We start from the raw sequence: 144,179 nt of genomic DNA, 5'->3' as shown, positions 1-144,179 counted from the left end.
AAATCTACGCTTTAACTCAAACTGAACTCCCCGTCGTTCATCTCCATCCGTTCCCATCTATTCATGCCACAAGATATATTCTGATAGAGAAAAAGAAAATCAAATACTGACTCTCCCCAGCTTAAAATCCTCTGCTGGCTCTAGGAGAAGGTCCAACTTTCCCAGATGTGTGTAAGGCTGTAAACTCGGAGGTGCAGGTGTGACCACACACCCGGGAGGTTCCTGTCACACTTGACCATCCCTGCATTGAGCAGGTGAAGATCGTAGTCACAAAGAGCCAATCACAGCCAGGCATGGTGGCACACGCTTGTAATCCCAGTGTTTGGGAAGCTGAGACAGGGAGATGGCAGGTTCACGGCCAGGCTCAGCTACTTACCGAGGCCCCCAGCAACTTAGTGAGACCCTGCTTCAAAATAAAGAATATAAAATATGGCTGGAGATATAGCTTGGAGGTAGAATGTCCCTGGGTTCAATTCCTAATTCCCCCCAAAATAAAATAAAACAAAACAAAACAAAACAAAATAAAATAAAAGTGCCAGTTAAAATTATACAACATGTAGCCCGGTGTGGTGATGCACACTTGTAAGCCCAGCATTTGGGAGGCTGAGAAAGGAGGATCACCATTAGCGAACAGCTTCAGCTATTTAGTGAGGCCCTCTGCAACTCAGTGAGACCTTGTTTCAAAATAAAGAATAAAAAATAGGGCTGGGGATGTCGCTCAGAGGTAGAAAGCCCCTGGGTTCCATCCCTAGTACCGATGCTACAACATCGATACACACACCAAATGTTCATTCTATATCTTCTGCTGCAAACACTAAGAGGAGTAAGAAACACCTTTTTGTACTGAGTACAGTGTTTCAACACACTGTCTGGAAGCCTAGAATCCTCACATTCTGTCTCTAAATAGAATGTGATACTGGACAAGTTACTGAATCATGCTAGGCTTCAATCTCCTTTCTGATGATCCAGCAATAAGAGTAGAGTCGACCTGAGTTGCCATCAATGAAACTCTACAATGTATACTGCTTAGCACAATGTTTGTTAAAGTTAGAACCTATTAGAGCTTCATTATTATAAGAATTGGTCTGTCTTTTAGATGGGAAATAGGTGAGATACATGTACATAAATAAACCATATTTATATTTATTTATTTATTTTTGCAGTACTGGGGATAGAATCCAGGGGCATTCTAGCTCTGAGCTACACCCCCAGCCCTATTTTTTATTCTTTATTTTTGAAACAGAGTCTCACTGAGTTGCAAAGGGCCTCACTAAGTAGCTGAGGCTGTCCGTGAACTTCCTGTCTTAGCCTCCCAAATGCTAGGATTACAAGTGTATGCCACTATGTCTGGCTTAAATAAACCTTATTTAGCATCACAAAATTCACAAATGCCTTTCAAGAGTGTGCAGTGCTAGTCAGGGGGAAGGTGTTGAGTGACCGGTTGTGTAAACACAGACTGGACCATGCACACAACCTGTTCTTATCAGTGTGGTTTCCGCGGCTGCACTGACAACCTCAGCGCTGTGTGCTCCCCATCTGCGAGGCACTGGCGGCACACAAACAACGGTAAAGTGCAACTTAAATGTGCCGGTATTGGGAAATGGCTTTAAAATGTATTTGAGAATGACTTTGGGATTGGAAAGCCAGAGCTGGGGTATGAGCAGGCACTCAGACAGGGAAGGGACCCTGCAGAGTTCCAGGCACCAAGGGTGATTGGCAAGAAAATAGAGGGAGCCCAGGGTCTTTCCCATTTTAAAGACAAGCAAAATTCCCCAAGGACCTGGGGGGATGCCATAAAAAGGATGTGGGGGGTGCCATATGCCTTCAAGAGATCCCAGATAATCAATTAACACATTTTGGGGCGGAACAAAAGGCTTGGGGTCTGAACAGAGACAGGGCAGGCCTACAGGAAGGAATCCCCACATCAAAAGAGCTGCCTGGAGGAGGGGCAGTTCTAGTCGGATCTAGTCGGGTCAGAAGATTATTGGTATAAAACTGTTCTGTATCCAAAAACTTGAGTGACTTATTTTCAAGTCACTCCACTATGTCACTCTCTATGACACAGTGCTTTAAGTTCTGTCCTATTTCTCTACTGTTGTAATAATAAAATCACTTAGGCTGACAGCAAAAAGAGGAGTTCTGGCTATTGTTTTTTACACATAGCTAAGAACAAGAACCCGCAGCTACATCTCACTGTTACAGTTTGGGCGCCTTTGTAATGTTTTACCACCATAACTTAAACACTTTCACCGAGCAAGACTTTGAGTTCATGACACCATGAAATGACAAGCAGACTAATAAGGATAGGGCAGAGGCAGTGGTGATAATACAAAATCTCTAGTCTCACCAGGCAAAGGTCAAATGGCGCAAAGGTATGTTCTATACATGAAAGTCCTGCAGAACATAGGTTTTGTGTTTTAGCAGTTCAAAAATTATAAAGAGAAGGCAATGATAATAGTCATGTTCAAGTTGTTTGCCAGTTGTGTGAATGAGTCATTTTTTTTATCTATTGATTTCCTTCAACAGTTTGACACTCAATGGCATGCTGAAAACTAAAATTTCCCACCTCTATATGGACTAAAATTAACAAGCATTATATTTGTTCCTGATTCTAGCAATAGCTGAATTAGATATACATTTGTTGTTGATCTCAGAAACTTTGAAATGCTAATCTTATATCTGAATGACCATTAATTAGATCTCTAGGAAGAAAAGTATCAGTCATTAATATCATTATAATTGTAACTCATGAACTGCTCATCAGAAGTTATGGTCTGGTGAAGTATGAAAGTTCTGAGTAAAAAGCAGGGCCTTCCAATTCATAACTTCAGAAATAAATTTACATCAACAAGTTTTTTTCTTTATTGTTATCAAAGTCAAAAGACTCATTTGTACTGAGTATATATTTGGGCTCAAGTTAACAACTTTGCTTATTTTTGGTTTAATTTTTGCTATACTGGGGATAGAACCCAGGGCATTATAACTTTCTATTTAAAAAAAATCAAGCTGGGTGTGGTAGCGCACACTTGTAATCCCAGCATTTGGGAGGCTGAGACAGGAGGACCATGGTTCGTGGCCAGCCTCAGCTACTTAGCAAGGCCCTCTGCAACTCAGTGAGACCCTGTTTCAAGATAAAGAATTTTAAAAATTGAGCTGGGGGTGTAGCTTGGAAGTAGAATTCCCCTGGGTTCAATTCCTAGTACTGCAAAAAAAAAAAAAAAAAAAAAAAAAATCAACATACTTCACAGTGAAGCAAGAGTACTCATCATATTAATTTCTTTTAAATTTTAATGGCTTTAAAGTATTTGTATTTATTTGTGATTTCTCAAATGTTTTAATAATTGCATAACAGCTTTAAGCATAGGTACATGTCCATTTTATGTTTGTACATATTTAGTTCAATTAAGCAAAGCTAATTTAAGTCAACAAAAGGGGTTTGTCTAAATCTAGAAATTCATTCATAGGCTGTTTGATGAACACTACTCTAAATATGAGAGTGATTTGGACTAAGATCATTCATACAGAAAAACAAAAAACAAAAACATTTGAGATGTTACTGTATGCTAGGCTCCAGGATACAGTGGGCAACAAGACAGGTATAGTTAAGCTCTTATGGGGCTTGAAATGCATTAGAAAATGCAAGGAAAAGTAATGTGCAATGTTGGAGATATAAAAGGTCCTGTGGAAACAACTGACAAGTTTGACTTAGTTTAGGAGTTAAAGAAGGTCCTTGAAGGACATGACATTCAAGCTAAGACAAAAGAAAAAGAAGTTAAAAGACCAAAGTGAAGTGGGGGTGAGGGAGCGTACCAGGCATGAGACACCCCATGTGGTCAAGAAGAAGTGTGGCAGATCAGAGGCACAGACAGAGGCGCTGTGTGGCTGTAAATGGAGTGTGTGTGGAGGGAGTGGGAGACAAGGGCGCCAGCTCAAGACTGGAGGGGGAGGCAGGGACTTCCTCATGCAACACCTTTAAGTTTCCTCAAGGAGCTTAGTTTTTAAATCCTTATAAAGGAGTATTGGGGAAAACAAAAAGTCACTGGAGGTTTTAAGCAGGCCAAAGGGCATTTCTGTTTTTGTCCCAACCCCACAGGCTTCAGTGTATAGAAAGCACCGGAGCTTAGAAGCAGCGAAGGCAGCTGCAGACAGCTGTGGCAGTCAAGGCCAGACCTCATGGTAGCCACACCTGGAGTTGGCATCCTGGAGAGACTCAAGCATATCGGATAAAACTTAGCAGTTTAAGTTCAAGATAGAATTGAGAAGACTTGGCATTTTGCTGCAGGTGGGAGTTAGATGAGAAGGATATATTATAGGAAACTCTTGGTAGCTGGTAGATAATAGTGTCTTTTACAAGATGGAAGAATTACAGAGCCTTGTAAATTGAGGACCACTTGCATTTAAAGACTGCTTTGTACAAGTTGTTTTAAAACATTCTTGTTTTCGAAGCCAGTTTTTACCCCTGCATCCATTATGAAGTTTTAAAGCACACACACACACACACACACACACACACACACACACACACACACACACTACTGACTTGCATAATCACTCACACCCAGAGGCGGCAATATTCAAAACAAGTCTGTGTTCTTTCTGGAAAGTCTTGGTTCAAAGACAAACACCAGAGAACAGACAAATCTTTTGATCCTTGCTATTGACATGGTGCTTCAATGTGAACCCAAGCACTACTTAAGACCTTTCTTTGATGGGACAATGGCAAGGGCTCCAGGCAGGCATCGAAGTTAAGAGGCTGCCCTCTGCACTTCTTCAGGCCCTAGGAACAGGGATTTAAATATCAAAAGCACTGAGAGCTCAAATTCAAGTGGCCAGTGCACCTGGCAGAATTTAACCCAGCATACAACCTCTCCGTGCAAATTCATAATTTTCTAAGAACAAACAACTCTGGGGAAATTTTCCCATGACCCACCCCCTCCTGAACATTTTTAATATTTCAAAAATGCTTAAAAACCGGAACAAAGCAATTTAAAAATCTCAAAGGGTCAGAGCAACTGGAATTAGTTTAAGAATGTATTATACATGAAAGACACCAAGGCTTTCTTTGTAAACAGGGCATCTTCTTCACACCAAAACACAAGAAAACAAAGGAAGAACTAAACTAACACAGACCCCAGAAAGTATCACATGAAAGGAAATGCATGTCTGGCTTCGCCTCCAACAGTAAAATCTCAAATAAACAGGCTTAGTTTGCATGGGCTCCCTAAAAGCAAGGAGCAGAAAAAGGACAAGCACAATAATTTTCAGCACCCCAAAAGTGAGACAGGAGAACATTTTATATAAAGTCTCAGTGATTAGATTAGTAAGGAAGCAAACAGGGGCAGAGGGTTGGGGGTCAACGGCTGCCCTACCTCTCTTTCCACGCTGCTCAGCCCCACACCCACTGCCTGTACTGCAAGATCTACAAGATGGGTCTACCTCTTCCTCTTCCTCCAGGAGCCACAGACAGAAAGACTATGCACATGAGTGATCATCTATTTTAATCAACATTTGTGTTGCACTTACCTTAGTTGTGAAGTTCTAAATGCTTCCACTGAATCCAAGTATACCAGGCAGGCACTATTATTCTATTATTACTTTGTGAGTTTTTTACACATACAGGAAACTAAAGCATGGAAAGGCTATAAAACTTGCCCAATAGCTAGTAAGGGACACAGCTAAGTTCTTTTTTTTTTTCTTCTTCTTCTTCTTGCAGGTCTGGGGATGGAACCCAGAGGCATTTGACCTCCAAGCTACACCCCCTGCCCAATTCTTTATTCTTTATTTTGAAACAGGGTGTCACTGAGTTGCAGAGGGCCTTACTAAATAGCCGAGGCTGTCCGATAACCCCAATCCTCCTGTCTCAGCCTCCCAAATGCTAGGATTACAAGTGTATGCCACCACACCTGGCTTGAGAACTTATTAGTTTTATAATAACAAAGATCATTTTTCTTTTGAAACAGCAAAGCAAAAAATAGAAACAGAGCCTTTAAATATTTCAACCATGAAATCACAGGGAGAATATACCTGGATCTGCTGAAGGCCAAGGGGTAGACCAGATGATCATTTGTCCATCTGTCACAATAAGAGATTCAATTCTGCATCCTGTTCCCCATTAAACAGGTAGTCGGGGGAGCAGACAACACAGCAAAGGGCAGAAGGCAGCAAATACAATGTGAGCTCTGGAGAACACACCTTGGGATCTGGTTTCTTTTGACAAGCTGTATAAAAGCTGTATAAACTGGAACAAGTCGGTTCAGCTTTGCAAGCTTCATTTTTCTCCCCTGACAAATGGGTACAGTTAGATCCATCTTTTGGAGTCAACACATAAAGCACTTAAAATATCAGCATGGAGCAAGAGGTCAAAAAGTGATAGTCATAAGAGAAAAAAATTATCCAAATACTTGCTTATTTCGATTATTCCTAGCCAGATGTGGTAGTGCAGGCCTATAATCCTAGTACTTGGCTGAGAGGAGGATTGCAGGTTTATGGCCACTCTTAGCAACTTTGTGAAATCCCCAGCAACTTAGTGAGATTCTGTTTCAAAGTTAAAATAAATAAAATAGGTTTGGGGGTAGAGCTCATAGGTAGAATACCTTTGGGTTCAATCCCCAATACACACACACACACACACACACACACACACACACACACACACACACACACATTCAAATCTTAGGTTATTTCTGGGCTAGGGCAATTGAATAAACCAAGGACTTCATAATATCATCAGATATGGACAAATAAAAGAATTTGAGTAAGAATAGGGGCTGTTTTCCACTAATGCCTCAGTAAGCAGTAAAGCCTAACAGGGTAGTGATCATCTCTGAGCTACAAAGAAACAACTCCCAGGTCCAGAGGCTGAAATTCGGTTGCTACACTGAGATGAAAGAAAAGTACTAAAATGTTAGGGGCTAGAGCCCCCTGATTAGCCTTTTTTTGAGTATGAAGATTAATGTTTCAAGGAATAAGTCACATCATCTCCCCAGTTTTCATTCATCATCTATAGGAGAAAATCATTGTATTGGGTAGCCCCAAATGCTCCTTCTAGCTCTAACAATTTGTGTTTTTGTAATGGTATATCTCTTTCAGAAGTATGCACTAGTGAGATTGTATCACTAAATGATACTCTGCCAAGCAAGTAGATCTTCAAACAGTTCATAATGAATAGAATGTTTATACTGTTTGTGTAGTACCTACAGCAATTCTCGAGAGTTATGTTAAATGTTCCTTTTAAAGAGAAGAATGCTTCTAGCCCTTCTGTACCTGATAGTCTTCTCTCTGAAATACAACATTTGCAATTAGGAGTCTGGCTCCAAAACAGACACTTAAACAGAGGCAAAACATAAATAAATAAAACATTATCAACACAAATTTCTTAATTCATAAATCCTTGCATAAAAAGAGTTTTCTCTATCCATATTCAATTCCTGTCTGTTACTTTCATGATCCATAACTATGGGGCAGAAAATATAGTATATATGATATGTTATAAACTCATAGCTATATGTGAATATATATGTGTGTATGTATACTTTAGTCTCATAGGAAAACCATGTCTGCATGCCATATCTAGAGGACACAGAAGATCAATACCTGGTCACTGACTTGCTCAGAGATCAGACATTGACAGTGATGCTACAAAAGGAACTCAGGGCCTTCTGGGTACCACTGGCAGCCCTAAGGCACAGACAGACAGAGAAGAGGACATGAAAGGTGAGAAGATCATTAAAGGCTCTTAAAAAAATCAATGAGAAGACAGGGGAAAGAAAGAAAAGAAAGGAAGGAAAAGAAAGAAAGGAAGGAAAAGGAAAGAAAAGAAAAGGAGCACAGAGTGAAAACTAACACAGTATTATTTTTTTTTTTTTTTTTGGGTGGTGGTACCGGGCTACACTCCCAGTCCTATTATTATACTTTTTTATTTGGAAACAGGGTCTCTTAAGCCAGCGCAGCTGGCTTCGAACCTGCATGATCCTCCTGTCTCTGACTCCCAAGCGTGGAGATTACAAGTGTGCGCCACCACGCCCGGCTGTAACAGTATTCTTTACATATGGTAAATTCACACAAGTCCTCATATCATTCAGTCTTTTTTTAAAGAGGAGGAAACTGAGGCTTACAGACTCTGGATTATATTCTAGGGTCACGAAGCTAGACAGGCAGAGATGATACTTTTTATGACCTCTTCTACTACAGAGCACCTTCTGTGACCTCAGAACATCTTTCCAAATCTCTTCATTCCCTAAGCTAAGTATGAACAGCCTATCAAAAGGCCCTCACCGGCCTCCCACTTCAGCCCAGCATCCAAGGAGACCCCTCCTGGGATGAAGCTAAAATCTATCTCCTGCATCGTCACCTGCCTTTATCCCAGGTCTGCAGCAAATGAGGTTTCTTGTAGAAGACCTCATCAATAACTTTACAAGGAGACATGGAGAATGTTAAAAGTATTTCAAGAAAAATGTAAAAAAAATCCTATTAAAAATTGGATTTGTAGGGTAAGAGTAAAGAGCTCTAGGATTAGCAAAAGAGATAAAGGCGAGCATGTCTTTATCTAAAGAGATAAAGGTGAGCCTGTCTTCAGTTAGTTATTTTATGGAAGATAATGTATCCATATTTCTGTTAAAAAAGGATTCCGAGTTTCTTAATCAGATTTTAGCATAAAAGATCTCAAGTGTTATTGATTTGCAAGAGACCAGAAAGGGCAAAGGTTTTTATGTTTTCCAGAAAAGCTTAAATTGTACATATTCTATATCTTGGGATGGCTCAAGATCTTATGTAGGAGATCTAAAAGCCCTCTTGCCTAGCACTGACGAAGAAATAGGAACTCCACCTAGTGGGTTTTTAGGTTCCATTCATAAAGCGTGGCTAATACTTGGTTAAGAGAAAATGAATTGTTATAAAATATCACTTTTTGGCCTCACTGTTACCACCTCCTCTAAAAATAATCATATTAAAGCCAGCTGTGGTGGCACACAATTGCAATCCTAGTACTTGGGAGGTTGAGACAGGAGGATTGCAGATCACAGGTTCGCTGCCAGCCTTAGCTACTTAGTGAGGCCCTCTGTAACTTAGTGAGACCTTGTTTCAAAAATTAAGAATAAAGCTGGGTGTGGTGGCGCATGCTTGTAATCCCAGCACTTGGGAGGCTGAGACAGAAGGATTGCACAGGTTCGAAGCCAGCCTCAGCTATATAGTAAGGCTCTCAGCAACTTAGTGAGACCCTATTTCCAAATAAAGTATAAAATAGGTTGGAAAGTATAGCCCAGAGGTAGAAAAGCCCCTGGTTCCACCCTCAGTACCACAAAAAAAAAAAATTTTTTTTAATTAAATTAAGAATAAGCCAGGCATGGTGGCATACATTTGTAATCTCAGCATTTGGGAGACTGAGACAGGAAGAGTGCAGTTCATGGACAGCCTCAGCTACTTACTGAGACCCTGTTTCAAAATAAAAAATAAAAAATTGGGCTGGGAGTGTAGCTTGAAGGTAGAATGCCCCTAGGTTCTATCCCCAGTACCACAAAAATATAAAAATTAAAAATAAAAACATGATAAAATAAAGAATAAAAATAGGGCTAAGGTGTAGCTACACCTGGAATTAAGCACTAAAAAACACAGGGGCATTTATACTTGCAAATATACAAAACATCCCACGTTAAATACACATTGTCTATGAATATTTATAACGTGTGTTTGCTTAATCATCATGTATTATTTTGGTATTCAGCATTTTCACAGGGGGCTGCCAACATACCTTTTGTCATTTAGAAGTTGTCACCTAACTGTTAATAATGCACTGCTTTCATGGCCAGATGTCACACTGGGCATCTGTGTCAAGCCTCACCACAAGCTCTCAGTTTTTCAATGAGAGAATGATCAGAACACACAAAGGAAGCGTCGTAAAGTAAGTGGGTGAAAAGGCAAGTCAAAATCTCGGTGCCTATCCATCTTGTCCTAAGAGTAGTCATTAAAGCATTACAGTGTACGTTTATGAAAGCAAAGATAACCTATTATACTATCTGTTCCTTGGGGAGTAAAAACGCAGGGCTGCAGATAATCCTCTTTCCCCATATTTAAAATAATGAGAGGATTATTTCTTCCTTCCATTCACAGTCTTTACCCCCAAATCATTCCTTACTCAAGTAATTTTCACAGCTGTACTTGAGGAGGAGAAAGGCAGGGAGAATGTTTAACTGTGAATTTCAGCGGGTGAAGAACAGAGGGAAGAGAGACCAATATCAGCCTGTCAAAGGCTGCAAGGCCCACCGCAAGTAAACACTTCCATACGAGAGCTGAGAACTGTCCCCAGAGAACTGTCGTCAGTGTGCCTCCACTGATGTCACCCTCCGTATGTCAAGTCTCTCATTTGAAAACAAGTAAGAAAGAGAAGTCAAATTACCTATCCACACTCACCATGTCTCCTGAAGAGTCTACTAATAGGATTTGTACTACAAATAGTAAAATTCAATAACATCCAGGACTGTCTCAATTACCATCCTAGAAACTTGATTTCTGACCACTCCACCTTTTGTAAAATATCTGACTGACATCAAAATATTGTAAGGAAAACATGTTAAATTTTACACATAATCTCTTGAGCGGCAATTGTTTATATTTTTACAGTCCTTTCAAATTTTGCATAAAATTTAAAATAGCAATCATCAGCATATTGTGAATTTTTTTACATCTATTTCATACATCTTTCCAATTAGTTTCATTTATATTAAAATGTTTACTTCCATTAGTTTTAAAAAGGCTATGGCTGCTACACCATGTCTTGCCTTCAGTGAAATTTCCTTGTTCTAATAATAAGACATATTAAAATGGAGACCTATTCTTCACCTACAAGTACAAAAAAAGGAATTTGCTCTTAAAGACTCCCTTCTTTCAGACATCTCAAAAAAACCTTTGTTATTTTACTTGAATGCCATAGGCAAGTTACAAAAGATACTGGCCCCAAATGTGCAGGCAAATAAACTAGTATTTATAAAATTTATAACTTTCTTGGTAGTTAGTACTAAGACCATTAAAAAACAAAACAAAACAATTTTTTAAGCCAGGTATGAAGGCATATACCTGTAATGTCAGTACTTGGGAGGCTGGGAGAGAAGGATTACAGGTTCGAGGCCAGCCTCAGCAACTTAGTGAGACCCTGATTCCAAATAAAAAAATAAAGGAAGGCTGGGAGTGTAGATCAAAGGTAGAATGCCTGTAGGTTCAATCCACAGACCCACACACACATAATCAACTTTTTGTATGAAGCCTTGCCACTTTCTTAAACCTCAGTTTGGGTTTGGCTTCTATTATAAACTCTAACTCAGACAATATAATTAACATTCCAAGAATGGTAAGGGTAATTTTCTCTATTATTTCACAAGGGGACCAAGCTGACATCCAAATGGACCAGCAGCCACACATTAGCTTCACCAAGTGCAAAAGACACCACCCCCAGCATCTCCTCTCTACCCTGCCCCAAGGAAGAGCCTTCATATCAGCAAACCAAAAACTATCACAAGTTTTGTTTTGAAAAGTGGTTCTTTAAGCTAGTTTTCTAGTGCTCTTACTGTGTTTATTACTTTCTAAAAGACAAGGAAGAGGCAGAAGGAAGTTCTGTGTAGGGGGAAATGTCAATTATGCACAGAGGGAGTCTGGTGGGCTGTGTATTAAATCTTTTTTTATGCCAATCCATAGGGTTGACTGATTCCCTATGTCCTGCTCACGGTTCTCTCACTGTGTAAGCCCAGAGGAAATAGGACAGGGCTGGCAACGTTTCCAGTGTTAGGTGCAACGTGGAGACCCCTCTTCTGCCTACTAGGGGAGTGCGTGTGGCTGTGAGACTACATGCACACGGATCTGCATTGTAGAACCACAGGAGATACTCAGTTTGTTTTGCAGCAATTTGCCTATTTTTCGTTCAAAATGAAGATATCTTTCTGTGCATACATTCCTATGTCATTATTTTTCCTTTCAAAGAACTGAAATCAGCTGTTAACTTAAGGATAACTACTTAAAATTTTAAAAGAACGTGTAATTGACATACTAAAAGGAATAACCTGGGATTAAAAAGAATATTCACTTAAAACACAAGCCAGAAGAAGACAAGATGGGGGAAGCAATGGAGCAAACGCAACAAGTAGAAAGTAAATACCGACATGGTAGATTACATCAGCAATGGAGTCAAACACAGACAATCCAAATATACCAAATAAAGGATGCAGTCTGCCAGCCTGAATAAGGACCCAAATACGTGCCATGTATGACTCACTTTAAATATAAAGACTTAGATTTAAAAATAAAGAGCTTGAGAAAGAAACAGATCCTAAGCTTTATATGCTGAGATCTGCTCTTCTACTTTTTTTTTTTGTTTTGGGTGTGTGTGTGTGTGTGTGTGTGTGTGTGTGCGCGTGCACGTGTGCACGCATGTACGTGTACACCCTGGGGATAGTCCAGCGCCCCATGCTTGTTAGGCATGTGTTCTATCAATGAGCTACACACCCAGCCCTTCTACCTTTCTTTGAAAGTCAAATGCAGAAAAATAAAATTATCAAGCCGGACATGGTAGAGCATGCTTGTAATCTGAGCATTTGGTGAGGCTAAAACAGGAGGATTGTGGTTCTCAAACAGCCTCATCTACTTAGTGAGGCCCTTTGCAACTCAATGAGACCATGTTTCAAAAAATAAAGAATAAAAAATAGGGCTGGGGATGTAGCTCAGATGTAGAATGCCCCTGGATTCCATGCCCGGTACAGAAAAAATAAATTACCAAGAAATTCTAAGCCAGGCGTGGTGGTGCATGGTTGTAATCCCAGCATTCGGGAGGCTGAGACCCTAGGATTGCGGTTCACAGACAGCCTCAGCTAAATAGTGAGGCCCTCTGCAACTCAGTGAGACACGGTTTCAAAATAAAGAATAAAAAATAGAGCAGGGGGTGTAGCTCGGAGGTCGAATGCCCCTGGGTTGCATCCCCAGACCCGAAAAAAAAAAAAAAATTTTTTTAGAAAGTTCTCTATATAAAGAATTTCCCAGTATAAATACTGCCAAATATTTTTTATTTATTTTTTTATTTGATGGTACTGGGGTTCCTGGAAGCCCTTCTACTTCCGGGCTACACTCCCAGACCTATTTTTATATTTTATTTGGAAACAGGGTCTCTTAAGCCAGCATGGCTAGCTTCAAACCTGCATGATCCTCCTGTCTCTGCCTCCCAAGCGCGGGGATTACAAGCATGCGCCACCACGCCCAGCTCTGCCCAATATTTTAAAATGTTGACCTATCTTATATATTTGGGGAATACAGAGTTACATATTATTTGCAAAAAAATAAATAATAGATGAATGCTCAATGTATGTATTTCTCCCTCATCTCACCTGCATCCCACAAATATCAACATGCCAATCATAACAGAATTGATTTCCTTTCCATAAAAAATAAGGCTCTCATACTACATTTCTGTTAATAGATAAATATTAATAAATGTCCTTATTACTGTAGCAGATTCCATTTTCAATGCAGGTCAGTGTTTGAGCTACTAAAGTTTTCCTACAAGCACAGCTATGAAATAATTTACAGGTCTACAGAGTTAATGGATGCTGTAAGTCAGTGGGGTTTTCTTTATTCCTAAATGCAGAATATTTCCCATTGCTGCATGCCCATACTAATCAAATACATCTTGGAAACAGACTCTTAGATACACTAGATAGCCAACATTTATGCTAAGACCATTTCAAATATGCTCAAGGTACATCTCTGAATTGCACATATATATTCTGATGCATCATGCCAACAACAACAGATTAGGCTTGATTTTCTGGGTTAGAAAAATGACTGAAAGTTCCCCATTGTGGGATCATGCTGGAATCTTTGATCTCCACTGCTCTGAGTTCATAGTCAGGCTACTTAGTTTATTTTGAGAAAGCAAACCCTTCCTGTTGTTTCTCAGGAAATGGAAGAACACATTTATAGACTATGTTTTAACTTCAAGCTTAAATAGTTTTAATTGTTGAGCTATGTTTCACTTTGAAGAATATTTAATTACGCAGAGAAATTAGGACTTCCAGAAAGAAATTAGAGCTGTGGAGTAGAGAGAGAAGAATATTCTTAGGCTTAAGCTAAAAGGGTGAATTTTGTAAAAATGTCTCACAAAAACTATTACACCCTGTTTCTTCCTGTGAAAAATTTTCCAAGCATTAAGTTGTATAATAGCATAATGGGGGAAAAAGGAAATGACCAGGCTTCTCTTGAATCTATAAGAGCATAGAGAATGATTAGAGGCTTAAATTTAAAAAGAGTGTCCTATCACCTGCTTAGGCTTGTTAAATTATTACAATAATCTCTGGAGCCACTTACCTGACCTAAATTCACCTTTTAATGCCAGCCATTTCTCTGGGGCTTTGAAGCGCTATCTCTGTTCTTAAAAGGAGGAGAAGACAATTAAATGGTTTGAAGAGTAAACCTTACAGGGGGGGTTAAAAGGCACCCAACTGAGAAGAGCAATGAAATGCTTCCAACACCTTCTATGGGCAAAAAAAAAAAAAAAAGTGTAGAAGGAGAAAGGACATTTCAGGCATTTCAGGTAAGGTGTTGTAAATATTTAGCCTTCTCTGATTCTTCATTCTCCTCTACAAGGGCACAGTTTTAACTGAGAGGGACAAAGAAGCCCAGTAGGGGGGAAATGCAGAGAGAAACAGCACAGAGATGAATGCAAAAACCATCTCCTACATTAAGATTATGAAATGACCAAATTACCTGCAACTCTGACTTGTCAGGGAACCACATCACACAGCAGGAGGGGGTGCATGGTGCGTCTACCCTGTCTACCTCATTGCGACGCAGCACCGCTCTGCGCTCCTGTCTGTCCACCTTTTGACCTCCCTCCCATTGCCACGCACAGCCACAAGGTATCCACTGGGCCTGGTTGTATGACCCCTATCCGGTCCCATGATGTCAACTCCCCAGGGACAATGGCCCAAGAGCTGCTATCAGTAGGAGCCATGAAGAATCAGTGACAGGACTAGCTAGTCTTACTTTCTTACCCACTCCTTTTGATTGATGTATACATCTCACAGAAGTTCTGAGAGCTGCAGGAGACTAAATCTGAAAGGACATAAAGTATAATTTCCTCCACTGAACAAAGAGAAACTGAGCTGACTCCCCGAAGACTAGAATGCAAGTTCTCTAATGTCCAGTGTACGGCTCCTTCTGAAACAGAACACACAGGCTTGCCTGAAACATGAAGTTTATTCAGGTTATTCACAGTTCTCTATCAACTGGGAGGAAAGGGGGAAAGTCCACCATCAACACCTATCCCACAGACAGACTCCTCAACAATGAGCACAGGAACCTACTCATTCAAAGTCAGGAGGATGCTTTTTCTGAGATACTCAGCAGCGGTCTCCTCCTCCACCTATGCATTCATCTACAGTCACACATACACCTCTCTCCTCTCCTGTCTCAATGGAATGGATTGAATGTTCTCTGGGGTTTTTTTTTTTTTTTTTGGTGTTTTTTTTTTTGGTATTGAGGATTGAATCCAGGGGCATTCTACTTCTGAGCTACACTCCCAGCCCTATTTTACATTTTGAAACAGGGTCTCAGCCAGGCATGGTGACACACGCTGTAATCCCAGCATTTGGGAGGCTGAGACAGGAGGATCCAGGTTCATGGCCAGCCTTGGCGACTTAGTGAGACCCTTTGCAACTCAGCGAGACCCTGTTTCAAAACAAAGAATAAAAAATAGGGCGGGGGTGTAGCTCAGAGGTAGAATGTCCCTGGGTTCCATCCCCAGTACCGCCAAGCAGGGTCTCACGAGGTTATCGTACTCTGCTGGCCTCAAACCTATGATCCTCTCCCATCAGCCTCCCAAATACTAAGAACGCAGACATGCGCCATCACACTGAGCGTGCCCTGATTTCCTTTTAAGAAAACGCCTTTGAGCATGCCTGAGTCCTGAACTTGACTCTTTTCTGGAACCTTACTTCCATTAGTTATTCCCTCTTGTACTTTTAGTCACTTCCTCTTCCTTATTCAACCACACGGTAAGCTCCAGTCACCATCACACAAAGCTATCTCTACACAAACATGTAGGCTCAGACAGATGTGCACACACACACACTCTATCTGCACCTCTCATCTCCTCCTTTCCTTCCCTGTGACAATCCAGCTTTAGACTTCACAACTCTTCTAACTACCAATTGAATATCTGATTGCCACATCCCACCTCCTCTCTCCTCTTCACTCTGACCTTCCTATGTCCTCTGACAGACACCACAGCTGTTCCCTATTTACTACCTGGCTGACTTGGCAAGTTGCATACCTGAGCATTAGGTACTTTGTGCGTAAAAGACAATGACAGTAACAATAATCACTTCAGGGGAGACTGACAATAAAAAGATGGAAACAAATTTGTTTTAAATATGGTGCTCAATATTACCATTTTTGTTTCTAGATTTTCCTAGTTCTAACTTCGTTTCATTTGCCCTGATCCTTTGGCCATCCCTATAGGATCCCAACCACATTCATGGCTATAATGAGCAATTCTTGTCACCCTCTAATATATATCTATTTCTTCTGGGACCCAGACTCCTCAAGATCAACAGGATACCCCATAATCCCCAACTTTACCTCAACTAGAACTCACTACTCCCCTCAAAATTGTTCATCTTAGGTTTTCCACCATTACCAATGAATAGTCCACCCTCAGACAATGAATATTCCCAGCCAGAAAATACAGCAGTCATCCTTCTTTGCTTCCTCTTATCCCCCTCCCACATTCTATCTAGTCAGGAACTAATCCTTTCCCCTAATGTCTCTTCAATCCATCCTCTCCTTTCCTTTCTCACCATCAACGCTGTAGTATAGGTGTTCATTCCCTCTGCCTAGACTACTGGGTCAGCCCCAGGACTTCTCCCTGTTCCCATTCTGCATATCGTAAGACAATGATTTGAGCATTTATTTCATCTTTGATGATTCCACAATGCTGTCAGTGTAAAGTCCACACTTCCAGAAGTGGCATGTCTGGCCGCTGCCATGTGCTGGACCACAAGTCCAAACCCAGGGGCACCTGTGGCCTTTTCTTCACTGGGCATCACCATCCCTCTGCTGCAATCACTTGTGCTCCATGTACCTCACATGCTGAGCTCTCTGGGGCTCTGAATCAGAGCTGTTTCTTCTATCTGGATGTCTTTCCATCTGCTCAACCTATAAATAATCTTATCCCTTCAACAGTCAGTATTAAAATCACCTCCCTCAGGAATTCTTTCCTCAGAAATAAGAAAGAACCAATCATCCTCTCCTCTGTGCCCCACTCTGTGCTAATTAGAATACATTTCTCTAAAGTGTCTTACATTCTAAGTTTCAGTTAATGGTTTGTTTGTTTATTTATTTATTTATTTATTTATTTATTGGTGGTACTGAGAGTGGAATTCAGAGGCTTTCTACCTCTGGTCTATACTCCCAGACCTATTTTTACATTTTATTTGGAAACAGGGTCTCACTAAGTTGCCGAGAGCCTCACTAAGTACCTGAGGCTGGCTTCGAACCTGTGCGATCCTCCTGTCTCAGCCTCCCAAGCGAAGGGATTATAAGCGTGCGCCACTACACCCGGCTCAGTTAATGGTTTATGTCTCTATGTTCTGAGGTCAGGCAACCTGGTGATATCCACATCATATCCTCTAAACTTAATCCAATGACTGGTCCAGGAGTAAAAGGAAGGCAGAGAGGAAACTAAGATTTAATAGTTTGCAGCTTGGAAGTGTCTGCTGAGTGAGGCAGCCTGGCAGTCAACTATATTATAATAATTGAATAAGAGAGGAAGTTGGCAGGATGGGTGGATCTGACAGATGGTTAGGGTAGCACAGAGGAACCTGAATGAGAAAAGAGTAATATCAATACTGATAAAAGTTCCCTAGTAAGTACGTAAGTCCAGTCAAGTTGCTAGCTAGTCTGTTACAATCAAACTCAGGCGAATACCTTAAAAAAATCTGTTTAAAGCACAACAGGAGAACAATTCCAACAGCCCAGAGATATCAGTCTTATCAGTGTGCGCAGGTTTTGGACGCCACAATATTCTGTATTATAATTTTAACAGTCTCAGTGCAAGCTAAGTCAATCTCGGTAGTTAACTAAAGAGTATAACTCTGTCCTCTTTCTAGAAGGAGACTTAAGAACTACAAATAAAGAAAAAAAATAAAAATACAGCCCATCATCCATATAATCCTGGAACTGATTGCCAAGGGTAACATCACTGGTCTATACTAATCTTGTCATATTAATATCTATTTTGAGGCCATAAATTTGGTCCCCATAGTCATCTCAAATTTATTTATAATGAAATCATGTCATGTATATCATATTGCATAGGCATGCAATACCCACTTATCAAATAAAGTAATGCAACATTCAGTGTTATATAAATTGGACACTGCACAAGACCCAGTGAACCAAGAAGAGATTGGAGAAAGTACACTTGGAGAAAACCAAGTTGAAATGGATGAAGTTTTTGCAATAATAGGAGACATCTATAATTAACAGGCTTTCAAGAATATGCACTCATGCATTATAGCATCACACCTCATAAAACATTCATTCCAAGCCATACGAGGAATGCACATCTTAGCTATATAAGCACATACAGAGAGAGAAAAAAAAAAGTAAAGGCTTTGAAGTGAGCCGCCACTGTCCTACATAGAGGACCAAGTGTACAAGGGAGCCATAATTGCTAAAAACAAGCAAAACAAACAAAAACAGATAATGTTGGAAATATTATAAGTAAGTTGTTAGAGCCGGGCGTGGTGGCGCACGCTTGTAATCCCCACGCTTGGGAGGCTGAGACAGGAGGATCGCACAGGTTCAAAGCCAGCCTCAGCTACTTAGTGAGGCTCTCAGCAACTTCGTGAGACCCTGTTTCCAAATAAAGTATAAAATAGGTCTGGGAGTGTAGCTCAGAGGTAGAAAGCCTCTGGGTTCCACCCCAGTACCACCAAAAAAAAAAAAAAAAAAGTAAGTTGTTAGCAAGTAAGTTAGTTACACAATGTTCTCAGCTAAGAAAATACATTTCTAGAAAATACATTTGCAAGTATACTCAAGTTAACACACACAAATAAAGACAGGAAATCTACCTAAAAATAATATTAGAGTTGGGGTGTAGTTCAGTGGTAGACCACTTGCCTAGCATATGAGAGGCCCTGGGTTACATCTCCAACATAGAAAAAAATTGAGCTTTTTAATTTATATTAGTATGCTAACCATAATAAGATCACTTTAAGCCGGGCGTGGTGGCGCACGCTTGTAATCCCCACGCTTGGGAGGCTGAGACTGAAGGATCACACGGGTTCGAAGCCAGCCTCAGATACTTAGTGAGGCTTTCAGCAACTTAGTGAGACCCTATTTCCAAATAAAATATTAAAAAAAGGTCTGGGAGTATAGCCCGGAGGTAGAAAGCCTCTAGGCTCCACCCCTAGTACCACCAAAAAAAAAAAAAAAATCACTTTATATAAATATACATGTAATATGAAATCATGCTAAAAGGTAAAGTTATATAAATGTATCTGTAGCAATTAAAATAGTGTATGGAAGCCCAGGAACACATGAATAAGTCAACTGAACAAAGCATGCACGTGCATGCTAGCAGCAGCAACCAAAAATCTGGGTTGGGAAAGATGGCTCAAAACATGATCGGTTTCAAGTCTCCATCAACAGATGAATGGATTGTGAAATTATGGGAAATACATACAATGGAATTCTATCCAGCTATATAGGAGAACAAAATCATGGCATTCGCAAGAAGATGGAAAGACCTGGAGAACATTATGTTAAGTGAGATCAGCCAGGCACAGAAAGAGAAGGGACATATGTTTTCTCTAATATGCCCAAACTAGAGAGCATTGGGGATACCAGAGGGACTCCAGATAATGGAGGGGAAACCTCAGCAAAGCTAGAACGGAAGGATAGGAGAGGAAGAAGGATGAAGTTGATTAATGGAGGAGCTACATCTGAATATGTATAAAAGTATGAATATAGCACGGTCAAACTGGACTCTCATTGTTGGGAAGAGAGAAGGGGGATGGGAAGCGGGGAAAGGGCTCCAAGCACAGTCTCAATGTATACCATTTTAAGTAAAAGTTAAAAAAAAATATGACCAGGTTTGTTTTTTTTTTTAATAAAGTGGATTAAGATTTTTACTATTCAACTATTTGGAATTGGATTACTTCAAATTTCAAATCGTTTTAAAATGCAAATGAGGTGACTTCCGGGAAGATGGCAAGGGAGGAAAGCGGGGCTTACGAGCCCCGCTAACAACCAATCTCTATTACCACAAAATCAGCGCCTTTCATAGCCAGAAAACACCATCAGCAGAGAAACAAAAAATGTAATTACAAGGGACAGAGAAAAAGAGGGCTGGAAAAACGAGACACCAGAAAGAAACCAGACCGCAGCGCTGCAGCCGGAGCTGCGGCGCGGAACGGCGCGGGTGCCATCTTTTCTTGCAGCACCAGGCCCCAGAGAGGAGGGGTCTCAGAACGGAGCCCAGAGCCACAGAGGAGACATGCCGGCCTCACGCCCAAGGACGCGGCAGCAGCGCCTTACTGCCGGCGGCAGCGGCGAGTTCACCAGACAGCACCAGACCAACGCACTCAACAGCCCACCAAGCTCCAGAGAGGAGCGGCGGACAGCGAGCCAAGGGACTCAGAGTGGAGCTCAAAACCAGAGAAGAAATACGCCAGCCTCACGGCCGAGGGCGTGACAGTGGCGCCATATTGCCACCGGTGGCAGCAGCAGCGAATTCACCGAGTCCACTACAGCTACATCTGTGCACTCAACAACAGTGAGTCAAATTGCGGGCCACAGAGGAGAAATCCCAGTACTGTACTCCCAGAGACTTGACCCAGTGGGGGAGTGGCGGTGGCAGAGATATCACACCATAGGAGAACGCCCAACCTGGCACCCCCCATGGTCTAAAGCAGCCTCAATTGAATCCCTGGGTCTGAGACTCTGCGATACAACCCAGTAAAGGAGTAGTGGGGACTGAGATACCACAGACTCGAGATCCAGAGCACCTTAAGTGAAGTCGTAGTGACCCAAGGGAAAAACCCAGAGAAGGCACAAACTTCCGAAATCATGGGAAAGAAGCAATGAAGCAATGAACAATGGAGCAATTAATGCCCACTACCCCACAACATCAGAACCCAATAAAACAGAAATTCAGAGATTTCTAGAAGATCAAATCAGGAAAATAACTGTAGAAATAATAGAGGTGTTTCGAAAAGAATTCAGAGAGCCAAAGAGAGATAAAGGATGCAATTAATGAAGTAAAGGCCTCAATTCAAAGTACAAACAACCGATTAGACCACATGGAGAATAGAATCTTGATCTTAGAAGAAGATCATTCAAAAAATGAACGCATAGTTTCTAATTTAGAAAAAAAAATCCGACAGCAGGAATCTGATATTGAAGAAATATGGACCCATTTTAAGAGAGCTAACCTAAGAATAATTGGAATAGAGGAGGGAAAAGAAGGTGAAACCAAAGGGATAAGTAATATCTTCAAAGAAATAATAGAAAATTTTCCAAACATAAAGCAAGAGGACACAGGTCCAGGAAACTTATAGAACTCCCTTTAAACAGGATCGGAGAAGAGGATCCCCACGCCACATAATTGTCAAAATGACTAATGTGGAAGCCAAGCAGAGAATCTTAAAGGCAACAAAAACAAAGGGCCAAGTGACATTCAGAGGCAAACCAATTAGAATCACTCCAGACTTCCCAAACCAAGTCATGAGAGCCAGAAGGGCTTGGAGTAACATATTCCAAACTCTGAAAGAAAACAACTTCCAGCCAAAAATCTCCTACCCAGCAAAACTTTCTATCAAATTAGATGGGGAAATAAGAAACTTCCACGACAAACAGAAACTGAAGGAATTTATGTCTTCAAAACCAGCGCTAGAGAAAATACTTAGAGATTAACTACAAAGAAGAAATAGGTAACAAACACCAGAACCAGAGAAACAAGAGTTTCCATCCAACAGATGACTAAGATTGGTTATATGTGGAGATTCATTGCTTATGTTAGTCTTTTACCTATCTCTAAATTGTATTGTTTGCTTTTATTGTTGCTAATTTTTAGGATTTCTAGTTGGAATACTAATATACCTTCAGATATAGCATTTGGAAATATTTTATCCCATTCTATCAGTAACTTTTAACTCTGTTTATACTATCTTTGGATATACAATATGTTTTTATTTTTTAGGGAGTTTGTTTACCCTTTTGTTGCCTGTGCCATTGAAATCATATCCAAGAAATCACTGCCAATTTCAATGTTGTGAGGTTTTATGACCCAGATTTTCTTCTAAAAGTTTATAGTCTTAAAATTTATATTTAGGCCTTTTATATATTTTGAGTTAATATTTGTATATGGTGTTAGGTAAGGGTCCGATTTTATTCTTTTTCATGTAATTATTATTTTTCAACAATATTTAGTTAAAAGATAATTATTTCCTCCACCAAATGTTCGTGGAAACCTTGTCAAAAATAACTTGACAATATATGGAAGAATTTATCTCTAGGCTTTTATTTAACTCCAATGGTTTATATATCTGCCTTTAGAACAGTACTACACTGTTTCAATTATTGTAGCTTTATATGGTTTGAAATCAGAAAATATACATCTTCTAGCTTTGTTCTTTTGTTCGAGATCGTTTTGGGTATTTAGAGTCCATATTCCATATTAGGATAGATTTTTTTGTGAAAAATAAATAAATATATGATAGTTTCACCTTAAAAAAAAAAAAAGAAAGAAATATTCACTGGTAAGAAAGAAAGCAAAAAGAAATATTGAAATGTTATCTTTAAGTCATCAAAAGCTTGATATCAGACAAATGAAACTGTTATGTGAGATTATCAACGTTAATATTGGATAAATTGCTATAATACTAGATGTCAACCACTAAGCCAAGCATGGGAAGGAGGGATGGGGAGGGAATGGGGTGGGGATTGGGTAGGGGCTAACTGGGCAATGTGTGCATGTATGTTTACAAAAGTATTATTTTTATCCCATTATGATGTATGAATACAGTGCACCAATAAAATAAATTTTAAAAATAAATAAAAAAAATTAAAAATGCAAATGAGACTAAACATAAATCTAGTAAACAAAGTATATCTAATAAAATCAGGAAGGATTTTTCTTTTTTTGATGGTACTGGGGTTCCTAGAAACCCTTCTACCTCTGGTCTACACTCCCAGACCTATTTTACATTTTTATTTGAAAACAGGGTCTCTTAAGCCAGCGCAGCTGGCTTTAAACCTCCGTGATCCTCCTGTCTCTGCCTCCCAAACATGGGGATTACAAGCATGCGCCACTCCGCCCAGCCAGAAAGGATTTTTTTTTTTTTGGTGGTACTGAGGGTGGAACCCAGAGGCTTTCTACCTCCGGGCTATACTCCCAGACCTATTTTATATTTTATTTGAAAACAGGGTCTCATTAGTTGCTGAGAGCCTCATTAAGTAGCTGAGGCTAGCTTTGATCCTCCTGTCTCAGCCTCCCAAGCGCAGGGATTACAAGCGTGCGCCACCACACCCAGCTAGGAAGGATTTTTTTAAAATAACTCAAAATGCACAGGCCATAATATTTAAAAGTGATAGGTTCAACTATTTTATTTATTTTTTCTTTTTTTGTGTGTGTACTGGGGAGGGAACCCAGGGGCATTCTGCCTTTGAGCTACACCCCAGCCCTATTTTTTATTCTGTTTTGAAACAGGGTCTTGCGAGCTACAAAGCACCTCATTAAGTAGCTGAGGCTAGCTGCAATCCGCAATATTCCTGTCTCAGCCTTCCAAATGCGGGGATTACAAGCGTGAGCCACCATACCCGGCTAGGTTCAACTATTTTAAAATTAGAGATTTTTGTTGTTACTGAAAGGCACACCAAGTTATCAGAGAGTGATACACTAGAAGAACGCATCCACAATACACCGTAAAGAAAACAAAGGATTAATTTCTAGAAATTACAAAGAACTCTACAAAAACTTTTTCAAGGAATTTCTTGCAAGAAAGGGCAAGAGACCCAATAGATTAACAAGAGGAGGGGGGACTAAAGATAATTCACAGGAAAGGAAAATTAAGTTAACAAAAAGATCTCAACTTCAATAGTAATCAGAAAAAAGCAAAATAAACTATGCGGCACCATTAACATCTACTGAGTTGGCAATGGCCAAGGACTTTATTAATAAAAATAGAAGTCACTGTGCAGTATTGTGGAGCTATAAACTTGACATCAAGCTCCACATTTCCTAGTAAAACCAGGATGCAAATAGACTACAATCCAACAACAACTGCATGCGGGCAACTGCCTCAAAACACTCTCATGGAGAACAATAAATTCCATAGGCCTAGAATTCTTTTGAAAAATAAATATTTACTGCAGGAGAGCCAAGACTATTTACCAAAATGCTGACTCTTTTCATTCCCTACTCCTAAAATCTGCATATTCTCTATGGGTTTAACTTAACCTTTGCTGAAAAGGTAGGCAGGACTAAACCCCGATCACTTCACAGATTAATCAGAGATAAAGCACAATACAGCAAGGGAAATGTGTGAGGGTTGGGGACTGCACAAATCTAGAAGTGAGCCCAGGCCTTGTCTCTTAGACTTGGGTAAATTACAATCTCTACTTGTAATTTACCAGGGTCTTTACATAAAAATGGATTATGACCTATCCTGCAAAAGACCAAAAGATTTAGAGATAATCCGCAAAAAATATCGAGGAAATTTGAGGTAGTAAGTAAACGGGGAGGTTTTTTTTAACGAGATAAAAGAACTTAATGCACTAACCTGAATAGGTTGTGTTGCCCTGCTTACCTACATCCTCAGCAGACATGAAAAGCAGAGACTGACTCAATATGAACTTTTAAGTCTGTTTTCAAACTGCAAAATAGGGATAAATCCCTCCCCTTCCATACACTTCCTGAAAACTATTAAGGTTAAAGATGGGAAGGCTCACCGGGCGTGGTGCATGCTTGTAATCCCAGCATTTGGGAGGCTGAGACCTTAATCTCAGTTATTTAGTAAAGACTTCTGCAAGAAGTTTCAAAATAAAGAATTTAAAAAAAAAAGGGCTGGGGATGTAACTTGGAGGTAGAATGCTCCTGAGTTCCATCCCTTGAAAAAAAAAAAAAAAAGCCTGGCGTGCTGGCGCATGTTTGTAATCCCTGCACTTGGGAGGCTGGGACAGGAGGATCGCACAGGTTCGAAGCCAGCCTCAGCTACTTAGTGAGGCTCTCAGCAACTAATGAGACCCTGTTTTCAAATAAAATATAAAATAGGTCTGGGAGTATAGCCCGGAGGTAAAAAGCCTCAGGGTTCCACCTCTAGTACCACCAAAAAAAAAAAAAAAAAAAAATCATCAGCCGGGCGTGGTGCATGCTTGTAATCCCAGCATTCAGATGGCTGAGACAAGAGGATCACAGTTCGCGAACAGCCTCAGCTACTTAGTGAGGCCCTCTGCAAGTCAGTGAAACCCGGTTTCAATATAAAGAATAAAAAATAGGGCAGGGGATGTAGCTCAGGGGTCAAATGCCCCTGAGTTTCATCCACAGACCCGAAAAAAAAAAAAAAAATGGGAAGGCTCTTTTAGTTTCTGGACAATTTATATGAGGTTGTGGTGGTAGCTGAACAGTAGTGATTCTACAACTGGTGTCAGGCAAGCACAAAAAAGCGATATTCACAGAGTACTGTAAGGGAAACACTCTGAGAAGAAATCCCGTTATCCATGACTGAGTGACTGCGGAGATTTCAAAGTTGACCATGAAAAACAATTAACCCAGAAACAAGATTAGATCCAAAGTCAGGACTTCCCACATCACCGATTTAATGTACAATAAAGAGGAAAAATTCCACCTGGGAATCTTTATGACCCGATGGGTAAGACTGTACATGTTAATCACCATTTCAGCATTCGCAGGTGTTGCACTTTGGTTCTGATTTGCAACCTGTGAACGGTGGGGTTCTGGGAGAGGCCTGCAGACTGAACCTATCTCTTACAGACATGCACTGCTACTTTACAGATCCAGAAAATGCTACCGTCATTAATAGAATTCCAGCTGAGGGATATGAAGTAACTGTGTCATAAAATATTTGCAGTCATCAAAGATAAAAAGTGAAACTCAAAGTCAATAGGACTTCGAGGTCTTCTAGTAGTAAAGCTTCCTGGTTTTTTTTTTGTAAGGGTTGAAAACTGCTGCTTTACAGTTTATGAGAAGATAATTTTTACTTTATAATACATGTGAAGAAAAAAAAGAGTGAGGGTTTGAAAAAAATAAAACGCTTAACTTACATTTGGTTCAACTGTTAGCTCTCTTTTAACCATTAGCTTTTCCTTGGCATTTAACATCAAAGCCAGCTACCCTTTTCCTTCCTAGCCTCTCTGTTGAAGAGTCCTGTGACTACTTCCTAAGCCATTTCTACTGACCAGTACAGACAGAAAGGACCAGTGCATTATGTATTAAGGGAACATACATGTAGCATCTCATTCCCTTATAAAAGAAAGAGCACTCATTTCCTCTCCCTCCCTTCCTAGTGTCTCCTCCACCAACATTTTGAAACAATATTATAAAGGGGAAATTATAGACCACTAAAGATATTCCAATTACTGAAGAGAAAACAAACATCTTACTCAGCATTTCCCAATAAAAATGACCCCAAATCTTCATTTATATTCTTTTAGATGCAAAATTAAAACCCTAGTCAAAGACAGCCTCAACTTTAAGTGTGCCAAAGATAAAAAAGCAAACCTATTTCCAACTAGGAAATATTACAAAACTATTTACTCTGTAATTTAAAGTTATATCAATTTGCCCAATTTTTTAGTAATGTGAACTTCTCGGTGAATTATCTTGAACTGGGGAAAAAAAAAATAGGGAAGAGCTGGGCGTGGTGGCGCATGCTTGTAATCCCAGCATTTGGGAGGCTGAGACCGGAGGATCATGGTTTGCAGACAGCCTCAGCTTCTTAGTGAGGCCCTTTGCAACTAGTGAGATCTGGTTTCAAAATAAAGACTAAGAAATAGGGCAGGGGCTGTATGTAGCTCAGAGGTCAAATGCTCCTGGGTTCCATCCCCAGACCTGCAAAAAAAAAAAAAAAAAAAAAAATATATATATATATATATATGGGAGATGCATGGTTGCAGTGGTGGTGGGGAGAGCCATATATACCATATATATCATTAATTAAGTAATTTATTTCATGGGATATAAACTATCCTGGGGTAAAGTAGAGAGGGCTGTTTTTGGCTAATTTTTAAAAGTTAAAGTATGCTATCTGACCCCACAAAAAGATACTTGCTCTTTAATACCTGGCAAAAGATATCTATAAATTAAAATGCATTATTAGAGGCCGGGCGTGGTGGCGCACGCTTGTAATCCCTGCACTTGGGAGGCTGAGAGAAAAGGATCGCACGGGTTCGAAGCCAGCCTCAGATACTTAGTGAGGCTTTCAGCAACTTAGTGAGACCCTGTTTCCAAATAAAAAAAATAAAAAATAAAAAGGTCTGGGAGTATAGCCTGGAGGTAGAAAGCCTCTGGGTTCCACCCCCAGTACCACAAAAAAGAAAAAAAAATGCATTATTAGAGTTTTGAGAGCAGAATTTGAACCACATTGATGCAAACACAGCTAAGCCTAGTATCAGACACAAAGGAAGTGTAAATTTCAAATATGGAAGTCAGAAAATAAAACCCTGAACTCTGGGCCAATGTGGAAGAGAGAGGAATGGGAGAGATCTGGAGACCCTGGGGAGTCCAATTTCATCTGCCAGCTCTTTTTTGGAATGGCAAAGGTCCACCTGAATCAGCACTGCCAGCTCTTTCTTGGGTAGCAATTTTCCAGACTACAAAAGAACAGAAGACTATAAATCCAAAGCCCCTTGTGCAAGTCCCAACATCTCCACTTACTAATATGGCCACTGACAAGTCACATCCTATCAGCCTCGATTCTCTCTCTCTATAAACTGGAATACAAGAATCCTGTTTCATCACACTGTTACTAATTGTAAAGAAGATACAGGAAATATGCTCTGTAGACAGAAAATAACAACTGAAAGGCCTATATTATTACTGAATTTAAATCATACTAAGGTAGAAGTATACCCTCTTTCTAAAGAGGGAATAAGCGTTGGAGGATCACAAAAACCATTCTGCTACATCTTAGAGTTGAGAGAGACGCTGAAGTAAGTCTCCAAGGAAATTAGTAAACTAGAGAGCAAGAAGTATATCTAGGTATAAAAACAGAGGGAAGACACTAAGGCCATACAAGTCGTTTAAGAATCTCTCTCAGCCGGGCGTGGTGGCGCACGCTTGTAATCCCCGCGCTTGGGAGGCTGAGACAGGAGGATCACGCAGGTGTAGCTCAGTTGTAAAGCACTTGCCTAGGTCAGGGTATGTAATTCCAGTATTTAGGAGGCAAAGACAGGAGGATCCTAGGTTCTTGGCCAGCCTCAACAACATACCAAGATCCTCAGCAACCAAATGAGACCCTGTTTGCAAACAAAAAATAAAAAGGGTGTAGCTCGGGGGTAGAATGAGTGCCCCTGGCTTCAATCCCCAGTATAACAGTAACACACACACACACACACACACACACACACACACACACACACACGGCACTCGCCTAGCATACACAAGGTGCTGGGTTCAGCCTCTAGTACTGGGGGGGGGGGGGGAGTATCTCTCTTGATGACATGTTTTTACTTTTCATTGTCTGATATATTTGGCAAGAAAAGTAGGCATAACACAGATATCTCACAATTAAATTCAAATTTAAGTACATATCTTTCAATCCAGTAAGGATGAAATTAAGTGCTCAGTTTTTTTGGATTTTTTCGCGGGTCTGGGGATGGAACCCAGGGGCATTTGACCTTCGAGCTACATTCCCTGCCCAATTTTTTATTCTTTATTTTGAAACAGGGTCTCACTGAGTTGCAGAGGGTCTCACTAAGTAGCTGAGGCTGTCCATGAACTGTATCTAATAAATATTCATAACTATTGTGTCAAAATAAATATTCCTTGACAAAAGAATATTATATACATACAGAAGTATCAAAAATGAACTTCATTTATTGATTAAAAAGACCCAAAATTAAATTGCAGTCATTTTGTTTTTTTTTCTCCAATCTCTTAACTAGCTTGATAGATTAATCAACTTTCTCCATTTTAAAATATCAGACTGTGTCCAGGAACACTGAATGAAATATATCCTACTGCTCCTGGGTAGTTGCCTATATTCTATTACACCTACATAATTCTCTTCCCATTGGCTAAGTTGTGTGCTTTTCTCTCCTCCCCACACCCAGTCTTTGGGATTAAACCCAAGGCCACTCTACCACTGAGCTATAAACCCAGCCCTTTTTTATCTTTATTTGGGGACTGTTTCTTTTGTTGTTGTTGTTGTTTGTTGTTGTTGTTGTTTTGTGGGTCTGGGGATGGAACCCATAGGCACTTGACCTCCAAGCTACACCCCCTGCCCAATTTTTTATTCTATTTGAAACAGGGTCTCACTGAGTTGGAGAGGGCCTCACGAAGTAGCTGAGACTGTCCACGAACCACAATCCTCCGGTCTCAGCCTCCCGAATGCTGGGATTGAATGCTGGGATTACAAGCGTGCGCCGCCACGCCTGGCTGCTCAGTTCTTATAGGATACATTGGATACTTATCACTAATATAACCGTGCCACTTGCTAACACCAAAATGCTCAAAGCAGCTGCACTTTAAAAGGGATTAAAGTTCTGAAAGGACAATTGGTACAGAGAGATCTTATAACTGGAATCACCTCCATACTATGGATATGGAAACAAAGGAAGGGAGTGATACAAATTTACCAGCATATTATCCTTTCAAAGCAAAACTAACTACACATAAATATATTTTATTGTAAATCTCTCAACATTAGAATGTTATAATCAGCATCCCGCATGATGGATTTGATGCTACAACTACGCTTGCCTCTTGAGAAAGCTTTGGCGGCCCAGTGCGGGGACTGAGCAGAGTCCACGCGGCGTCGCGATTATGCTTCCCCCCTGTGCTACAGAAGGCCTTTCTTTAGCAGTCTCACTTCCCTTCCCTCTAGTCACTTGCTCCCATCACTTCCTCCAAAATAAAGAGTAAGAAGAAGCTACTGCCTTTTATGCTGTTCAAACATTTAATCTGCCACCTCATCAAACATTCTTCTCAACCGTCCCATTTCCATTAGTGCTTCTCCCCAGGACTGCATTTCAGCAGGTATGAAATACAGGTGGCAAACAGGCCCGGCCATCACTGGGGAGAAGTCAATTTGACTTAGTCTGCAGAGAGAACAGCCGGGGGAATGGAAAAGCAGCAAGTTGCAGGGTGAAACATTACCTTTTCCCTAGCGCTATGTTCTCCTTTGCACCTCCGGGATGGAGCAAGATGCAGACACGAAATTATCATCTACCAGGTGAGTTTGAGAAAAGTCATTCTCCATTTTACTTTAGTGACAAAATTTCGTACACAAAGATGTCTGGTTCAGACCTTTAAAGCACCTTCTGTCTCAGCACAGTGGAGTTAAGGAGCCAGGCACCAGACTCAACACCCCAGAACTTACTGCTGTCCCTCCCTGCGGGTCTCTACCTCTCCAGCGAGTGTCTGCATCACTAATTCCCTCAGTTGGTGATGGTCTCGCTCTTCCAAAGTAGAAAGCAGTGAACCAAGATCCGCAGTGTCAGAGTGGACACCAAGACGGTTCCCTCCACCATCCTCCTCCTCCACATCCTCCCCAGTCTCCACTCTGGCCCTTACACCAAGCTCAACTGAACCAAGCCTCCCAAAACATGTGTGTAGATAGCCCCAGGCCAGGCAGTGAGGGACACAGCGCGGCAGCTGGGTAAGAAGCGTGGCCAGGACAGCTGGGGAGCTGGAGAAGCAGCCACAGGCTGTCCCAGAGCAGCCCAGGCTGCAGAGCGCCAGCCAGGGCCGCTGCACTGCGCTGCCCAAAGCCTTCCTGCTGGTGTCTGGCACATCTGGGCAGCGAGAGAGTTTAGCAGACGCAGGCACAGGGGCGGGCGGCCACAGAGATCCACGCCCGGGGCTGCGAGCAGCGCCGAGGTCCCTGCCCCCCCACCCCACCCCGCGCACCTGGACCAGGCGGCCGCCCTGCTCCCTCAGGGCGTCTCCGGGGACTCGGCTGCGGGCGGGCGGGCTCCGGGGGCTGGAACCGCGGCGACGCGAGACTTCACTCCTCCATCCTGGGACCGGGCGGCACGTTACAGACAGCCGTGCACTTCCTGTTTGAGAACACGGGGGAGAAAGAGCGAGTGTTGGCAGCGTGGAGGGAGGGCCGCGGGAGGCAGGGCCGGGGGCCGCCGCTCGCCCATCGCGCCGGGTCCACACCGCGCAGCCCCCGCCGCGCCCGCCCAAGGCCCGGCCTCCCCCTGCCGGCCGCCGGCCCCGCAGCCCTTCCGCTCAGCCCGGGCCGCTTCTCCTCCGCTTTCCCTGGCACCTACATCCATGCCAATGCAACCGGCGCTGCCTCCGGTGGGCGCCCCAGGAGTCGGCCTCGGCTCATCCCCCCACCCGCGCCCCCGCCGGCTGGAAAGGAGCACCTCGGGGAAGGGGGGAAGGTGTCAAGACAAGACCGAGCCTTCCCGGGGGTGGAGGCTGGGCTTATGCAAATTTTTAAGTTAATAGCCACATCCCAGTACATCCACTCCAGCTAAGCCGGAGAGAGAGCTTCAGGATGGGAAATTACTTGTCTTGTGCTTCGCTGACTCAAAAGAGAAAGCGTGCACACAAACAGAATGATCACGAATTAAGAAAAAAGGAAAGAAAGCAGGAACTACACGGCACGCTGGGTTCTTCCTAGGGTCTCCACTCAGATCAGACTCATTTTCGGCCCGCCAACATTAACATAAACCCATTCCCCACGGAGCATAATCTCGGTGCATTCTTCCAGAAAACCATTCTGTGTTTCCTGTGTCTGAATGACAGGGAAGTTCCAAAGTTCTAGGATTCGGCTTTGGTTCGTTTTGGCGAACTCTGACTGAGGCAGTACTGTTAAAAGAGTGAATGCCCTGCAGTGCAAAACGAAAGAAAGGTGAATGGAGGTAGAAGAATCTGCCCTGTGTGGTGTGCCGGCCTGCCTGGGAGTGCGATTTGTTACCTGCCGGCCTTTGGCACCCACAATCTATCAGGTTACAGGCACTTACAGGACCGTCCCTGGCACACAGCTTTTTTTTTTTTTTTTTTTTTTTTTGGTGGTACTGGGGTTCCTGGAAGCCCTTGTACCTCCGGGCTACACTCCCAGACCTATTTTTACATTTTTTTTATTTGGAAACAGGGTCTCCTAAGCCAGCGCGCCGGGCTGGCTTCGAACCTGCGCGATCCTCCTGTCTCTGCCTCCCAAGCGCGGGGATTACAAGCGTGCGCCACCACGCCGGCCGGCACACAGCTTTTATCATCAAGCTGTTGGATTAAAGAAAGGTCCTTCCTGTCTCTAAACTCAAAACAGAGAACAGAATATAAAGAAAGATTATCCTACACAAAAAGTTAAATTTTGACTGAAACACAAGTTGATGTATATGAAGCCCCTACTCAAGACTAGATAGTATTTTATTTTAATCTTGTTTGTTTATTTATTTTAAAGTCCCAGAGACTGAACCCAGGGACTCTCTACCACTGAGCTACATCCCCCCCCAACACCTCCCCCTACCCTTTGAGATAGAATCTTCCTAAATTGCCAGGACGGCCTTGAACTTGTGATCTTCCTGCCTCAGCCTCCCATTCACTGGGATCACAGGCATGGGCCACCACACCCAGCTCCTCTTGGTCTTAACATTTCCCAAGAGATCCACAAAAATCCTATTCCCATATTTCCAAATGAGGAAACAAGGTCTGAGAAGTTAACTATCCTGATGTCTCAGATAGAAAGTGGTCAAACATAAGAGTTCAGTACAGGTCTTTGCTAACTACAAAAATCTGGGCTATTTTTTTTTTTTGGGGGGGGGGTGCTGGAGGTTGAACCCGGAGCTTCAGGCACCTGCCTTTTCTGAATTCTTAAAACAATAGGGAATTCTAGGAGAAAAGTCATGCCCAGGGACTATCTGCAATCTAGTCCTTTACCACAGAATGACACTGCAAACTGACAAACCACTACTGTTGAGGTAGCTGAGTTCTTCGCCCACCTGGTTCCTCTACACCTTGAAGCCTTCAGCAGAGGACAGTGCTCTCTTGGTTATGTATTACTGGCTCCGTCAGCCTTTTCAGTATTACTTGGTGGCAAAAGTTCAAAAGGTTCTAGGATTGCCATTCATAAGCCATGGTACAAAGTCTGTCCAGTTCAGGACTTAACCAGCTGACTAATATTTATTCCCCGAATTCTTCTTTCTCTAGCAGGACTGTTCTAAGAAGACAAATGCTATTCACAGAAGTAAGTGCACAACGTCAACTTTTAGTAAAACTGTTGGCCATTTCTCATTTTCCACTTCCTTTTGCTTTAGGACTTGGGTCATACTCACCTGTGAGTCACATGTATCTATTAGCCTCCCAATGTTGGCCAAGAAACAGCCTGCATTAAAAGGTGATCCGGAGCCTTAATAATGAGATATTTCTAGTTACAGTTGCAGGGATAGTAAGCAGAAGAAATAAACTGAATCTTGCTTGGCCTTTCTCACCACCCTACTAGTGTAGCACAGACCCCAGACTAGAACACAAAGGTGAACTTGAAGGTCAGCATCCTTCAAGTATAGGTGGGGTGGTGGTGGGGGCACAAGAATTAGTGACAAGCATTCCTGTCCTTCAAGCACTGGCATCTAATGAGGACCTGCTGCTAAACACTTCCTCACGGGTCTTAGCATTCTTTTAGGTCCTGCTCTGTCTACCTACTTCCTTCTCTAATCCTAAAGCCAGCTTCAAACCTGCAATCCTCCTGTCTCAGCCTCCCAAGTAGTGGGATTTTAGGTGTATACCACCACATATGGCTACAAACTATGACATCTTTCCCAAAAAGTATCTGGTGAGAAGGGACAGCTCGAAGGAAGGCATTTAGCTCAAAACTCTCTTTTTTAAAAATCTTGCCAATAATTACCATGCACTTAAGGAACATAATTCTATTTAAAGTATCTTTGAAAGCCGGGCCTGGTGGTGCAAGTTTATAATCCCCGTGCTTGGGAGGCTGAGACAGGAGGATCCCATCGGTTCAAAGCTAGCCTCAGCTACTTAATGAGGCTCTCAGCAACTTAGTGACACCCTGTTTTCAAATAAAATATAAAATAGGTCTGGGAGTATAGCCCAGAGGTAGAAAAGCCCCTGGGTTCCACCCCCAGTACCACCAAAAAAACTTTTTAAATTAGAAAATAAAGTATCTTTTGATATCCTTTGCCTTCATTTCTATAACTTATTATAACTCTAAGAACCCAGAAGGAAAACTTCTGAAGATAAAACTCACAAGAAAAGGTTAAAAAAAGATGCTTCAATTAACCTGCAGAGCCTTCGTTTTTGTCTTTGAGAACTCATTAGACATCTAGCTTAAATATCTCCCTTGGTTCTGAAATATTGTCATTAATGTAAAAATAGTCAATAGCAAACCATTCTGACTTTGTCCTAGTACTGCACTGAGAGACTTTTTTTTTTTTTTTTTTGGTGGTACTGGGGGTGGAACCCAGAGGCTTTCTACCTCCGGGCTATACTCCCAGACCCATTTTTGTATTTTATTTGGAAACAAGGTGTCACTAAGTTGCTGAGAGCCTCACTAAGTAGCTGAGGCTGGCTTCCAACCTGTGCGATCCTCCTGTCAGCCTCCCAAGCGCGGGGATTACAAGCGTGTGCCACCATGCCCGGCTCGAGAGACATTTTTATGACATGCATTAAAGTTCATACTTTTTAACAGGTAACAAAATATGTCTGCTGAGAGCCAAGGAATATAAGGTGTTAGACCTTATATCCACAACTGATTCATAGTAATTTCCTCCAAAGCCATGGCCAGCTGGCAGGTAACACAGCCCCATTTCCCTCTTAGATTCCCAACCCTAAAATCCCCCCTCCTCATCAGAAATACTCATGAGCATTCATTCCGTTTATGAATCCCAAAGTTTATAATTTGGAGATTACAACATGCCAGTGATATGTTTCCCAAGCCGAACAACCACAAGTCCTAAGCATCACATCACACACCACCATGTCCAGCCAATCTCCTGCTGCCCTGTATTTCATGGACTACTGCTTCTTCCTATTTGTTGCAGTATGAACCTAGAATGTCCCCCAGAAATGCTCACGTATTAGGAATGCAAAAATGTTCAAAAATGAAATAATTGAGCCAGGGATTTAATCCCATCAGTGGATAGACCCCACTGCTAGATTAATACGTTTTTTGTTTTGTTTTGTTTTTGGGATACTGGGGATAGAACCCAGGGGCATTCTACCTCTGAGCTACACCCCCAAGCCCTGTTTTTTATTTTTTTATTTTAAAACAGGGTCTAAATTGTTATGATTTGGTACATAAATACTGGTACATAAATTGTGGAGGGCCTAAGTAGCTAAGACTGGCCACAAACTTGCGGTCCTTCTGTCTCAGCCTTTCAAGTACTGTGATTACAAGCATGCACCGCCATGCCCGGCTTGAGATGAATAATTTGAATGGATTTACTGGGTGGTAACTGTAGACAGTGGGGTTGAAGAAAGTAGATCATTAGGGATGTGATCTTGGGGACTATATCTGACCCTTGTTCTTTCTTCTTTCTCCTCCCCCTCCCCTCCCCCCCCTCTCTCTGCTTTTGGGTTTAGAGCAGCTATCCTCCTCCTACCACTGTGAGGTTTCTACCTTGGAGCTGGCCTACCATGGACTGAACCTCCAAAACTGTGAGTCCCTTGCTGGGCGTGGTGGTGCACACTTGTAATCTCCACACTTGGGAGGCTGAGACAGGAGGATTGCATGGGTTCGAAGACAGCCTCAGCTACTTAGTGAGGCTCTCAGCAACTTAGTGAGACCCTGTTTCAAAAAATAAAAAAAGACTATGCCGGGCATGATGGCGCATGCTTGTAATCCCAGCGCTTGGGAGGCTGAGACCGGAGGATCGCGCGGGTTCGAAGCCAGCCTCAGCTACTTAGTGAGGCTCTCAGCAACTTAGTGAGACCCTGTTTCCAAATAAAATATAAAAAAGGTCTGGGAGTATAGCCCAGAGGTAGAAAGCCTCTGGGTTCCACCCCCAGTACCACCAAAAAATAAATAAAAAATATAAAAACAAAACCGTGAGTCCCAATTAACCTTTCCTCTTTAAGTTGTTCTTGTTGGGCATTTTAGTCACACCAATGGGGGGGAAAAAACTGGCTAAAACACTACTGGCTGAAGAGAAAATAATTAAAATCACAATTTTATTCAAAGAGAAAAAATATGCTTCTAGGTTGGCACAAATGATGTCACAAAAAATAAAGCTGAATTTGGAAGAATTTCTGTGTGTGTGTTTTTAAAGCTTCCATTCCCTGAGTACAGTAGGCCATGGTACTTAGAAAGCAACATGGTGAAAGCCATTTTAGAGGCTCCAAATTAAGTTACAAGATGAAAAACTATCTCCAAAGGCAACACTGCTTATCTTTCTTCATCTTAAAAGAGAAAGATCTTATTTTGGAGGCTCAAAAATGTTTGCACAAGATTTCTCTGTGAGGATATCAGGATTCTTGGTGATTATTACAGATGGATTTTTGCAAACAGGAAAATGAAAACCGGCGAGCTGTCTGGTTACCTAAGAGATGGCCTCTCTGTGCTTTCATGCTTGTGGCCTTCACAGCAGAAGGCTGTCATCTTAGCCTTCACTTCCAGGGTAACACACACAACAGGAGTGTCTGGGAAGGAGGTCTCTGCAACTCCAGGTCATCCCCTGACCTCTGCAGAACCAGGGCCCTGGCTTTTAAGGAAGCAGTTCTCAGAGCCAGCTAGCTGACTTGACTGGCATTTCCCCACTCAGAGAGCCGGAATGAGGATATTTCTCATGGCAAAGGATAGCGAGGGGCTGGAAATCATCTTTTTAAGACATCTGCTTGCAGGATGGCCTGCTCACCGCACACAGAATTACTCACTGCACAGACGGACCCCGACGTGCCTCACTAAATTCTCAGAAAGAACTGCCTTGGCAGGGAGGAGTCATTATTATCACTGCATTACAGAACACACTGGGAGGCGCCCAGATGTCAGGTGGCTTTCTCAGAGCAGCGGGGAATGGAGCTAAAACCCACCCTACTCTTCCTCCTTTTAATTGGAGAGAAATGAGTGGGTGCATTTTGGCCGAGAAGTTGTTATTTTGTGCTACACATCTTTCACTTAGAAAAAAAAAAAATCTCACTTTTAAAACTTAATTTGTAATGTTCTTTCTCAAGTCCATCATGCTACCTCCTGGCTCTGACAGATTTTGGTAAAATATAAAGTACATACGTGTGTTTTGCAACTGGCTGACTGTTCTTGCTAGGTTACTGTAAGTCTCACTAAATCCCGAGGCCACTCTTGAACCTGTGATCCTCTTGTCTCAGCCGCCCAAGTACTGGGATTACAGGTGTGCACCACCATGTCCAGCATTTATCTTGATAAATCAAGGTAAAATTTTGATTATATTTTCGAAATTTGCCCTCCCATTCTTGAGTTAATGTGCAATAAGTAGGGATAATAAATCAAGCTGGCTAATGAGCTATGATTCTATGAGAATAAAATTAAAGAAAGGTAAGATCCCACAAAAGTCAGGCTAAATACAAACACACATATACAAGTAAAGAGTGTTTGAATGCTCCGGCATAGGCTTCGAGCAATGGACAGGTTGGGGTTATTTACTGACGGTATCTTATGTGTTGTGCAGACTAAACACTGCCCTATCAGACTTTTTTCTTTGGAAGGACTGTTTTGTCTGTTCATCTTCTGTGGTGTATATCTTTGCTTCCTTAAGAACTGTTTTAATTCTCTTTGGGAATTCTTATTTTTAAAATAAGACATTTAAAAGCCCAAGAACAACTTAAAAGAATTGGCCCTAACAAGTCTAATAAATATGTTCATTAATAAGACAGGAAAAAAATGCTCCTATAAACAACATTAGGGATGGGGGTATAGCTCAGTGGCAGAGTACAAGCTCAGTATGAGGCTCTGAGTTCAATTCCCAGGACGAAAACCAAAAAATAAACAAACAAAAAGACTTAAATTATATAAACATCTCTAAGGTCTGGAAGTAGCAACATAAAGGAGCTGATAGAGAATGAGTCACATATATCACTATCTAGGGGGGGGGTCCATCAATTCTCAATTATACATTATAATGGGGTCTAAAAGAGTATAATTCATGGGTGTATCCATTCGAGTCACCCCTCCATGCCACTCTCGCATGGGGCTATATTTCTATTTTCTGTATTTCTATCTTTCTAATAAACTTCTTTAAATCTTCAGAAAAAAATAAAAAATAAAAAAGTATAATTCATGAATCACTTAAGGTTGCAAAATTAGATAATTTTTATTTTTTCCTCCTCTTTCCTTTGCCTTGCAGTACAATGGCTATCATGAATAGCAGAGAAGAAAACAAAAGGCCTGAAAAATTCAGAATTTTTATGACCTTTATTTATTTACTTATTTATTTATTTATTCATTGGTGGTACTGGGGTGGAATCCAGAGGCTTTCTACCTCCAGGCTATACTCCCAAACCTATTTTCTATTTTATTTCGAAACAGGGTGTCACTAAGTTGCTGAGAGCCTCACTAAGTAGCTGAGGCTGGCTTTGAACCTGTGCCATCCTCCTGTCTCAGCCACCCAAGCGCAGGGATTACAAGCGTGCGCCACCACGCCCGGCTTATTTATTTATTTATTGCTACTATGGATGGAACCCAGGGGTATTCTACCTCTGAGCTACACACCCCCAGCCCTATTTTTTATTCTTTATTTTGAAACAAGGTCTCACTAAGTTGCAGAAGGCCTCACTAAGAGCTGAGGCTGTCCAAGAACCAGGATCCTCGTGTCTCAGCCTCCCAAATGCTGGGATTACAAGCATGCACCACCACGTCTGGCTTTTCTTATGAACTTTTAAAAGCATATTTGTCAATTTTTAAACTAATCCTCACTTATAAATGCTAATCACATTACGTGTATTAATTCACTTACTGCTGACAATAGCCTGTGATGGTCTCTTGATATTACAGGCCAGGAAACAGACACAAAAATGTTAAGTGATGTGCCCAAAGTCATACTACTAGTAAATCCCAGAGCTCAGGCGGCCTAGCTGGCCACACTTTTAACCTACACATTTTGGTACCAATAGGACACCTAGATGGGGTTTGCTTTACCCAGTGTAGAAGTTAATGAGGTACACTGCTATGGATATAGCAGAAGAAAGAAGTAGAGTGAAAGGCTCCAAGATTTTCCTTTTTGTAGCACAAATATAACCAAGATCACAAAGGCACTAGATGGAAAGCTTCAGGAGGTTTGGGATGCAGGGCCTGGTTGCTGAACAAATGGCTACTGAAAAGAAAGAAAAGTTATTTGCAGAATAGAAAAGCCCAACAGACCAGCTGCTTCCTCACCTTGACCAGAATCCTAGCTTTCAAGGCTCCAGAATTGCCTGGCTACAGCACAACTGAATTAGCAACAGAAGGCAAAGCAGTGAACCCCGTGTACTTTGATCTTGGGGAAGCAGTTGATACAGTGCCCGGTGGAGTCAGGATCGCTAAGTCAACTGAAACTTAGGTGGCTACAAGAACCAGAGGGCAGTTAAGCTGACTAGGAAGAAAGACACTGGATACATTGATAAGTATGATGAAAAAAAGCCACAGGAAGAATATACAATCTGTATTCAAAAGTAACTTGAAAATTATTCACACTGTTATAATCATATTTGCCCATAACATTAACTGGGGAGATGTAAAAAGGCCAAATGGGGATGAGCCAATGGACTTTGTTATATTAACAGAGAAGTCAAGAAAAATGAGAAGTTGAGTTGCACTTTTTCTGCTCTTTTTAATAACTGCAGGGCGGGGTCGAAGATGATCAGTGGGTAGTAACCTCTTCTAGACCTGAAATGACAAGATTGAACTAAGCAAAAGCAAATTGGGTATGTTTAAAATTTTAGAACCAAAGGTCTGAACTTCACAGAGTATGATCCTATTAAAACACACGTCATCAGTAAAGTTCCACGGGAAATAATATTCCTTTCAAGAAAAAGGCTTGGTTAGCAAAACAAAAAAGAAGAAGAAGAAGAAGAAGAAGAAGAAGAAGAAGAAGAAGGAGAAGGAGAAGGAGAAGGAGAAGGAGAAGGAGAAGGAGAAGGAGAAGGAGAAGGAGAAGGAGAAGGAGAAGGAGAAGGAGAAGGAGAAGAAGAAGAAGAAGAAGAAGAAGAAGAAGAAGAAGAAGAAGAAGAAGAAGAAGAAGAAGGGGGGGCTCAGAGGGTGAATTTCAGAGGTTAGAGAAAAAGTCAGTGGTGTATGTATAATCCAGTCCCTCTAAAAATATGCCATGCAGGCATAAGGTCATGAGAACACTCTGCAAACGTAGGGCAGGATAAAGAACAGAGAGAGGAGGACAGCAGAGAACTAAGACTAACATTATTTTTTTAAGCATAAATTATAATTTCTAATTTCTTTAATGTTGAGAAATAGCCTCTCCCTTGGTAGAATTGTTTATCTTCCCAGTCAAAGAAAGTAACTTTAAAAGTTAGTCTTTGGCTGGGTGTGGTAGTGCACGCCTGTAACCCTAGTAATTGGGAGACAAAGACAGGAAGATGGTAGGTTTGAGGCCAGCCCCAGCAACTTAGACCTCTGACAACTCACAGCAAGCCCTTGTTACATTAAAGATAGATAGATAGATAGATATAAATATATATAAAGTGTTAGGAGTGGTGGCACACGTTTGTAATCCCCGCGCTTGGGAGGAGGAGACAGAAGGATCGCGCAGGTTCAAAGCCAGCCTCGCTGGATTAAGAGACCCTGCTTCCAAATAAAATATAAAAATAGGTCTGGGAGTATAGCCCGGAGGGAGAAGGGTTCCATCCCCAGTACCACCAAAATAATAATAATAATAATAATAATAATAATAATAATAATAATAATAATAATAAAACAACTAGGGTTGGGAATGTAGCTTGGAGGTAGAATGCTCCTAGGTTCCATCCCCAGTACCGCAAAAAAAAATTATATATGTATATATATATATAGTTGGAGGGTATAGCTTGGTTTAATTCCATATATACAGATATATAGATTTTTTCTTTGGTAAAGGCTAGTAATAGCTGACATAGAACTCTGGATGTAAGAGAAGTCTATAACTTTTGATGAAAGTGGTCTATATTCAGGCTGAGTCCCAGAGAATGTCCAGGTGAGCACCAAGCAGCTCCTAAAGGAAGGGACTGTAGAAATAAATGGCTCCAGAGCCAACATGTCCTTTCCCCAGTACAGGCTCTAAGTGTATCCTAGTAGACTCGTTTGTGCTAGAAAAGTATGTTCCTAGACAGGCATGGTGGTGCACACCTGTAATTCCAGTACTTAGAAGACTGGCATAGGAAGATCACAAGATCAGGGAGTAATACCCTGTTTCAAAGTAAAAAAATAAAAAAGATTGTGGTTTTAGCTTGGAGGTAGAATGCCCATGAATTTGATTTTTAGTACCAAAAAAAAAGCATGGCACTAGACATGGTGACACACGCTTGTAACAGGAGGATGGCAGATTCAAGGGCAGCTCAGCAAGTAGCGAGGGACTCTTTCCAACCTCGTGAGACCTTGTTTAAAAATAAAAATAAAAATAAAAATAAAGAGCTGGGCGTGGTGGTGCATGCTTGTAATACCAGCATTCTCTTGCAATCCCAGCATTCGGGAGGCTGAGACTGGTGGATCACAGGTTCATGGCCAGCCTCAGTTACTTACTGAGACCTTCCACAATTTAGTGAGACCCTGTTTCAAAATAAAGAATAAAAAATGGGGCTGGGGGTGTAGCTCAGAGGTAGATTGCCTCCATCCCCAGTACTGCAAAAAAATAGATAGATAGATAGATAGATAGATAGATAGATAGATGGATGGATGGATGGATGGATAGGGCTGGCAGTGTATCTCAGAGGTAAAATGTCCCTGGGCTCAATCCCCTGTAACACACACACACACACACACACACACACACACACACACACACAAAGGGAAAACAAAATGCCCTGAAGGGAGCTGAAGGGAGGGACGCTGCATAATTAAGGTTTCCTAATGTGTCAGCCTTACTACTCTCAATTGCAGTTTGTACAATTATTTTTAAATGTAAAGCTCTCAATGTGTGGTAAATATGGGCAAGGAATATCTTTGGGTATCTGCAGAATTATTGACAATAATAACAGCAGCAGCACCAGCAAACATTTAAAAATTAACTATGTGAAGCCGGGCGTGGTGTAATCCCGGCGCTTGGGAGGTGGAGACAGGAGGATCACGCAGGTTCGTAGCCAGCCACGCTGGTTTAAGAGACCCTGTTTCAAAAATATAAAATAGGTCTGGGAGTGTAGCCCGGAGGTAGAAGGGCTTCCAGGAACCCCAGTACCACAAAAAAAAAAGAAAAAAATTAAAAGAAAAATTAACTATGTGCCAGGAACTGTCCCATGCATTTTATGTAAGTTATCCTTATAACTAACCCTAGCAGAAAAACACCATTATTTTTCCATTTTATAGTAAATTACAGTGACTTCTCAGTGGTTCCATGGCTACCAAGTAGGAGAGCAGGATTCAAACTGAGACAAGTAGAATACAGAGTGCATGCATGTTCTATGACAGACTGTTAAGGAAGACAGACAGCCAACAATGAACTCCTGTATGTCCCGTTTCCTTTCTTTTTTCTTTCTTTTTTCTTTTCTTTTTGCTGTACTGGAGATGGAACCCAGGGTCATCCTACCATCCTACCTCCAAACTACACCCCCAACCCTATTTTTTTACTCTTTATTTTAATTTATTGTGTGTGTGTGTGTGTGTGTGTGTGTGTGTGTGTGTTGCTGGTGTTGGATCCTAGAGGCTTTCTACCTCCGGGCTATGCTCCCAGTCCTATTTGTTTTTTTTATATATTTTATATATTTGGAAACAGGGTCTCACCAAGTTGTTCAGAGCCTCACTAAGTAGCTGAGGCTGGCTTTGAATCTGTGCGATCCTCCTGTCTTAGCCTCACAAGTGTGGGGAATACAAGCATGTGCCACCACGCCCGGCTTTTACTCTTTATTTTAAAACGTCTGAGTTAGAAAGGGCTTCACTAAGTAGCTGAGGCTGTCCTCAAGCCATGATCCTCTAGCAGTGCCCTTTGAATTTCCCAGCTGGGTGTGGTAGCCCAAGCCTTTAATACTCGTATCTGGGAGGCTGAGACTGGAGGATCACAGGCTCAAGGACAGCCTCAGCAATGTAGTGACACTCTCAGCAACCTAGCGAGACCCTGTTTCAAAATGAAAAAAATAAAATAAAAATAAAAATAGGGCTGGGTGTGTAGCTCAGAGGTAGAATGCCCCTGGGTTCAAGCCCTATTGCTACAAAATAAGTACAATTTCCCAGGATTCCCCTTAGGTCTACAGCATCAGGCTGTGCGCCTGGAATCTGTACATCCCGAGTGGAGGAACCCCTGCTGCACACATTCTGGTCCTGTCGCTATCCTACCACCAGAACCTATCCTACCACCAGAACGCGCAAGGCCAGACATTAGAGCCAATTACTTCCTTTCCCAAGAACCTCCAATCGAATAACCTTTGTTCAAAGGCAGCAGAAAGAGGCTCAAATTCTGTAGCTGGTCACTCTAGGTCCCCTAGGCTGTCCCGAACCACTCCCTAGGCCTCCACTGCTCTGGCGTTCCTCAGTATTTAAATGTAACCAAAGTGTTTAACAGCACCATTCCTTAAACACATTTCCTGCCTTAATGTCTCCACACTTCACTGTTCACTGTTCTCTCACCTCCCCCAACAGCTCTCTACCCATGACCATCATTCTCATCCTTCAAGGCCCAACTCAAGTGGTCCTGCTCAAAATCAGTGTCTCTTTTCTCTGAGAAAATGTCCAAGCGATTTTATTATTTCAAGAATATAGCACATACTTCACAGTGTGCTGAGTTACACCCAACTGTTTATGAGCTGGTCCTTCCTTCAAAGCTGGGGCCTATCTTACTCATCTTTTGCATTATGGATGAAAAACAGACAGGTTCAAAGCTTTAGTTCTTCGAGTTACTTACCAACACTATAACCATAAGCACATTTTTAAACACACTGAGCCTCCATTTTGTAATCTCTGAACTGGGACACTAAAAGACAGACCTTCATGACTGATTTAAGAATTAAACATGAAAAGCAGCCCCCTGAGGGCCACTCAAAATATACTAACAGGATAGCTATTGTTGCAAGCATTTTTTATTATTAATTTTTGCTTCCCATCTCACTGGAGTGTATTGCAGACATAGGGAAAATGTCAAAAAGCATTTGCTTTTACTCAAAAAAAAAAAAAAAAGGAATTTGCTTTCAAAGTTATAAACAGTGACTTTATCTTAAAGCCCTTTCTCCTCGCTCAATTTTGTTGTGATGAAGGACATTTCATAATATTTCTATTGAGAAGCCATCTCTTTCTCCCCTTCCTTACCTTCAAAAATCAATATACAAGATTCTAAGGAACAAGCCCTGCCAGAGCCCCTCCTACTTACTCCAGCTTGGCTTTCAGCTTTGAACTACAGTAACTGCCTGCAGCCACAGTGTCTCTGCCCAGAGAATCGCCTGCTTCACCCTTACAACAAACAGCACTTTGTCAGGAGACTGGAGGCGAGCCCGAGGTAGGAGGGGAAAAGCAAAGGAAAGAAAGAGTCTGGGCCAGAACTGGAGTTCACACCCACACCCTGGTGGACGTTCTAGCACAGGTAAGAGGACAGGAAAGAAAGGATTTCAGTTTGGCACAAACCTTCCCCGCCCGCCCGCCCACCCACCCATGGAAAGTGCATTCCTGGGCGTACAGAGCACAAACTGGTCAGCTCAGTGCCTAGTACATGTGGTTTTTGTTGGTAATGTTGTCATATATAATAGCTCCTTATATTCTCCAAACCAATCATATTGCGCTGTTAACCCCTCCTCTGTATGGGAGATGAAACCCCAACTTTGAGAAACCCAAACAAGAAGACTATAGAAGAGATGCCAGGACCGAACTCAAGCTCCAAATCCCAGGTCTTTCCACAGCCCTATACCAATTGTAAAAGGCAATTTAAAGAATGCTCTTGGAAGTTAGCCAACTGCACTACTTGTAAAGGTGAAACAGGGCAGGTTTTGTGCTCTTGAAAACAATTCTGTTGCCAAGGACCAGGGCTGTCACAACTATAAGGCTCCAAATACAGTCCTTAAAAGGATCAGTGCAAGAAGCCGGGTGTGGTGGCACACACTTGTAATCCCAGCATTTGGGAGGCTGACACAAGAGGATCGAGGTTCGTAGACGGCCTCGGCTACTACTTAGTGAGGCCCTTTGCAACTCAGTGAGACCCTGTTTCAAAATAAAGAATAAAAAATAGGGAGCCGGGCGTGGTGGCGCACGCTTGTAATCCCAGCATTCGGGAGGCTGAAACCTGGAGGATCGCGGTTCGCAGAGAGCCTCAGCTACTCAGTGAGGCCCTCTGCAACTCAGTGAGACCCAGTTTCAAAATAAAGAATAAAAACTAGGGCAGGGGGTGTAGCTCGGAGGTCAAATGTCTCTGGGTTCCATCCCCAGACCCGCAAAAAAAAAAAAAAAAAAAAAAAAATAGGGCTGGGGGTGTAGCTCAGGGGTTCCATCCCCAGTACCGAAGGGAAAAAAAAAAAAAAGGATCAGACCAGCCAGGCCTGGTGGCACAGGCCTATAATCCCAGTTCTTGGGAGGCTAAAACAGGAGGATCACAGGTTCAAGGACAGCCTTAGCAACTTAGCCAAACCTGTTTCCAAATAATAAATTTAAAAAGCTATATCTCAGAGGTATAAAGTTCCTGGATTCAATCCCCAGCACCATACACACAAAAAAATATCAGTCCTGAATCTTAGAATGTTGTTCAAGGAAGATCCTTGAAGCGAGCTTTCTATTCCTAGGTAAAAACTGTCTCTGGGATTTTATCTGTTCTTTGGTTGGGGGTAGAAGTCTGAGGGAAGGAGTATAATTTCCTTTCTTTTTTTTAATCAAACTCTGATGCTGACTTTAAGCGTGAAGTGATGTGGAAAGCAAAAGGAATGACTAAAGCAAATGTGTGATTTTTGCTAGGAGGGCAAAAGGACCAGGAATGCCCAGACCTAAGGCCAGCACCTCTCACCTACACAAGCTACGTGACCTTGAATCGCTCAGCTGTTCCTTGGAACTGGGAGGAGCAGCCAGCCTGGGGCCTTGGTTTCCTCTGCTACAAAACAGATTGTTGTGAAGAGTAAATGAGCCAACCCCTACATAAGGAGCAGTAAGGAGCACTGAACCAAGCTGAGCATCTGGGGGCACTCCTGAGCATTCCAGATTAGTCCCTAGGAGAGGGTTCTTCTCTAAATGTACCTTATAGGAAGGTTAGAAGACGGCTTCTTGTACAACTTGTTAATGCCCCAAACAAGTACAAAGATTATTTGTAAGTTTCACTTCCTGAAAGGATCTTCCAGGATTTCCAACTGTGGAATAGAGTCCTCAAAAGGCCAAGTGGAAATTTGAAGAAGTTTCCTTTTTCCCAACCACTGTGCAAGGAAACCTATACCCATCTTCTCAATTCCACAAATTGGTTCCCATAATGAGGCAGGGGAAAGATCCTTACTGCACTAAACTAATGTAAAGGCATATTTTCTTTTTTCCTTTTTTTTTTTTTGTGATACTGGGGGTGGACCCCAGCGGCTTTCTACCTGTGGGCTATACTCGCAGACTTATTTTATATTTTATTTGGAAACAGGGTCTCACTAAGTTGCTGAGAGCCTCACTAAGTAGCTGAGGCTGGCTTTGAACCTGTACAATCCTGTCTCAGCCTCCCAAGCACGGGGATTACAAGCGTGCGCCACCACCACGCCCAGCTCAGTAGAGGCATATTTTCTAAAGCACTTCTAAAAGTAACCAAAGTATTTACATTTAAAGTTTTTTTTTTTTTTTTTTTTTTTTTGTGAGGGTATGGGATGGAACCCAGGGACATTCGACCTCCGAGCTACATCTCCTGCCCTATACTTTTTATTCTTTATTTTGAAACAGGGTCTCACTAAGTTGCGGAGGGCCTCACTAAGTAGCTGAGGCTGTCCACGAACCGCGATCCTCTGGTCTCAGCCTCCCGAATACTGAGATTACAAGCGTGTGCCACCACGCGTGGCTTAAGTGCAAGAAATTTAAAGTCAAGGAAGTTGGGAAGGACACGGCTCAGCTCACTCCATGATGTCAGTCCCAAGGACTCAGGTAAAACTTGCTGATGAGTCAAAAAAAAAAAAAAAGTTGCCAAAATTCCAGAAATAGTACACTAGTTACTTGGAAGGATTGAGAGGAAAGAAAAATATTTTTAAAAATCCACTCATGAGGTTTCTACTTGGGTAGAAAAGAGATCTGTTAAAAGATGAACACTAGCCTATCGTCTGGAGAGGGTGTATGTACAAGTCACACTTTGACCACATTGAAATTTTCCCCAGGGAAACTAAAGACAGGACCACTAGCCTAGTCACAATATAGGTCTGAGGTTGTGTCCTGCACAGGGCCACACAGCTAGAGGGGCTAAAACCACCAGAGCTCTCCAAGCTGTGCAGAACAGCAGAGATGCGCAGCCTGCTATTGCCGAGGACGGGAGGGGCCCAGGGCTGGCCACATGGTGCTCAGCACACCAGCACCCACCAGCAAAACAGGCTGATGTCCCAAACCATCTTCTCCCTGGGGAATGCAGTACAGACCTGCTCACACCACGTGATAGCTTGGGGCTGGAGTGTTGGCTTGTGGTAACAAGGGTTCCCAGCTTTCCGGGTCTACTTTCTGCCATTGGCTACTACTGGATGGATTCCTCTTCTTTTCCTCATTCCATACTCTTTCTGACCCAAACCCTTCCTCTTCCTTTTCATCCTAATTCCTTTTCTACAGAAACTCCTTAAATTCACACAAATATACTAGGAACAGGAAAAGGAGATCTTGCACTATTCCTACTCACAGAGGCACAATTCTCCCTTTCCCGTGTAAGGGCTCCTCTTTCCTCTCTCTTCCTTCTCTGTTCAAGCCCAAGTCAATTTCAGGATGGAAGCAAATCTTCTTCCTTTATTTTCCATTTAGCTAGTCTCCCCTCAACCCCGAGTGGCTCTTACCTGTCACTCTCCACCACTGGACCCACTTATTCCCCCCCATACACACTTAGAACATATCCCAGAACCCACCATTTCAAATGCACCATCCAGACATAATAGCTCGAATTTAAGGGTCAGGAAGTATGGACTTTGGTGGGTTTGGGGGTTTTTTTTTTGCAGGTCTAGGGATGGAACCCAGGGGCATTTGACCTCCGAGCTACACCCCCTGCCCTGTTTTTTATTCTTTATTTTGAAACAGGGTCTCACTAAGTTGCGGAAAGCCTCACTAAGTAGCTGAGGCTGTCTGTGAACCACAATCCTCTGGTCTCAGCCTCCCAAATGCTGGGATTACAAGCGTGCGCCACCAGCCCGGCGACTTTGGGGGTTTGGTTCAGCTTTCTGTGTGTAGGGGTAGGGGTGGGGGTGGGGACAATAGTACCAAAAAATGTTTTGATTTGATTCCATTTAAATTGACTTTTTTTTTTTTTTTTGGTGGTACTGGGGGTGGAACCCAGAGCCTTTCTACCTCCGGGCTATACTCACAGACCTTTTTTATCTTTTATTTGGAAACAGGGTCTCACTAAGTTGCTGAGAGCCTCACTAAGTAGCTGAGGCTGGCTTCAAACCCGAACCCATGTGATCCTCCTGTCTCAGCCTCCCAAGCAAGGAGATTACAAGCATGCACCACCACACCCGGCTAAATTGACTTTTAAAAACTGTATTGTGTTAGCCAGGTGTAGTGAGGCCCTTCACAACTGAGTGAGACTCTCTTTCAAAACAAAGAATAAAATATTGGGTAGGGGGTGTAGCTAGGAGGTCAAATACCTCTGGGTTCCATCCCCAGACCCACACACACACACACACACACACACACACACACACACACACACACACAAAAACTGTATTGTGCTTTTATTCAAAATTTTATGCTTTTTTTTATGCTTCCATTAATCTGGACACTAAAGCACTGCCTACCTCTAAAGGACTAAGTTCATAGCCTGTATCCAGCCCACAAAATTATTTTGTTTACAGAAAATCTTACTTTCAAATGCTGAACTAGCTAACTTTTTTTTTTTTTTTTTTGATGGTACTGGGGTTTCTGGGTGCCCTTCTACCTCCGGGCTACACTCTCAGACCTATTTTTACATTTTTATTTGGAAACAGGGTCTCCTAAGCCAGCGCACTCGGCTGGCTTCAAACCTGTGTGATTCTCCTGTCTCTGCCTCCCAAGCGCAGGGATTACAAGCGTGCGCCACCACGCCCGGCTTAGCTAACTTCTTAAAATCAGATTTCACATAATACAGATTCCTGGCTGACAGTAGAAAATCATATCTGGCCCACATTCCCTACAGGACAATGAGCTGCAAAACAGACCCTTTGCAGACAGGACCTGCATTTTCTAAGTCAGATGCCCCCCCCCCATTACCCTACCTTGTACACTAGCTTCCATATATCATCTGTGTGAAACCCACTTCAGGCATTGTTTGGTATTTGCTTGACAACCCCAGGCTATAGTTAGTATTCATCTCTCCTCTGGTCTGTGCAAAAATTTTAGACATATTTTTATATAGAATTTGCGGGTAAATATAATTTATAAGGAAAATAATGTAGAACTAAAATAAAGAGAACAAGTTTTATAACAAAAATATCTCAAAAAATTTAGTTAGCTGGGTGTGGTGGCACATGCCTAAAATCCCATTATCTGGGAGACTGAGACAGGATTGTAGGTTCAAGAACAGCCTAAAGCCGGGCGTGGTGGCGCAAACTTGTAATCCTATTACTTGGGAGGCTGAGACAGGAATGATGCAGGTTCGAGGCCAGCCTCATCTACTTAGTGAGGTCCTCCACAACTTACTGAGACCCTGTTTCAAAATAAAGAATAAACTGGGCGTGGTGGCGCAACACTTGTAATCTGAGCATTTAAGAGGTGCACTTGTAATCCAACCCAGACCAGAGGATCAGCTACTTAGTGAGGCCCTCTGCAACTTAGTGAGACCCTGTTTCAAAATAAAGAATAAAAAATACAGGGCTGAGGATGTAACTCAGAGGTCAAATGCCTCTGGGTTCCATCCCTAGACCCACAAAAAAAATAAAAATAAAAATAAATAAATAAGTAAAAAATAGGGCTGGAGATGTAGCTCAAAGGTAGAATGCCCCTGGGTTTAACGATCCCCAGTACTGGGAAAAAAAAAAAAAAAAAAACCAGCCTAGGCAACTTTGTGAGATTCTCGGCAACCTAGTGAGACCATGCTTCAAAACAAAACATCAAAAAAATGGCTGGAGGTATACCTTGGAGATAGAATCCCCCTGGGTTCAATCTCTAAAACCACAAAAATAAATAAGAATTAAGTTGAAGGGATGGGTGTAGTGATGCATGCCTATAATCTCACCTACTCAGGAGACTGAGGCAGGAGAACTGCAAGTCTGTGGCCAATCTGGGCAACTTAGCAAGACAGTATCTCAAAAACTAAAGTCTGGGAATGTGTCTAAGTAGAACACCCCCAGCCTCAATCTTCCAGTACGAAGCAAAAGAACTAAGTTAAAGAGAAAGTCTCTCTGTGTATAGGAAGGGGGTATATGTGTGCAAAGGTGTGTGATTACAACACACTTCCCAATCTACACCTTCCTACTGGCTAAATGTTAATGTGAAAAATAAGTGTTAAAGCAGAAAGTCAACTGAATAGAATCACTGCACTGACATCAAACATTAGTGTTAACAAATGCATAAACGAAACAGACTAAATATGAGAGATACATGGATATTTATTTACTTATTTTTTTATTTATTTACTTTGAGGATAGGGAAATTATTTGCTTTAGTTGCATGTATTTGTTAAAGTGTTTATTCAGCCGGGCGTGGTGGCGCACTCTTGTAATCCCAGTATTTGGGAGGCTGAGACAGGAGGATCACAGGTTTGAAGCCACTGCTATCAGCAACTTAGTGAGACCCTGTTTCCAAATAAAATATAAAAATAGGTCTGGAGGTGTAGCTCAGAAGTAGAAGGCCCCGGGGTTCCATCCCCAGTACGACAAAAAAAAAAAAAAAAAAAAAAGTGTTTATTCCCAGCAAGCATTTATTATACCATCTATTCAGCTTAGACACAATACCTCAGCAAATAGCTATATCTTTACATTATAAGTTTATAATGATTCATGTACTCAGATCTAATTAGGAGAAGGGTGATAAATATGCACTACTGTGGCAGGCTATCATCAATATTGGTGGTAAAAGAAAAGATGAGAGAAAATACCACACAAGTGATTTAAAATTACCCTTTGGACCTGGAGCAGTATATACACTTATAATCCCATACTTGGGAGGCTGAAACAGGAGAATCACAGGTTCAAGGTCAGCCCCAGCAATTTAGTGAGACTTTTACAACTTAATAAGACCCTGTTATACCAAAATTTTAATTTAAAAAAAAAAGCGTTTTTTTTTTTTTTTTTTTTTGTACTGGGTATTGAACTCAGGGCCATTCTATTTCTGAGCCATACCTCCAGATTTATTTATTTATTTATTTATTTATTTATTTATTTTTGTGGAACTGGGGATGGTATCCAGGGGCCTTCTACCTCAGGGCTATACTCCCAGACCTCTTTTATATTTTATTTGGAAACAGGCTTTGAAACTGTGCGATCCTCCTGTCTCAGCCCCCCAACCACAGGGATTACAAGCGTGTGCCACCACGCCCAGCTTTTATTTTTTATTTTGGAACAAGGGTTCACTAAGTTGTTGAAGGTCTTGCTTAAATGCAAGAGTCTGGCCTTGAACCTGTTTCTCCTTTCTCAGCCTCCCAAGTACTTAGATTCCAGGCATGTGACACCACACCCAGCTTCCAAAACAGCTGTGGGTAGAGTGCTAAGGGAGAATGCCCAGGGGTTCAAATTCCCAGTACCAAAAAATAAAAAATAAACAATTAAAATATCCTTTCAATTCTAGAATAAACATTCATCCAAGTGGTATCCAACCATCGTGAAATGACACCAGTGGTCTGGAAGCCTAAACACCTGGGAGCCACGATGATGAATGAGAAGCAGGAACAACGTGAATCCTACGGTCCCTGTACGACTCAAAATCTGATTCTTTTTCATTTAACAGAAATAATAGGTATTTTGTAATATATACAAAAATATATAAGCAGAGAAATGAGAAAGAAAAATGACAGCTGGTTCTGAAATAAAACAAGCCAGTTTTCAACTTCTACCTCTGCCATGACCGCGCAATGCTTTGGGAGCGTCCATCACCTCTCCAGCTTGACTGCCTCATCTGTAAAGTCCTCCTATGCCGGGCGTGGTGGCGCACGCTTGTAATCCCTGCGCTTGGGAGGTTGAGACAGGAGGATCGCACAGGTTCGAAGCCAGCCTCAGCTACTGAGTGAGGCTCTCAGCAACTTAGTGACACCCTGTTTCCAAATAAAATATAAAATAGGTCTGGGAGCATAGCCCGGAGGTAGAAAGCCTCTGGGTTCCACCCCCAGTACCACACACACACACACACAAAAAGTCCTCCTATCACTTAGGATTGCTCTGAGGATTAAATGGCAACAAATGTATATTTTCCAGGGCATAGCTATGGACATTCAGAGAATGCCTAATAAATAGCAGTTGTTAATAGGCAGTCCTTAAAACTGTCCAACAACTTCTTAACCAGCAAAGATTTTTTTCTTTAAGGTGTAGCTGAGACCTGATTTGTGTGTGTGTGTGTACCTCATTCTACCTCTGAGTTATACTCCCAGCCCTTTTTTATTTTGAAAACTTTTATTTTGAAGCCCTTTTTTATTTTGAGACTCTCGCTAGGTGCTGAGAGTCTTGCTAAATTACTGAGGCTGTCCTTGAACCTGCCACCTTCCCAAGCACTGGGATTACAGGCATGCAGCTGGAATAAACTGGAATAAACTGATTTTAAAAGCTCATTCAATACAGTGCTATTTCAAGCATCATGAGGGCCATTTCCCAGAGAATCTAGTTTCTAACATTTTGTAGGACTGGGCTGGGAACAGTCAGCAAAGAGAATTCTGACTGATGGCATTTCATACCCCATCTGATGGCGTCTGTGCCGTCTTCATGGTGAGACCTAGAGAGGCGGCTTTCTGGCAGCCAATGCCTTTGGAGAGAAGGGTGTCTTGCACATCACTTCTCCCTGCTCCGCAGAACGCACTGCAGTTCTGGTGTCTGTTGCTGCTAAGATTAACCAATGAGAGTTTTGCATTGCTAGGGGCTGAAGCCTTCTCTGGCAAGGTTCCTAACTCTTACCAGCAAACGGAAGCGAGAAGGAAAAAAAGAGTTTAAGGAAAGAAAGGCTCTTAATGGAATCTAACACTGTACTTGTGAGCCTTCTCCAGGAACAGGTGCCACAGGAAGAATACAAACACCTTAAAAACTGCAGAGCACCCGGGAGTGCTGATGCACCCTTGTAATCCCAGCATTTGGGAGGCTGAGACTGAAGGGAGGTTCACAGTTGTGGACAACCTCAGCTACTCAGTGAGGCCCTTCACAACTCAGTGAGACCCTGTTTCAAAAAAAGAAAAAGACTAAAAAATAGGGCTAGGGGTATAGCGCCTAGGTTCCATCCCCAGTACCCTCCCCCCAAAAAAACTTCAGAGCAATGGTAGTTCTCAGACTTTTTATTTCATAGGCCAGTAAAATCTCCAAAGAAAGACTCATAAAACTGCCAGGTTAAAACCAGAGCAAGAAATGGCTCTAAGAGAGCTGGGTGTGGTGGCACACACCTATAATCCCAGTACTTGAGAGGCTGAGTCAGGAGGATCACAGGCTCAACATTAGCTTCAGCAATTTGGCAAGACCTTGTTTCCAAATAAAAAATAAAATATGGCCAGGGGTGGGAAGGTCAGAGGTAGGATGCCCCTGGATTCAATCCCAGCACACAAAAAAAAAAAAAAAAAAAGAAAAAAGAAAAAGGAAAAAGGAAAAAAGAAAGGACTCCAAGAAACAAACTATCACCACCCTTTCACCAACAAAAACACAAAAATCTCAAAATAGGAATGACAACCTAATATTTAAAGGGGGAAAGTATCACTGAAATAAACAGCATTAAAATGAAAACTGAGTGGTGTATTCATTTCAAGTACCCCTCCATGCCAGTCTGGTATGAAGCTGTATTTCTATTTTCTGTATTTCTATCTTTCTAATAAACTTCTTTAAATCTTCAAAAAAGAAAATTGAAAGAGTTGTGGCATCATAACTATTCTTCTCATATTTCTATGGGCTGGTGAAACTATCATCATGGACCCACTGTACAAACAACTGCTTGAGAATGGACTAGGAGCTAGGCATGATGGAGCATGCCTGTAATCCCAGTGCCTGGGAGGCTGAGGCAGGAGCACCAAAGATTTGAGTCAGGCCGTGGCAACTCAGTGAGACCCTTTTACACAATAAAAAATCAAAAGGGCGAGGGCTGTAGCTCAGAGGTAGAGCACCCGTAGGTTCAAGCCCCGGTATCTTATATACCTACCTACCCCCCCCACACACACACACACAGGATTGCACGTTGCCACCCCATCCAACACACCATCTCATGGAGGTGCCAAGGCCCACATTATAGGCCATCTGTCACCCTGGTCATCACCCTCTAAAGAGTTGGATGCCTCCTTCAACCTCTTCATTTGTCTTAATAACCCACTGTAGGTCTGTCAGCCAAAGTATTTTCAACACATTCTGGAAGGTGTCATCAGCCTTTCTGCATAACTATGCAAAAATGGTGGTTTTCAGCTTGGGATGCACATCAGAGTTATTTGGGGGACAGCAAGGCTCTTTTTTTTAATTTCTTTCTTTCTTTCTTTCTTTTTGAAGATTTAAAGAAGTTTATTAAAAAGATAGAAATACAGAAAATAGTTACAGCCCCATGCCAAAATGGCATGAGGCGGGTAGGGTGGCCCGGGCCAACTCACCACTCCCCCTAAATTTCTTTCTTTTTTTGTTTTTTCTTTTTTATTTGTTTCTTTGTCATACTGAGGATTGAACAAAGGGGCATTCTACCTCAAAGCTACACTCTCAGCCCTATTTTTCATTTTTTATTTGGAAACAGAGTCTTACTAAACTGCAGAGAGCCTCACTAAGTAGCTGAGGCTGGCCACGAACCTGCAATTCTCCTGTCTCAGCCTCCCAAGTACTGATATTATAAGCATGTGCTAGGGAGGACCTTTTCTAAAACTCAACTCTGCCTCCATATTGTCTCCAGAGAGTCTGGGGAAGGGTCTGGACACATGTGTTTTAAAATATTCCTCATAAATTGGGCATAGTGGCTTATGATTATTATTTTTTTTTTTTGGGTGGTACTGGAGGCGGAACCCAGAGGCTTTCTACCTCCGGGCTATACTCCCAGACCTATTTTATATTTTATTTGGAAACAGGGTCTCACTAAGTTGCTGAGAGCCTCACTAAGTAGCTGAGGCTGGCTTCGAACCTGTGCAATACTCCTGTCTCAGCCTCCCAAGCGCGGGGATTACAAGCGTGCGCCACCACGCCCGGCTGTGTCTTATGATTATAATCCCAGCATTTGGGAGGCTAAGACAGGAGGATCGTGGTTTGCAGACAGCCTCAGCTACTTAGTGAGGCCCTTTGCAGCTCACTGAAACTGTTTCAAATAAATAAAAAGTAGGGCTGGGAGTGTAGCTCAGAAGAAGAATGTCCCTGGGTTCCATTCCCAGTATCGCAAAGGAAAAAAATATTCCCCAGACTGACTCTGACGCCATTCATGGTTAAGGGCCACCACATTCTTTGCATTCATCCTGAAGCCCCCAAAGCTTTAAGATAAACCCTTCCTTCCTTTCTTTAGGCAGCCCATACTAAAGGAGGGCCTGCCTTGGGTGTGGCACACTGAGAGCAAGATAGCTATGCCTCCACCTTCACCTCGCTGGCAGAGCTTGGAGCACAGAGTCAGGAGGCAGCCAATAAGATGTATCACTCAGGTTTTCTGGAATTAAGTGAACAATCAAAGCTTCCTGTGTCCCTCTCCTACTGGTCTAGGGGCTTCGATAACATCTCATCTGATTTTGGACTGGAAATACTAATATTTTTATCAGAGAAACAGATGGGCACGGTAGCAAGACTGTCCCCACTTTCAAAATCTTACATTATTGTCTTTCCAAAGGTGAGCCATCCATGACTTTGAACAAAGTACAGTGGGAACTTAATTTTTTTTTGGATGAAAATTAGCATTTCCTATTCTTTTTATCTCCAGCAATAAATTAAAACAACATTATGAAAATATCTCCAAGAGCCCTTCCCTGGGTTTTCCCAAAATACAATCCTGTGATAGTTTCATAATTTCCCCTTAATACTCAATCTCATATTTGTCCACAAAGAAACTCACCTACTAATCTCCTGGTGACTAAAACATCCTAATGTGGTTTCCCCGGAGCAAATCCCTACTGGTTAGATATTTCATAATCCAGAAGAGCTTACTGTCATCTGTGAACGTAGAAATTCCACTGTGTACATCTTCTTTTGGCTCAATTATGTAAATAAGACCTGAGGGACTTCACTGTTTACACACCTACAAGCAGAAGAGAAATCTTTATCCTTAACCTTTGTGTTCTTTAAGGCAGATAGATCCTAATGTCTGTTTTATAACTACATGTGTAAACTTAAGTTAATCACATTGCCTCCCTGTGCATGGATATTCTCATCTATAAAATGCAAACCAGCTTGCCAACAATAATATTCTTTCTATCTATTTAGAATGAAACAGTGACAGAGCTGGGCGTGGCGGGACACACCTGTAATCCTACTACTTGAGAGGCTGAGACAAGAGCATCACAGGTTTGAGGACAGCCTCAGCAAAGTAGTGAGATTCAGCAACTTAGTGAGACCCAGTTTCAAATTTTTAAATGGCTGGAGGTATAACTTGGAGATAAAATGCCCCAAGTTGACTCTGTAGTACCATACACACACACACACACACAAAAAAAAAAGGTATAATGGCATCCTTAGTTCCAAGGTGACTTCATTTTAGACACAACGTTTGGAATTATAGGATAATATCTAAGGACTTTCAATGATTTTTCCCCCTCAAAAAGCCTCATAAGTTCATAAAACATCATTCATCTCATAGGAATATCCTTTGCCTCCAAAGGATATAAGCACGTTTCCCATGTGGACTAGTACGAAAGTGAGACCCAGTAGATTGCACCACCTGGACGCCAGCAAGGGATCGGGCACAACGGACATTCACAACACAGAAGCTGCACGTGGTGACCAAGAGAGCTGGAATTCTGCTTTAGCACCCCTTCAATATGGTGGGATGCTACCAAGTAGTTCATATAAGTCTAGCCTGTTGGATAGATATGGGAACTGCCTGCTCCAAGGGAACTTCAGGAATGGTCATTCCTAATGTCTTCTCAGTGAAAATACATAAAATCCAAGTTAAGTATGAAATTTACCAATGACAAGTTAAAGCCCAGCTCTGGGAAAGGAGTGTGTTTATAGATCTCAATCCCCAACTGTCCCTAAATGTGAAGCTGTCACTAAGTACTTGAGGCACACTAGGAAAGCTTACCCTGGGTAAGAACCAAGTTCGTGTGTGGTGTTGCCAGTTAGATCCTGTCTACCTCCTTGCAAATTTCAAAAGCAACTGATTTGGCAAGCTGCAGATTTGCATAAAACATTAAACTCTCTTCCAGATGTCTAAACAGAATTACAAAGATCCCAGAGGAGGGCGTACAGATTTCAGAAGCTTGCAACAGACTCAAACAATTTCAAAATGGCACCTCATATGCAAACATCAAGAAGCTAAATGCCACGTGGCTTGGCCATGAACACAGATTCCTCAGAATCCCCAGACTCAAGTGCTCATCAGCCTCTGGGACTCATCTTCATCTTTCAGCACCCTCAAATGGACTAGCAGCACCCTAAACGACTGGCTATCTTATGCTACTACTAACAAAGCTTTCGGCAAAGCCATCCTCCACTCTTTATCTCATGGGATTAGAAGGCAGACCAAAAATCCAAAAATCTCAAAAGACTGGACTGAAGTAAATTTGGTAACACTAAAAAAGAACAACAAAAAACTTCCATACAACTTAAAAAAATATTTTCCCCAATGAACACAGATGCAGCACTCTTTCTACAAACAGCTAGATTTTTGTTTTTGTTTTTGTTTTTGGTGGTACTGGGGTTGGAATCCAGAGGCTTTCTACCTCTGGGCTATACTCCCAGACCCATTTTATATTTTATTTGGAAACAGGGTCTCACTAAGTAGCTGAGGCTGGCTTCAAACCTGCGCGATCCTCCTGTCTCAGCCTCCCAAGCGCGGGGATTACAAGTGTGCGCCACCACACCCGGCTCAGCTAGATGTTTTTTATTACCTATAACCTATTCCTGAATCTGCAGTGGATGCTGCTTTATAAAAAATAAAAATTTAAAAAATTTTTTAAAGTGTGGTGGCACACACAAGTAATCCTAGTACTTGAACGGCCGAGACAGGAGGATCACAAGTTTGAGGACAGCCTCAGCAAGTAGTGACATTGATCACTCTAATGAGAACCTGCTTCAAAGTAAAAATAAAATAGGGTTGGTGGTATAACTCGGAGGTAGAATACCCCTGGGTTCACAAAAAAAACCCAGTACCACAAAAGAAAAAAAAAAGAAAAAGATAAAAAGAAACAGCCATTGTAAGCTGAAACTACAGTAGACATGTATGGCCAGGTCTGGGGAACAGCTGTCCTACTGTGCTCTTCCTTGATCTGCCCTGTCTCGATTACCATATTAAATTCCTGACTTTCCTTGAGAGAGGGAGGCAAACTGAATAGGCATCTAAAAACCAAGTCCCACAAAGGATTGTGACAAGAACGAACGGGTCATTTTACATTAGAAAAGTTAATTGAGGGGAAGGGGACTCACACTGCTTTTGCGCATTCAAAGGGCTGCGTTGTGGAAGCCAGCAGCTCCAGAGGACTAGAATCAATGAGTCAAAGTTGCAAGAAAGCAGGCCAAATGAAAATAACAAAGCAATCGGAAGATGTAATTGTGTATCTTCATAAGCAGTGTTCACTTATTCCTGGGGACATTTAAACAGAGGCGACTAGTAAGCGTGACAATTTACTATATGTATTAGCCTAGGCTTCTCTAAAATGCCAATTCTGATTCCATGAGTACTCATTTATTTATGTCAACGTTATACAGCACTGCTAACTGAACTGCAGCAATCTCTAAGAGGTCTCTTCTGAGCTATAACTTCACTTCTCAGAAAGACACACTGGCTTTCACATTCCCTGTCTGGGGCAGTTTCTCAAACTCTGCACTGCTAATATTTTAGACAGGATGATTCTTCAGGGGTGAGAAGCTATCCTGTTCACTGTAGTATCGCGGGCCTCCATCTGCTAGAAGCCAGCACAACCTGCCCTCTAGCTATGATGACCGAAGCTTCCCCAGAAGTTGCCAAATATCTGCTGGATGCTAAAAGCACCCTATGGAGTCCCACTGGTTTTGAGGCAAATGATTAACATCACTGACTTGTGGTTAAAATTTTCAATGAGGTTAGTCATATTTTCTGCTCCAGCCAGGCAAGCCTATTCACTGCTTTTAACCTATGACACACCTCAAAGCTTCTCCTAATATGTGTTTCTTCTCTCTTCCTTTGAGGCAACCACATCCCTGGCCACCGTCAAAGGTCAGTTCATATTTATGCTCCCCTCCCACATTTTCACCAAGCTCTAAATACCCTGAACTGTTGGGCAACAGTTGCCTTCCTGTGTACCCGACTTTCCTGCTGTCTGTAATTGCAAGAATCTTCTCCTTTCTTCTTACGGTCCCATAAGTACCCATTCTAGTTCCCCACTGATTGCTATAATATAAACTTGTTTCTTTTTTCTTCTTCTTCTTCCTTTCTTTTTGGTGGTGCTGGGAATTGAACCCAGGGGCATTCTAACTCTGAGGTATACCCCTGTCCCATTTTTATTTATTTATCTATTCATTTATTTATTTATTTTGCATTACTGGGGTTGGAACCCAGGGGGCATTCTACCTCTGAGCAACACCCCCAGCCCTACTTTTTATTATTCATTTGGAAACAGGATCTCACTGAGTTGCAAAGGGCCTCACTAGATAGCTGAGGCTGTCCATGAATTGTGATCCTTCTGTCTCAGCCTCCCAAATGCTGGGGTAACACTATTTTTGTTTTTTATTTGGAAACAGGTCCCGCTAAGTTGATGTGAGCATCACTGAGCTACTGAGGCTAGCTTTGAACTTGTAACCCTCCTGTCTCAGACTCGCAAGTACTGGGATTACAGTCATGAGCCACCATGCCTGGCTTAACTGGTGTTTCTTAGAATGTCCAGCCGGACATGGTGGCACACACTTATAATCCCAGTACTTGGGATGCTGAGACTGGAGGATCACAGGTTCATAGCCTGCCTCAGCTACTTACTGAGGCCTTACACAATTTAGTGAGACCCTGTTTCAAAATAAAAATAAAAAATAGGGCTGGGGGTATAGCTCAGAGGGAAAATGCCCCAGGTTCAATCCCCTGTCTGTCTCTGTCTCTCTCTGTCTGTGTGTGTGTGTGTCTGTCTGTCTGTGTCTCTCTCTCTCTCTCTCTCACACACACACACACACACACACACACACAAACTCCAGTTATAAAGAAGTGTAATTCCTTACAAATTCTCATTCCTAGAACACATGTGATCATGAATAAAAAGTTTTGGCAAAAATTTGACCTTAATTTAATAGCTAGTGCCAATTTACCTACAGTACTGAAAATGGAATGAAGTCTAATGTCCAAAATAGGGCTACCAAAACAATTTAACAATTCAGACATGACAAACACTGAAATTTTCAAAAATGATTCAAAAAATGCTCTGTACAATATAAAATTAAAGGGAAACAGACTGATTTTTTTTTACTTTTTTTTTTTTTTTTTTTTTGTGGTACTGGGGATGGAACCCAGGGGCCTTCTACCTCCAGGCTACACTCCCAGACCTATTTTATATTTTATTTGGAAACAGAGTCTCTTAAGCCAGCTGAGGCTGGCTTCGAACCTGTGCGATCCTCCTGTCTCAGCCTCCCAAGTGCAGGGATTACAAGGGTGCACCACCATGCCCCGCTTACCATATTATTTTAAATGCTGAAAAAAAAAATAGCCGGGAGAAAAAGATATGAATATGGCTCAACACTTTGTTGCATCATACAGCAATGAAAGGGCTGGGGGAGGGGAATTGGGTCATCTGAGGACAGTTTCCTCTCCAACCTTCTAATCTATTAAGTTTTAATCAACCAAGTACACACACACACCCCCTCAACAAAACTACACAAATCTAAAATAAAATGTACAAATGTATTAACCATGCCAATTCAAGATTTTTGCATTTTGTCCAGCTCCAGGAATTATCTAAATAACATGTATAAGTCAAACACCCCATAACAACTTTCTCAGATCCTTAACCATCTAATTTTAATCTAATATTCTTTTGTGGGAGGGGGGGGTTACTGGGGATTGAACCCAGGGGCATTTTACCTCTAAATTACTTCCCAGTCTTATTTTATTTTATTTTTTTGAAACAGTCTAAACTGTAGAGGGCCTTCCCTAAGTTGCTAAAGCTGGCCTCGAACTTGCATGTCAACCTCCCCAAGTACTGGGATTACAGGCATGTGCCACTACGCCTGGCTTAATTTTAATCTAATATTCTTTCCCATCTCACACTTTGATTTTTAACAGGTTTTAGTCAGCAGATGTCAAGATTAGCAAAACCAGAACTCTGACCCTGACCTACCTGAGAGTGGGTGTTTGGTCAGTGTTTATTGACTGTAAAAATAAATGCTGTCTCAAGACCCCCTGTACTGGTTATAACAGGAATCTTCCCGCAGATTTGTAGGATGCAGAGGACCCAGAAGTATTGGGGAGGAATGGCTGAGTGTCATTCTTGGCATATAGACCAGGCCTTTGTTGTTTACTTGTTTATAAAGAGCTCTCACCATTACTGAAGATGGGGATTCCTTGACTGTCCGGACCCTTCCAACATCTAGCACAGAACGTGCAATAGGTACTCAATAAATACTCCCTGGACAGAATTTATTATTAGGGCTGCTATCGAGGAAAGTTTCCAAAAGTCGGCTCTTTTATATATTTCCAAAATATGCCCTCACAGCTTTTTGACCTAATACATTTTCCCCCAAAGTCAAGGCAGAGGAAATCTATGAAGCAACAGGGCCCAGAAAGGCTCAGGTTTGAGCCCCGAGTCGGCTACCGCTCCCAGGTACCTAATTTTCCATCTCTGCCTATCTCCTGCGTTCTCCTTTCTCCCCATCTTCCCGGCTCGCTCTTTAGTTCTGGCAACCCCACCTCCGCACTTCCAGCCACACACCCCAATTGCGTGGGTACCGCTGGACCTCAAGCCCGCCTCTCCCTCTCCAGCAGGGACCTACCTCTCCTCCCCTCGACCTGTAGTTCTTCTTTACTGCAGATCGCTTTTAAAAAAAAAATAAAAAAACATAAAAATAAAAAAATCGTTTATCTGGTAAGGATACCCCCAATAAAGGGGGAAGGGAAGGGAAAGGACCCCATCAACCCTCCAGGAGCCAGAGCCGATGGTCCTCCGAACAAGCACCCTAGTTTCCCGGCTCTCCAAGCCCCTGCACAAGATTCAAGCACAAGTCCCGCTCCCGAGAGCCCACGCTTCCAAACAAGCTCGAAGCGGATTATACCGGTACCCAACCCGGAGCCGGCCCGCCGCGGGCTGGGTGCACCTGCGCCCGCGCCTCCCCCGGGCCGGGGCGGGGCGCGCGCTCCAACCCGCGCGGCCACCGGGCGCGGGGCGCGGGCGCGGGAGGCGTTCCCGCGCAAGTTAAAGGGCTCACCTCCGGGCGCGGGGCCAGCCAGGCCAGGCCCGCCCCCACCCCCCAGCTCGGCGCCGCCTCCGCCGCTCTCCCCGCCCCGGGGTGGAGTGGGGGGGCGGGCGGCGCGCCCTGGGCCTCGGCGGCGAGCGCAGCATCCTCGGGCCGGAGCCCGCGCACCCACCTGGGCAGCCGCGGCGGGGGGCGGCGGCATCACCTGGACCCGCCCCCGCGGCCCCGCCCGGGGCTGCCACCTCGCAGCGCGGCGGAGCAGCCGGGGCAGCGGGCGCGGCGGCGGCGGCGGCGGCGGGAGCAGCAGCACATGACTCTGTAGCGAGGGGAATTAGACAAAGCGTAACATGGACTCCGGGCCGGGGCGAGCGCTGGGCTCCGGGACCAACCGCAGCCTCCGAGCGCCGCCACTGGCCGGGCGGCAGCCAATGGGCGGCCGGGGCCGCCCCCCCACCGGGTCCCGCCGCGTCCGCGTCCGCGTCTCGGGGGGCGGCGGCTCCGGGTGCACCGGGCCGGCGGGCGCGGAGCAGGTGCGGGGCGCGGCGGGGCGGGCTCCGCCACGCGCACCTGGCCGGGCTCGCCGCCAGGCCCGCAGCTGCCTCCAGAGCGAGGCTGTTCGGAAGGCTTCACCCCTCTTGCAAAAACAGTCTGTTCTGTCGACTAACACTCTGACATGATGATTTGGGGGGGTTGGGGAGGAAGGTACCCAGGGGTTACTTTAAGTCATTGAAGCGCCTTCCAACTCTAAAAAGAAAGTCCTTTGCCTGGGATTTGCAGCACCTGCAGTGAGATCTCCGCATAGTTTCTCAGCTTCGTTCCATCTGTCCACTAAGCTATCTCGGTTATCTCGAAGAGTCAGATTTTGTTTTCGTTTGAGTTCTGCCCCTTTCCCCCATTCTTTTCCACACACACACAGTCTTACATGTGAGGCAGGCAGATGAAAGGTTGTGCTATGCTAAGAGATGTTTTCCAGCCACTTTCCCCGTTTATTTTTGTTGTAAGGTCGACGTTCCTTTGTAGTCTTTTTCCTGGGAGGAGAAAGGCAGGGGCCAAAAAATCAAGTCAGGCAGGATGTTTGGAAATATTTGGTTCAAACAAAACAAGTGGTTTGGCCCAAAACTTCACTATCTCCTTTTATCTGAATCCACGTGTTCTTGGAATTGTGGGAAGGCTCACCTCTTCTATCAAGATCCCTCATGTCAGCAGTCGTCCAATCAACATGTACGCTGCATCTAAATGTCCCTAATACGCAAGGTGCACGAAGTGTTGCGCGTGGCCAGGAAGGTGTGGGTGAGATGTAGGGAGGCATGAACGAGAATATTTTTCTAGGGTCTCGGAAAAGCTCCAGAGAGGAGATGGCAGAAATGCCCCTTGTTGGTGAGCACTGGTTATCAGGCCTGGAAAAAGGAGGACCGCCCAGACAGGGATGGACATGCACCGAGAAGTTCAGAGCACCCAAGCGCCTGATTGGTTACAAGATGGCACCAGATTTGGAGCCCTCTGCCCTCTTGCTCTCAAACTCTTCTTCCTTGACCCTTGTGCTAGCAGCCTCTCTCTCCTATTCTGCGCACCCTGCCAAGGAGGAAGTGCGTGGGCAGCGGGTGTGTGGCGAGTGATCTAATTACAGTCTCAGGTTTGCTGATCTGGACAGTTAGAGCAGTTTTAAAACTTAACCACTAGTGATGTGATATTGTGATTGAGAATATCCCACTATTATAATTAGTTCAGAATGTTTTGCTGTTTGTAGAAACACTTGCCTGGACTTTGTTCCACTTTTGTATCTCCCCTAGTTTTTTGGTTTTTGGTTTTTGGGGTTTTTTTGCTTTGTTTTTGTTGTTGTTTTGTTTTGTTTTGGTGGTACTGGGGTTCTTGGAAACCCTTCTACCGCCGGGCTACACTCCCAGACCTTTTTTTTTTAAAATATTTTTATTTGGAAACAGGGTCTCTTAAACCAGCAAGGCTGGCTTCACACCTGCAGGATCCTCCTGTCTCCCCCCTTCCAAGCGAGGAGATTACAAGTGTGCGCCACCAACTTCTCCCCTAGTTTTTATTTATTTATTATTTATTTATTTATTTATTTTGGTGGTACTGGGAGAGGAACCCAGAGGTTTCTACCTCCGAGCTATACTCCCAGACCTATTTTATATTTTCTTTGGAAACAGGGCCTCACTAAGTTGCTGAGAGCCTCACAAAGTAGCTGAGGCTGGCTTCGAACCTTCGTGATCCTCTTGTCTCAGCCTCCCAAGCGCGGGGATTACAAGTTTTTAAATGGTGATGAAGAGCCAGGCGTGTTGGTGCACGCTTGTAATCCCAGCATTCGGGAGGCTGAGACCAGAGGATCGCAGTTCTTGGACAGCCTCAGGTACTTAGTGAGGTCCTCTGCAACTCAGTGATACCCTGTTTCAAAATAAAGAATAAGGGGTTGGGGATTTGGCTCAGTGGCAGAGCGCTTGCCTAGCATGCACAAAGCTCTGGGTTCGATCCTCGGCCCCATAAAAAACAATCAAAAAAAGTATTAAAAATATACAAAATAAAGAATAAAAATAGGGCAGGGGCTGTAGCTCAGAGGTCGAATGCCCCTGGGTTCCATCCCCAGACCCACAAAAAATAAAAATTAAAAAAAATAAATGGTGATGAAGTCTAGATCGAAAATAATAATAATAATAATATTAAGAAAACAATCCAACCTAGTTGAGCATAGAGCTGTTGAGCATAGAGCTAGAGCTGCTGGGGAGGACTGAGGCAGGAAGATCACTTGAGCCCAAGAGTCCTAGGCTAGCCTGGGTAGTATAGACAGATCTCAAAGGAGTCAAATGTGGAGAAACCTTCTCACACACTAAATGTGAGAGTAATTTGGAAAAATGTCTTTGGAAATTTTTGGTAAAATATGTGTGTTCCTTTTGGAAAGACAATTCCACAACTAGGAATCTATACTTTTTAAAATGTATATTGAAAATATTTACACAAGTGTACAAAAGTATAAACATGTTTATTGCAGAATTGTTTATAATAGTGGAAGTATGTAATGATGTAAACATCTAGTAGCAAAATCTCAGTAGGGAACTGATTAAACACATTACTCAAAAGTATACTATTTATGTTAAATAAAAAAATTGTTAAAAGAAAAAATAAAGAAAGAAAATAAAGAAAAAAAAGTCACTAAAGGATTCCAAAATAAAATAGATTCATTTGTACCTACATAGAAAGACGTCAAAAATCTCCAAGTGAAGAAAACAAACTATTGAACAAGATGAATAGTATGATGTCATCATTTTTGTATTAAAATATATGTCATTACACATGCTTTGAAGAAATCTAGACATATAAAACAATCTTTTAAGTTATCTCTGGATATGGGATAACTAGGGCCTTTCACTTTCTTTTATCAAGTTCTGTATGTTTGAATTGTTTTTATACTGAGCATGTACTATTTTGATAATCATAAAAATAACAAAAATATTTAAAATATTAACTTAGTACATTCAGTTTGCTATAACAAAATACCACAAACTGGTTGGCTTATGAACATCTGGGATAAATTTCGCACAGTTCTAAAGACTGGGAATTCCAAGATGAAGGCAGGGGCTGACTCAGTGTCACCTGCAGGCCCTCTGGTTCATAGAGGGTGCCTTCCCAATTTTGCCCTCACATGGTAAAAGGTGGGAGGGAACTCTTTTAGGCTTCTTTTATAAGAGCACCAATCCCATTCCCAAGAGGTCTGCCTTCATAACCTAATGGTTCCCCCAAAGATGGCATATCTTAATATTTCCTTGGGGGTTAGGATTTAAAATATGAAATCTGAAGGACACAAACATCAAGAAAAGAGCAGAGATACAGAAAACAAGCCCTCTACTATTGACAAGTCATGAAAAAAATATAGTCTATGATGTGAAAACAAATCTATAAATAAGAAAACCTGCCACAGTTCCATTTTCCTCCAGGAAAACAACCAAGAAGGGGGCAGCAAGAAACAATAATTGATCTAGCCTTGCTTTCAAAATTAAAAAATACTATAGAAAAGAGGTCTGAGGCTGCTCTAGACATCTCTACAGTGATGGGGGTGGGAGATAAGGACTCAAGGAAGTTCAACAAAAAAATTATAGAGCAGCCAGGCGTGGTGGCGCACGCTTGTAATCCCCGCGCTTGGGAGGCTGAGACAGGAGGATCGCGCAGGTGTGAAACCAGCCTCAGCTACTGAGTGAGGCTTTCAGCAACTAGGGAGACCCTGTTTCAAAATTAAATATAAAATAGGGCTGAGAGTATAGGCCGGAGGTAGAAAGCCTCTGGGTTCCACCCCCAGTAACACACACACACACACACACACACACACACACACACACACACAAAAAAAAAAATTATAGAGTAAGTACTCTGCCAGAATTGACAACTGTTGCAGCACATGGTAAATCTGTATCAGAATAATAACAATAGCTAATACACGGTGGTTATGCAACCATTACACAGGCACAGGTCTAAACACTTTACCTATAACCACTTTACGTTTTCATAGCAACCATATGATACAGTTCGGAAATATCCTCACTTTATAAATGGCTTACAGAGGCTATAGAACCAGCTTACGATCACAGTCTTTTGGTGGTGGCAGAGCTAGACTTAGTTTTTGTTGTTGTTGTTGTTTTGTTTTGTTTTGTTTTGTTTTGTTTTGCGGTACTGGGGATGGAACCCAGGGGCATTCTATCTTCAAGCTACACCCCCAGCCCTATTTTTTATTCTTTACTTTGAAACAGGGTCTCATTGAGTTGCAAAGGGCCTTACTAAGTAGCTGAGGCTGTCCGCAATCCTCCTGTCTCAGCCTCCCGAATGCTGGGATTTTAAGCGTGAGCCACTACGCCTGGCTAGAGCTAGACTTTTAAGTCAAATATGAGTCAAATATGTTTGCTTTAGGAATCCAAGCACTTAATCACAGAACTGCTTAAAGAACCATGTACAGTAAACCCTATTACTTACACATCTTCTTTTGCCAGCTATTATAATCTTAAATTGATTTGTGCTTACGTAGACTATAGTACTTAGTATGCTTGAAGATTCTTAGTGATAGCAAATGAGTGAATGACTTTCTTACAAGAGATGCCGAGCTCCTTAGAAGAGTAATTGTGTGTGTGTGTGTGTGTGTGTGTGTGTGTGTGTGTGTGTGTGTGTGTAACCCAGGGGCATTTAACCTCTGAGCTACACCCCCTGCCCTATTTTTTATTCTTTATTTTGAAACCGGGTCTCACTGAGTTGCAGAGCGCCTCACTAAGTAGCTGAGGCTGTCCGCGAACCGCCATCTTCTGGTCTCAGCCTCTGAAATGCTGGGATTACAAGCGTGCGCCACCACGCCTGGCTCTAGAAGAGTAATTTTTCATTCTTTTCCCATCCCATAGTATGGTGCCTGACATATGACAAGTAATGTGCATTCTAAATATTTGTAAACATTTTAAAAGTTATAAAGAAATCAAACTTTACAAATTATTCCCAAATACTCTGGGGTAGCTTATGAATAATACCATGATGAATTCCTTGCAAAGTAAAAACTAGCCCTGGAGGGAAGAGGCTAAATCTGGATACACCTGCATAACCATACACAAATAAGTGTAGACTATATTTGCTTTAAAAATGGTAACCATGCCGGGCGTGGTGGCGCACGCTTGTAATCCCCGCGCTTGGGAGGCGGAGACAGGAGGATCGCGCAGGTTCGAATCCAGCTGCGCGCGCTGGCTTAAGAGACCCTGTTTCCAAATAAAAAAAGTATAAAAAATATGTCTGGGAGTGTAGCCCGGAGGTAGAGGGGCTTCCAGGAACCCCAGTACCACCAAAAAAAAAAAAAATGGTAACCATGCTGAGGGATTTAAAATTGCCTCTCGTCTCTCTTGGTTTCTTTATTTCTGAAATACAGATAATAATATACCTCTCAAGTTATTATGAGGGTAATGATGAAATGAGATGATGTATGGACAGGGCTTAGCCTAGTAACTAGAACTTAGGTGTTGCTCATTAAGCATTACCTACTATAATTATGTCCACAAATTATTAGTGTGCCAAAATTAATCTATTGTGCCTCTACTAATACCACTATCTAATATAATATGCTAAGAGAAAGTACAACATCTATAGCACCTTCATATTTTAAGAAGACTGGATCGCTTGTAATTCCAGCATTCAGGAGGCTGAGACGGGAGGATCTCAGTTCGCGGATAGCCTCAGCTACTTAGTGAGGCCCTCTGCAACTCAGTGAGACCCTGTTTTTTAAAATAAAGAATAAAAAATAGGGCAGTGGGGGGTAGCTTGGAGGTCAAATGCCCCTGGTTTCCATCCCCAGGCCCACAAAAATAAAAATAAAAAAAAAAAGATTGAACTCTTATACATAGAATGCTTTGAATGATGTAGTAGGAGCTCAGCTAAGGAAATAGGAAAACAAGTGCCTTCTTGTTTCTTCTTTCCCAGCCTCTTACTTTCTTCTTATTTTTCATTCTGAAGGATTCAAACCATCACACTTTTTTTTTGTTTTGTTTTGTTTTTTGCGGTACTGGGGATGGAACCCAGGTGCATTCTACCTAGGAGCGACACCCCCAGCCCTATTTTTTATTCTTTATTTTGAAACAGGGTCTCACTGAGTTGCAAAGGGCCTCACTAAGTAGCTGAGGCTGGCTTCGAACCTGTTCTATCCTCCTGTCTCAGCCTCCCAAATGCTGGGATTACAACCATGTGCCACCATGCCCAGCTACTATCTCATTTCTTAGATTCATATAAATTTTTAACCTTGGAGGTAGGAGGCACAGCTGATGAAAATGAAATGGTGGAGATCAAAGATGAAAGGAGCAGGTGGGGTCAGAGGGAGAAGTGAGGAGGAGGAAATGGAACTGGATGGAGGTTGTGGGGCAACTTCCTGAGAGTATAGGATATAACATTAAGTCCAAAGAGGAAGGAAGGGAAATTGCCAGACTGCTCTAGTTAGAAATAGCGTGGTGTGTGTGTGAGAGAGAGAGACAGAGACAGAGAGACAGAGACCAACAGACAGATTGAGAATTGACCTACAAGGGGTTCTACTTCTGAGCTTCACCCCACCACTCAGCCCTCGTTTGCTTTATTTTTAAACAGGTTCTCATTAATTTGCTGAGGATGGTCTAGCTAAATTGCAGAAGCTGGCCTCAAACCTGTGATTCTCCTATCTCAGCCTTCCAAGTACTAGGTTGCAGGCATAGGCAGTGTGTGTGTGTGTGTGTGTGTGTGTGTGTGTGTGTGTGTGTGTGTTATACTAGGGACTGAACTCAAGAACTACTTCCTAGTCCCCCCACCTTTGTGGTACTGGGTATTGAACTCAGGGGCATTCTACCTCTGATCTCCACCTGCAGCCTGATTTTTTATTCTTTATTTTGAAACAGGGTCTCACTAAATTGTTGAGGGCTTCATAAATTGCTGAGGCTGGCCATGAACTTGCAGTCTTCCTGTTTCAGTCTCCCAAGTACTGGGCTTACAAGCATCCGCCACCATACCCAGCTTCTCCAGCCCCTTTTTTATGTTTTTGTTTGTTTGTTTTGAAACAGGGTCTCACTAGGTTGCTAAGAGTCTCGCTATCTTGATGAGTTGTCCTTGAACCTGGGATCCTCCTCTCTCAGCCTACTAAGTACTGAGATTACAGGTGTATGCCACCATACCTGGCTGCCCCATATACTTTGAATAGTTTCTGACACATAGGAAAGAATCTAAAATCATTAATAAATTTATTTCAAATTTCTAATCAACAATATACTTAGAACAATTTTTTCTCAAGAAGGGATTTTTACTTATCATGTTCTTGTTCTCTGAGAAAAGGGATTCATATTCAGAGTTTCTAAATCACAGCTGTTACTGAAACAGCAGCTAGCATTTTATATAGCAAAAGAAGAAACCTAGTGGCAAACATTTCCATTTTGCTAGTATCCTATATGGAAAACTAATCTGACCTGAGTTAACAAGCAGACAGAATTGCAAAATAGTAATTCCAAAGTCCTAAAGAAAATATTCCAAAGTCCTTATTAAGGAAAATCTTTAGGCAAAGTAACACAAGAATGAAAAGAATAAATTAGAGCAGATTGAACATTTATTTGCCACTAACATTACTTACTTTGAAACTATCATGTTGTCCAGTGAGGTCGTTGTGTATTCTAATCTGGGTAAATGGAAGGTTTGCGTGAGACCGGAAGAACACAGATGTGACATAAAATAGCAAGTGGGAATCTTTAATTATAGTTTTGCCAGTTGAAGGTTGAAATGGCACAAAAATCCTCAGAAAAAAATAGCCATAAAAAGGAATTGGAAAATTCTTAAAATAAAAAGGCTCCGGGGCAACCTGCTTTGTATGGTCATTTGAAAAGAGAAGGAATAATTGCTGTCTCCCATTGATGAATTGAATATTTAAAAATCCATATGAAGCAGAGCATGGTAGCGCACACCTGTAATCCCAGTACTTGGGTGGCTGGGACAGGAGGATCACAGGTTTAAAGACAGCCTCGGGGATGCAGTGAGACTCTCAGAAACCTAGTGAGATCCTGTTTCAAAAACAAAACAAAACATAAAATAAAAAGGACTGGGGATATAGCTCAGAGGTAGAATGCCCCTGGGTTCAATCCCAGCACCCCAAAAATAAATAAAGTAGTAAAATAAAACTCCACACGGAACTCACTCAGTTGAGATGGCTTCTCACAGCTCTTGATGATGAAAAAGATTAGTGCAGCCAGAAACAAATGTCAAGGGAAGGCTGAGCAGTGCTTGAGTTGGAGAGAGGAATGCAGGCAACAGGAAGAGCAAAGCCAGCCTCAGGTTTTCTTCCTTATGGGCCAAATTCCAGCGTTCTGAGTTTAAAGGATTATTGTGTCAGAGCATTGTTCCAACACTCACCTGATAACTTATTACAGCAGTGTGACCCAGAGATGATTTGAAAGTAAAGTTTAGACTGAGAAGTAGTAGTCGTGGCAGTAAAGGTCGGCATTTTCCTAGTGCAATCTGCTCCTTGGGCAATGTGGACTTTTAGGAGGCAGAGTTTCAGCTCTTGCTCCTGAGCACTCTTGAGGCTGATGTCCTCACTCAGCTCAGGCAGGGAGACTAAACCACAGGAAGGGGTGGTTAATGTAAGCATCGACTTGGCTGGGTTAAGGGATATCCAGATAGCTGGTAAGACATTGTTTCTGGGTGCATCTCCGAGGGCATTTCTGAAAGACATTGGTGTTTGAATCAGTGTCCTAAGCAAGGAAGATCTGCCCACAACCAGTGCAGGCAGCACCGTCCATGTAGTTGAGACTCCATGAAAATCAAAACAGCAAGGGGAAGACAAATGTGCTCTCCTTTGGTGCAGAGTCACCTTCTTCTCCAGCCCTTAGATTTTAGAACCTTGGGTTCTCAAGCTTTCTAACAGCAGGACTTAAACCAGCACCTGCACCCCACACCCCAGAATCTCAGGCCTTCTGCCTCAGGGTGAAAGTTTCACATGGACTGCCCTGGTTCTCAGATCTTTGGACCCAGGCTAAATCACACCACTGATTTCCCTGGCTCTCTGGCTTGCAGTAGACATACCATGGGACTTTTCAGCCACCATAATCACATGAGCCAGTTTCCATAATAAATCCCCTCTCAGCTATCTATCTATCTATCTATCTATCTATCTATCTATCTATCTATCTATTTATCTATCTATCCATCCATCTGAATCCTATTGGGGCCAATTCTCTGCAGAGTCCTGCCTAATATAGGAAACTAAGGCCATGAATCTAAACCATCCATACATGTGATAAGGTTCCCAACCACCTTCCATTCCTGATATTCTATGAGATCCTGCGGGTGATAACGTGAAATACATATTTGGTCATCAATACTGTTTCCTAGCAAGGGTTTCTAAAACCCTTGGATCCTCCAGGTAATAACTGTCTTTTTTGTGCTAATAATGCTTTGATTGGTGGCTGTCAACCCTGAGGTAGCTTTAGCATGGGGGCTGGTCACCTAAAAGACCAAGGCAGGATCAGAGGAGTGAAGCTGAAAAGCCTAAGCCCAACCTCTAAGAAAGGCAGAGGGCTGAAGGTGAAGTTGGCTGGCAATTATCAGCAATCTAATCAATTGTGCAAAATGAAGCCACCATAAAAACATGGTGGAACAGTTTAGGCAGCTTCTAGATAACTAAACTCATGGAAGTTCCTAGAGGGTGGTGCCCCAGGAGAGGGTGTGGGGGCTCCAGGCCACATCCTCCATAGCTGACCCTATGCATCTACGCAACTGTAATCTTTGTAAGAGCCTATACAATAAACCAGCAAACATGTTTCCCTGAGTTCTGTGAGCTACTCTAATCGATTAATTAAACCTTAAGAGGGGGTTATGGGACTCCAATTTACGCCTGTCCAGATATGAGCACAGGGTACCACCTGGGGCTTGCGATTGGCATCTGAAGTGGGGAACAGCAGTGCTGGGGACTAAGTCTTCAACCTGCGCAACCCTATAGCCTTTAGCCTATGCGATCTATAGGTAGATGGTTCAGAACTAAAATATTAGAAGACCCCTAGCCAGGCTTAGTGGTGTATCCCTATAATCCCAGCTATATGGTAGGCTGAAGCAGGAAGACCCCAAGTTCAAGGCCAACCTGAGGGATTCAACCACACACTGTCTTAAATTAAATAAAAAGGACTGGGAATGTAACTCAGTAACAGAGTGTCTGTCTAACATGTGTGAGGTTCTGGGATCAGTACCCACACTGAAGAAAGAAAGAAAAGAAGGAAAGAAAGAAAGAAAGAAAGAAAGAAAGAAAGAAAGAAAGAAAGAAAGAAAGAAAGAGAAAGAAAGAGACACCTAGTGGGTGTGATGTCCTCTGCAGCTTAATTGCTTGCTTGCTGGTTGGGAGAGGTTCCCAGTTCTCTTGAGATTACAGAAGTCTTCTATGCTGATGTTGTGAGGGTAGAGGGTACACTGAACTTAAGTTTGTTTTTCTCCTCTACATCATCAGACCCTGGAATTTTATTTTCAGCAAACCAACATATAGTTCCTCTTGACATTTTGCTTTTCTCTTTTTCTTTTTTCTTTCTTTCTTTCTTTCTTTTTATTTTTTATTTTTTATTTTTTGTGGGTCTGGGATGGAACCCAGAGGCATTTGACCTCCGAGCTACAACCCCTGCCCAATTTTTTATTTTTTATTTTGATACAGGGTCTCACTGAGTTGCAAAGGGCCTCACTAAGTAGCTGAGGCTGTCTGTGAACCGTGATCCTCCGGTCTCAGCCTCCCAAATGCTGGGATTACAAGCATGTGCCACCACACCTGGCTTCCTTTCCCTTTTTCTAATGGAGTAAAAGTTTCGCAAGTTAACTATCTCAGTCTTCCTTATGTTTTGTTTTTTGTTTTTTTATTTTGGTACTGGGAATGGAACCCATGGGCCTTCTACCTCTGGGGTATACTCCCAGACCTATTTTATATTTTATTTGGAAACAGGGTCTCACTAAGTTGCTGAGAGCCTCACAAAGTAGCTGAGGCTGGCTTCGAACCTACGTGATCCTCCTGTCTCAGCCTCCCAAGCGTGGGGATTACAAGCGTGCACCATCACGCCTGGCTTCCCTCCCTTATGTTTTGTGACATGTGGATAGCAACCTATAGATCCCATGATTACAGGTTTGTTTGTTGATTTGCTTTTCTGTGTGTGGTTCCGAGGATTGAATATAGGAGCACTCAACCACTGAATGCCCTTTTTAATTTTACTCTGAGTCAGAGTCTTGCCAAATTGCCCAGCCTGGCCTGGAACTTGTGCTCCTCCTGCCTCATCCTTCTGAGTTGCTGGGATTACAGGCATGTGCCACCAGGCCTGGCCTACAGGTATTTTAATGCATAGTGTTCTCAACTCTTAAAAATTAATTACTGCCGGGCGTGGTGGCGCACGCTTGTAATCCCCATGCTTGGGAGGCGGAGACAGGAGGATCGCGCAGGTTCGAAGCCAGCCGCGCGCTGGCTTAGGAGACCCTGTTTCCAAAATGAAAATGTAAAAATAGGTCTGGGAGTGTAGCCCCGAGGTAGAAGGGCTTCCAGGAACCACCAAAAAAAAAAAAATAAAAATAATTACTAACATTTAATAGTCATAAAATCTTACATAGATACCCAGATTTCTGGCACCTTTAGCAACCAGAATGAAGTACAAGGTGAGGTCAGAAATCATCCAGATGTGAGATTGGAAAATCCTCCTGGAGGAGGTAGAACTGAAAGAATCAAGCTCTGACAAGCACCTCTTACTACTCAGAATTGTTAACTTTCAGATGTGGCACGCATTATTTTGTGCATCCCCTGCTATTTCTCTGTGTGTGTGTGTGTGTGTGTGTGTGTGTGTGTGTGTGTGTGTGTGGTACTGGGGATGGAACACAGGGGCCTTCTACCTCTGGGCTACGCTCCCAGACCTATTTTTTATATTTTATTTGGAAACAGGGTCTCTTAAGCCAGCTGAGGCTGGCTTCAAACCTGCGCGATACTCCTGTCTCAGCCTAAAGAGAGAGTTACTATATATTTTTATTTATATTTATTTATTTATTTATTTGGTGGTATTGGGAATGGAACCCAGAGGCTTTCTACCTCCGGGCTATACTCCCAGACCTATTTATTTTATTTGGAAACAGGGTCTCACTAAGTTGCTGAGAGCCTTACTAAGTAGCTGAGGCTAGCTTTGAACCTGTGCCATCCTCCTGTCTCAGCCTCCCAAGTGCAGGGATTACAAGTGTGTGCTACCACGCCCGGCTTCCCTGCTATTTCATGTTTGTTTCTTTTGACTCTTTCAAGTAGGACCCACACTGTTTTCTGTGTTTTCAATCTCTCCCACTGTTTGCACAATGATGGTCCAATAATTATTAATTCATGAAATAAAATGGCTACCCTCAATCATTTTTATTTTTCTTGCCATTTCCATATGTATAAATCATACACATATAATTAATGTCATATATGTCATATGTATTATAAGTAATGATAACACTTACTGAGCACTCACTGTGAGCCAAGCACTGTGCCAGACACCAGAACACACTTCTCCATAAGTCCTACTCCTGCTCCTTTAAGAGCTCATAGTCTGGTGAAGAGGGACCGAAAGGAAATAGAAGGATCATATTCTGCCTGTGTGTATCCAGGGAGGCTCTGAAAGGAGATGATGTTTGGGCTGAGTCCTGAAGTATGGATGGAGTTCACCTAGTAGACAGGCATGAGAGGTCCTGCCTGCAGAGGGAACAGTGCAAGTATGGGCACAGAGTTTGTCTTCATCTCTATCAACGCTGGGGGACAAGGGACAAGGCCCCCGTTGACCTAGATTTAGTTCTTGAGCAAGGATTATAGGATTCTTGTTTACACTGTTCTTTTGTCTCACTAATATGCACGTAAAAACTTTAGAAAATTGCTTTTTTGTGTGATACTGAGGATGGAACCCAAGAGCATTCTATCTCTGAGCTATATCCCCAGTCCTATTTTATTCCTTTATTTTGAAATAGAGTCTCACTAAGTTATGAAGGCCCTCACTCTGTTGTTGAGAATGGCAGCAAACCTGCCTATGATCCTCCTGTCTCAGCCTCCCAAGTACTAGGAAGAAAACTGTGTGTGTGTGTGTGTGTGTGTGTGTGTGTGTGTGTGTGTGTGTATCCGTGGGGCATTTGACCTCTGAGCTACACCCTCTGCCCTTTCTTTCTTTCTTTCTTTCTTTCTTTCTTTCTTTCTTTCTTTCTTGGTGGTACTGGGGTCCCTGGAAGCCCTTCTACCTCTGGGCTACACTTGCAGGCCTATTTTTATACTTTTTTATTTGAAAACAGGGTCTCTTAAGCCAGCGCGGCTGGCTTCGAACCTGTGCGATCCTCCTGTCTCCGCCTCCCAAGCGCGGGGTTACAAGCGTGCACCACCACGCCCAGCGTCATTCTTTATTTTCGAAACAGGGTCTCACTGAGTTGCAGAGGGCCTCACTAAGTAGCTGAACCTCCATCCTCTGGTCTCAACCTCCGGAATGCTGGGATTACAAGCGTGCGCCACCACGCCTGGCTGCTTTCTTTTTTAAATGGGAGTTTGTTGACTTTTGTGTGTGTGTGTGGTACTGGGGTTCCTGGAAGCCCTTCTACCTCCGGGCTACACTCCCAGACCTATTTTATAATTTTTATTTGGAAACAGGGTCTCTTAAAGCCAGTGCGGCTGGCTTCGAACAGTTTGTGATCCTCCTGTCTCCGCCTCCCAAGCGCAGGGATTACAAATGTGCGCCACCACGCCTGCCTGGCTGAGTTTGTTGACTTTTTAAATCTCTCATTGAGATTCATAATGAGCACTAAACTTGAGTGGCAACTCAAAGGAATTACTTTACTTACACTGTCTCCTTTTTTTTTTTGGCAGTACTGGGAATGGAACCCAGGGGCATTCTACCTCCGAGCTACACCCCCAACCCTATTTTTATGTTTTATTTTGAAACAGGGTCTCACTGCGTTGCAAAGGGCTTCACTAAGTAGTAGCTGAGGCTGTCTTCAAACTGAGATCCTCCTGTCTCAGCCTCCCAAATGCTGGGATAACAAGCGTGCGCCACCACGCCCAGCTACAGTGTCTTCTTTTGATCAAAGTTCTATACATCGTGAATAAATACTCCACACTGATTTTTATCAAAAATAATTTTATACTAATAAATTTTAAGTGATTCCTGTTATTTGCAATTGTTTTCTTTACTTCCCAGCTATACTGAAGCTGCCCTCTAACCTGTGATTCCCCTGTTTCAGCCTCCTAAATACTGAGATTACAAGTGTGCACCACCCTTCCCCGCTCACTTACTTACTCTTTAACTTTGCTTCTAATCAGTCAGCAGTACAAACGTCAGAAAGCAAGTGGGAGACTTTTAGCAAAGATGGCAAGACAGTAGTACTTTATCCTACTCTGAGCGAACACTTTTATTTTTTTAAGTTTTTATAAAATGTTTGAACTAATGTGTTTTCTAAACAAAAGTTGTTTAGAAAAGTGCATTATAACACTAACACAGAATGGGCTTTTTATCCAAGGAGGAAGATTTCCTGTGAAGTTCTCTGCCCTTTTCTCTCAAGAACAGTTACAAAGACTGCATGCCTCCAACTGCAGTGAGACTTGGAGGCAAACGGCATTTGGTTAGACTCCCCTAAGCAAAGCCATGGCTGAGCTCCTGTTCTGACAGGGAATGCCAAGACAGAGACGGTAATCAGCAGACTTTAGAAAAACAGGCAAGTCTGGGTATGAGCACCAACACAACTGAGTCTTACTCTCACCCCTGGAAAGACCTCCGTGATTCCCTAGCTAAAGTCCAGAGAGTCTAGTGTCATGCCCAACTGCCGTGACAATCCTAGGGGCAGTGCTACAATTTGTGACTTGGACCTTGTGCTGTGCGACAACCGGGAACCTCTCCTGGAGTCAACTTTGACCCAGCTGGACTGGGTGGATGGATAGGACCGGGAACCTCTCCTGGAGTCAACTTTGACCCAGCTGGACTGGGTGGATGGATAGGAGAGATGTTCACTGCCACAGTTCACTGCATGAACACCTGTGCTCCTTTGGGCTTGTTTAGTTGTTGTTGGTGGTGGTGAGGGTGTGGTTTGTGTGTTTTAATTTTACATGACAGTGAACAAAAATCTGAAATGTCACTTGTTTTCTCCCACTTGCTTTCGAAGGGTGGTGCACACTTGTAATCTCAGTACTTAGTAGGCTGAGACAGGGGGATCACAGGTTAGAGGGCAGCTTCAGTATAGCGAGACTCTCAGCAACCTTAGGGAGACTTTGTTTCAAAACAAAAAAGTAAATAAATAAATAAAGTTGGGGGTGTAACTCAGAGATCGAAGGACTCTAGGTTTGATTTTCAGTATTTAAAAGTACAGGCGGCAGGGCTGGGCATGGTGGCGCATACTTGTAATCCCCACACTTGGGAGGCGGAGACAGGAGAATCGCGCTGGTTCAGAGCCAGCCTCCCTGGCTTAAGAGACCCTGTTTCCAAATAAAAATTAAAATATATATATATATATATATATATATATATATATATATATATTAGTCTGGGAGTGTAGCCCGGAGGTAGAAGGGCTTCCAGGAATCCCAGTACCACCAAAAAATAAAAGTACAGGTGGCAGGTACAGCATATGCCTGTAATACTAGCTACTCGGGAGGCTGAGGCAGGAGGATCAGAAGTTCAAGCCAGCCTGGGCAACTTAGTGAGACCCTGCTTTCAAACAAAACTTTTTAAAGAACTAGGGTGTATCTTAGTGGTAGAGTGCTTACATTGCAAAGCACTGGGTTCAATCCCCAGAACTGAAGAAAAAAAGAAAAAGAAAAAGAAAAAAGGCCCATACGCGTGGTAATGTGTTGTGAGTTGCTGAGTTGCTAGAAGCAGCCTCTGGCAGCCAGGGTATCTTCCCTCCTCCCCCACCCGCCCTCTGATACCCTGAGTGCTTTTTCTAACCTTCTCACCTAGATCTTCATTTTCTTTTCAGTTCACAATCAGCCCCAGCGTGGCATGTTTGTGATGTGCGGAGGCTGTCATCCAAAAATAAGCCATTGTATAGAAGAGGGAAAAAAGCTGGTTTTCGGAGGCGTGCCGGCCAGCCCTAGCACTCTGCAGCAGTTATTGGTTAATGTCTGCAGATTTTCTTTCTTTACAAAAAGCCAAATGGGGCTCATTAAGCTCCTCTGGTGTAATTTTTTTTTAAAAAAGAAAGGACAAGTTAAAAATAGCTCAAGAACAAGTCTTAGAGGCTTAGAGTTGTTAGGAAGAACTGACAAGGAGGTCTGGGGAGAGGTCTCACAATGGCAGTCCGCAAGCCTGCCTGCCAAGCTTTGGGAGGGCCCAGGAAGAGTACTCCTTCCCAGGATCATAATCAGAATGGACTGAAACAAAAGTGTGTGCGTGCATGTGTGTGTGTATACACGCTAACTGGGAATTGAACCTAGGGTTTTGTGCATGCTAAGCAAGCGTTCTACCACTAAGCCCTATTCACAGCTGCCAATTTCAATTTTAAGTTTATCAAGCTCCTACTAACAGACACGCCACCAAATGGTGCTAACATCCTTCCCTGACTCCTGTCCACTTAGGATGACAGGAGCCTGGTAACATTTCATGAAAGAGTCGGAACTGGAAAATTGGAAGGACTGCAGGATGGTGCTTCAGAGGCACCAGCACCTTGGAGAAGACAGCTGTCCTTACTCAGCAGGGGATGATTAGGTCCTGCCTGCTGCGTGCTGACTCAAGAGAAGATAAGACAGGTCACCAGTGTGTGCCTGCTGCACAAGGTGGGACTTTATCCACCTGGCCCTTATAATGTACTGATCCCCAGTGCTGAAAGCTAAACTGGGAAGGTTCAGGCTGCAGCAAATTATGCTCTGACACCTCCCTCCCTAGGATCCCATGTTAGTGAAAGGGAAGTTGCAGAGAGCCTTGGAGGTGACAGTCATCAGTGTGCACCCTGTCGCTAGAGAGCTTTCCACGGGCGCAGAGGCTAGCTGGGAGGTGCTGCATGCGGACTGAGTGGGTGCAAGTTGTGCCTGCCCAGCCTTCTGAGCCAGCCCTCCTCTAGTACCCTCCCCCCAGGCCATGGTGATGCCCACCAGCCAGTACCCCTGGCCTCAGGGGCCACATGCTTAAGTTGGATTCACAAACATGTGAACCCTTCCTGCTGCTCACTGTCACCTGGAAGAGGGAGGGAAGCAGAGTGGGAAGGAGTACTCCTTCTGCAGGGGCAGGAAGGGCTGCAGTCTGTCCTGGGTGTTCCTGATGGTCTCTTCTCCAGGTGGGCCCCAGTGGAAAAAAATGAGGTTGACTTATAGATTCCGAGAGTGTTATTCACTGATAATTCTAGAACTCAAGTTCCGTCTAGCCTCTCCTTCCTCCCTCCCTTGCTGAGAGCAATGCAAAGGGGCTCCACAGGTGGTGAGTTAGGTCAAGACTAAAACTGAGGCAGGGATGGGATAGGAGGATGTGTGCACCATATTGGGGACCTATGAGTCATTGGTAACCTCATGATGCTATGGTTCCATAGGGATGGGGTTGGAGTGACAGTTCCTGATTCTGGGGAAACAGAGTATAGGAGGGGGGTGTGGCAGCTCCAGTGGCCCCCAACAGGCCCTTTTCCTGCCTCTGCCTCATTCCATGAACTTAAAAGCCCAGTTCCTTTTGCTATCTCGCATATAAACTCACTCCAACAGCAGCCGTACTATGGGCCCAACATCAGCAGGCAATAAGGCTATGAGAGACCTTTTATTGAGGGCTTATTATTTGCCAGGCTCCATGCCAGGATTATATCTACTTTATCTCATTGATTCATCAACCAGTCCAAGGTCCATCTCTTATCTGTGCCATTATTTATCTGGGTCAGGCGAGTAGCTGAGCCTCTCTGAGGCAACGTATTAGTCACCTTGGGCTGCCATAACAAAATACCACCACCTAGGTGGCTCAAACAACAGCAATTTATTTGCTCATAGCTCTGGAGACTAGAAGTCTAAGATCAAGGTGCCAGCAGAACTGGTGTCAGGTGAGGACTTTCTCTTGAGGTTACACATGTCTGCTTTTCCACCGTGTCCTCATTCGACCTTCCCTCAGCAAGGCGGGGGTGGGGGTTCCTCTGGTGTTTTTATTTAGTTGCTGAGCTGACCTCAATGGTGTCCTTCCTCGTAAGTACACTAGTCCTATTGGGTTGGGGCCCCACCCTTATGATCTCATTTAACTTAATGACATTCTGAGAGGTCCCACCTCCAAGTATAACCACATGGCAGGTTAGGGCTTTGGCATAAAAGTTTTGTGTGGGAGGACACAAACTTTTAGTCCGTAACAGCTAGTGTCTTCAGTAGTAAAATATGAATAATACTGGCACTTACATTAGATAGCTGAGAGGATTGAACATGAGAACATGTGGAAAGTGCTCAGCCGAGTGCCTGGCACAGCACTCAAGCATGTTACAAGCATTTTTAGTGCATGCCAGGACTATTATTATTATTATTATTATTATTATTATTATGCCTACTTTAAATAGTCTACTCAGGCTACCACTGGCATAACTAGTAAGAGCAGGCAGCTGTGGTATTCCAGTGTGGATCTAAAGGACTTAAAAGCCTATTTTTTCCTTTATTCTCATTTCTTCTTTAGACCTGCCTTACATAATGTGGCAGTTATAAGACCTAGAGTTACTTGAACCCTCCCAAGAGTGGCATAGAATCATCTCTTGTTGCCTATTAACGGTGAAACACACTAACATATAGATCAGAAAATAGTTTCATTTTATATATCATACCCTCAATTTCAGAACTGTATCTTACACATGTTTTTTTCCCCAGTGTCCAGCATAATGTCTGTCACACTGAAAGCACCCAAAACGTAGGTATTGAGTTGAACCACCTTAGATTCACAGAGAAAATGAAGCTGGTGAAGTAAACCTACTTAACATCTGCTTGATGCCCCATCTTGACCCCAAAGGCCACTGTCTCTACATCCACATGCCTGTACGAGTAAAGGTGGTGATTCTCAGTCACTGCATATCTCTCTCTCTCCCCCTCCCCCTCCCCTCTCTCCCCCTCTCCCTCTCTCCCCCTTTCCCTCTCCCCTCTCCCTCTCTCCCCCTCTCCTTCTCTCCCCCTTTCCCTCTCCCCCTCTCCCTCTCTCCCCCTCTCCCTCTCTCCCCCTCTCCATCTCTCCCCCCTTTCCCCCTCTCCTTCACTCTCTTTCCCTCTCTCCCTCTCCCCCCCCCTCTCTCCTCTCTCTCCCTCTCCCCCCTCCCCTCTCTCTCTTTCTGTCTCCCTCTCTTTCTTTCCCTCTCTCTCCCTCTCTCTCTCCCTCTCCCTCTCCCTCTCTCTCTCCCCCTCTCCCTCTCTCTCCCCATCTCCCTCTCTCTCTTTCCCTCTCTCCCTCTCCCCCTCTCCCTCTCTCTCTTTCTGTCTCCTTCTCTCTCTTTCTTTCCCTCTCTCTCTCTCCCTCTCCCTCTCTCTCCCTCTCTCTCTCCCTCTCCCCCCTCTCCCTCTCCCTCTCCCTTTCTCTCTCCCTCTCTTTCTCTCTCTCCCCCTCTTCTCTCTCTCTCTCTCTCTCTCTCTCTCTCTCTCTCTCTCTCTCTCTCTCCTCTCCCTCTCCCTCTCTCTCCCTCTCTCTCTCCCTCTCCCCCCTCTCCCTCTCCCTCTCCCTCTCTCTCTCCCCCCTCTTCTCTCTCTCTCTCTCTCTCTCTCTCTCTCTCTCTCTCTCTCTCTCTCTCCAGATCTCTCTCCTTTTCCAATGTGAGGATTAGACACAAAATATCACTCCTGCTAGACAAGTGCTCTACCCCGGCTCTTTTTATTTTTTATTTTATGACAGAGTGTTGCTAAGTGTCCCCCTGCTTCAAGTAGCTGGGATTACAGGTGAACACCACCATGCCCAGCTATTTCTCTTCTTAATCATTCTTCAGTTTATTCATTTGCTTGTTCTACAAATAATCATTGAGTGTCTACTATGTATCAGGTTCTGTTCTTGGAGCTGGGATACAATAATGACCAAGAAAACCAAGGCCCCACCCTCACAGGTCCCCTCTGCATCACGAAGGGGACACGGCATGCACTTGTAGGTACAGTTGGAGCAAAGCTCCTATGGAAGCACAGGAAGGTGTGCACCACAGGCAGGCTGTCCTCTGTGGGCGAGGTATAGGTACTGTGGGGGCACCTGGCAGGAGGGCTTCACCCGGATGTGGGCAATAAGATGACGGGAGCCATCCACCTGAATCATGAGGGAGATGTGGAGGAAGTTAGGCTTTAGGTGAGAGGTGCCGGGAAACTGGAATCTGATAGGGATCTAATGGATGTGGGAAGAGCAATCAGAGAGAATGGAAGGTGAGCTCTCTGCCTTCTAAGATTCCCACTAAAGAAATAAAGTGTATAGAAGTGAGGCAATTTGAGAAAATGTTTAAAGTAAGAGCGAGAAATGGCAAATCCTGTCAGATGATGTGATATATGCGTGTGATTACATTTAGATTAATGCAAAAAAGGAATTTTGTCAAAGTGGGTTCCACTGACTATATCAGAATCACTGGGGATGCTTGTTAAATATGCAGTTATCTCAGAGTCAGAAATCAAACTGCCTTGCGGTAGGGGCTGGGCATCTGCAAGTTGGACAACCACTCTGAGTGATTTTGATGTCTGTGAAGATTCGGAGCCACTGTGGGTTAGTATTTATGAAGCTCTTAAGGCCCTGTAGTCAAGACCACAACAGAGTCATCTAAGGCCCACAGGAGAAGGCAACGAAAACCTAAGGGCAGAAGGGCCTGGTGGTCCCTGAAGAGCAGGAAGCAGAGGGAGGATTTTCCAGTAAAAGAGGCTGAAATAAAGCCAGGAAGGGAATCCAGGGTGGTATATTTACATGACAGCCAACATAGTGGAGTGGCTCAAGTGGAAGGGCAAGGTTGTGGAATAACAGTTTCAACTGAAGAATTTCTACGGAATTCTGAAAATGAAAGGCACTTAATCAGATATGGGGAGATTGTCATATGTTCTTCAGCAATGAGAACCCTATTGCTTTGAAAATACTACTTGAAGGAGGTTAACAGTAAATGACTTTTACAACTGGGTGTAATGGCTCATGCCTGTAATCCCAGTGCTTGGGAGGCTGAGACAAAGAGAATGGAGGATTTGAGGCCAGCCTCAGAACTTAGTGAGGCCCTCTGCAATTTAGTGGGACCTTGTTTCAAAATTAAAAAATAAAATAGTACTGGGGGTGTAACTCTGAGGTAAAATGCCTTTGAACTCAATCCCTGGCACTGTATACACAAAAAAAGAAAAAGAAAGAAAAAAACTTCAAAACTTGCATTTATGAGTTCAGGTATATCATTCTTTCAATGAACCTCTATTTTGTAATCTGTAAAGTGGAGATAATAATACTCATTTTTTAGGATTGTGAGAAATTGGGTATACATGTGAAAAGTCATTCCTGTTCTAGACAAAGGATGTATTAAAACAGGAGCAAAACTAAAGCCATTGACATAGACACACAGGTACCACACACACACACACACACACACACACACCCCTTTTCACAGCTTATCGTGTAGCTTGTGATGTCTGATGTGGTAATATTATCTGTAAGTATTATTTTACTGTTTATTTCCTTTCTTTATTTGTAAGTCCCCTGCTCCTGGAAACTTCCTGGGAGTCTGTGTATCCAGCCTTCTCATGAAGCGCCCTCTAGTGTTAGATGCTGTAGTGACACCTTCTGTCTTTAGAGGTTTCTAACTTAAATTGTCCTTTGGAAAAGGTAATATATTTTACATAAAATTAACAACTTGATAGTAAACCACACATTAACACCAAGAGAAATTTACTTGATAATTTTACATATATATTAACAACTGATGAACAATTTTCTTCTTGAAGTAAAAGCTCTTAATAAATACTGCGCAGGTTGAGGCTAGGACTCAAGATCCAAGATTTTCCTTTCTGCCACTCCCCCTTTTGTGCTTTCAAAGCAGCTAGAAAATTTTTCTCCATTTTTTTTTTTTACTTATTACTATTTTACTTACAAATGTCTTCTTTTTTGAAAGCGTGATGAGAACACTAACCTGAGAATGTTGGGAGTATGATGATGTCTGGGCTGGTTCTGTTACTGGCTGGTTGGATGACCTTGGTTAAGTAACTTTCCCTTTTTTTTTTTTTGGTGGTACTGGGGGTGGAACCCAGAGGCTTTCTACCTCCGGGCTATACTCCCAGACCTTTTTTATATTTTATTTGGAAACAGGGTCTCCCTAAGTTGCTGAGAGCCTCACTAAGTAGCTGAGGCTGACTTCATTTTTTTTTTTTTTTTGGTGGTACCGAGGTTCCTGGAAGCCCTTCTACCTCTGGGCTACACTCCCAGACCTATTTTCACATTTTTATTTGGAAATAGGGTCTCTTAAACCAGCACGCGCGGCTGGCTTTGAACCTGTGCGATCCTCCTGTCTCCGCCTCCCAAGTGCAGGGATTACAAGCGTGCACCACCACGTCCGGCCTTAGGCTGGCTTCAAACCTGTGTGATCCTCCTGTCTCCGCCTCCCAAGCGCGGGGATTACAAGCGTGCGCCACCACGCCCGGCTAGTAACTTTCCCATTTTGGGATCTTACTTTCTTCACATCTAAATGAGAGATGTAGACTCCAGGATCACTCAGGTGTCTGCCAGTGCATGGTTCTTTGCCTAAATAAAGATGCTATATAGGGCGTGGATATCATAGTTGGGTAGAAATAATAAGACCTACATTTTTGGTGCTATTCCAGTATTTACTGGTTCTAGGATCTTTGTTGATCATTTAACCTTTATGTTTCTTTAGAGTTTCCTCATCTACAAAATGGGAAAAGGCCTTTTCTATTTTATTTGCAGTTATTATGAGAGTTTTAAAAAAGATGTCATTAACAAAATACTTAGAAAACTACAGAAATGCAAAGTTCTAAAATAAATATCCCCTTCCTAGTAAACTTTTTGTGAATGAATGGCAGGCAAGGGCTTTACACAGGCATATCTTGATTTTGTCTTTAGGCAGAATAGAGGCCTAGATAAACATTATTGTGGATATTAAATAAAAAATGTATGAAGTTCAGCAGGGTGGTGAATTCTAGTTCACCCTGTAATCCCAGTTCTTGGGAGGCTGAGACAGGAGGATCACAGGCTCTAGGTCAGTACATGGTAACTTAGCAAGATACTCTTTCAAAATAAAATAAAAAGAACAATAAAACTGGTCTAGAGGTATTATTCAGAGGTAGAATGCCCGTGGGTTCAATCCCTAGTATAGAAAGAAAGAGAGGAAGAGAAAGAAAGGAGAAGGAGGAAGGGAGGAAGGAAGGGGTTTAACACAGGGCCTGGGCTCATAGCATGAATTCAGTATATGGAGGCTGTTATTTTTCTCTAGTCAATTTCATTATAGCATTTAATACATAAAGAAGCCAAGAAAGAAAAGTTAAATAATTTTTGTATCATCAAATAATTTATTCTGAGACCCTTGAATGGGACTTCTTTTCAATCCACTACTATCCTAAATCCTTATTTCTAGGGTATGTTAACAGGACAGTCATCAGGAGGCCTCCGACTCTGTAGGAACAACAGGTTAAGGCCCATGTTTGGGTTAGAGGTTTTTGTTTTTGTTTTTGATTTTGGCAATCTCCTACAGCAGCCAACTCAGAAATTCAGCATCCCGATTGATTTTAGGAGGCTACAAAAAAAGGGCGATTACACAAAAGCTTCCTATATCTAGAGTCTCTAAACTTTGCATTCTCTGCCTGGCTAGGCTGTGTGTGTGGCTCAGGGAGCTGGCGCCAGCTCACCCTGTGTGGGCTTCTTTGTTCTGCCTAAAGACAAAACATTAGGACTAATGGCAGGACCCGCACTCCTTATCACTGGGTCCTTGACTCTGGTAACTATATTGTATCCTTTAAAAAATGAAAGCAAATCATAACTGAAAAAGCCCAGTGAAACATTCTAAGTCACTGTCAGAGCAAAAATCTGTGGGCCCTGCTAGATCCTTCTGGGGCTGAGTAATGAGGATTTCAATAGGCTTGTTCACTTTGATTTCCTAGCCTTAACATTCCATCTACGGTAAAGATTTGCATAAACAACAGGAGGAAAATGCCCCATGGGAGGCAGCTGGCCCCCTTTGTCCAAAGCACTGAGGGCAGGTGGGAAAGGTACCTTTCATGAGGACTGAGGAGGTTCATGTCAGTGCTTTCTCGAGATTCTGAAAAATGACTCCTGTTTTCCAGCTATGCAACCGAAAGGGAGAGATCAGGTTGCAAAACAATACTGATAAAAGAGGCTCTGAGCCGCCCTCCCCTTCTTTCAGAGCCTGGTCTCCCTGACTACGGAGGAGTCCCAGAGAGGGTGGAGGACCGTGAGGATCACGCGGAGAAACAGGTGCAGAGTCTGAAGGATGGGACAGAGCTGGCTCATTCCTCCCACATCTCTCTTGTTTTCAAAATGAGATTCCTGCCAGCTATATAGTTAGCATGCTCTTCATTCACTTAGAGTCAGAGTGACAGGACAGTGGCATTTCATGGCCACACAGTTGTGAAGTTGTCACCCCGCAGGATGAGGAAGCAGAGAAGCCCGGGGCCAAGGTTTCTGTGTGGCCCCCTTCTCCAGGAAGCACCACAGGGCTTCTTTACACATTATCCCAAGAAGTCCACTGAGGTGGCCTCTCTGCTTTCAGAGGTACTTTTACTTTTGTTGTCAGCATCCCATTAAAATTTGGATTCAAGGCAGGGTGTGGTGGCGCACGCTTGTCATCCCAGCATTCGGGAGGCTGAGACCAGAGGATCGTGATTAGTGGACAGCCTCAGCTACTTAGTGAGGTCCTCCATAACTTAGTGAGACCCGGTTTCAAAATAAAGAATAAAAAATAGGGCAGGGGGTGTAGCTCAAAGGTAGAATGCTCCTGGATTCCAGCTCCAGCCCCACCCCCACAAAAAAATTGAATTCAGCTGGGCATGGTGGCATAAGCTTGTAATCCTAGCATTTGGGAGGCAGAGACAAGAGGATTGTAGTTCACAGACAGCCTCAGCTACTAAGCAAGGCCCTAGACCCTGTTTCAAAAATAAAAAGACTACAAAATAGGGCTGGGGGTGTAGCTCGGAGGTACAATGCCCCTGGGTTCTATCCCTGGTACTGTAAAAAAAAAAAATTGGATTCAAATCCCTGCGTGATTTAGACCCTTCAGGGCTGTAAATAAAGCACACTCTACCTTCCCTGGTGGCCTCAGAATGTGGTTATGAGAATAAAAATCAAAATGGAAATCAGTTTATCCAAAGGCTTGAGTAACTGCAAGGGATATTTAAGAATATATGTCTGGCCTTCGGGCACACCTAATAAATAACTGGAAAATTTGCTGCTGGAGTGAAACTGGGGGAGGTTAGGTACAAACAAGCATAGCCGATGGGGAGAGATTGAACGCTTTGTCTTTGGTTTACTCCCTTTAGCCATTTACTCTTTCCAGACATGCAAGTGGCTTCAATTTCCTTGGCCACACCATCCCCCTGGGTTAGCCACCCATGCAGGGTACACAGTGAACCATATTATCTAAAATCATCACAGCTGCCTGAGCCCAACCACGGAGGACTGACCATGTGTCCAGGAGCCCTCCTGCAACTCCTTTCATCGACTCCTCTAGTAGGAGGCCAATACAATAGCTTTATGGCCTCAAAAGTATATATCTAGCTGGGCGTGATGGCACAGGCTTGTAATCCCAGCATTCGGGAGGCTGAGACAGGAGGATCGCGGTTCGTGGACAGCCTCAGCTACTCAGTGAGGCCCTTTGCAACTCAGTGAGACGCTGCTTCAAAATAAAGAATAAAAATGGGGCTGAGGGTGTAACTTGGAGGTAGAATGCCCCAGAGTCCCATCCCTAGTACTGAAAAAAAAAGTGTATATCCTTCCACAGTGACCTTATAGTATTCCTGGGCACGGCTGGAGCCAGCTTGCCATCCTCTGGAACACAGCTGCGTCCCCCTTTAATGGTCATAGAACCACCTCGATGACTCGCAATAAGTAGAATCTGATCAGGGGGCCTGGAGTGAGGGCTGACAACAACCTCCCGGGTGATGTCGTGCTGCAGGCCCCCAGAGCACACTTGGAGCAGCAGGGCCATAGGCCACCGTGGAGAACAGAATCATCTCTCCTCACACCACCGTTTGCATTGGCTGACCTCCCGTTGTAAGTCCCACCCGACGATCTCATCCCAACAAAACTCGGTGCTCCTTCTTGCCAACCCAGTTTCCCACTGAAGCCCTTTTTCAAGCCCTCCCATGGAGCCATCTGGATGCCTGCCTTCCCCGCTCTTTCTCACCTCTGTGAACCCTGTTCCTCTGCGGTTTGTGCATACTTCCCGAGTTGCTCTTACACACTCCCTGATGACTGTGGTTGTAGCCTCTTCTTTTGTCTCCAGCCCAGCTTGGCTCCTGTTCCCTCCCCTCTCATGGGTGGCCCTGGCCCACAACTTCCTTAGTCCTCTATCTCCGGTTGGCCCTCTTCTCCACTTCAGCCCAGATACCACTCCCTCTGGCCACATTCTGTACCTGTAGGTCACCCTGAACTATTCCTGCACTCTTATGAGTCTCCAGAAAGCCCACTCTGGCTTAAGTCCCACCCTTCCTCCTCCTCTGCTCTTCAAGTCCCTTTACCCTAATGCAGTGAACTTCCAAGATTCCCCTATGCCTGAGGCCCTGTCTGTGCGCCCCTCTCCGCCTGCCGCCTTAGGTGAACTGCCCTGTTGTGTCCATTTACAGAACACAGCTCTTGTCTTTTATTGTGGAATTGAAAGAGCATGATTTCAAGAGCATAATCAAACTTTTTTTTTTGGTGGTACTGGGGGTGGAACCCAGAGGCTTTCTACCTCCGGGCTATACTCCCAGACCTTTTTTATATTTTATCTGGAAACAGGGTCTCACTAAGTTGCTGAGAGCCTCACTAAGTAGCTGAGGCTGGCTCCGAACCTGTGTGATCCTCCTGTCTCAGCCTCCCAAGCGCGGGGATTACAAGCGTGCGCCACCACGCCCGGCATCATAAACTTATTTTTACCCCATGACTGTCCCATCAACCATCCTAATGGGATAGTTTCCCCTGATTGGGGCTCTCAGCCTCATGGCTTATCTGCTCACTCTTGGATCATGAAAAATTCCCTACTCACTTTAGATATATGTTTAGTAATTACATTAGTCAGCTTTCTGTTACTGTAGCAAATGTGAGGTAATCAATTCACAAAGCAAAAAAAAAAAAGGTTTATTTTAGCTCACAGTTTGGAGGTTCCGGTCCAAGGCCAATTGGCTTCATTGTTTTTGGCCTGTGATGGGGCAGCATGTCATGATGGAAGCATCTGACAGAGCGAAGCCACTTACCTCATGGCCTGGGAGCAAAGAGAATGAGAGGAAGGGGCTGAGGAATCACTATCCCTTTAAAGGCCACACCTCCAATGACCTAAAGACCTCCCCCTAGACCCCACCTCTTAAACGGTCCACCACTTCCCAAGAGCATCATCCAGAGAACATGGAGCCTTTAGCACATGGGCCTTCGGAGAACATTCAAAATCTAAACTCCAACAGTATTTAATTGTTCCCAGTCCAGAAAAATAATAAAAATGGTGATTCATTCAAACTTGAATCATCATGGGAAAGAAGCTTGCTTAGGAAAGTGGTGTGTACCAGCTTCTGTCCTCTTGACAATACCAGTTCCACCCTTCTACCACCAGGGGCACTTCTGCCCCCACTGCATGAAAAGGGAGGTAGGATACAGGGGCTGAAACGTTCTGTTGGCAGTTAATGTTTGGTGCCCTGAAGTTCCTCTGAAATTCCTTGAAGACCCCTGTTCCTGGGGATCTTTCAGCACTTCCTGAAGTGAGTGTGTGGGTGACTCCCTTAGCAGGCGGCTGTTTGAAAATCTCTCTCTCTCTCTCTCTCTCTCCCTCCCTCCCTCCCTCTGAGGGTTGAGTGTGCTCTGTAGGGATAACTTTAAGAGGAGTAGCCCTTTTGCCCAGCATGGTGGCTCACACTTGTAATCCCAGCATTTGGGAGGCTGAGACAGGAGGATCTGGGTTCGCGGACAGCCTCAGCTACTTAGTGAGGCCCTTTGCAATTCAGTGAGACCCTGTTTCAAAATAAAGAATAAAAAATAGGGCATGAGGGTGTAGCTTGGAGGTAGAATGTCCGGTCTTCAATCCCCAGTACCTCAAAAGAATAAAAGAGCAGCCCTTGGAGGCAAATCCTTCTGGACTTTGAAAAAGGAGCCTGCAGGTCAATTGAAACACTTGCATTCTGTGTCATGTACACACGCACCTCTGGCCTGTTGGCCGTGGAGTACACTTAATTCCCACATTAATAGCCTCAATGTTATTGCCACAGGCAGTTTTAGTCAAACTCCTGCCCTTTAGGTTCCTCAGGCATGAAGAAGATACCAGTCTAATCCCCACCTCCAGGCCTGCCTTTCTCCTGCTCCAGAAGGACCATGCGGACCCATGGTCCATCCACCAACTCCTTCTCCAGGGCCTCCTGCTTCCCTCTCCCCCTCTCCAGCCTTTCACAGGATGGAGTGAAGGTGTCAGAATCAGTCCATGGCCCCCTTTGCAAGTCCTGCATGACTGATCTAGCAACTCCCTCTGGAACAAGGCAGCACGTGTCAGCTATTGTCTTGGGGCTTCAACTAGAGTGCACTCAAAGCCCCACCTCAACATCCTGCTTAGGAGTTCTTTTCAGAGCAGCAACTCTATGTGGTTTTTTTTTTTTTTTTTTTTGGTAATTAATATTTGTTTATCCTCTTATTTTTTATTTATTTATTTTTTACAGGTCTGAGAATGGAACCCAGGGACATTTGACCTCTGAGCTACACCCCCTGCCCTATTTTTTATTCTTTATTTTGAAACGGGGTCTCACTAAGTTGCGGAGGGCCTCACTAAGTAGCTGAGGCTGTCTATGAATCACGATCCTCCTGTCTCAGCCTCCTGAATGCTGGGAATACAAGTGTGCCACCACTTATTTACCCTTTTAAAAGAATCCCCATAAGGTCTGAGACCATGTCCCCATGGCATATCACCACTGACCCCAGTGTCCAGTAGCTCAGTGATGAAGCCTAGAAGGCTTTTCTGCAACCTTTTCTCCTCCTCCTCCTCCTCCTCTTCCTCCTCCTCCTCCTCCTCCTCCTCCTCTTTTTCTCCTCCTCTTCCCAGCCACCATCTACACTTGTTTGCTCTCAATGTTCCCATTTCCTAACTCTGTCAGGAGGGAGGATGGAAGGACAGGCTCTGCTAGGAGTTCATGGAGATGGCACATGACAGCCAAGCAGAGGCTTACGGACAGTCTACACCCGCCACAGTCCAAGCCTGGCATTAGCTCTCAGGTTTGTGACACCGCCTCTTTTTTTTTGTATGTGTGTGTGTGTGTGTGTGTATGTGTGTGTGTGTGTGTGTGTGTGTGTGTGGTACTGGGGGGTTGAACCCAGAGGCATTCTTCCTATGAGCCAAACCCCCAGCCCTTTTTATTTATTTTGAAACAAGGTCTCAGTTTCTGAGGGCCTCTCTAAGTTTCTGAGTCTGACCTCCACCCTGTGATCTTCCTATCTCAGTCTCCCAACTACAGGGATTACAGGCATGTGCCAGACGCCTGGCTCTGCCCCTGCTTTTTGCGCCTGTAGCTGAGCTTTCAGTCAGTTCAGACTTTCCACAGGAAGAGTCTCACCTATTCCTCAGTAAAGGTCAGGGTTAAGGTCTGGGACTCCGTATCAGTTTTCTAGAGCTGTTGAAACAAAGTACCACAATCTAGGTGGCAGGAATTTATTCTCATAGTTGTGGAATCTAGAAGTCGAAAATCCAGCTTTCCATAGGCCAGTGCTCCCTCCCTCTGAGGCCTCAGAAGGAATCCTTCCTGTCCTCTTCCAAGCCTGAGCCTTCGGTGGCTACTGGGAGCCAAGTGTGTTCCATCTAGAGGTATCACTCCAGCCTCTGTCTCCACCCTCACAGGAACTTCTGTGCACGTGTCTCGATGCTTCACACGACTGTGTGTGTGTGAGTGTGTGTGTGTGTGTGTGTGTGTGGTTCTGGGGGTTGAACTCAGGGCATTCTACCTCTGAGCTATACCTCAAGCCCTATTTACTTTTTATTTTGAAACAGGGTCAGGGTCTCACTAAATGGTAGATGAGGGCCTCATGAGGTTGCTGAGGCTGACAACGAACCTGCAATCCTCTTGTCTCAGCCTCCCAAGTACTGGGATTACAGGCGTGCGCCACCTCCCCTGGGTCACATGACCCTTTTTTTGGCGGGTCTGGGGATAGAACCCAGGGGGATTTGACTTCTGAGCTACACCCCAGCCCTAGTTTTTATTCCTTATTTTGAAACAGGGTCCAAGTTGTGGAGGGCCTAAGTAGCTGAGGCTGGCCATGAACTGTGATCCTCTGGTCCCAGCCTTCTGAATGCAGGGATTACAACCGTGCACCACCACGCCCGGCCACGTGATCTTCTCTCCATTTATTGTATTTGGGGCCCACACTAATCCAGTCATTTAAATTAACTGCATCTACAAATACCTATTTCTAAATAAGGCCACATTCTAAAGTTCTGGGAGGACACAAATTTGGGGGGAATGCTATTTTACCCATGGCAAGGAGTACAATCTAACGAGGCAGGGAACTTTATCTCCAGTTAAAAACAAGGATAAGGGAGTTTCCCCCTAAACAGCCCTTCCTCTTTTGCAAAATGGATCTAAATAATAAATATATCCACATGTTGTTGTGCATTAGCTTAACAGATAAATGCTGTGTAAGAAAAATAAGGTTTATTTGTAAGCAGAAGTGGACCTAGTGGTTCGCTGCTTTAGAAACTCAGTTGTCTGCTGACTGGCTGCACACCACCTGCCACACAGGTCTCCAGAGGCCAGCCCAGGACCGTCCTGCGGCCTTAGGTATTATTTGCTGTTTTTGGATGTGTCCACCAAAGGCCCCTGTGTTCAAGGCTTGGTTCTCACCCTATCCTGCTACTGGGAGGTAATTGAACCTTAAGAGGTGGAACCTAGGGGAAAATCCTTAGGTCACTGAAGGTGTGCCCTTGGAGGGGACATCAGGACTCCAGCCCCTTCCTCTTCCTGTCCTGCATCCCAGCCATGAGATGAACAGTTTTGTTCTACCATGATGTGCTGCCTTGCCACAGGCCCAAAGGCAACGGAGCAAACCAATCAAGGATTGAAATCTCTGAAACTGGGAGGCAGAAATACCTTCTCTCGCCGGGCGTGGTGGCTCACGCCTGTAATCCCCGCGCTTGGGAGGTGGAGACAGGAAGATCACGCAGGTTCGAAGCCAGCTGTGCTGGCTTAAGAGACCCTGTTTCCAAAAATAAAAAAGTATAAAATAGGTCTGGGAGTGTAGCCCAGAGGTAGAAGGGCTTCCAGGAACCCCAGTACCACCAAAACAAAACAAAAAAAATAAATAAATAAAAAATAAACAATAAAAACATCAGGCTGGGGATGTAGCCGGAAGGTAGAATGCCCCTGGATTCCATCCCCATTATTGGAAAAAAAAAAAAAAAAAAACTTCTCTCCATATAGATTGGTTGTCTCAAGTATTTTGTTACAGTAATGAAAATCTGACAAACACACTTTTCTCCTCAGGGAAGGTGTGTTTGGGATGTGAGAATGTTGCTTTTGACAGAGAATGAAAGTGCAACTTTTGTTTCCTAACCAACCTGGGCATCTGAAAATAGGTTTGGTAGTGCATGCTTATAATCCTAGTACTTGGGAGGTTGAGACAAAAAGATTGCAGGTTTGAGGACTGTCTCAGCAAACAGTGAGACTTTCATCAACCTAGTGAGACCCTGTTTTGAAATAAAAATAAAATAGGGCTAGGGATGTCACTCAGAGGTAGAATGCCCTGGGTTCAATTCTCAGTCACACACACACGCACACACACGCACATACACCTGCCTTGGGATCCTCCCTCTCAGCCACCTTCCCAGTAAGCCTGCTCTCTGACCTTTCCTGTATCAAATGTACAGAAAAGCTCCCTCCAGGAGGTGAAAGGAAAGAAGAGGCAGGTGCTTGCCCCTCCAAGCAGCTTGGGGTGAGGGCAGAGGGGGAAGCAAAGGGGCACGGGAAGGGGGAGTACGGAGCAGCTCTGGGAGTTGGCCCCCCCATTCATAGTGCCCAGGGCTTGGTCTGGCGCACAGTGGGAGCCTGTGGGGCATCTGGAGGATGAGAGAATGATCCCTGGGGATGCCAGCATCCAGGCCAGCTCATTTCTTTGATGACGGTCCTTCCTGAGTATTGGATTCCTTAGAACTGTTCCTCATTAAAATTAACCTGATTTGGGGTCTGGAAATTATGGTGGCTATTTCAGGAAGGGAAATACTTAGCTTAGGTGTTCCTTAAACTCATATGTGAAAGTATACTCCATCCTCCCCCAAAAGCCATGTGGCAGCCCTTTTCCTGAGACCTTGCCAGGAAAGCCCGGGCCTCAGACAGCAGGAGGGACTTTTCAGGAGCGAGTCCTTTCATAACAGTCACTGACTGGATGTTGGTTGAAGTAAAGGGAGGAGCTCATGACTATTACTACAACTTCCGTAAACCATTGCAGGTAGTGGTCACAGCACCTTGGATACCTGTTAAAGAATTTGGCATCTACATTTACAAATTTGTTCCACCTAAGTATCAGGAAAAGTAGAAATGCGAATCAATCGTATAACTTTATGCCAATTTGCTTCTTTTGTTCAGGGTGAAGAGTAATATATAATGAGATTAGCTGTCCCCACCTTTCCCCCCCCCCCAAATTTATTAAGAAGAGAGGTGCTTATAGGTATTAATGCCTCTAATACTATTGAAAAGTAGGGAGCTAAAGCTAAATTTTCCATGGAATCACCAGAGGAGGCAGTGTGTTATTGTACCTACCAAGCTCCATATAATGTAACATAACACAATCCATGAATGTATCAGTTTATCTGTTGCTGCATAACAAATTAACCTAAAATCATATCAGTTCCTGTAAGTCAGGAATTCAGTTTCTTAGCTAGGTGGGCCGAAAGCTGTCTTCTGTGGCTGCAGTGATCTGAAGGCTTCATTGAGACTGGCAGAAAAACTTCCCTGCTCACCTCATTTGTCTGTTGGGGACTGACATTGAGTTTCTGCCCACGTGGACCTCACTACGTGGCTGCCTGTGTCCTTACAACATGGCCCCAGGCTTTCCCTGAAGGGATCTAGGAGAAAGAACGTGGCAGAATGATAAGTGTTCTTAGGATCTAGCCTCAGGAGGCTCACACCAACACCTGTGTCTATTCTCTTGGTCACAGAGACCGACCCTGATATAGGTAGGAGGGCTCTATGTGGTGGTAAATTCCAGCAGGTTGACTGCAACAGTCAAAAATTCATTTTCTTTTGTGATCACCCATATCAAAGGTAATGTAATTAATCAGAAATGCAAATGAAATATTCTTATTTATTATTTTTTGTGGTACTGGGGGTGAAACCCAGGGGCTTTTCTACCTCCGGGCTATACTCCCAGACCTATTTTATACTTTATTTGGAAACAGGTTCTCACTAAGTTGCTAGAGCCTCACTCAGTAGCTTAGGCTGGCTTTGAACCTGTGTGATCCTCCTGTCTTGGCCCCCCAAATGCTGAGATTACAAGTGTGTGCTACCATGCCCAGCAAATATTCTTCTTCTTTTTTTTTTTTAAAGTAACCTGTCAGCTGGGCATGGTAGCACACGCTTGTAATCTCCGCGCTTGGGAGGCTGAGACAGGAGGATGGCACAGGTTCGAAGCCAGCCTCAGCTACTTAGTGAGGCTCTCAGCAACTTAGTGAGACCCTGTTTCCAAATAAAATATAAAATAGGTCTGGGAGTATATACCAGAGGTAGGAAGCCTCTAGGTTCCACCCCCAGTACCACCAAAAAAAAAAAAAAAAAAAAAAGAAAAAAGAAAAAAAAGAAAGTAACTTGTCACTGAGCTTGTTGGTGCACACCTATAATCCTAGCAAGTCAGGAATCTGAGGCAGGAGGATCACAAGTTGGGGCCAGCCTGGATAACTTAGTGAGAACCTGTCTTAAAGTAAAAACTGTAGCTCAGTGGTCGAGCACACCTGGGTTCAATTCACACACACACACACACACACACACACACACACACACACACACACCTGTAACTGGCTATTTTCTCTACCACTCACCTAAGGACTTTTATGTGAGTATATTATATTGTTCTTATTAGGTTTAGACTCTATTTCTGCAATAAATAGAACACAAACTAAATTATCTAAGACAGAAGCTTCTTTCTCTTTTAGATATCAGTACAGAAAGGCGTAGAGATGTACAGGTAACCCTGCTGTTAGCAGGTACTCACAGATTCAGGATACTCTCATTTATTGCATTTGCCTCAAGGATTCTGACTTACTCTACACCATCAAAACTGGTTCACCAGTACAAAAGCTGGGGCCAGGGGCGTGTGGTTGTGTGTAGTGGCAAGAGCTTCCTTTATAAGGATGTGAACTGGAAATCACACACATCAGTTCTGCTTCTGTATCATAAGCCAAGGCCACGTGGCCATAGCTACATCAAGAGGAGCTGGGACTGTAGTCTCTCCATCTGGTTGCCCACATGTCCAGCTCCATCTTGTGGAGTAGAAGAAAATATTGAATCATGGTGGACAGTTAGTATTCTCTGTCATATCAATGAATAGTCAACAAATAGGCTCTGGGTCAGGGTAGAGTGCGTGGCTCTGCCACTAACTAGATTGGAGAACAGATCTGTGTTATAAGTTCTCTAAACCTTGTTTTCATCAGTGGGAAAATGAAGTTATTGAACTAGATCAGTGGTTTTCAGCTCACAGGTGTTAGACTCAGAAGAAACTATGGTTGCTTACAAAGAATTTAAAGAATGTTTCTGAACGAAGCATTTTTTTGTTTACAATAAAAGGAATAATATGTCTCCTATGTGTGCATACTACTAATTTTCAGTGTAGGTGCTCTTGTAACAATTCAAATAGAATGTTGAAAGTTGTATTAAGTTAGTAGTTAATCTTATTTTATTAGCTACTTGTCTTCCCTAAAATCTAGAATTATAATTGCTATCATATATGTGACTATAACCTTTTTTAAATATTAAAGTAGATTTTTGTAGTTTAGTTCCCATCACAGAATCGATGTTCAGTAAATATATCTTAACATGATTAAATAAAATATAGGGTATCGTTGAATAAAATGATCAGTTTGGTTTCTGCCAACTCTAAAATCTTACAAATACTTTAACTTCAAGGCAATTTTTCAGTTTGAGTTTTACTGCAACCAATCATTTCTACATAATTAAAACCAGCACTGGTCCACTGCTCCAGCTCCCAATCCTGGGAGACATTTCCATTTCACATGCATATAATAGAGCTTCTCACTTAGCATTCACGTCTTCACAAATCCTTTCCTGGAAATAATCTTTCCCTGTTGTAAAAATGAGGTCTGTGGAACTTACATGCCACCCTTTAAAGGTTTTGCATTATAAACCCATTCAGAAACATGGATTATGTCTGCTTGTAAGGCAGAAATTAGGAGACAACATGGCATGTCCCTGGTGGGAGTAAAAATTTCAAAACACCCCTGCCATTTATTATTTTATTCTGTGTAATAAGTTCTGAAATACTGACATTAAGAATATGAAATAAGCCAGGCGTGGTGGCACACACTTGCAATTCCAGCATTAGGGAGGTGGAGGCCGGAGAACTGCAGTTCGCGGACAGCCTCAGCTACTTAGCAAGGCCCTTCGCAACTCAGTGAGACCCTGTTTCAAAACATTAAAAAAAAAGACTAAAAAACAAGACTGGGAGTGTAGCTCGGAGGTAGAATGCCCCTGGGTTCTATCCCCAGTATCACAAAAAAAGAAAAGACTATGAAATAAAATATATTGGTTTGTGGTTTATCTGTCCTGGGGGAGGGATGTCACTGTGGACTGGTGACACCAGTATTTATTCTTGGGCCATGCTTTCCAAGATGTGGGGCTTTGGAGGTGGAGCTTGATTTGGGACCAACCCCACTTCTGTCTTTTGGGGTGGTTTCCTTCTGGAGGGAAAAGGAAGAACTGAATACTGTATTTCATTTCCTCTCGCTTCCTCATTCTCACTCTTTCCCATCTGCCTGGGTAGGTCGGAAGGGCTATACTGCAGTCACTAAGTCAGTGGTCATCTTTTGCAGCAGCCTGAGGACACTAAAACAACTTCAGGCCTCTCTGGAGGGCTATCAGAGGACTGGCTGAGATCTCAGTCCCACCATTTTTCAAGCCAGCTTCTCCCTCTGAACTGTCCTATTTGCAATATATCCTTACAGGTGTATCTCCAAAGATCCCTCCCCAGGAGCTGTGTGCATGTCTTGGAGCTGTGTGTCCCTGTCTTGGAGCTGTTTTCAAGGATACCTACCTAGATTATTGGGATAGCGCACAATGGTCTCTGTGCTCAGATGCTAAACTCTCTGCAGTCTCCTCTCAGTATGGCAGCTACAAAGACTCTGTTAAAACACCAACCAGATCTAGACATCCAATGGTTTTGTTGTTGTTGTTTTGTTATCACCCAAAGATAAAGGTCAAGGACCTAAAGTTCTCTACACCCTTTGTCCAGCCACCTCTTCAGCTTCACTTTCTATGATTCTACACCTTGTTGCCTCCAGCATTTACGGCCAGGTACTTAGAGCTAGGAGAAGTCCTGTTTGGCTTCAGGTTGGTCCTGATCTATTCCAGCATCTCCTAGGGAAATGGAGAAAGTCCAGCATTTTACTGTGAGAGAACAGCTGATGGTAGTTTGTGCTGAATCTGAGAGCTCTTTTTATTTGAAGGACTACTCTAATGATATTTCTATGAAGAAAAAACCCAGAGCTGCAGCTCATAGACTTATCTATTACATGTGGCCTGATATGAAATATTTATTTGGTCTTTGTTCCCAGTTCCTGACACAGAGCTCCTAAAATCCTGTGATTTTCTGAGGAACAGAAGTATAGTCCTAAAGAGGAGACTCTTGGTAGACAGCTTCCAGATGGAAGCCACTTGGCAGGAAGACCAGATTTGCACCAACAGCTTGAAACCTTCAGCCTTAACTCCCAGATTTCAGGGAGGGAAGAGGTGCCAGCAGTTGCACTAATAATCAATCATGAAGCCCCCACAGAAACCCCCTAAATGCTGGCCATGGTGGTGCATGTCTGTAATTCCAGTTCTTGGGAGGCTGAGACAGGATGATTGTGGGTTTGAGGCAAGCCTCAGTAACTTAATGAGACCTTGTTTCAGAATAAAAAATAAAATAGGGCTGGGAGTGTAGCCCAGAGGTAGAATGCCCCTGGGTTCAACCTCCAGGGCCACAAAACAAACAAACACAAAACAAAACATCCTAAATGACAGAGTTCAGAGTGCTCCTTGGTTGGCAAACACATTGAGGTGCTGGAGTGTCTTACGAGAATGATCATGACAACTCCAGGTACTGCTATTCCAATTCCTTGCCTTCTGCATCTCTGGTTTTTCCTGAGATGTATGCTTTATAATAAACAAGTAAGTAAAACACCTTCCTGATTTCTGTAATACAGTCTACAAATTACTGAGCTTGAGTGATGGCGGTAGGGATCTCTGATTTACAGCCAGTTGGCTAGAGGGGAAGGTGGTCCAGATCCTGTGAATGGCATCAGAAGAGAAGCCATTTGTGGGGCCGAGACCTTTAACCTGTGGGACCTGATGCTTTCTCAGTGGTTAAGGTTAGGATTGGATTAAGTGATAGGACATCCAGTGTGGTCCAGGGGGTTAAGAAACTTGGTGTGACAAAATATCTCTTATGTGGTGACAGATGGGTTGTGAGAACAGACACTTCTTGAGCTCTCTCTTTTCTGGAACTGAGTCCCTGTCACCCCTGAGTACTAGCCACAGGGGAGGGCATTGCTGTGGATGGGTTTGGGGGAAAGAGGCTCAAAACTGTTCTTTGAAATGTATGCTTAAGATGCCCTGATTTCTAGGGAAATATACACCCCTTTTCAAAAAGTATCGATTCTGCTCAATAAAGAGATTTGTACTTAAACACAGAACAACATAGCCAATTCTGCCATCTGTTGGTTGTATGAGCACTTTGAAGAAATAACTCTCATGTTGAGATACTTGGAATCAGTGAGTCCTTTACACCAAAAAAAAAAAAAAAAAAAAAAAAAAAAGAAAAAAAAGCTTAAACTGTCACAGGCAGGAGGGGGCTGGTTTTATTTTTAAAGATATTTCTACAAAGACATTCTGTAACTTTCACTGTCTATTCAACCCAAATTAGACAACACATTGGAATATCATAAGTTCAGTTTTATTTCTGTTTGGTTGTTTGGCGCTGGGGATTGAATCCAGGGCCTTGCACATCTGAGCACACACTTTACCACTGAACTTACATCTCCAACCTCCAAACTCAGTCTATGTTCATGTGTTTATCCCCATCGGTAAGGTTAGCACCAATCAAATCCCTCTATAATAGTCCTGGAAATTACATATGTGAAGATATATCTTCACATTTTATATACAAATATATAAATATATAAAAATCATAGGAGTAATATTATATATAGATAGTAAATATAAGATTAATTAAAAATATATAATAAGTCTGGGCATGGTGGCGCACACTTGTAATCCCCATGCTTGGGAGGCTGAGACAGGAGGATCGCACAAGTTTGAAGCAGCCTCAGCTACTTAGTGAGGCTCTCAGCAACTTAGTGAGACCCTGTTTCCAAATAAAATATAAAATAGGTCTGGGAGTATAGCCCGGAGGTAGAAAGTCTCTGGGTTCCACCCCCAGTACCACCAAAATAAATAAATAAATAAAAATAATATTTTTCGAGTGGTTGCTTATGGCACAAGTCTCCAAGTTTGGAGGGCTTGAGTAAGTAGGCTTTTAGGGGCCTGACATCTCTGAGGGATGGGTGGTGACTGTTCCTAGGGCCAAGTACCCTGGGTTTTGGTCGGTTGGGATCCGGTGGTGTTCAGGCCCATCAGTCCTGCCGTTCTAATGCAGGGTGAATGGCAGGCTGGCTTAACCAGACAGGCTTGGGTTTGGTTGGTCTTGGAGTGGTCACTGTGACAAGATCTCGGGGTACCAATTTGTCTGGTCATCCTTTGGGTTTGGGCCTTGAAGAAAGAGGTTGAGCTGGGGCTCATTCAGCAAGTTTTGCAAAGGTCCAGGGGACCAGCAATAACCACCAAAACCATAGAATTTTTGTTTGTTTGTTCTTTCTTTTTTAAATTTTTTTTATAGAATTCCTTTTAAGGAGATTGGTTAGGGGACTTTCCTGAAATTTGCATAGTGTTCAAATCTTAGCATAGTGGCTCAAGATTTCCAGTTATTACCTAATACTTAACAAAATTAAAACCCCTCTAAAATCTAATCCTAAATGCCCTTCTAAACACTCTGAGCAAAACATAATATAGACAATAATATGCATATGGAATATTCCTTTTAGCTCTTGAGTAACTAACATATATCTTTCTTTGCCAAACTTCTGTTAATTCATTTCAGTTTCTTGAAAATTTTTGAAGTAGCACACATTGCTGAAGCGTGGCTTTTTTTTTTTTTTTTAAGTATGGGTTCTAATATGTAAAGCCTTGGTTCTTTTTTGGCTTCCCTTACAGCATAGTATTTTATTTTCCAGCTTTTCTCAGGAGCCTTCTACCAGAGCCACAGCCCTTTTTATTTTTATTTTATTTATTTATTTATTTATTTTGTGGTACTGGGGATGAAATACTAGATGTAATAATAGATCACAAGGTCAAGGCCAATGTGAGCAACTTAGTAAGACCTTGTCTCAAAATAAAATTTTTCTAAAAAAGGGTTACAAATGGAAATAAGCCCCACTTTCTCACCCTGCACAAGAGTCAATTCAAGATGGGTCAAAGACTTGGAAGTTAGGCCAGAGACCTTGAGGCTCCTTGAAGAGGGCATAGGTCCAACACTGTAACACATAGGCACAGATAAAAACCTTCTCAACAAGACCCCAAAGGCACAACAAACTAAAAGGTGGATCAATACATGAAATTTCATTAAGCTGAAGATCTTCTGTACAGCAAAAGAAACTATCAAGAATCTCAACTGAGAGCCAACAGAATGGGAGAAGATTTTTGCCAACTATTTTCTCATAGAGGACTAATATCTAGAATATATATACAGAGAACTCAAGAAACTCAATGCTAAGAAAACAAATAACCCAATCAAAAGATGGGCAAGTGAACTAAATAGACACTTCACAAAAGAAGAAATTCAAATGGCCAATAAATGCATGAAAAAATGCTCAACATCATTGGCAATCAGAGAGATGCAAATCAAAACTACCCTGAGATTTCACCTAACTCCAACTAGAATGGCACTCATTCAAAACACAAATAACAATAAATGCTGGCGAGGATGTGGAGAAGTAAGAACTCTAATACATTGTTGGTGGGATTGCAAATTAGTGCAACCACTTTGGAAAACAGTATGGAAGATCCTCAGAAGAATGGGAACAAACTTATCATATGACCCAGCAATATCACTTCTGGGTATCTAGCCAAAAGAATGGAAACAAAATCCAAACTAATGCATGTGTATCTGTGTTTGGCCAGTGTGATTTGTTTATTGCCCAGGTCACTGAATAAATTAACCACATGGAGACATTTGCACTCAATCAGTGTTTAATACGTGCAGGAAACAGGAACAAACAAATGACTTCAGGTACCTAAAATTTTTAACCCAGGCCTAGATTTTGGATTTGAGGGATCACATCTGCTGGATTATATATGTTTCCTTTACAACAAGAGCCTCGCTGTCTATGCATACCCTTGCTTCCAATTTAACACACTTGCTCTTAATCTATATGAACTAATGAGAAAAAAAGACATTTAAGGACATTAGAAAAACAATTTTAAAGGTGGTTTTATAAACACAAGAAGTGGTTCTACAAGGCCTAAAGTATTTGAGTGTTTAGCTTGAGAAAATGCCCAGGAGAGTTGCTGGACTAACAAACATTGGTCAAAGAGCTGTTTGCATGGGATATGTTTAAGAATTTGCGAAATCCTTAAGAAATTAGGTGCTCCATTCTTTGTTAGGTGTTACATAGCCTTCCTCCTTCCTTACTGTCTTCCTTTCACCCTTCAGAAGGGGCTGATTAGGAAGTGAGGATTCAGCCTGGAACAGTCTAAGAAGGTTCTTCTCTCTGAAATTTACCTTCTTCTTCTATCATATTATTATTACTATTATCATTTTGGTGGTTTGGTGGTACTGGAGATGGAACCTAAAAGCATTGTATCACTGAGCTATAACCCCAATCCTGTTTTATTTTTATTTGGAAACAGTGTCTCATTAAGTTTTTCAAGGGCTTCACTAAGTTGCTAAGGCTGACTGTGAACCTCCTGTCTCAGCCTCCCAAGTACTGAGATTACAAACATGTGCCACCACACCCAGAGGGGATTTGTCTTCTAATGAGAGGGTGGATAAACAAGTAAAGAAATTAATAAGATATCCTCAGACCATAAGCATCATGCAGGCAGTAAACAGGATACTGTGATAGAGAATAAAATGAAAAAAGCATGCTATTTCTCATGCACTGAAATACCTGTACCTGGATAACTGCAGGTGTATTAACAACACCTGGCTAGTCTTTTGGCGGCATCTCTTAAAGGAAAGAGCTTAGGGCAATTTCCTTGGTGAAGAAGAAAAAGTAAAACTTAAAACTTTAAGGCCAGGCATGGTGGCGCACACTTGTAATCCCCGCGCTTGGGAGGCTGAGACAGGAGGATCGCACAGATTCGAAGCCAGCCTCAGCTACTTAGTGAGACCCTGTTTCCAAATAAAATATAAAAAAGGTCTGGGAGTATAGCCTGGAGGTAGAAAGCCTCTGGGTTCTATCCCCAGTACCACCAAAAAAGAATACCTCTGGGTTTAATCCCCAGCTACCAAAAAAAAAAAAAAAAAAAGAAAGAAAGAAAGAAAGAAAGAAAGAAAGAAAGAAAGAAAGAAGGAAGAGAGGGGGAGAGGGGGAGACAATGAAAGGAAAATCTAAAGAAAAAGAAGAGACACTTTTGGGTTTTGTATGGTCAGTAGGGGGCAGAGACTTGCATCTTGAGTATTGTGGCATGTCCAGAGCATAGCACTGTTGGAATACAAAAGTTCCAAAAGCAACAATTGATGAAAAACACAACCAACCCTAAAAAGTACACATTTATGGGACCAGTTTTTTCATTGTTGTAGGCAGAAGAAAACCCAGCAGTGTCTTGAGTGGCAGGTCTTCATGCCGAGACATATTGGCAGACTGGATGGCTCCTAAGCAGGGCCTCTGGAAGGGCACTGGGTCGGGCATGGCAGCATGTTCAGGAAGCAAGGAGGACTTGCTTGCTGGCCTTTTTCAGGCCAAACCACAGGAGGACATGTTGGAGGAACCACTGAGCTGGCAAACTAACTGGTATTTGGGAAGGACTGTCTCCCCAGCTATGGGCTTGCTATTTCCCTGGAGGAAGGGCACGCTGTGGCCCACCCTTTGGTGGGCCCATTGGAAAGCACAACATCTTATCACAGTACCCACTCTCTCCAATGTTCCTAATTGTACACACATCCATCGCTCACTCTCACAGACCACTGCCACTCTTAGTGGCAGCTTTAAAATCTGATGGGCAGAAGGCGCTAAACCTTATTTTACAGCTGCAGTTTCATAACAAGCATGTGTTTTGAGGTGATAGGTCTTAGGCCCATAAAGATAGTATTTTTCCTCTTTTCATTTATTGAAAAGACTTCCCACTTTTTATTTATTGTTAGGAAGTGAGGGTTAATCTTCATGTTGCCTGGGTGACTTTGAGGTGGCTGCTCAAAACCACCATCAGATCAAACTCCATCTACCACACATTCCTATCCCGGCCTTGGAGGCCCCAGCACCGGCCTTGCCTCACGGCAGGCTCTGATCCCAGCCTCGCTGGCCCCGGCACCAGCCTCACCCCTTGCAGCTTCTGATCCCGGCCTCGGAGGCCCCAGCATCAGCCTTGCCTCACGGCAGGTCCCGATCCCGGGTTCACTGGCCCTGACAGCAGCCTCACCCCTCGGCAGGCTCCGATCCCAGCCTCTGAGGCCCCAGCACTAGCCTTGCCTCATAGCAGGCTCCAATCTCAGCCTCGCTGGCCCCGGCACCGGCCTCACCCCCCAGCAGGCTCTGATCCTGGCCTCAGAGGCCTCAACACAGGTCTTGCCTCATGGCAGGCTCCGATCCTGGCCTCACTGGCCCCAGCACCAGCCTAACCCCTCGGCAGGCTCCTATCCTGGCCTCCGAAGCCCCACCTCTGGTCTTGCTGTCTTTCTGTGCATTGGGCTCTGTTCTCTGCCACTATGAGCAGGTCTTCTACAGATATTCCCTTTTTTCTGCCCCTTTTTTATTTTTGGTGGTACTGGGGTTCCTGGAAACTCTTCCACCTCTGGGCTTTACTCCTGGGGACCCACTTTTTAAAAATATATATATATATATTATTTTGGAAACAGGGTCTCTCAAGCCAGCAAGGCTGGCCTTGAGCCTGCGTGATTCTCCTGTCTCTGCCTCCCAAGCATGGGGATTACAAGCGTGTGCCACCACGCCCGGCGTTCTTCAATTTCTTTTTTAAAAATGAGGAAGCAGTACATGTCTCTTGAGAAAGCTGGGACCCCAGATACCCATGACAATAACATTATGTCCTCCCTCCAAAGGCAGAGGTCCACAGCTTCACTCTGTAGAGCAGGCTCTGCTGCTCCATACGTACCCTGGCCTCCAACTCTGTGAAAAGGAGCATGGTGCCATGAGGGCTGATGACTCCCAGAACCCGCAGTGTGGCGGTCCACCCCAACCATGCGGGGCTCCCCCTGAAACCCCCAAACCCTTTTACCACTTAGCATGTTGTCCAGAAATCCCGATCATGTGTGGGAGGAGCAGTCTACTTCTGGGGAGATTTCCTCAGAAGTTCACGGTGGACTGGACTGGATCTGACTACCCCTCCAAACTCTGGTCACCACCACCACCGCTGCTGCCACTGCCATCTTGGTTCTCTCCTGAATACCCTTCCCACACAGTTTGTTTTCCAGAATTCCCAAGCATGTGCGGCATTAGCGGTATACCTTTGAGGATATTTCTTTCAAATTATGATGTGGATTGGATTGAATCTCTGCCTCTTCCAAATGCTAACCACTGCTGCCGCTGTCACAGCCATCTCAGTTCTCTTCCAAGCACCCTCTTCACACAGCATGTTGTCCCAAGTTCCCGAGTGTGTGCGGTGGTAGCATTCTACCTCTGGGACTATTTCTTCAAAAGATTCAGGTGTGTTGCATCAGATCTCTGCCTCTCCTGAATACTGGCCACTGCCATTGCCATTGCCTCCACCATCTCAATTCTTTCCCAAACTCCTTTCCCACACTGCATGTTGTCCAGTATTCCTGAGCATGACGGTAGCATTCCATCTTTGGGGCAATTTCTTCAGAAGATCAGGGTGGGTTGGATCAGATCTCTGCCTCTCCCAAATACAAGCCTCCACCGTCACCACAGTCACCGCTGCTGCCACCGCCTTCCTCCTAGTTCTACGCTGAGCTCCCTCTTTACAGATGATATCCAGAATTCTTAAGCATGTAAGGAAGAAGCAGTCTCCCTTCGCGGGGATTTTTCCAAAAGTTCCAGGTCAGTTGGATATGTTTTGTCTGCATCTCCAGAATCCTGGCTGCTGCTATGGCCATCTTGACCCCTCTCCAATATTTTTTCTTTTTTCTTTTCTTTTCTTTTTAAAATAAGAGAAGACAGTATGTGTGGTTTGAAGTGGTTGTGGGATCAGGCACACGGCAGCAATGAATTTTTTCTCCCTTCCAAGAGTGGAGTCCCACAGCCTCACTATGCAGGGCAGGATCTGCTGTTCTAAGCGCACCACAGTCCCTGTGCAGCACAGCAGTGCTGAGTTCCTTTGGATGCGCGGCTAGGCCTCCTGCTAGGTACCAGGCCTCCTGGGATGTGGGCTCGGCACCGGGCCTTCCGGGGGTGCGGGCTGGGCTACCCACCCCCCCACCCAGCACCGGGGCGGAACCGGGCCATCCAGGGCAATGGCTCCAACTCTTTATTTTGAAACAGGGTCTCACTAAGTTGCAGAAGGCCTCACTAAGTAGCTGAGGGTGGCTGCAAACCTGTGATCCTCCTGCCTCAGCCTCCCAAGTACTGGGATTACAAGCGTGCTCCACCACACCTGGTTCCCCACGTCTTTTTGGTCAGTCTTTGTAATTTTCAGTGTTTAACACAGCAGCTTAGTGACCATTGCATAAGCACAAAGAATAATGGGTAATTTTTAAAAAGCATAGAATGTAAATGTTAATATTATTTTCCAAAACTTGCATTTTGAATGTTTCTCATATTTAGTTATTTTTGCATTTCCAAGACAACATACAATAAACTGCAACAGAATAACAAAATTCAAAACATCATTTCAGTATTATCCCAGAGCATATGGAGACCACAGGGGAGAGTGTGGGGAGACATACTGTCTTAGAATTGTCCATTTTCAATTGTCAACTGTAAAGGTCTGCAGGTTGGGTGTGGGTCATTCACACATTTATAACTCTTGCTCCTATCTTACCTCTCTGAGCAAAACCTTCAATTCTCCAAACCTCCAACCCTTCTGTCAAACCAGATGCAAGAAGCAGGGACTAAAAAGCCCCAGGAGATAAATAAACTGCCATTTCCACGGGACCGCTCATGAAAGCCCCACAGGCTTTCCTTCCCTGGATTATGACATTAGAGAAGCGATCTGGGCTAAAATGATTACTGCTGGGCCACTGCCAGCAGGGAGTACTATGTTTCCAGCTTAATAAAAAAGGGGGGAAAATGTAAGTGGACTCCAAATGAAAAATAATTCTATTTCCTTTTTATTTAAGTGATTTAGGTGGGCTCTGCTGAGAGCAAATGAAGCTAGTCTCCTGATACATCACAGAGGCTTTCAGGGCAGCAGTGGGAGTGGGCTGCTGAAAGGGGAGGCGAGGCGCTGCCCCCTCCCCGAGCCAGCGCAGTCAGAGACCCGAGGAGAGAGCGAGGTGACCCGAGTTCCACCTGTGAGCGTCCTCTTGGCTGTGAAGACTGGGGAGCCATGGGACGTTCTTGAATAGGGGAGCCACGTGGCCAACCTGCCGTTTGCTTTCCTAACCCAATGTTTAGGAAGCTGAACATGTCAGACCTCAATAAATATTTATGGAATGAATAAGTGACTCAGATTAAGACCAGGATAGAGGCACAAATCTGGTCACTTAGGCATTTAAATTTCACTAAAGTCCTATAGAAAAGGATCAGAAAATGATATCAAATCAATACCACAGAGTTTCAGGTTATTTGTAGCTTTCTATTTCTTTTTTGTGTGTGTGTGGTCTGGGGATGGAACCCAGGGAATTCTACATCCAAGCTACAGCCCCAGCCCTATTTTTATTCTATTATTATTATTATTATTATTAGTAGTAGTAGTAGTAGTAGTAGTACTGGGGGTAGAACCCAGGGGCATTCAACCTCCAAGCTGCACATCCCCTGCCCTATTTTTTATTCTTTATTTTGAAACAGGGTCTCACTAAGTTGCAGTGGACTTCACTAAGTAGCCGAGGCTGTCCACAAACCACGATCTCCAGTCTCAGCCTTCCGAATGCTGGGATTACAGGCATGTGCCACCATGCCTGGCTTTTATTCTTTATTTTAAAACAGGGTTTCACTAAGTTCCAAAGGGCCTCACTAAGTAGCTGAGGCTGTCTGGGATCCTCCTGTCTCAGCCTCCAGGATGCTGGGATTACAAGATGCACCACCATGCCCAGTGCTACTTGTTTATTCTTAAATCAATGGAATACAAGCGTTGAACAATGTGACTTGTAGGATATAATAAAAGCATAACTTTTGTTCTTATTAGTCCTATACATGTTGGGTACAGCGGTGCATGCCTATAGTTCTAGTACTTGGGAAGCTGAGACAGAAGAATCATGGGTTTGAGGTCAGCATATGGTAACTTAGCAAGACTCTGTCTCAAAAAAAAAAAGTCGGGCGTGGTGGCGCACACTTGTAATCCCAGCATTAGGGAGGCTGAGACTGGAGGATCGCGGTTCGCGGACAGCCTCAGTTACTTAGTGAGCCCCTCTGCAGCTCAGTGAGACTGGTTTCAAAATAAAGAATAAAAAATAGGGCAGGAGGTGTATCTCGGAGGTTGAATGCCCCTGGATTCCACCCCCAGACCCACAAAAAAATAAATAAATAAAAAATAAAAGTCTAGGGTGTAATTCAGAGGTAGAAGAACCCTGGGTTCAATCCCCAGTGCTGCAAAAACAAACAAACAAAAAAGAGACCATATTTTCCTGCCCTGGATAAATTCAATTTACCTTAAGGTAATACCCACTTTGTTCTGTGGTCATTTTAAGTCACAAATACAGTCTACTACACATATTAGAATGCCTAGCCCTGGAAAGAATTAAAACCCTGAGCTCTTTATACTGTCACCTCCCCTTCCCTGGGTGCACCTGTGGGGCTGGCCACTGTCAGTGAGAGACAGGCTGGTCAGGCCTGTCTCTTTTCCTTTTCTCTTAGTCCCTCTTAAAGGACAAGATTTGAGACAAAACAAAAATTTCTCCAAAAAATTATTCTCATCAAAATCTTCCCTCTTGTTTTCTGCCCTCCCAAACCTTTTACGTAGCCAGGTGTGGTGGCACGCACCTGTAGACACAGCTCTTCAGAGGCCGAGGCAGGAGGAGCACTTGAGTCCAGGAGTCAACACCAAAAGGAGCGGCATAGAGACACTATGTCAAAACTAACTAACTAAATAGAAAAAAACAAAGCTAACTTTGTCTTCTTAAGGGGAAAAAAAAAGCCCATGAATAACTCTGAGGTTTTGAAAACAGATATCAGATTGTGTGTGTGTGTGTGTGTGTGTGTGTGTGTGTGTGTGTGTGTAATTCTTATGACCTCTATATATACTTTGGTAACTGAGAGCTATAATTTCAGTCCCTCAGGAGAAACTGAGATTAGAAGAATTCTATTTTAACATCCGGTTATATTCACTTAACAAAATCTGTGTAGGGCATTCTATAAAGGAGCTTCAATCCTTGTTACCTAATTTTCTTGTCCTCTTAAAGCCTGAAGTTAAAAGAAATTCTAAATTAACTAGACAAACTGGTAAATGACACTTGCAGTCTTTATTATGATTGTTGCCTGATCAGCAAGGGTGGCTCTGGGCTTCATACTCAGGAGCTCATGGAGCTCATGCCATTTGGGGGTCTCTTTTAAAAAAGGATCCCCCCAAATTCTAATTTCTTTAATGAAAATTAGGAATACAAAATTGGGTATGAAAATAAACATTCACTTGGAATGGAATGAGAAAAAATCACAACAAATTACAATTAATTTTTTGTTTTGTTTTTGGTGTCTGAGGTTGAACTGAGAGGTATTCTACTTCTGAGCTATATCCCTAACCCTATTTTGTTTTTTATTTTGAAACAGGCTCTTACTAAATTGCTAAGGCAATACTCCTGTCTCAGCCTCCCAAGTACTGGTATTACAGACATGTGCCACCATTACCTGGCTAACAAATTACAAATTTTGAAATGCCAGCAAATAGGATAACCATCAAAAATTCAGAAAAATGCTGGGGGTGGTGTCCCATGCCTATAATCCCAATACTTGGGAGGCTGAGTCAGGAGGATTGTAGGTTTGAAATTAGCCTTAGCAACTTTGTGAGGCTCTCAGCAACTTAGTGAGATCTTGTTTTCCAAATAAAAAATAATATAGGTGTGGGGGTATAGCCCAGAGGTAGAAGTCCTCTGGGTTCCACTCCTAGTATAAAAAAACCTACATAAAATGTTTTTATAAATGAATTACATTATATGTATGTCTCTACAACTTTTGAATATTAATACAATTAATTCTAAATAGATATTCAAAATTATATAAATTTAGGTATATTTAGTAATAATGAAAATAAATTTTAAGCATCCCCACATTGTATTAAGCTACTTAATCATATAATCACTTCATTTATTTATTTGTACTGGGGATTGAGCCCAGGGACATTCTACCTCTGAATTATACTCCAGCCCTGTTTCATTTATTTATTTATTTTTTGGTGGTACTGGGGTTCCTGGAAGCCCTTCTACCTCCAGGCTACACTCCCATGGGCTACACTCCCAGACCTATTTTTTAACTTTTTTATGTGGAAACAGGGTCTCTTAAGCTAGCAAGGCTGGCTCCGAACCAGCGTGATTCTCCTGTATCCGCCTCCCAAGCGCGGGGATTACAAGCATGTGTCACCACGCCCGGCTCATTTATTTATTTATTTTTATTTTTAAACAAGGCCTCACTAAATTGCTGAGGCTGGTTGCAAACCTGCAATCCTCCTGTCTCAGCCTCCAAGTACTGGGATTACAAGTGTGCGCCACCATGCCCAGCATCACGTTTTTTTTTTGTTTGTTTGTTTGTTTTTGTTTTGTTTTTTGTGGTACTGGGGGTGGAACCCAGGGGCTTTCTACCTCTGGGCTATACTCCTAGACCTATTTTGTATTTTATTTGGAAACAGGGTCTCACTAAGTTGCTGAGAGCCTCACTAAGTAGCTGAGGCTGGCTTCGAACCTGTGCGATTCTCCTGTCTCAGCCTCCCAAGTGCTGGGATTACAAGCCTGCGCCACCAAGCCTGGCGATCCCGCTGTTTTTGTATCATATACGTTGACTTGTTTCTCTCTGCAAGGTGGTTTTATCACTGAACTGTTTCTTTAGTTAATTCTGCTCCATTGATGGGTATTTCTTCATCCGGCTGTGTTTAAAATTGCTGATACTCTCCAGGATGTGCTGTCATCTAGCATTGGGATGTATAAGACGTATGACTGATGAGACAATAGTCACTATGGAACTGGCACTGATTTTTGCCCTCCTGACACAAAAATTTGGATGTATTCTTTTTTGTGTAATTTACCTCAAAAAAAAAAAAAAAAAGACTGTCTTGTGGGCTTATAGTTGTATCCACTGCTTATCAAGAACACAGTATTCCTGATAGGACGGGGCTTCCATTTGGACTAGGCATTTTTGAGAACTAAATCCTGTGCTTACACTTGTACATACATTAAGATTGTCACAATTTTCCACAAATTAGCGTTTGGCTTCATGCTTTTGAAAATTCGTATCGTCTTTTTCACCCACAGACTTGCCATGCTGAATGCCATGGTGGTATTTATATCACATTCTGATCTCTGATACTGCACCTGTCTGTCAGATCCTGGGTAAAAAGGGATACTTTGAATATTGTTGGAAACCATTTCTATACCAGAATAGTATTTAGTATAGTAGAAGACAATAAAATAGATAAGAAAGTAAATCACACAAATATAACCTACTTAACCCGAACTCTACGTAACTTTGACTCAATTTCCCTTCAGTTGAACCCTACTTGCTCTTGTCTAACACTACTCATAGAAGAGCAAGTGTAACAAAGGTTAAGCTGGAGAAAAAGAGGTGCCTTGACTGACTGGTTAACATATCCTACAAGTTTTACAAAAGCCTATGATCATGTGACCATATTTATTGGGACCCAAAGAGACCTTGACAATGGCTTGTGCAAGTAAAGAGCCTGAAATTTTCTTAAATCTGCCCCACCAGCCAGGAACCAGCCCTGTTTGGATGAGCCATCTATACACAGTACATTTACATTTTCAAGGTTGGCTCCCTGGTGTGCTTGTGAGCAGATAGATGTAGGTTAATACATTTACTGCCAGAGTTTTGCAGCTGGCTATCCTCCAAGAAGACTCAGCAACTGTGTAGAATTTTCTTGAGTTTTGGCTTTTATTTCTTAGCCACAAGGCATTAGGAAAGTTACTGACCTCATTAGTGTATTTATATACCATTGAAAAGTGTTTGACTTAGAAAAACTTAAGGATTGTAGTTAACTCACAAAAAGAGGGTTTTGAGCAGATGAATAAAATAATCGGACTTGCATTTTGAAAAGCTCATTCTGTTGACAAAGGGGTCTAAAACAGAAAGTGGAAAAAAGATAGCCTCTTCAACAAATGGTATTGGCAAAACTGGTTAACACTATGCAGAAAAATGGAAATAAACCTCATGTTCTTACCCTGCACAAGAGTCAATTCAAGATGGATCAAAGACTTGGAAATCAGACCGAAGACCTTGCAGTTCGTTGGAGAGGGCATAGGTCCAACATTTCAACACATAGGCACAGGTCAAAACTTTTTCAACAAGACCACAAAGGTGTAAGAGATTAAAAGGAAGATCAATACATGGGATCATATTAAACTGTAAAGCTTTTGCACAGCAAAGCAAACTTTCAAGAACCTTATCAAAGAGCCAACAGAATGGGAGAAAATTTTGCCAACTATTCTTTTTACAGAGGACTAATATCTAGAATATACAGAGAACTCAAGAAACTCAATGCTAAGAAAACAAATAACACAATCAAAAAGTGGGCCAGTGAACTAAATAGACACTTCACAAAAGAAGAAATTCAAATGCCCGATGAATGTATGAAAAAATGTTCAATATCATTAGCAATCAGAGAGAAGCAAATCAAAATTATGCTGAGATTTCACCTAATTCCAACTAGAATGGCAATAATTCAGTATGCAATCAACAAATAATGCTGGCGAGGATGTGGAGAAGTGGAAACTCTTACATTATTGGTGGGATTGCAAATTACTGCCACCACTTTGGAAAACGGTATGGAGGATTCCCAGAAGAATGGGAAGCAACCTACCATATGATCCAGCAATACCATTTCTGGGTATCTATCCAAAAGAATAGAAACCAAACTATTGAAGTAATGCATACAAATCTATGTTCATAGCCACACAATTCACAATTTCCAAACTATGGAACCAGCCAAGATGTCCATCAACATATGAATGGATTACAAAACTATGGGATATATACAAAATGGATGTGTGTGTGTGTGTGTGTGTGTGTGTGTTGCTGGAAATTGAACCCAGGGCATTCTACCTCCAAGCTATACCCCCAGCCTGATTTTTTATTCTTTATTTTGAAACAGGGTCTCACTGAGTTGCAAAGGGCCTCACTAAGTAGCTGAGGCTGGCCATGAACCTGGATCCTCTCATCTCAGCCTTTCAAGTACTGGGATTACAAGCATGTGCCACCATGCTTGGCTCACACAGTGGAATTTTACTCAGTCATAAAGAAGGACAAAATTATGTCACTTACAGAGAAATGGATGGAACTGGAGAACATTATGCTAAGTAAGACAGTCAGTCACACACAAAAAAAATCAGGTGTTTTCCCTAATATGTAAAGCTAGAGAGAAAATGAGTCATAGGAGGAACTCTAGATGAAGAAGGAGAGACCATAAATGAGCAAATAAGGTGACCTAACTGAGGGGGATGGGAGGGAGAAAGAGGGAAATTCCCTAATGTACATGAAGCACATTCACAAACATATCAATCACTGCCACGCGTGGTGGCACATGCTTGTAATCCCAGCATTTGAGACAGGAGGATCATGGTTCATGGACAGCCTCAGCTACTACTTAGTGAGGCTCTTTGCAACTCAGTGAGACCCTGTGTCAAAATAAAGAATAAAAAATAGGGCTGAGGGAGTAGCTTAGAGGTAGAATGCTCCTGGGTTCCATCCCCAGTACTGAAAAAAAAAAAAAAAAAAAAAAGGTTAATCACTAGGTCAAACATGAGAAGGAGGGAGGGGAGAGGAAATGGGTGGGAATTGGGGAAGGGCTAAATGAGTGATGTGTGCATGTATGCCTCTACCATCTTATACCCCATGAAATGTATGACCGGAATGCACAAATAAACATTTAAGAAAAGAGAAAAGGAAGGATCATTTTGACGTTTGGGTTGAGAATGGAGCATAGGAAGGGAGAGGTTAGCAATCTATTCTAGGAAGTAGCAGTGGGTTGGGCCAAGCGGGCGGCAGTGGACATGCGATGCTGGTTAGACTCTGGATGCATTTTGAAAGCAGAGTCATCATTATTGTTAGTAGCACCGGCTTTATTATGAGCAATGCTATGGTAATAATAATAGTTACCATGTTTTGACCTCTTACTATGTCTCTGCCCTGTGTTTTATTACCCTCACAAACTAAAGTTCAAAAGAGACTAAGCAACTTCTCTAAGAACAATCTTACCTCTAACAGATTTGAAAGCAAATGCTTTGAAAACTGCTCTATCACTAGGCCTGGTTTCTTTTTATTTATTTTTTTGCCTACCTCTGTGCCTTGTACATAATAGATGATGAATATATTTATGTTTAACTAATTAATAGTATCATTTGCTTTATTCTGTACTCACTGAAGTTAATCTATGTGTTTTCTTCTGGTATTTTAACATTCTATATTATTATTCTATATTATTATTATTATTATTATTATTATTATTATTATTATTTTGTTACTGGGGATTGAACCTAGAGACATTCTACGTCCAAGCTACATCCCCAGCTCTTTTTATTCCGAAATGGTCCTTGCTAGTTGCTGAGACTGGCTTGGAACCTACAATCTTCCTGTCTCAGTATATCAAGTAGTGGGATTATAGGTGTGAGCCACTATGGCCAGCTTTAAATTTTATTCTAAGCTACTGTAAATGTTAGTATGTTTTGAGATAGAGCTATGAGTGTCAACGTGTGAATGTGTCACCATGAGCACAATCAGGACGCAGAACACTGCGTCACCTCAAGTGATTCAGTTGTACTATTCCTTTGTAATCAGCCCCTGACCTGGGAACCACTGCTCTGTTCTCCATTTTGTATGCTATAAACACTGGTGTGTGGGTTTTGTGTGTGAGCATAAGCGTGCATTTTAAGGCATGGGTCTGCTAGTTCATAAGGTTAATGTTTGTTCAACTTCACAAAGAAGCTGTCAAGTTGTTTTCTACAGTAGCCGTGATATTTTGCACATCCACCAAGAGTGTAGGAGAGCTGCAGATGCTCTGCGTCCTCATTAGCATTCAATATTGTCAATGTTATTATTTATTGCATCCATTCAAATAGGTATGCAGATTAAGGAATACTAATTATTTTTGAAATTTATAATAGAAATGATGAGCCTCTGTGATTTAATTTATAGACTAAGTCTAAAATAACTTGTGGGGCTGGGCGTGGTGGCGCATGCTTGTAATCTCTGTGTTTGGGAGGTGGAGACAGGAGGATCCCGCAGGTTCGAAGCCAGCAGTGCTGGCTTAAGAGACCCTGTTTCGAAATAAAAATATATATAAAAACATAGGTCTGGGAGTGTGGCCCGGAGGTAGAAGGGCTTCCAGGAACCCCAGTACCACCAATAAATACATAAATAAAATAACTTGTGGATAAATATGGCAAAATACTCATTTTAAGTTCTTTTTGGTGGTACTGGGATTAAACTAGGGAGGGGATGTAGTTTTATCTCTGAGCAATATCCCCAGCCTTATTTTATTTTTATTTTGAAACAGGATCTCACTAAGTTGCCATGGCTGGCCTTAAACTTGTGATCCTCCTGTATCAGCCTCCCAAGTATGGGGATTACAGGCAAGTGTCACAGTTTTTAAAATTTAATACTTTAAAAATGTACTCTTTTTGACCTTGATACATTCCATCTTGAGAGTGTCAGATTGCAGTGATGTGACTTAAATATGAACAACATGCCTTATTGACAAGATTTCATGACCAATGAGGCAGTCCCTAAATGGCCCTGAGCTTTGCTTTTCTTTCAAGGCTGTTGTAGCAATTAGACCAGCAAAAGTTATAAGATGATGAATGAAAAATTGTTTTGTGGGACAAGAATATATGATACTACTAATATAATGAGATTCATTCAATTAAGGCAATGTTTACTGAGTAACTTATATAGCAAAGGTATTATGTTAGATATGTTCTATGGAAAAAAGTATAAAACATTGATCTTATCTTTATTGAGTTCATGATCTAGCTAGACAAAGAAGTAAAAATGTCAAAAATTTAAATAACTATTCTAGCAACACATAAATACAATTAATTTTTTTCAAAAAGTTTGCACACACAATAAAAAAGTACATGGATAAACATCTACATGCTTATAATGGTGCAAGGTCACTAATGATTTGAGTTACCTCTCACAATAGATAATCTGAGGTAGGAGGCTCCAATACAACCATCTCATTCTTTAAGCAGCTGAGAAGACTGAGCTGGGCTTGGGAGAACAGGCAAGGTCTTCATGTAGGGAGGAGGGGAGGTCACTCCCAGCCAATAAAGTGTCAGAAGCCAAAGTGCACAGATGGAAAGTGCAGAGCTCAGGCCCGACCTGTTGCAACCCAGTTGTCTTGTTAACAGAGCAATGAAAATGGCAGCTGTCAGTTACTGAGGACTAACTTTGTGTCAAACACTGTGTCAAATTTCATATACAAGCTATGTCATTTAATATCCTAATTTCCATAATAATCTCATAAAGAAACAAAAAATTGACGTGTGTGTGTGTGTGTGTGTGTGTGTGTGTGTGTGTTTTAATGGGGAATTCTACCTCCGAGCTACATCCCAAGCTATTTTAAAATTTTGTTGGGAAACAAGGTCTTGCTAGGTTGCTGAGAGTCTCATTATGTTGCTGATGCTGTTCTTGAACCTGTGACTCTTGTGTCTGAGCCTCCCAAGTACTGAGATTATAGGTATGCACCACCACACCCAGTTGGCCCCATTGCTTTATTGTCTGTGGTGGGGCAGTAATCATAGTAGACGGTCAGGAAAGAAACATCACAGCAGCTGGGAAGCAAAGAAAGAGAGGAGAAGAGAATAAAACAGGGTCCCAAAGTATCCTTCAAGGGGACACCCCCAGTTACCTACTTCCTTCATGAGTTCCCACCTCCTGAATTTTCACTACTTCTCAATAATGGCACCAGATGAGGCTGAGACTTCAACACATGAGCCTTTTGGAGACACTTCAAATCAATACTGTAACACAGTTTAGTAAGTTGTAGGCCTGGGAGTCTAATGCAGACAGTCTGATTCTAGCCCTTCACTTTTATACTGTATTCAATACTAAGGGTAGAAAGGAAATTTGAGACCAGATTGTACAGAGCCAAGATGTTTGATCTTTGCCTGAAGTACTTGTGGTTTTCAATTTTCCCCTCATTTTTCTATATTTGACTAATAGGACATCTCTAGGAACTATACCTCAGAAAAAGGGGTTCAACATGATCACAGTTAGTGGGAGGGCATGCACACTGGCCGTGTGATGCTATTCAGCCTTTCCTAGGATGGTGATATGCCTCTTAAAAAAGATGCCCCCTCTTTAGGATCATTGCTGTAGATAACAGGGTTGCTCAGATGATTCCTAATTAGAGAACATAGAAGATAAACAATGAGTGTCTGGCAGATTAATTTGACAGGTACAGAAGTTGGAGCCAGATAATCCAGAAAACAGGCTACTACAGCAGAACTGAGAAGGGGGTGGCCAGACTGAGCCGGTGGGGCGATGAGAGGAGCTGCTGAAGAAGAAGGTGCCAAGACTTGGTGGCTAAAAAGGATGGGGGCGACAGAGGGAAGAGATGCTGACGATGCCTTTCTTTCTGGTGTTGTCATATCAGCCATGGCCACTAGAGGGCTTCCCCATCTCGTCTTGAGTCAGGGATGAGGCACTCTCTCGGAGGGCCACGTTGCTGGCTATGCAGAGGGATTAGAATAATCAACATTAAAAAATAAATAAATATTTAGTTGTAATAAAATATAAAAAAAGCCAAGTAAGAGCTGGGCATGGTGGCTTACTCTGTAATCCCAGCATCCGGGAGGCTGAGACCTGGAGGATCGCGGTTCGCGGACAGCCTCAGCTACTCAGTGAGGCCCTCTGCAACTCAGTGAGACCCAGTTTCAAAATAAAGAATAAAAACTAGGGTAGGGGGTGTAGCTTGGAGGTCAAATGCCCCTGGGTTCCATCCCCAGACCCGCAAAAAAAAAAAAAAAAAGATTAAAAAAAAAATAGGACAGGGGGTGTAGCTTGGAGGTCGAAAAAGACAAGTCAGAGCTGGGCATGGTGGCGCAAGTTTGTAATCCTAGCATTTGGGAGGCTGAGGCAGGAGGATTGCGGTTTGCAGACAGCCTCTGCTACTTAGTGAGGCCCTCTGCAACTTAATGAGAACCTGTTTCAAAATAAAAACTAAAAAAAAAAAAAAAAAAATAGGGCTGGGGATGTAGCTCAGAGGTAGAATGCCCCTGGGTTCCATTCTCAGTACCAAAAAAAAAAAAAAAAAAAAAAAAGCCAAGTCAGGCTGATTGGTCCCTGGACCCCTTGCTGAATAGGAACATGGACTGAAAGCAAGCTGGTCTTCACTGAGGTTGGCAATTGCTGTAAACATGGCCTAAGAGGCAGAGATGAGTGACAGCTGGCAGGCTGGGGTCCCAGAGGTGGGCGAGGAAGAGGCAGCTGTCTGAAACACACTAACGAGCAGAGGCCCTTACCAGGTGCTGGCCCTAGAGCACCGAGGTTCAGAAATTCCTGAGGTTCAGAAAATCATTTCCCTAGCCAGGCGTGGTGGCGCACGCTTGTAATCCCAGCATTTGGGAGGCTGAGACCAGAGGATCGGTTCGAAGACAGCCTTGGCTGCTTAGTGAGGCCGTTTGCAACTCAGTGAGACCCAGTTTCAAAATAAAGAATAAAAGAATAGGGCAAGGGGTGTAGCTTGGAGGTCGAATGCTCCTGGGTTCCATCCCCAGACCCACCAAAAAAAAAAAAAAAAAAAAGAAAGAAAATCCTTTCCTTGCTTGTGCTGGGCCACTCAGTCAGACTGGTAGTTTTATTTATGTTTCTTCCCCAGTCCCAGGTGTGCAATGGATAATGGAGTTACCCCAAATGCATGAAAACTGCTGACAACAGAGACCGTGCTTGGCCGAATCACAGCTGGAACTGGTGTGTTGTGTGCATGTATATGTGTGTGCACATGTGTGCGTGCTGCTGAGAGAGTGGCCTTTGTGAACCTGCTCCACGTGTGTGTGTGTGTGTGTGTGTGTGTGTGTGTGTGTGTGTGTGTGTGGCTGCTCTGCAGGGGGAATGCAGATGTTGCTGCTTGGCTTCAGCCCAAAAAGAAAAAAAACAGGAGGTGAAGGGAAGTGCGCTGGAGTCTGCTTTCACCACTAATTAGCCCCCTATGGATTTTGACTAAGAGGACAGACAACAGACACAAATAAGCAAGAATGAAGAACTGGGGGGGGGGGGCCTGGGAAGCTGCGCCACTGTCCCCTTGGGTAGGAGAGGACATCTCAGAAGCCCAGGTGCCTACATCAGTTGTTCCCACGTTGAGCTAAAGATCCACGCACTGACCCATTGGCCAGCATTTCTTTGGGGCTGGCCTTGATCTTATTTATTGCACTAGCCTTTGGCTTTAAGAAGGGCAGACCGTTACCCACCTTGCCTTGTCCGGGGCGGTGTTTCCTGTACCTCTGCCTGGCCCCTGCTCACGTTTCTCAGAGATGTGGTCATAGCTGTCTTACTCAGCAGCTGCTCAGCCGAACTGAGCTTCGACCTGTCTCTGCACTTAGTCATGCTGCCTGCCCTGCTGGTGCTTACAGTCTTCCGGCATCCAGTTCTACCTGCAAGTGGCCGGAAGCAGAATGGTGGAGGAGGAAACCGGGAGGAAGCAGATTGATAAAGAGGAAAACATGGGCAGTTCGGTAGCTTGGTGAGGAGTGGAAGCTCCTTCTCTAGACCTGTGGGCTTATTTATGTGAGTGGCTGGGAAAGGTAGACAGTGATTTAGAAGCCGGCATGGTGGCGCACACTTGTAATCCCAGTATTTGGGAGGCTGAGACAGGAGTATCATAGATTCATGGTCAGCCTCAGCTACTTAGTGAGGCCCTCTGCAACTTAAACCTTGTTTCAAAATAAAGAGTGAAGAATATGGCTTGGGTTTAGTTCAGAGATAGAATCCTCTTGAGTTCAACCTGCAGTACCAAAGGAAAAGGAAAGAAAGGAAGACTTAGACCCCTAAGCAGGTCCTTCCCCCACAGGTATACCGGGCCTCTGACTGTGACTTCCCCCCAGCCCCAGTTCACAAGGGCTCCAGAGATGCTGGGTCAGCCGGGGGATGAGTGGCCCTCAAGTTGTCAAAGTCTGTGCTTTAGAAAACACAGTCTCTCCCCAGCTTTCTCATCTTGTGAATGCATCCCCGGAGGCACATCCACCTTAAGCATGATTATGAAATTGGAGATCTCTTTTTAATTTTTTTTTTTTTTGGTGGTACTGGGGTTCCTAGAAGCCCTTCTACCTCCGGGCTACACTCCCAGACCTATTTTTATATTTTTATTTGGAAACAGGGTCTCCTAAGCCAGCGCGCACGGCTGGCTTCAAACCTGCACGATCCTCCTGTCTCCGCCTCCCAAGCGCGGGGATTACAAGCGTGTGCACCACGCCTGGCTAAACTTGCTCTAATTTTAAATTAAAAAAAAAAATTAAAAAGAGAGCTGGGTGTGGTGGCGCACGCTTGTAATCCCCGTGCTTGGGAGGAGGAGACAGGAGGATCGCACAGGTTCGAAGCCAGCTGCACTGGCTTAAGAGACCCTGTTTCCAAATAAAAAAGTATAAAAGAGACCTGGGACTGTAGCCCAGAGGTAGAAGGGTTTTAAGTACCACCAAAAAATAAAAATTAGAGCAAGTTTACCTCCGACTTGGGTTCCTGAGTGCATGCACGAGGGAGAGTACTTCATGGTTTTATGCACAACCTCGTGAGCCTAGAGAATGGCATTCTTAGAACCGTTGCCCACAGCACTTCCGGTGTGTCACTAGACTTTTATTCTTTGTTCTTCCTTTGCCCCTTCGGGGCACAAGTGATCTGTCCAGGTTTTCTATCTAATGCTGCTCTCCCTTTATAATTTGGTGGATTGGCCACTATCAAGAGTTCTCAAACTTTATTAAGGGGGAAAAAGACTCTCCTGGAAATGTCTTTTAAATATTATTTTCTCAGAATTTCTGGAATAGGACACAGGAATTTGCATCTTACCCAGCCCTCCCTTGTTACTTTCTCTCCCTCATTTAAATTTTTCCTTTTATGAATTGTTTTGGGTCTTGAGTAAAAACTTTGGTCCTAAAAGCTGTTCTCCTGTTGTGTTTTCTAGAAGTTTGATAGTTCTATGCATATAAATAAGTCCATGATCCATTTTGATTTGATTTTGGTATAAAGTATGAGACTTGGGTCCATTGCTTCAGTATTATTGAAAAGGCTATTTCTCCCCCACTGGGTTGCTTTTACTCCTCAGTCGAAAATTAACTGGACTTATTTGAGTGGTTCTAAATCTGGGTTTTGCATCTTAGTCCACTGATACATTTGTCTTTTTACTCTACCAGTACCAAACTGTACATTAGGCTTTAACATTGGGAAAAGTGATACTTCCCAGTCTAGTTTTTTCAAAATTATTTGGCTGTTCTAGGACCTCTTTCTATCTAAATTATAAAATAAGCTTCTCTATTTCTACACAGAAACTTGTTGAGATCTCAATAGGATCTGCATTAATAGATATCAGTTTTAAGAAAGGATTGTTTTCTTGAAGGTGATTTTGGGGGAGAAAGGCTTAACAAAAGCAACTCTAAAGTCTTACCCAGGAATGCATGTTGACTTTCAGCCAACACAAGCTCTTTTCTGGTTTCAGGGAAGAAACTCTATGTGGAAAAGGCGGGCAGCTGTAGGTGGTGTGCGATTTGCGAATGATCTTTGTTCTCTGTAGCATCCTAGACTCTCAGCAGACTCAGAACTTTAAATTGGCTCCTCAAGGCCTCACTGTAGCTATCTGGGATTCATATGCTATCTTTAGGAAAACAAAATATGCTTTAAGAGAAATAAATTGGGGGGAGTAGTGAGTTGGCCTGGGCCATCCTCCCCCCCTCATGCCATTTTGGCATGGGGCTGTAACTATTTTCTGTATTTCTATTTTCTGTATTTCTATCTTTCTAATAAACTTCTTTAAATCTTTAAATAAAAAAAAGAGAGAAATAAATTGTGTTTCTTGAGACTGTGAAATCCAAGTGTTTACCTCAGTAAAATTGATTCTCACTTCTACTTTGCCATAAAAGAAAGGTCTAAGAGACTTGAATGATGTTGACAATACACCTCTCACCAGAATCAGGGACTTACTTTGACAGCAGGGGAAGAACTGGTGGTGTCTCAGTAAAAGCGAGTGGAAAGAAAGCCTGGCGCCCGCCCTTTTTGCTCTTCAAGCTCCTGCTCATTAAGGAACCAGTGCTCAACACGATCCCCCTTTTCTAAATCCTTTTCAGTGCCACCACTTCCCTCTGGTCACACCCTTTAGTTCTCCAATTTGTCTTATTTTTAGTTAGTGACCCAAATATTTGGCATGATGACCTTTATTTTAGTTAACACCAGATAAAGTGAGCACAATTCCTTCTTTGTTCTCACCCAAATATGGACCTCAAACTAATAGTAAAACAATAACAACAAAAAACTTTTAGTTCTTCCTTGGTTGGTCTCAGTTATTTGTGCTCCTTTACTTTTAGCTTTATATTGACTTGTGACAGGTGTCACATCCAGATAGCTTCAAATGTGTTAAGGAAGCATTTCATACATAGGATTATTCATCTAGAATTTGTCCTCAGCCTGTTGGAATCTTGATGACTGATGACAATTTTGTGGACCCTTTAAGGGGCTCTTTAAAAGTTTTATAGAGGCAGTCATAAAATACATGGAGAAAGACCTATATGTGGATTGAGAAATGTATCCACTAAACCAAACAGTTAACTATATCAATTAATAGTATGTGCTGTGGTTTGAATTTGTCCCCAAAAAGCCTGTGTTGGAAACTCAACCTCAGATGTGACAGTGTTGGAAGGGGCCCCAAGGAGAGGTTATCGGACATCACCCACCAATGCCATTATTGCAGGAGTGGGTTTGTTAATAAGGGCATGGATTCCTCATAAAAGATGAGTACGAGCCAGGCGTGGTGGCGCACGCTTGTAATCCCTGCACTTGGGAGGCGGAGACAGGGGGATCACATAGGTTCGAAGCCAGCCTCAGCTACTTAGTGAGGCTCTCAGCAACTTAGTGAGACTCTGTTTCCAAAAAAAAATAGAAAATAGGTCTGGGGTATATTCCAGAGGTAGAAAGCCTCTGGGTTCCACCCCCAGTACCACCAAAAAAAAAAAAAAAAAAAGATGAGTTCGCCCCCTTCACCCTCTTTCTCCTTCTCTTTGCTCTCTACCCTGTGATGTCTTCCACCATGTTGTGATGCAACAAGTAGATCCCCACTGGATACTGGTCCCTTGCTTTTGGACTTCTGAGCCTCCAAAACCAGGAACCAATACGTCTCTGTTATAATTTACTCAGTTGGTAGTAACTGTTGTTGTAAAACAAAAGGGACTAAGGTGGAAGAGTACACAATAAGCGCGTTTTAACTTCCAGTGCCTCCATATGAGGAAATGAGTTGCAACCTTTAGGTCCGGCTACAGACTTTACTCCAGCTCAAAGACCCTCTACCATCATTTTTATTCGATATTGTTTGTCTATCCTCTCATAGATCCTCTGCCATCTTATACTGGACTGGTCCCAAATAAATGCAAAGTGTCGTTTGATGTGGCCATTGGGTCTGTTCTTCCCGCCCCCATCCCCCAACACAAGTTGAGTGTTGGAGCGAGGCCTCTCCAGGGCCTCAGAGCTGGAACTCAAAGAGGACAAGATGGACTGTTGCTGTGCTGACCCCGCAGCTGACAGGTCTGTGCTTTAAGTTCCCTTCCTGGACCACATGAGCACACAAGGGCTTTCCTTGAGGGTCACAGGAACCCTTGAGGCAGGCATCCGGGCTATGGGAATGATAACACTCCTGGGATTAAGGCATCTCTTGTTTATTCTTTGTTAAATTCACTCTTAAAACCAAAGTAAAAATTACTGTCATCCTCCTTCTTCCCTCTGTCTCAACCAGTCCTTGGTTGCTCAAGCCCTGTCCAGCTTGCCAGAGGAAGAGAAGAACTCTTTATATGCACAGAGGAACCATAGGTTTTATAGTAAAACAAAACACAAAAAACAAAAGGGTGGCCAGAAGCCTGGTGTGGTGGCGCAGGCTTGTAACCCCAGTGCTTGGGAGGCGGAGACAGGAGGATTGCACAGGTTTGAAGCCAGCCTTGCTGGCTTAAGAGACCCTGTTTCCAAATATTAAAATAGGTCTGGGAGTGTAGCCCGGAGGTAGAAGGGTTTCCAGGAACCCCAGTACCACACACACACAAAAAGGGTGGCCGCTTTTAAAAAATAAGTGCCCTTCTTCGTCCTAAATTCTACCTGCTAATTACAGAAAGTTCTCAGTTCTTGGTAATCATGGGGGCTTGCATCTTTCAGTACTTGCTCTGTGTAGAAGCTGGCCCTGGCTGCTGTTTGGAGGTGGCATCTCTCACTGAGTTCTCTCCCAGGAGGTTGCAGGGGTGAGAGTGGTTTTCAAGTCCCTGGCTTTTGAAGAGGAAGTGTGAAACTTAAAACTTCCAGATTGAGTGCAGACCTAAAAACCCCTCTGAACAGCAATCGTTGGAGACTTCCTGTGTTGCAATATCAGCCCTCCTAGCTGCTGTGGGATCTGGGTTTGGCCCCTTGAGGCTCAAGGGGAGGTGGGGCTAGCAGGTGGGGGTTGGGGTGCTTCCTATCTGCACAGACTCCATCTACAGACTTTCTCCTAACCCCTCCCTGCTTCTGTGTTGTTGGCAGAACACTGCGAGCGCTGCCCGTCTGGCCCTCTGCAGACCTGTTGGTGCTCAGCGTTTCCTGTGCCTCCCTAATTGCCCTGCTCCTTGTGAACCCTGCAGCCCATATTTACAGCCACCTACTCAGCTGGCAGTTTGCTTTCCATCAGTGCCAGACTGTGCTCCTCAGATTTGTATCTCCTCTTTCATTTAGTGAACAAATCGTTTCCTTTCCTTTTTACCATTCATTTAAAATATTTGCTGCCATGTTGTGCAGATTAATAGTTCCTCAAATGGAAGGGTATAAACTGCCAGGTCAAGAGCGCATTTGTTCAGGGCTGCCTAGGGAAATGGCAACTGCAGGGCAAATCCAAATGCCTGGGATTTGGGCTGAGGGTGCAGCTCAGTGGTAGGACACTTGCCTGACAGGCTCCAGGCTCTAGGTTCTATCCCCAGCACCAGAGGAAAAACAAAACAAAAAACACCTTGGTCTAGTAAAGAGTCTTCAGTACCAGTCTTATGCCCGCGGTCTTAAGTTCTTCAGTTTACAGTGTCAAATCTAGACTTCTAGAGACTGCTTCCGATTTAATAGCCAAGAACCAAATTCCTCACGGGTTTCTACGAGGGCCATCCTAAATGGCCGGGCTGTGCCAGGGCCTGACCTTGAGATCTCAGCTACACCAGGCTGAGGCGGTGGCCTGTTCTTTGGGCTCAGAAAGCCGTTCCCCAAAGTGAAGGCTCAGAGGCAGCTGCAGAAGCAACGTTTCTCCTCGGCTTTCTCCTCACTTCCTGTCTCTTGCTCCCTTTCTTTCCCAAACAGAGTAACTAGAATTTCCCTTCACCAAGGCAGGTCGTAGAAACCAGAACTCCTTTCCACAAAGCCAACCATAAAAGCTGAAACTGTTGCTTAAGCATTTCCCCTTTCTGTCTTTCTGTCTTGAAGTCAGCTATCACGAAACTCTCTTATCCTGTCTGATAGTAAAACAGAAGACTCCCGTTCCAGAGGTGTCCTGCCCTATCCCTGGGAGGAAGGAATGTTGCACAGAGAGGCCAGGAGGAAGCTGAGCAGCCCGGCCTTGATGGTGTCCCTGTTCGGTCTGTTACTATGGGATCACTCCCTTTACGTCCAGTCACATTTCTGCGCAGCTAGCAGTGCTTCAGCCTAAGCATGAAAATGAATAGCTCGCCTGGGTCTTTGGGTCTTCAACGTGAGGCTCCCATGTCACATAAAACTGCAATTAAATTAATTTGTTGTGCTTCTCTCTTGTTCACCTGCCTTCAAGTAGGGGTGTTGGTGTGACCCATTATCACCTGCAGGAAAGGGATCATCCCTCTCTCCTTCCCTACACAAAGTCTGAAAAGCTGCAGGCCAAGAACACTAAGATCATTGTTGTAGCTTATGAGTCAGGATGAGTAGCACGGAAGAGAAACCGGGGAGATGGAGAGATAGCAGAGAGAGGAAAGTCAGACAGACAAGGGCAGTGGCTGAGGGCCAGGCTGGCTCGCCCACCTTCCCAGGCTGTGCTCTCGCACACAGCTTTTTATGCTGTTGTGGACAGGGGCCAGAGCCAGGTTCTTAAGGGTAACTGTGTTATTAATGTGTCCTATTTGAAAGGGCTTTCCTCTTCTCTGAGACGATCCAGAAAAGCTTAGGGCTGGGGACCCTTGACCCTGCCCACCACTCTAGCTACTTACTACTAACAGAAACTTCATGCCCTCTCGGGTTTGGGGTCCCAAAGATCTTTTTCTCCTCCAACCCCCAACACTTCCTTTCTTTGGCTCAGTACAAGGGCATTCTAGAATCCTCTAAGGGAGGGAGGCTTGATGTGTTTGTCTGAAGCAGGTGAGTGGAGTGATGTAAGAGGACTTATTTGAATGCTGCTGGCAGAGCAGGCAAGCTCCTTCTCCTTCTGAGAAAAGTGAGACGACAGCCTGTCTCTTGGAGGCAGACAGGAGTTCAAGTCCCAGCTGCACCACTTAGCTGAGTGGCCCTGGACAAGGTTCTTAACAGTCTCCTTGTAGATCAACTATGGATAAGGACATCAGAATTCCTGTGATGACTAAATGAGTAACTGTTCAGGGCTTGGAACTGTGCTTGATACATGGTGACTGTTGAGTATCAGGTTGTTGGGGATGGGGTGGAGAAAACAGTAGAAATAATGGGCAAGGTTACAGCTCCTCCAAAGTAGCCCCTCAAGATAATCCCTGCTAGACCCTCCCTCCCTCCCTTCCTTCCTTCCTTCCTTTCTCTGTCTGTCTGTCGTCTGTCTCAATTTAAACAGAACCCTCTCCAGGAGGATTTCCCCTTGGTTCTCCCTTCCTCCCACCCCTCCGGACTCCCAGAAACCCACCCATATGATCTCCATTTAACTTGATGGGCTCTTCAAAGATCCTATTTTCACATATGATCTCTTGCAGAGGTAGAAGGTATTAGAGCTTCAGCATCTCTTCTTTGAAGAAAGAGTTCAACTCATGACATTGACCTGGTAGAAGAACTGGTTCAAGAGTAGTAGAAGGAGAGGGAATTTGCAACTGAGAGTCCAGAATGGCTAAGGAAGACCATCTGGGCTTTTGATATACCCTCAAAGCTTTCAAGACAACAGTTTTTCGGATGTGAGGGCGATCTGGCTGCAACATCTGTCACCCTATTGATCGCCAGGGTTGATTCGGCTGATCTGGCTGGCTAGGCGGGTGTCCCCTTCCTCCCTCACCACTCCATGTGCGTCCCTCCCAAAGTTGCATGCTTGGTGGAAGAGGACGACCTTCCCCGAATAGAGGAGGACCGGTCTTCAGTCAAGAGTATACGAGTAGCGGCACTCCCCTGCTAGAACCTCCAAACAAGCTCTCAAGGTCCATTTGTAGGAGAACGTAGGGTAGTCAAGCTTCCAAGACTCTAGACACATCCAAATGAGGTGCTGCACGTGGCAGTCTGCCTTTCTTTTTTTTAAAAAAAGTAAGATAACAGCTTTTAGTTAGGAAAAAAGAAAACATCATATATACAAATCTAAAGACCCAATCATAGCTGGGAGTGGTGGCATCTGCCTGTAATCCCAGTTATTCTGGAGGCTGAGGCAGCAGGTTCACAAGTTCCAGACCAGCCTTGGCAACTTAGTCAAATCTGGTCACAAAATAAAAAATAAAATGGGCTGGGGATGTAGCTCAGTGGTAGAGTATCTCTGGGCTCAATTTCCAGTACTGCAAAAATAATAGTAAAGACTCAGTCATGAGATAAATAACTTTCAAAAACTAAAATTTCAAGCCAGACACAATAGCACACACCTATAATCCCAGTACTTGGAAAACTGAGACAGGAGGATCTCAGACGAAAAGAGAATGCAGATTTAAGGCTAGCCTCAGCAGCTTAGTGAGGCCCTTAGACAACTTAATAAGACCGTATGTAAATAAATGAATAAGCCGGGCGTGGTGGCGCACGCTTGTAATCCCAGCATTTGGGAGGCTGAGACTGGAGGATCGCAGTTTGCAGACAGCCTTAGCTACTTAGTGAGGCCCTTTACAACTCAGTGAGACCCAGTTTCAAAATAAGGAATAAAAAATAGGGCACAGGGTGTAGCTTGGAGGTCGAATGCCCCTGGGTTCCATCCCCAGACCCCCTCACAAAAATAATAAATAAATAAATAAATAAATAAATAAATAAATAAATAAATAAGAAAGACTGGGGTATAGTGCTCAGAGGTGAAATGCTCCTGGGTTCAATCTTCAGTACCACAAAAATAAGTAAATTAATTATGCAATCACAGTGGGAGTGAGCCTGTTAACTGTGGCTGTCAAGGGAGCATTTAGAATTTAGATGATTTCTTCTTCTTTTTCTTCTTCTTCTTCTTCTTATTCTTCTTCTTCTTCTTCTCCTCCTCCTCCCCCTCCTCCTCTTCCTCCTTCATCTTCATCTTCGTCTTTGTCTTCTTTCTCCTCCTCCTCCTCCTCCTCCTTCTTTTTCTTCTTCTTCTTCTTCTTCTTCTTCTTCTTCTTCTTCTTCTTCTTCTTCTTCTCCTCCTCCTCCTCCTCCTCCTCCCCCTCCTCCTCCTCCTCCCCCTCCTCCTCTTCCTCCTTCGTCTTCATCTTTGTCTTTGTCTTCCTCCTCCTCCTCCTCCTCCTCCTCCTCCTCCTCCTTCTTCTTCTTCTTCTTCTCCTCCTCCTCCTCCTCCCCCTCCTCCTCTTCCTCCTTCGTCTTCATCTTTGTCTTTGTCTTCTTCTTTCTCCTCCTCCTCCTCCTCCTCCTCCTCCTCCTTCTTTTTCTTCTTCTTCTTCTTCTTCTTCTTCTTCTTCTTCTTCTTCTTCTTCTTCTTCTTCTTCTTCTTCTTCTTCTTCTGTAGTACTGGGGATGGAACGTAGGTGCATTCTACTTCCAAACTACACCCCCAGCCCAATTTTTTGTTCTTTTATTTTGAAACAGGGTCTCACTAACTTGCAGAGGGCCTCACTAAGTAGCTGAGGCTGGCCATGAACCTGATATCCTCCTATCTCAGCCTCCCAAGAACTGGGATTACAAAGTGTGCGCCACCACACCTAGCTTAGATGAGTTCTTAAACTCAAAGGATCATGAAGAATTTCAAAAAGAAATTGAGAGTAAATTTTATCAAAATTCTAAGCTCAGAAAGTGAGAGGGTGCTTTGTTAGTCATGTGGAGAGCAAGGACAATGTAGGACAGATCCTACATGGAGCAGAAGGCAAAGACACGAGCTATTTTGTTCTGAATGCATTATTAGAATAATTTTCAAATTGTAAAGAAGTCAAAGATAGGTAAGGAGAGCTGGGTGTGGTGGCACACGCTTATAATCCCAGCATTTGGGAGGCTGAAGCAGCCACTGGCTCTTTAATAAATAAGCCAGGCGTGGTGATGCGCTCTTGTAATCCCAGCATTTGGGAGGCTGAGACAGGAGGATCGTGGTTTGCGGACAGCCTCAGCTATTTAGTGAGGCCCTTTGCAACTCAGTGAAACCCTGTTTCAAAATAAAGAATTAAAAAAAAGCCGGGCGTGGTGGCGCACGCTTGTAATCCCGGCACTGGGGAGGCAGAGACAGGAGGATCGTGCTGGTTCGAAGCCAGCCGCGCTGGTTTAAGAGACCCTGTTTCTAAATAAAAGAGTATAAAATAGGTCTGGAAGTTTAGTCTGGAGGTAGAAGGGCTTCCAGGAACCCCAGTACCACCAAAAAAAAAAAAAAAAAAAAAAAAAGGGCTGGGGTGTAGCTCGGAGGTAGAATGCCCCTGGGTTCCATCCCTAGTACTTCTGGGGGTGGGGGGGGGGAAGAGAGAGAGAGAAATGAATAGGTGTGGTTCTGTGCCAATAAAACTTTATTTACAAAAACAGGCAGATAATCCGATGTGAGCTGGCCAGAGTTTGCTGTATTGAAGTTCAGCTCACTGCATTAAAGCAGTGGCCACCCAGAAAATGTAAAGAATTTGCAGTTGCAAAAGAGTCCATGTAGGTCATCTTTTGAAGGAAACAGGAAGTACACAGAATCTGGAGAGCAGAGAACAAAAAGATTCTGAGATCTGTAGTCCACTTCACTTAGCACTGATTTCTGACCTATTTCCAAAGCAAAGTATTAAGTAACCCCCTTCAACAAATACAATTTAAACATCTCCTTTGCACTGTTTAAAGTTCTCAGTGGGAAACGCAACACACATGACCTTTGCCCTCAAGGACTTTTTAGTAGCAAAGAGAGAAAGTGATCTTGTAAGAAGCCATTACCCCTGCCCTGAATACTCTAAAAGGGGAAGGCAGGGAACAATAGGGATTTGGGCAAGAAGATCAAACTTTGTTTTGTGATCTCAGGGAGACTTTTCTGAAAAAATTGAAATTCAAGTCAGGCATGGTGGCGCAAGCTTGTAAATCCCAGCATTCAGGAGGCTGAGACAGGAAGATTGTGGTTCGGGGACAGCGTCAGCTACTTAGTGAGGCCCTCTGCAACCTACTGGGACCCTGTTTCAAAATAAGGAATAAAAAATAGGGCAGTGGGTATAGCTCGGAGGTCAAATGTCCCTGGGTTCCGTCCCCAGGCCCGCAAAAAAAAAAAAAAAAAAAAAAAAAAAGAAAAAAAAGGAAAGAAAATTGAAATTCAAAGTATTAAATTAGTCTGGAAGCCAGGTGTAGTGGTGCACACTTGTAATCCCAACATTTGGGAGGCTGAGACAGGAGAATCTGGGTTTGTAGCCAGCCTCAGCTACTTAGTGAGACTCTTTGCAACTCAGTGAGACCCTGTTTCAAAATAAAGAATAAAAAATAGGGCTGGGGTATGGCTCAGAGGTAGAATGCCCCTGAGTTCCATCACTAGTACTGCAAAAAAAAAAAAAAAAAAAAAAAAAAGAAGAAGAAGAAGAAGAAGAAGAAGAAGAAGGAGAAAAAAAATTGTATGGGGGGTATATTGGGGGTATAACTTGTCAGTAGTAGAATGCCTACTAATCCCCAGTACCAAAAACACCCCCCAAAACAAACAAACAACAACAGCAACAACTTCTTGGGAGAATTTGTTTGTAGAAATGGAATTACCCAAGTTGGACATTGCCCAGCACAGCAGGCTTAAGTTATTGGGTAAGAACACATTAGAAAAATGAATTTTTGCAGCTGACAAAATATTTTTTAACGTGGAAATAAGTTACCTTGGATTTAATTTATTTTAAAAGCTAGCTTATTATGGCACGGACAAGAGATGATACTTCTTTGAAGGAGCCAGGATTTTGCAATGGCAGCAGCAGCACCAGGAAACATTTGGGTTGTTTTAGAGTGTTCATTTCTCAGCATCCGTTATAGTGAGGAATGTGATGGGCAGAGTGTGCTTCCATTTTGCCAGAGTTCAGCTTCTTCATTTGAAGAATCACCTGCGATTGCAGTTGACTGTATTCCAAGATTGATGAGCTTTGGTGCCTGAATCAGATACCTGTGGACAAAAACCAAGCAATTTATTTATTTTTTTCTCTTTCTCTCTCCTTCCTCTTTCCACTTAATGGTCCCAGATGTTGGTGAATGAATCAAAGGTTCACTGTGTTTCCATGGCGGCTGGCTTTGGAGAAGCCAATACAGACATATTTTCAGTGTCAAGCCATCCTAGGGTGGTTTATTCCTCTTAGCTCATCTTTAACAAGACAGATGGAGGGCAGGGCACAGGATGAAAGGGAGAGGGGGCTGGATGCGGTGTGTTTAACTGTGGTTGGGGGAGGACAGTGCAGCGGGGCTGAGGCTAACATGCCAGGGAGTCATGACACAGGCTTCTTGTCCAAATGGCCCCACATTCCAGCAAGTTCATAAAACTGGAAATGGGTTTTAAATACTGGAGGCTTCTCTGAGGCATTTATATTCTCTGCTACTAAGGGCCCAAGTAATCACCTTTACTGTGAACCCAAATCAAGCATTTGATGCTATTTCCAGTGGGATTTGGAGAAAACCACCTCGAAAGATCTCTCCTGCCAGCCAGGTCTGGTGTGCCTACACCTTCTACTTATGTCCTTTCTTTGGGCAAAAGCACTGCTCTCAAATAGCCCGAGAAAATGCTGACATTTCAACTGGGGGAGGAGGAGAGTTGGTTGACAGGGAGAGGATTGTTTGATTCAGCTGTCAGCTAAGAATGTTAAAACTCTGCAGTGAACTGAATGATTATGAGCCCCACAAATATATAGTAAAACTTTGCTTCCCAAGGCGGTGGTGTTGGGTGGTAGGTCACTCTGCAGAAGCAGCTGCTCTCACAGTGGAGCCCTCTGGGAAGACAGAAAGGACAATAGAAGGTGCCAGCCAGCAGGTTAATGACGACCCAAGCATGCATGAGCAACAAACGCTGTGGTTTTGCTTCTTCCCTCCACCTCTCACAGGGAAATATCTGTTGTGGCTCACGCCTGGGAAACCACAGGGAAGGGGATCATGTGGCTTAGCTTCACCACACTGACACATGGTGAAGCCGCCATGACAGGTCAGCTGATCCCATGACCTGTGGCCTTTCATGGCTACCTCTCTAAGTGGCCCTTTAAATTACTGTTTATCCCTGAAGCCCAGGAGAGGTATTTCTCATCATCATCCTAATCTATATATGGATGCCACAGCTGGTAGAGGGCTGGCCAGTGGTCAGGGAGCAGCGTGGTGGAGAAGGACCAGGCAGAGACTAAACTCTGGTTGCAAAGGAAGAGGGGCTCCTCTGTGGGGTGTACCCAGTAAAGGGTAGGCATTTTGTCTCCTATGTACCTCTAATCCTCCAGGGCTGCTTTCTCACATGAACAGCCCTCAGGTTTCTGTACTGCTCAAAGGTATCCAGGCAGGAAGGAGGAATGAGAGAAAGCCAGTCTCCCAGATAGTCAGCCCTGAGAAATGGAAACTTTCTCCCCAACCCATGGACCGAAAAGATGCACTTTTAAATAATTTGCTCAATGTCATTGGCTAGAAAATTGTTATAATTAGACATAAAATGTCCCCTAAAGAGATCATTTACCAATGTTTGGAGCTGCTGTAATTGAGTCATGGGGGTTGTAATCCTAGCAGTGAATAAATCATTTACCTATGTGGTGACCCGGGCCAGGAGAGTGTGGCTGGAGGTGGTCCCTGGAGGTGCGGCCTTGGGGTTATATAAATGGTTCCAGCTCCCTCTGCTCACTCTCTCTTGCTTCCATGATGTGAGCATAGCTCAGTGTTCTCCCTCTCTCCACCTCCTGCCGGCATGTGCTGAGATCCGTAGTCTCTGGCCTTACACGAACTGAACCTGAAACTGTAAGAAAATAAATCTTCTTCCCGCTAAGTTACCTGATCAGTCGCCTATATTATATCTGTAAGAATGCTGACCGGAACAACAACCAACTTTCATAGCTATCTATGATGTACTAGGAATTATATATCTGGTCTGTGTCCCAGCTCCTGTCACAGAGTTCCTAAAATCCTCATAATTTTTTCAATGATAGGGATAAAAGGAGGATCTTTCGTTGTAATATTATTATCTTAGTTCCCATTTACCCACATGAGAGCTTCTAAGGCCCTTGGGATCTCCAAAAAGATGAATGTCATTTTTTTATATACAGAGATGATTATTAGCTGAGGCTCCTAGATAGCTCAGAATGGGGGCTGGTCATCAGAAAGACCAAGCCTTGATTTGAGGATTGGAACACTGAGCCATACCTGTCCCCTCACCTCAACCTCCTGGGAGGGGAGAGAAGATAGAGATTGAGTTAATTACAAATTGCCAGTGGTTTAGTCAGTCAGGCCTGCACAGTGAAACCTCCACAAGCCTCTAAACAGTAGAGTTCAGAGCCCTTGGGTTGATGAACACATCTCTGTCCCGGGACGGTGCTGTACTCCAAGTCTTGGGAGCAGTAGCTCCTATCTCCAGGGCCCCTCTGAATCTTGTCCTCTGTACCTCTTCATCTGTCAGTATCCAGTATAAAATCCTTTAAAGTAATAGTAAATAAAATGTTTCATTGAGAATTGTGAGCTGCTATAGCAAAATCTCAAATCTGAGGAAGGGTTCTGAAGAGAACTCCTGATTTGTAGCCAAGTGGAACAGAAATTTTGGGTGACCTGAGGTCCCACTACTTGCACGTGACATCTAAACGTGGGGGCATGTGAGACTGAGCCCTTAGCCTGTGGGCTCTGCACAAATTCTGGGCAGTTGGTGCAAGAATCGTGAACTACTCAGGGGAGTCCACAGGGAATTGGAATATGGCTTGGTATGGAAAATCCACCTACATTCTTGGTGTAAGTATTGTGAATAGACCAATAGTTTTTCTTTTACTGTGTTGCAAAGTAATGAGTGTGTGTGTGTGTGTGTGTGAGAGAGAGAGAGAGAGAGAGAGAGAGAGAGAGAGAGAGAGAGAGAGAGAGAGAGAGAGAGAGAGAGAGAGAGAGAGAGAAATGGATTTGGGAAGGCCAAGCCAGGGTAGTTTGCCTGGGCTTCATGGATTCTCCTTAAACTGGCCGTTCTGTCTCTTCCACATGGGGAAAGTGGCTGAGATGAAAAAATAATCCATGAATTTCACACTGGCCCTTCAGAAGTCTTGGGATGATGATATATATTATCATCATGACTTTGAAGAGTTTTTTGTTTCTGTCCCCTGTTTAGAATCAGCAGGACAATTAAGCATTTGGCTTAATATAGAAGGACTGTGTGTGTGTGTGTGTGTGTGTGTGTACACGTACACATGCTATATCAGGTAAGACAATTGAGGCAAAATTTGAAGAAACCAACTGGCAGCAGGATGGGAGGCAGATACTTGCTGTTGGCTCTATCTAGTCTATGAGCCTTCTGCCGATGCTCCGAGAGCGTAGTGTCTACTCTGGAGGTTCTCTCTTTCATCTGTCGCTGGTCAGTGCTAGCTTTTGGAAGGGCTTTCTTGCTGATGCTTCTTCCCAGCTTTTTCCTCTGATGTCCCTCCATGCTGCTGCTTTGGTATTCGTAACTTGCTGCACTCTTGGTGAGATTTTGTAGGATGGTTAATCAGTGCTGGTGTTGGACAATCTTCTGACTTCCTTTTAAGTATCAAATGAAATACTGAAAGTATGTAATGCTTGTGGTCAGAGTCATAGTGGCAAGTATAACTGGCCCATACAAGATTCTGCCCTATAAATCAAAAAAGAAGGTAAGCCAGTTGATGGAAATGTACATACACTAATCAGGTGTGGTGGCACGCTCCTGTAATCCCAGGACTTGGGAAGCAATAGGATTGAAGGTTTGAGACCAGCCTCATCAACTTAGTGAGACCCTCAGCAACTTAGTGAAACCTGTTTCAAAATAAAATAAAATATAAAATAAAATAAAAAGGGCTAGGGATGCAGTTTAGATATAGAATGCCCCAAGTTCAATCCCCAGCACCCAAAACCAAAAAAGCGATCCTCCCCCCCCCAAACCTGGCACATATATATTGCTTTAAAGGCTCTAAGTAGACACAATGATCTACCGTTATATGGAGGGCACTTTGCATTATTTAAGGGCCTGGAATGGAAACATTCCCATTCCCACACTTATAGACCCAGACATTCAGAAAGACTTTTTTTTTTTTTTTTTTAGGTATTGGGATGGAACCCAGGAACATTCCACCTCCAAGCTACACCCCCAGCCCTATTTTTTCCTCCCTCCCTTCTTCCTTCCTTCTTTCTCTCTCTCCCTTTCCTTCTTTTTTCTCTTTCTTCCTTTCTTTCTTCTTTTTGCAGTACTGGAGATGGAACCCAGGGGCATTCTACCTCTGAGCTGCACCCCCAGCCCTATTTTTTATTCTTTATTTTGAAACAGGGTCTCACTGAGTTGCAGAGGGCCTCACTAAGTAGCTGAGGCTGTCCACAAACTGGGTCCTCCTGTCAGCCTCCCGAATGCCGGGATTACAAGCATGAGCCACCACACCTGGCTTATTCTTTATGCTGAAACAGGGTCTCACTAAGTTGCAGAGGGCCTCACCTGAGGCCCTCCTGTCTCAGCCTCCCAAGCACTGGGATTACAAGTGTGCACCACCAGGCCTGGCCAGAAAGACTGTTTTGTTGCTGCTGAGCCCTCAACAATTTTCTTTTTTCACCAGCAATTCCTCTCCTTTCTCTGGAATGACATCAATTTTCACTATTAGAAGCTTACAACATTAGAATAATAAAGATACTAGTTAACATGTATTATATGTGTGCAATATGAATCAGCCAGTTTATTTAATGAATTATTCCTTCAAAAATACTTATGAAGACAGGGACTAGTGATACACCGATAATCCCATACATGGGAGGCGGAGACAGGGGGATCACAGGTTCAAAGCCAGGTCATAGTAACTTAGCAAGACCCTATCTCAAAAATGTGATGGGGCTTGGGGTATAGTTCAGAAGTAGAATGTCCCTGGGTTCAATCCTTAGTATCATATAAACATTAAAACATGCCTACTAGATGGACATGGTATACACACTTGTAACCCCAGTATTTGGGAGGCTGAGATAGAATTGAATGTTTGTGGCCAGCCTCAGCTGCTTATGCCCTCTTGCAATTTATTTTTTATTCTTAATTTTATTTATTTACATTTTTTTGAGGTACTAGGGATGGAACTCAGGGGCATTCTACCTCTGAGCTATACCCCGAGCCCTATTTTTCATTCTTTCTTTTGAAACAGGGTCTCAGTGAGTTGCAGAGGGCCTCACTAAGTAGCTGAGGCTGTCTGCAAACCGGGATCCTCCTGTCTCAGCCTCCCGAATGCTGAGATTACAAGCGTGTACCACCACACCCAGCTTTTTATTCTTAATTTTGAAATAGGGTCTAAGTTGCAGAAGGTCTCACTAAGTACCCAAGACTGGCCCCGAAAATTAATCCTCCTGTCTCAGCCTCTCAAGTACTGGGATTACAAGCATGTGCCACTACGCCTGGCTTAAAGATGATTTAAAAAATAAAACATGTGATAAACTGGCTGATTCATATTGCACACATAGATATAAACCAGGAAAGGTCCTTGCAAAGGTTTAAATAAAGTGCTCTGATGAAGATTTTTGCTTCTGTATACCTTTTAGGATATTTTTTCTATGTCTGTGAAGAATGTCATTAGTATTTTCACTGAAAACTGATCCATCCAACATCCACATAAGACAGAAAATAGTCTTAACACTTCACAGATGAAAAAAAGAGGCTTAGAGTATGAAAACTTTTCCTTAGAAACAATAGCTATTATTAGCTATTCATGTTAGTCTCTTCCTAAAGTATTTGCATGTAACTTTCTTCTTAGAAGTAGAATGCAGCTGGGCGTGGTGGCGGCATGCTTGTAATCCCCGGGTTTGGGAGGCAGAGACAGGGCAGGTTCGAAGCCAGCTGCGCTGGCTTAAGAGACCCTGTTTCCAAATTTTAAAAAAGTAGAAAATAAGTCTGGGAGTGTAGCCCAGAGGTAGAAGGGTTTCCAGGAACCCCAGTACCACCACCCAAAAAAAAAAAAAAAAAAAAAATTAAAGAAGTAGAATGCAAAGCAATTTGTACAGCTAAGAGATTTTATTTATTATTCTTAGATTAAAATTTTAAATGGATACATAAAAACATAAAAATTATACATATTAATCAGGTACCATGTGACGTTTCAATAGGTATGCGCATTGTGTAATGTTAAAATCAGGTTAAACATTTCTATCTCTTCATTTATCATTTCTTGATGAAAACTGTCAAAATCTTTTCCTTATGACTTTTTAGATAAACATTACATATCTGTTGTATATATCCATTTTGGTGTTCAATAGCACGTCAAAACTTCTCATTCTTGTCTGTCAGCGAGCGCCCCTTGATCGACCTCTCGGGTCCTCCCTCCTCACTACTCTTTCCAGCCTTTGGTAAACTGTTCTACTCTCAATTTCTATGACACCATCCTTCTTAAAATGCACATGAATGAGATCATGTGGCCCTCGTCTTCCTGTGCCTGGTTTATCTCACTTAACATAATGATCTCTAGTTCCATCCATATTGTCACAGATGGCAGGATTTTACTACTATTATGGATGAATAGGATTCCATCGTGTACAAGTGCCCATTTTCTGCATCTGTTCATCAGTTGGTGGACACTGAGGTTGCTTCCACTTCCTGGCTGTTGTGAACAGTGCTACAATAACATGGGAGTGAAGATGTCTCTTCAACACAGTGAGTCCATTTCCCTTGGATATATCCTCTGGAGTGGGATTGCTGGATGATGTGGTAGATCTACTTTTAAGTTTCTGAGGAGCCTCCACAAGTTTTCTAATTTAAAACATTCTCACTCACATGTTCAAGGGTTCCCTTTTTCTTCACATCCTGGGCAGCACTGATTAAATTCCTCCCCCTCCTCTGCCCCAGTACTGCAGATTGAACCTAGGGCTTTGCACATGCTGGGCAACCCTTTACCACTGAACTACATCCCCAGACCTTTTACATTTTTTGTTTTTGTGGTACTAGGGATGGAACTCAGGGGCCCTCTACCTCCGGGCTACACTCCCAGACCTATTTTATATTTTATTTGGAAACAGGGTCTCTTAAGCCAGCTGCTGGCTTCGAACCTGGGTGATCCTACTGTCTCAGCTTCCCAAGCGTGGGGATTACAAGTGTGCGTCACCACGCCCGGCTTTACATTTTTTATTTTATTTCTTAAAGGTATAATTTTTTTTTTTTTGCGGGTTTGAGGATGGAACCCAGGGGCATTCGACCTCTGGGCTACACCCCCTGCCCTATTTTTTATTATTTATTTTGAAACAGGGTCTCACTGAGTTGCGGAGGACCTCAGTAAGTAGCTGAGGCTGTCTGCGAACTGGGATCCTCCAGTCTCAGCCTCCAGAATGCTGGGATTACAAACGTGTGCCACCACGCCCGGCTTCTAAAGGTATAATCTTAACATCTAATTTCATATTTTGGAGAGCAAAAAAGCAATAATTGCTAAGATCATGAAACTATAATGATATAAGGACACAAAAGACCTGTAGACATTTAAGTCATCACTCTTTCTTAATAACAAATAGTAAAAACAGATGTACTTATTTTTGTGTGTGATACTGGGGATGGAACCCTGGGGCATTTTACCTCCAAGCTATATCCCTAGCCCTATTTTTTATTCTTTGTTTTGAAACAGGGTCTCACTGAGTTGCAAAAGGTTTCACTAAGTAGCTGAGGCTGTCTGCAAATCCGGATCCTCCTGTCTCAGCCTCCCGAATGCTGGGATTACAAGTGTGCGCCACTGTGCCTGGCTCCTGGCTTGGCTCTTAACAGACCTGTAGGATGTGGGGCAGGAACCCATGGCCACAGAATAGACTTTGTGTGTGTATATGTGTGTGTCTGCTTGTTATCTTAGCCAGTTTCTAAATGGACTTTACTTTTTATATCAGTTTTAGGCTTATAGCAAAATTGAGCATAAAGTACAGAGAGTTCCCATATTACCCTCACTCGCCTCCACTCACACATTCACAACCTCCCATATCAGCTCTTTGAAAGAACAGACTCCTATTCACAGCTTAACTTCTCCCCTGTCCTTTCTCACAAGCCAAATCTGGGCTGCCGGTTCCAGTGGTATTGCTCATTGGGTCCTGAGGCCCCCAGGCACCCGGGCTGCCAGGCTGTCAGACATCTGTCATTCCCTCCTTGTAGAGGAGGTCAGAAGGACAAGCAGAAAACATGGGCAGACAGATGGCAGGCTCCAGAACACTCTCAGGGCTGAGGGCCCTCCTGCCTAGCCCGTCAACTCTGACAAACCACCTTCTCTCAGCCAACACTATAAATTCTTTTCTAGGAATTTCAGAGCCCTGGACTTCACCTTTTGCTTCTGAGTTTCTCATCCTGAATTGGCTCATCCTGCCCTCCAGACGTGTCTCAAAATTCCCTAATGTGGGGCCTCCAAAGAATTCTCATTTGCCACACTACTGAGTCACAGTTTAGGTCACCCCTCAGAGGCTCACTCCCAGCTGCCTAGCAGACAGGCAGCTTGGCCCGAGGCTGAGAGGAAGTAGCGGGTCCAGACGCCCGCACCTTTGGGTGGGGTCACTTCTGAGAAGCAGTGGGGTGGAAATGCGTCATCTGCTGGGATGGCTGGGGGTTGGGGGAGAGAGGAGGGGAGAGCAGCAGGGGGCCCCACCCTGCCTGATTTGAGGGCAGGCCTCCCGTGAGCTTGCTTTTCGAGGAAAGAGGCACAAGCTTTCTTTAATTGAAACTAGGGATGAAGCCACACCTGGGTTTGTGCTGTTTGGGAAAAAGAGTGAGATCTGCGGAGTTTCTCCTGTCTTCTTTGAAGAAGTGAGGGGAGAGGATGTACCTCCCCGAGGCACTGTGTCAGCTATGGGGGAGCCCTGGGAGGCTTTGGCCTTGAGGGCTGCCCCACCCCAGCAGAGCTCCCTCTGTAGTCTGGAGGAACAGCCAGCCTCTCCCCAGGCAGCATGTGCTCAGCTGGTTTTACTGTTCTGCTAGGGTCACTCTGGGTCACAACGCCCTGACTTTCATGAGTCCCGAAGGCTTTTGCTTTCATAAGCCCCTTTCTTCCATTACAACAAAACAAAACAAAAAAGACACTCTACAACTGTGTTGTTAGGAGGATGACATAATTCACACAGGATTCATTATCATATAAGCATACATATTTTGATTTGAGAAAAAAATGAAAAGTTAACCATTTTTGTGGACCTCTAAGAGCATCTTGGGCCTGTGGTGCTTTGCACCTATTGTGCCTGCTAGATAAATTGGCCCTGCAGTGTCCCTGAGACAGTCAGGGCTCGCCTGTCCTCAAGGAAGACTCGGCTTGTGCTGAGAAACTGCCCAGCGCTGGCCTGCCTCCCTGGTCGAGGGGCTGTGCTAGGATGGTCCATCAGACAGCAGGCTTGCTGTAGAGGACTCACAAGGTGAAGGGCCCTTAGCCTAAGTAAGTCATCAAAGAGCAGATCCTGCTCATACCCCCAGGTTAAGGCAGAGAGCAGATAGGGGAGATTGTTTTGGAAATTCAGTGTCTTTGGTGATGAATCAGTGTTGTGAATCAATACTAGGCAGAATGATCATGTAAATTATCCACATTCATTCATTAATTCAATGAATACTTACTGAACAACAATGACATGCTAAGCACTAGGCCTTGGGGACACAGATGAGTTCTGATTCTCATAGAATATACACATTGTACACTTGAATCCCCCAAGGTGTCTATTTATAGCCTTGAGTAAGTTAGGAAGATGAGGAGGGAGAAACACAAGTTATTAGGAGCCTTGTCAGCTACTAGCTGCCAGCAGCCTGACATGCCTTGTATCACTTGGTCCTTCATAATCCATTGAAGCATTTATCATCCATTGTATCAGACATCAGGAAGCAGGCTCAGAGAGGTCTATAAAGTTGTCTATAATCACACAGTTCAAAAACAGGGTTGAGAAGCTGTGCTCAGTATCCCAAAGTCTGCAATAACAATTCTACCTGGCTACTCTGCCTTCCTAGTTATGATTTATGTTACAAAGAAATTTGGCTTACAAACAGCTTTCTGAGTATATTTATAGTGCAAGGTTAAGTATACCTCCTTCCGTCAACGGTGAGGGCAAACCACCTTGGAAGGAAGCTAAGTTCAGAAAGGATGGGGAGAGAACCTATATTAGGAATGTCGGGAGGGCAGGACCTTCTTAGTCCATCTGGTTATAGTGTGTAAGAGTGAGTGCGTGGGTCCCCAATGTCTGGGTAAGAGCACCATAATTAGGTAGAGAGGAGAAGGGTCACTTAGATTCGGGGAGACATGCGTTTTCATGTAGTGAGCGGGAT

Source organism: Muscardinus avellanarius, assembly GCF_963383645.1.
Source record: "Muscardinus avellanarius genome assembly, chromosome: 3".
NCBI classification, from domain to species: Eukaryota; Metazoa; Chordata; class Mammalia; order Rodentia; family Gliridae; genus Muscardinus; species Muscardinus avellanarius.
The sequence above is the reverse complement of the archived record's forward strand: the minus strand, read 5'-3'. Positions refer to the sequence as shown.